Raw genomic sequence first — 123,593 nt, 5'->3', positions numbered from 1 at the left:
TGATTTACCCATTTTTACAGCATGACAATTTGCACTGTAACAATTCAGGGTAGGTACCTTGATCGAGGGTGCTGTAGCAGGAGGCGGGACTTGAACCCTGGTCCTTTGAGTCCAGGAGCAACAATTCTAACTATTTCTGTTATTTCTTTCCTTTTTCCCCAGATTTTTTTGCAGCAAACCTGGTGACTTGGAGCGGAATGCAGCCGCTCTAAGCGCTGCAGAGTAACTGTGTCAAAAGCAGAGTAACTGTGAGAGCACAGGACACGGTGAATAGCGAGTTTCGTGAAAAGAGAATATACGATATTACTTACAATATTAAGGCAGTTACAGTGATTTACCCATTTATTCAGCGTGGTATTTCTTACCGCATCAACACCTCGATCAAGGGTACTACAAATCTGGGTCCTCAGAGTAGAAGGCAGCAGCTCTAACCGCTGTGCCCCTTGCTGGCTCTACATGAAAACCACCAAGGCTTGTGCAGTGTCAGGTGAGGTGCTTTACCACGTTCTCCATACCGCTTTGTGCTCTCTCCCTCGCTTTGTGTTTCTCCTTGATTTTGTTTCACCTCGAACATAGCGGTTCGTCCCACCTGTATTCGACAGTGTGTTTTTTCCTTCCAATTTCTCCGCTCCTCTTCATACAGCTGTAATCGGCGCTGTAATGAAGGCACCTCAATTATGTCATGTGACCTCATCAAACCGCCATTCCTGTCCATCGTTCATCGTTCCGGAGAACAGGCCGTACTCGTGGTCCCGCTGTAATTTCCTGCTCTCTGACTTTGACAAATGGCCCTTGTGCAATTTCTTCCCCTCTTCGCTTGACCGATTACGCCCGCGGAGCTCACGTTGTGCCGGAGTCCGGGGGTTCGGGCAGTTCTGATGTGTAACTCTGTTGCACCTTACAGCGGCAAGAAAATATATTTATCATGTCTCAGTTGAGTTGATGAGCGATGGAGAAGGTGTGACTTTCTATGTGTGTGTGTGTGTGTTTAGAAGGTGGGAAACCTCTGTTTCTACCCCTTGTCCTAATTGGACAATAATAATAATAATAACTCATGTGAGACGCGTTTGTGGACATGGAGCGCTCTTACGCTGACTTTTATTAATTTCATAGATACTTTTATACAACTCGGAGCGAGCAGAAATGCATCAGCAACAGATGAAGAGCTACAGACAAAGACAGGTGATTTTTGTACCACAGTCAGTGTCCAATACCATAGTACAGAGTAGCTGTATGTAGAAGCGGTAGGAAACACGGAGGCGATGGGGGCACATGGTGTGACGTGCGTTTATGGAGCAGTTAGGAAATCAGGTGAGAAGTGGCTCTGAAGGACATGGGTTTGAAACCCTTCTTGAATGTTGACAGGGATTCAGCAGCTCTGAGGGACAGTGGGAGACCATTGCATCAAATTAGGAACCAAAACTGAAAACCTACAGACTCTGAGTTTTGGACCCTTGTGAGTGGGACCACCAGCACTTTTGCTGCACTGTAGTGAGTGATCCAGTTTCAATAGTTGTCCTGAGCAGGGCCAAGGTGATTCAGAGCCTAGCCTGGAAGCACTGAGCACAAGGCTGGTGGGGGTACACCGCCACAGGGAAGGAGGGAAGGACACCAGTCCATAGCAGGGTAACTACACACACACACACACACACACACACACACACACACACACACACACACACACACACACACACACACACACTGGGGGCAATTCAGCTGAACTGTGGGAGGAAACCAGAGTATCCAGAGGAAACCCACACAGAACCTCCAGGCAGACTGAGCAGAAATCAAACCCACATTCTCTCACACCATCCAGAGATGGCACTGTGACACCATGCCGCCCTTTTTCTTTAATAATGTACTGCAGATGTGAATGTTTTCTTTGTTAGTAAGGGGTGAAAAAGAGCTCACCATTATAAGCGTAGAAGTCTTTTGGGGTCTGCAGACCACCACCCCCCCCAAAAAAAGAGCGCAGCTCATGAAAGACGGAACACACACACCCGCAGCAGCGTCCCTTGTGTGCAGAGAAAACACTGCTGAGCTTCCCTGCAAAAATGAGACGCGAAACACCCTCTGTGCTCTTTGGCTCCCTTCTGTGTGACCCATGTGCGGGAAGTGTGTGTCGGGGTCTGAGCTCTCGAAGACAATAGGCTGTGGGGCGTTGGCTTCTGTATCAGTGCTGTGTGCCAGATCTCCAGTGGGTGGCGCTACATAGCACGAGGAAGACAAATCAAAGGCAGGGAAACAGTCCATCTGGGTCGTACCAGTGTATCGGGGCAGTGTGTCTCAAGTTCACTGTCGCTGATCTGTGATCCCAAATAACACAGCTGTGACTTATAATATATATATATATATATATACACACACACACACACACACTTTTGGAACCGCTCATCCCATACGGGGTTGCAGAGAACCAGAGCCTAACCCAGTAACACAGGGTGTAAGGCTGGAGGGGGAGGGGACACACCCAGGACAGGACACCAGTCCATCGCAAGGCACCCCAAGCGGGACTCAAACCCCAGACCCACCGGAGAGCAGGACCCGGTCCAACCCACTGCGCCACCGCGCCACCGCACCCCCTTATAATATACATTTTTATTTCATAGCAGAGCCTTTTCTCCAAAGTCATGGAGAACCTGTGGACTATAAACCTTTATGCAGCTAATCATCCAATGTAACATAAATGTTTATATGTATCTCAAAAAAAATTATTGCTCGGAAGGTGATCAAGAATCGTCGATATCTGGAGAAAGTTTTCTGCAGCTACTCGTGTGATGAACATTAGTTCATATGGTGGAAAGAAAGAAACAAACTGCACTTAAGAATCACACGTCTGCATCTAAGTGTCTTCCTGCTAATGTAATGAACAAATTGTATTTTCTACAAGATGTTCGTCGCTTTGGAGAAAAGTGACCGTTAAATGAATACATGTACGCGTAAATGTCATGTACAGTGATTAATATTTATCTGACACCTTTGTCCAAGGTGACTGACACTTTTAGATACTCTACAGTATAAATGACCTGCAATCATTTGCATGTTTATTGTGCCATTTACAGTCGCCAGTGCACTTGAAACAGATGTCTCTGAACTGTGGGAGGAAACCAGAGCACCTGGAGGAAACCCACACGAGCTCAAGGGGAATATGCAAACTCCTCACGGACTGAGGCCGATTCAAAGCCGCGTCCGAATGCAGAGCCCGGGTGCCGTAAGACAGCAGCTCTACCTGCAGAACCACCGTGACATCTCGGGAACACACCCTAAATCCCCCCTGACCGATGAGCTGCTGGAGCTCACGTGTGTGTCGATGACGTGCTCAGCTGATGAGACACACGGTGGGAAGTGTAACTCAAACTGTCATCCCCGGCGGAGCCGGAATGAGAGCGAACATAGATGTATAGGACTGTAGCGCAGCGGGGTGCGCCGGCCTCGGGGAGGGACCAGCTGGGGAACGGCAGTGGGCAAATGCGTTTCATTAAAGAACAGCAAAACAAACAAAACGCAATGACTTTTCAATGAGAAACAAACCCCTACAATGATTTTGACAAAACTGAATATCGGACAACATTAACCGGCACAAATTCTAATTTTCAGCACAAAGCTCTCGATTCTCATCGACTATAAAATTCGAACGATCCATCACATTCCAGCTTCACTCGGCCGGGGCTCTTTGCCCGGGTGTCCGTCCCTCCCCTAGAAGAAAAAAAGAAGCTCCAAATTGGCCGCACCCGGTACTCTTTTCGGGGTGCCGTGGCGCAGCGGGTTTGGCCTGCGCCCGCTCTCTGGCGGGCCTGGGGTTTGAGCCCCGCTTGGGATGCCTTGCGATGGACTGACGTCCCGTCCTGGGTGTGTCCCCTCCCCCTCCGGCCTTGTGTCCTGTGCTGCCAAGTTGGGCTTCTGGTTTGCCGCGACACCGTTTGGGACAAGCGGTTTCAGACTATGTGTGTGTGTGTGTGGTGCTCTTTGGACCTAACAAGCCCACATCAGATGTGGCTCTGAGTCCAGGTGGAGAGTCGCTGCGGGGTCTCCTGCCCCCCACAGTGACATAAACACAGACGCAGCAACCTGCCCCCTCCGGCGTCCCGGCACCAGCGCAGTCGAACCAAAGTCCAGCTCATCTCCCACCTGTGTTGTGTGGACGACTGAGGAGTCTGGTCTGGCTCACGTAGAAATTTCTAGATGAGCCTTTTGTGTAACTCTTTACAGTGTTCAGCATCGCTGCCAGAAATGTATTACGCAACAGAAATAAAGGCCAAGCTTGAAAATGTTTGTGTGTCTGCAATTAGTCCAACAATAAAAAAAGACGTAGCGGTGTTTTTTTTCCCGCATAATAAGTAGGATGACGGCCAAGAGCGATGCGATGATTCAGAACCCCTTCGGCGCAAACGCTGGCCATCGGGGACCATTAACACAACGGCACACATGCAGACGAGTGCTTTGCGTTTCCAGGATGAACAAGCGGCAGCCGCCTCGCTCTGTCCGCTCGACGGGGCTCGGAGGATAGCGACCTTCATCCGAGGAGCAAGTAAACTAAACACGTATCGTGGAAGTGGCTGTCACCCCCCATCCAGCCCCACCCCAAGTTTCAACGCCACCATCCGTCACATGGGCCTGAGTCAGGCTGCCTTGGACACGGGCTGCTTGCAAATCGCCCCGATCGATGGTTCCGGCGGAGCCTCGGCCGGGGATACGGGCGGCAGAAGGTCAGAGGACCCGCGACGCGACGACGTCTCGAGAGCGGACGTCCGCTGCCGACGCCGCGCGCGTCAAGGCAGAAGCCCATCAGAAGTGCGTTGTTTCCGGCAGCTGCCAATCCCAGTGACCTTTGGCTCGTAGCTGTTCCACGGAGACACCCGTTAGCATTTTGGCAGCGTGTGTTTTCACTGTGGAAACTTCCCCTTTCCTGTCCAGGCCCCCAGGACCACGGTGAAGGTGTCTGAGATGACGCTCGTTCAGCTATTGGCTTGATGTTGTCAAGGCTGTTTTTCAAAGGTCACATGAGGACACGGAAAGAAAAGTCAGCCGGCACGAATGTGTCTCCTTGCAGCAAATGTGTCTCATTGCACAGTCCATACAGGCAGCAAATATTATGCAATTTGAGAAATGGGAAAGGATTTACAGGTGTGGGGTCTTATGTAATGAAGCATGAGCTGCTGTGTCATAAGAAACAGTAATTTTTTTTTATGACGTGCCATAAACTGACACTTTTCCTAGTACCACTTTGCTATAACAACATCGGGTTTTGCTTTGTACCGGGTTCGGGTTTTTCGGGAGTGTTATGACAACTGACATTAACTGTCAAGACGCAGGATACAGTTATGGCAATTTTTAAATTTTTCTTCTTATTATTATTATGACGATGAAGCGCCAGAGTGTCATTACAAGCAATGAACAAGAATGATGTAGGAGAGCAGATAATAGTTTCACCCATCAGCTAGATGAAATGTATTATGAAATAAAAGAAGGGAAAAAAGAAGGACGTACGAAACAAGGTACATTTAATGTACACCAAAACAACAGGGTGTTAAAGCACATTAATTTTGCAAAGAACAACAAGAATAAGGCGCAGATAAGCGTACTGCTGTGAATTCAGTGGTTTTCTATGAGATGTTCATTGCGCAGCAGTTGTTCCCGAACGCAACGGGAGGTAAAACGCAGTAACCAGTGACACTGCTGCGTGAGGGCAGAACATCTCCAGCGTCTGTGGTGCTGCGCTAGAAAAAGGCCTCCTACCAGGAGACGAACTCAGTACCTTCGAGTGCTTCGCCGTACCTTTTGTGCCCTCGCCGAGGTCGTTGCTGAGGATGGGAAGAGCAAATTAGTTTTTTGAAGTGACACGGATAAAAAATGGAGAAAAGGGAGCCGAACAAAGGGAAGCGGGCGATTAAATCTTCAGGAAGATCAATAGGGAGTACATGTCCTCCATTAGTTTAGTGTTGAGGGGGGTGGGGGTGTGTGTGTGTGTGTGTGTGTGTGTGTGTGTGTGTGTGTGTGTGTGTGTGTAAAATGAGCATCACAAATGACATACAAGATGTACAAAGTAATCTACCGAATTCATGTAAATTTGCTCTAAATACATGTGTGTAAAATGCAAACGTAAAGCTTAAAGGCGGGTCAGGAGGTGGTGTGGTGTGGTGTGGTGGAGCTCCCGTCTTTCAGTTTGGAGGTTGTGGGTTCGAATCTCGTCCTTGAGCAACGCACTTCCCTCAAATGAATGCATGGAAGGAGTTTCCCTGTTGCAGAAGTGTGTAAATAATTGCATGTTGCTTTAGTGCTGCCTGAATTGATCAATACAAATAAACAAGTGTGGGTGCACATTGAGGGAAGTGTTAAGTGTGGTAAAAGAAAATGTTGCTTCCTTGTAGCACCAGTACAGTGAAAATGAGAATGTTTTCATGCGAAACGACACAATGGCAGGATGTTATTGCAGCTGCCCCTGAAACCAAGCTTTTTTTTTTTTTAATTTCAATGAGTCAGTGCTGAGATCAAGACGGCTCTTGCAGAGACTGCAGTTAAGAGAGAAGAAACGGAGAGGAGGCTCAGCCAGCGAGCCGTCCCACGAGAGCCAGTGAGAGCCAACAATACGTGCTGCTAACTTAAAGTTCTTCATGCAAGATGTAGATCATGGTGTCCTCTTTCCATATTTGATCAGTCCCTGTGGAGCTTCTAATACATCCCCGCTGCTGTCATTTCCAGCCTACAGTTCGAATGCGATGATGCGAAATCCCACTTTCGATACATCTTAACTAGTCAAACAGAAGACCTTGACACGAAGGCTTTTTTGCTCATTCTTGGCAAACAAAATTGTAATTTTATCTTTATAATTATATAATCATTGCAATTTTTCTATCTTTAAATGGATGGATTCCTGCGGAATGGTGAGGCCTGTCTGTCGACAGGGAGCCCAAGCGAGGGGTCAGCAAGGGCTGGATTTAAGGTGTGTATTCTGCATTTTCACTCTTACTAAACAAAAGTGAGCAATAGTACAAAACAACCCAAAACCGAAATCGACACAAGACGAAATTCACATTTATTTTCTCTGTTCCACGTCCTGTAACTTTCCTTTTAAGACGGCTGTGGGCGAAGGCAATGAGCTGCTGCTGCCTGCCACAGTTACACCCTTCACCCGCCGCCTGCTCAGTCGCTACAGTCACCTGGACGGAGGGGCGGTCGCCGTGGCGACCTGGTCTTTGTCTTGGAGTGCCATCTCCGTGGTGACAAAAGGAGTGTCGGGGAGCACGTGCTCATTCTCACTTGTATTCTAGTTGACAGTAGTGTGGGTGTGGGGACAACTGGTACCCAGAGAGCGGTTAGAGCTGCAGCCTTTGAACCCCAAGGTCACCGGTTTGAACCCCACCTCCAGCTGTAGTATCCTTGAGCCAGGTGCTGCACCGAATTGCTCCATTGCAAGTTACCCAACTTTATAATTGTGTAAATAATTGTAAGTTCCTTTGGAGGAAACTGTCAGCTAAATGAATATAAGTGTAAATAAGGTCATGGACGCAGATGAATCTGCACTCTTTTCAGGTGGAAGGGTGTGGGCAAGAACTGTCTCAGAAAGATAATTAATGAACTTCTGCACTGAAATCCTAGAAATATATACAGACATGCTGTGCTCTCCAGTGTGTGATTTCAGACAATAAAGCAGGTCTGCAAATGAACACTGAGCCATCAAGTTCTTGTCATTTCCTTCCCAGCCTTTGCAATTTAGCACTCTTTCCACTTTTTACATGGGGCTCAATTAATTTTTATTCAGATCAGACGAAGCGTGTCAGAAGCCTGGCTCAAAAAAAGCCTCAGAAGTATAAAAATAGATGAACATTGAAGGAAGCAAAAGGACTTCAATGCCAAAGCGGGTTAGAAAGCACTCTATTCCTGAACACTGAGAAATGGCGGAGAACTTATATTTACTCATTTGGCACATAGATGCTTTTCTTCAACTTGCTCAGGAGAGCTAATTATAAAGAATAGTACATATATTGTGCAATAATTTTACATCTCCCTCTATTCCCTTCAATGTGTGCTCACCGCACCTGTGGCCGGCACACAGTAACCATGGCAATAACCATCTTTCTTACCCTGTCTCAGTACCTCCTCTCCCTGCTGATTGGCTGTGACGCCTCGTTCTTCTCTCTGATTGGCTGGAGCAAGCAGTAGAAGTCTGACGTGAAGTGGTAATAGGAACCCGCCGGGGACTCGTTCTTTGGCTCAGCAAACCCTCATCTCTGCAACACATGTGTGCAAAGAATAAGATGCTGAGACGTGGAGTCTTGCTCAATATTACGAGAGCTCCAGCCTGTGTGTGTGTGTGTGTGTGTGTGTGTGCGCGCGCGTGTGTGTGTGCATGTGCGCGAAACAAGAGCTCCAGCCACAGCACAGTCGATCGCAAGCGAGGGCCGTTTCAGCTCACACACAACGTAAAGGGCAGCGACAGCAGACTGAAGGGTCACTCAGCTTTAATGAACAGGTTCATAACAGGCATTTATCGCAATCCTTTCATTTTCAGCTAAAGGTCAATATTATGACCGGATCATAATCAATCTGAAAACTTTCCCGCGTTTTCCTTTTTCTGTACGGATTAGCCAGCCCTTCTGGATAACATACTCAAGTGGGAATTACCATGGTACCAGATGACGTTGCACTCCCGGTGATGTTCATATGCGCCGATTTTCCTCGGCTCTTTGCCACCGTGCGACGCATTTACGATGTGGAAAAATCTGCTATCGCAACCGTGATTTCAAAGCTAAGGTTTGCTGCAGGTAACTAACTGGAGAAAATCAAATGTCCAGACGTCACGCGCACCTCGTCCGCACCTGCGTCTCGCCAAGACGGCACGGGATAAAAGGACAGGGACTCCGCGCCTGCTGGCGGAACCTCACTTGAGGAACCGCCACGCCCGCGTGTCCAACGATTCCCGTCCTTCTCTGGTTCCTGATTTCCTGACTCCCGACCTTCGCTTTGTCTCATCGTTTACGTCCCCGCTTTGCTACGAGAAACCCTGAGCGCTCATCACCCGACCTTCTCCTGGCCCCTGCTACGGTTCTTTGTCTCGCTCCCTGGCTTTGACTGTAATAAACGGAACCCGCGATCGGGTCCTGCTCACCTTCACCCCGGCTTCCGTTGTTCCAGCATGACACCAGCTGCTACTCGTGAAATGAAGGGCCTTCCCCGAAGGTGGGATTCAAACCCACATCCTCTGAGTCCAAAGGCATTTACAAAACACGGCATCTGTCATTTCGAAGCCCAAACCAAAAGCAGCGTGAAACGATGAAGAAGAGCCGTTAGTAAGAGAGCCCCTAGGGGGCGTGGTGGTGACAACTGCTGCCTTGCACTCCAAGGACTCTGGCTCAGATCCCACCCCCTGCTGCAGTAGCCTTGATCAAGGTACTAAACTGGTGCACTGAAAATTACTGTGCTCTATGAATGGGTAAATCACTGTATTTAGGGTAACATTGTGAGCTGTTTTGCATAAAATGAATAGTGAATAAATGTAAAAGTAAGAATTGAAATGAGGACCTGATAAGAGCTGCATATAAAAGTGAACGAAGAGGGTCTTTCTGGTGCTCTGTGTGTCAGAAGGTTCTCGCCTTAATCTGTATGCAGCATCAGCGATGAGGTGTCTGGAGAGAGAGAAGTTTACCTCGACATTGCATCCATCACCAGCTGCAGCGACACGCCTCGCTAATTACATCCCCCTCTTTTTATATTTTACAGCCCTCACCCCGCCACCCCCCCCGCCCCAGCCTCCCAGTTCTAGTCTCATTTTCCCAAGACCCCTGTTTGTTTCCACTGCTCTTTTCAGTGCCGCTTCCCGAACTGTGTGTACAGCCTCAGCCTGATGGTTTTTGGTTTCCATTTCAGCTGCTCTGAGATTCCACATTTACATTTATTCACATTTATTTATTTGTGATTTATTAGCTGTACAGATATTGTTATTTACTTAATGATGGGCTTTGAGGATAACAGAAGAAGTGCTCATTGTAATTATTTATTTAGTAGATGCTTTTCTCCAAAGTGACTTCCAATGAACTCTGTGTAGTGTTATCAGCCCACACCCCTTATTCACCACGGTGACTTACACTGCTAGATACAGCACTTACAATAGGTAAGTGGAACACACTCTCTGTGTCACTCACACGCTATAGGTGAACCTGAACAGCATGTCTTTGGACTGTGGGAGGAAACCAGAGCACCCGGAGGAGAACATGCAAACTCCACACAGGCTGAGCGGGGATCGAACCCACGTCCTCTCGCACCACCCAAGCACTGTGCCAGCGTGCCGCCCGTACATGTGACATTCTTCTCTAAAGCAAATTACAGTGTTGAACTATTTACACTGATCATTTAAAGAGTGGGGTAAACTGTGATCTAGGGCACTGCAGCAGGAGGTGGGATTTGAACCCTCGGTCTTTCAGGCGGAATGCAGCAGCTCTACTCACTGCACCCCCCCCCCCGCTACCCTCCAAACGCTCAAGGACATAATAAAATGGCACATTGGATGTTTTTATGATGTCAGTGATTTAGTAATGATGGGGGTAGCTAATAACCATGGTGGGGCATCTTCCTTTTCACCTTTGCTTCCCACTCTTCTCCTCCTTTTCTTCATTCACATCGTGGTTTCTCCTCTGACATTATAGACCGGTCTCTTCTGCTGCACTTCGATAGTCTGAGGCTCCTTTTGCGGTCTGTTATTGACCTTGGAACAGGGTAGGATGGGATAGGTACTTTATTAGTCCCTGCAGCAAACTTCGGCAGCTGGAGAGGAAATGAAATACTACTACGGTAAAATTCATTTTGCTCTCTCTCTCTCTCTCACTCTCTAATATAAAATTCATACAATGAATCAATGAATCAACACATGCATTATAGCACATAACACTATTGTGTGTGCATGCGTGTGTGTGTGTGTGTGTGTCTGTGTGCATGCGTGTGTGTGTCTCTGTCTATGTGTGTGTGTATACTGTGCATCCCCTCAGGGAAACACATTCTGTCATGTTGTGTTTGCCTCCTTTGGGTCCCTGCACTAAGTATGCAATGCATCTTGGGTAAAAAAAAAAGGGAACGAACGGCATCCCGAGTGGATGTGTCGGTATGAAGTTAATAGCGTGAAAGCGAAAGCGCACCCCCACCCTTGCACATCAGATGCGAGGCACTGGTCTGCTTGAGGATAACAGCCCTGTGCGTCCTGGAGGCCCACGCCGTGTTGACAGAGATGGATGAGGGCCTCTGTCTCAATTTCCTCGTCCCAGAGATGAGGAGCACTTGAAGCTGTCCTCTCTTCGGCGCTAATGGCCCTTTTCTCCGAGGCGCAGGTCGTGCCTGCGGTGCCAAAGCACTAAAGCTGTCAGACTTCAGGTTCCTGAAAGCATCACTCACTGACTGTTTATGTCCCTCGTTCACTGTTCTGTTCCCAACCACAAAATGACGGTAAAAATTACTGGTCCAGCCGACAGTTAATAGGACAAGCAGCGCTCTGGCTCCGGATGACGCTCTGGCGTCAGCAGATGATCGTCTCCGCACTACGTCAACATCGCAAGGCTCTTTGCCTCCTGCTGTGGTAGCCTTGATCAAGGTACTTTCCCTGAATGGATACAGTAAAAATCGGAGAAAAGTGTAAAAAGCTAAATGAATAAATGTGAATGCAGTGCAACACAGTTCATCCTGGCATCATTTCACTATGTACGTAGTTTTGTATAATACATGTATCATAATCCAGTCGATTGAGATTTCATTTGGCCGGTGAACAAATCACTCAAGTAAAACGAGTGCTGATCATGATGCCACGCTGGGTTGAGTCCTCTCACCGCCGGGATGCTACCGACCTCCTACCGACCTCCTACTGCCCACGTGGTGGTACATAGAGGTCAGTACAACACCTTTACTTCTCCTCTGTTCGCATTAATGTCAATTTTTTTAACTACCCAGCATCTCTGAATGACGTAATTGTTTGTTTCTTTCTTCATTTCCTGTGTTCAGGGCAGCTGGTAGTTCGATGCTTAGAGAAAGCAAAGGTCACAGGTTCGAATCCCACCTCCAGCTGTAATACTCTTGAGTAAAGTACTTACCCTAAATCGCTCCAGTAAAATTAGCTGTGTAAGTGGGTAAATAAAGGAAAGTAGCTTAATGTTTTAAGTCACTGGAGAAAGGTGTCAGCGAAATGAATACATATAAATGTGTCATTCAGGTGTTTGTCACTTGTCACTGTTTGTTCTACCGCTGTGTGTTCCTTCACTAAAATCAACAAAGTATCTGTCTTGCGTCTATTAATATCTCCGTCTGTCTGCCTCTATCTGCTCAGTAACTCCAGCAGCCTCAACTTTGAACCGCACGAACCTTCTCAAATGTGTACTGTGCCCTCAAAAGCCTTCTTGCTGTCATTTATTTATGATCTGCAGTGTTTTCCACTGTACGTGACGTGTGCAAAGCTCTCGGTTCAGCCTGACGGGGCAGCTGTGCTTGTGCAAAGTGACTGCTGTACGCAGGTTCCTACATCTTCACTTGTGTTTCTCTGCACCAAGAGGTTGAGAGGGTGTGTGTGTGTGTGTGTGTGTGTGTGTGGTGGTAGCGAGTGCTGGGCCTGGGACACTCAAATCCGCTGAGGCCCGGAGCTCTGTGTCACACTCCATCCCAGCCTTGACGGCATGTGGCAGAAATAGAGCCGTGCGTCATCGTTGCTTCGCGCTTGGAAAAGAAGGCTTTGTGTCTTGTGGGCTTCTCCAGAGCTTCTCCAGAGCTTCTCCTGGAGTTCTTGTGGGCATCTCCAGAGCTCTCCTGGACTTCTAGATCTTTTCATGGATTTCTTGTGGGCTTCTCCAGAGCTTCTCCTGCACTTCTTGTGGGCATCTACAGAGCTTCTCCTGGACTTCTTGTGGGCTTCTTCAGAGTTTCTCGTGGGTTTCTCACGGGCTTTCCAGTAGGAGTCCCAGAGACAGAATAGGCTGGAAGAGGAGAAGCTTCGCTGAATCTTTCTTACCAGTGGGGGACTGCAGATCATCTGCTTTATAAGGAATTTGTGAGCTATAACTCAACTCTGCAGAGATTCACCCAACAGGGCAACTTCAGATTTTTTACAGCCAAAAATAAGAGGAAATTGACCTCAAAGCCACCGAACAAAGTATGACGCTCTTTTACATGTCTACCTCGGCACTTGTAGGAACACCTCATTTTATATACGTTCACGGATCTTCCACAGAACGATGACGCATCCGATAGGTCGGTTGGCTGAAGACGAGCGCCTGAAAGAGTTACAGCAGCTGACGATGTGTGACGTCGCAGGTACGCTCGTGTAAGAGAACCGCAAACGGAAATAAAACCCACACAGAACGTGAAGTGCTTTTTTCTTCTCAGACCTTGACATGTTTATATTACGGTACATGTATTCAAACGGTCTTTGTGCTCACAGTAAAGAGCAGAGAGCAAGACTGTGCCTCCGACACCCCGCTCCGACACACGGACCGCACGCACACGTCTCGCGTGCGCCGCACAGCACAACTCGCCTCGTTCCGTGCTTCGCCTAATTTAGGCTGCTCTCCATCTACCGAGATATGAGATATGAAATACCACTTTTACTTACAAAACATACTCAAGAGAACCAAGAAGTACAAAAAGAACAAAATAAACAAAATATTCGTTAAATGAAAGATTGTCTCTTAAAAAATAAAAGAATAATCCACATTATTTTTTACAGTGCTATTAACAGTTTTTGATCTTTTTCTCCTTTGTTTACCGTCAAGAGCAGTTCACAATCGAATAGTAATCATAACAACAGTAATAATATAGCAATAGAAGAAGAGCAGTGATAGCGACAGTAATGATACTCTGCTGCACTCAACAAGACTGAGATGTATCTGGAGTTAAATACGGAAAGTCGCATGAGCGGGAATCGGGTTGCTGTCTTTGGAATCGTTAATGGTTCGGATTACTGGCCTCTCCCCGTCGCAGAGGCACAACACGGTAACTTGATTAAACGACAGAATGGTGACATCACTCGAAACAACCCCCCTGGCCCAGTTCCTTCGGCAAGGCACGCTGGGGGCGGGGCTAGTCTTCAGCCAGCACGTGCCACTTTGCGATCTGTCTGCGAGGGTGGTCGCAGATCTCGCGCCAGTGTTCGCCCGAGGTGCCCGGCGACGTGGTGCCCAGCAGCAGCCGCCCGATGACGGGATTCCGGGCGCTCCTGTCCGAGTCCTGTAGCAGGAGCTCCACGCCGGTGTCCCGCAGGCCCTCCTCGGACGGCACGTCGAACACAAACAGCTCATTGAACACGGGGTTTGGGGAGCACTTCTTCACATGGGTCTTCTTCTTACACACCCTCTTCTTACCGTAGTACAGGTTCACCTTCACGTACGGATCTGGGGAAGAGAGGAGGAATAAAAGACCCGGCACGAACTGAGACATCTGCACTCACGCCAGCAGATCTTGGAGAAATGGCTCTGCTTCACTTTGTAACACTGGGCTCTTTAGGAAGAGGAATCGATGCACTTCTTTGCATTGTCCATTAATTACGGTTATAAAGGCCGCCCGTCTGCTAAGAGAAACCATGTCCATCTCAGAAATAGCAAAAAAAGCTGAAGACTCCGCGTGGAAGTCTGCACACTTGTGTCTCGAAACCATCAGCTGCTAGGAATAAGGAATCATCTCGCTGCCCTCTAATGTTCAGAGCCGATTTCCTAATTTGTGACTGTGGCACTGCTCTTTGCGAGCTCTCTGCGGAGCCAGCAGGTGGCATAGTGGTTAATAATGCTGGCTTTCCACTCGAAGGAGCCAGGTTTGATTCGCACCTTCTTCTCTAGTAGCCTTGATCAAGGTACTAACCCTGAACTGATACAGTAAATGGGCAAATTCGTGAAATGTGCTCAGCAGTGTAAGTCACTTTGAAATACATCATATGAATGAATAAGTGAAAGTTGGCGCTTATGCCTGCGGCAGTTTTGTCCATTGTTTTCATACTAAGCTGGTTGTGGGTCTCTCCTCGTTGCCACAGTAACCCACCTGAGGGCCCGCTGTTCTCCGTCTTGGGCAGGTGGCGAGCTTTGAGCACCACGACCGTCAGAGTGCTGGTGGTGGACTGATAGCAGAGGGACACCAGCAGTTCCCCTCTGCCTGCCGCCCTCTTCAGTCACAAATAAAGCGAGAGCAGACAAGGGAAAGACGAAGGAAGGAAGGAAGGAAGGAAGGAAGGAAGGAAAGAGTGCAATGTAATACAGCATTATTCTATAGGTAAAAAAAAACAACATTCTAAAGACCAGAAGATGTCCCATTGTTTGCTTTTAAAAATCACTCATAAATCAGCTTCACTTCCTCAACTATTTCCAGTGAGCTATTTTTGCTATTTATTTTTGCACCACGTCAACTTACTAGAGATTACCAAGAAAATATGACACGAATATGAAGAAAATGGTCAATGTTTCGATATTTAATGTATGTCAGTACAGTGAGTTAAAGCTGTTGCCATGGTTAGACATTCTGCCAACAACTTGGCTGACACATGTGGCCTCCCATTTTTGGACTGAAGGTTCAAATTGTCAAAAGGTGCTCCAAAGCTTAAAGATTTATAGACATTCTAGAAAAATCTGATGAGGATTTTCCATAAGCACTGAGGAAACAGCACTCCCAAAATACACAGGACAACCGGCTGCTTTGGAAGTTGGCCCTGCTTGGATACGTCCTCATTAAAAGTCATTACTCTGCACAAAACTGTGTTATCTTTCCACTAGTGAAAGAGGAGGCTGAAAATCCAGCACATGTCGCGAGGCTGTAAATGCTGATCACAAGATTGTAAATTTACATTCGTTCATTTAGCTGACGCTCTTCTCCAGAGCAACTTCCACCGTTAAGTTACTAACAATTATTTAGCCATTTAGACAGCTGGGTAATTTTAGTGGAGCAATCTGAGGAAAGCGCCTTACTCTACAGTGTTAAGGCTGGACGTGAGATTCAAAGGCAGTAGCTCGAACCTCTACACTACCTGCCACCCTCTTAATTGATTTTGAATTGATTTGATGGTGACGTGGTGACACAGCAGACAGTGTCGGTGCCTCGCAGCTCCTGGGCTGCGGGTTCAGACATGGATTGGAATCCAGCTCAGTCTGCGTGGAGCCGACATGTTCCCCCTGCGTTCATCTGGGTTTCCTCCAGGTGCTCAGGTTTCTTCTCACAGCACAAAGATGCCATTACTGTGTACATGTGTGAGTGTAAAAGGGTGTGTGACTGCCCTGTGATGGACTAGCGGCCCATCGAGGGTACCCTGCCTCCTGTCCTGTGCTTCTGGAACAGGCACCGAACCAGTGCGACCCCGCATTGGACAAGCAGTTATTGATAATGAACGGATGTGTTGCCTTTGACTAGATGGACTGGAATGGAAGGCACCGTGATGAGAATAACACTAAATTCTGAACTGCATTGATCCTGGTGTGTGTATCAGAAGCCTGGTGACACCTGAAGAAAAAAGACTGAAGAGCTCTGGTGCTGCGGTGTGTACACCTTCCTCTTAAATGTCCTTTCATGGAATTATCCTTTCTGCCGCTGTAGCACTTTTAATGCAACTATTCTATTCTAAAGTGGCTTAAAATTGTCACGTCCACACCCACAACACAAGCGACAACACCTGACTCCGCACTAGCTCATGAGTAATCGCTCACCCTATAAAGACCCTCTTCAGCTCCCGTACCGTTGCGGAATCTCGTTTGGGACAACCGCCCTTCCTCGTGTTACTACACTCTTGCTCTGTCCACGATCTCCGTTTTTTTTTACTCCTTGCTTCGTTCTCCGACCACGTCCACGGATCCTCGTTCCTGTCCCGTTCGCCGATCGACCGACCCTTCGCCCGTCCCTGGTTTTGAGACCTTGCCTCTTCCCTCAACGTCTAACGAACAACAACGCTGCACTTGGGTTCAGCCGTCTCGGCTCCCTGTGTTCCGCGTGACAAAAATAGCTCTTTGTTGAATAATTATTAGAAAAACATTCTAGGCTCCAGCTCGCCGCAATCCCGCTCAGGACAAGCAGCTTCAATCAGTCTGTGTGTATGTGTGCGTGCGCGTGAGCATTAATGATTTTAAAGCAGCTAGTGATGGCACTGCAAAAAAATACTTCTTATAAGATTACATCGCTGCCTCTGTATTGTTATTCTCTGAGTGGACTGGAGTACAAACGGATCCCAGCGTTCTTACCCTAATGTTGCGCTTGATGATCTCTCGGTTCATGAGGATGCGGCCCTCGGACAGGTCGATTCCAGCTAACGGGACCAACGTCTCGCCGATTACTTCATCGCGAGAAAAGCGATCGAAGCTGAGTACCATGAAGTGGAGGGCAAGTTCAGGAATTTTGCTGTAGGGAATGCCGTAAAAGCTGAACGTCTCATCGAAGGCAGGATCCAGAGTCTTCCTTAGGACACGGGTCTTCACTTTGTGCTTCTTCTCTGGAAGGAGGGTCAGCTTAATGTAGGGGTCAGAAGTCAGGGACTGCTCATCCATGGCAGAAAGCCCATGGGCCTCCTTGATGTGGACAACAAAAGCCTTCTTCTCAAAATTGTACTCGAGTGAGAAAAAGAGCGTGCCCAGGCCACCTTCTTTGTCCTGGCCTTTGTCCGCGGGAGTGATGTCCTGGCTGGAAAGGCCACTTGTCGGTGAGCTCATTTCCTTTCCGGTCTGGTCAAGACCCGGGTGAGGAGATGACAGCTCTAAGTCTGGGGAGCTCCGCACTTTGCCTTGAGGGGGCTTTGTGAAGTTTCCATTCAGATCTCGCTTCTCCAGGTCCAGGTGTAGAGCAGCCCTGCCCCCAGAAGGACTGGACGCCTGCTTAACATTCACATCTGTCTTCTCAGTAGCTCCAAACTTCTTCTTGCCACTCATGCTTTCTGGGTAGATGTCCACACCCTTCAGCATGTGTACGAACTTGTACGGGGGTGTCTTGTTGGCCTTTGCGGACTTGCGTTGGCAGCAAATCCACGAAAAAAGGGAGACGCTGAAGACCAGCCCGAAGATGCTGACAACGCCAACCATAACTGGTACATCAGCTGGAGGATGAAGCCAGTAACACATCAGTCACAGTGCAACAATAAGATTAAGAACCTTACTATGTAATGTAACTTGGTGCTATACATGTGCAAAGACTGAGATTGCTATCCACTCAGTGCGGAGAGAGAAGAGAGGTCAGAAGGACGGATGCTAGGCCTGGCTCGATGTTCCATGCATTCGCTTCTTAGATTTAATCCAACAAACGAAACCGACATTCCGTCAGCTTTCTGTAAGCCCGCAGTCCAGTGCTTTTAAACAGCAAGTTAGAGATCAGCGAGTGCGTGTAAAAGCACAAGCAACTTAAATGACACAACGAGCGAAGATACACAACAAGCGTGGAAAATTATATCTACGACAATAACCGATGACTCACGGTCCTGTGTTTCGTACGTGGGAGAACATTAACCCTCCTGCTCAGTGCAATACCTCATATTTCCTCAGGATGGCGTTTTTTGCTTCTCCTACCCAGGAGGGTTAGGATACTGATTTTTACAGCATGTCCTTCATGTGATGGGAGTGTGCTAGTGGTACCTTTCCCTGAGAAAAGCGGAGGGCTAAGTTACAAACACTCATTTAAGCACATGAGTGACACGAACGAGCTGTGGCTGAACTGTTGCGTTACGAAACGGTACATGGATCGATACTGCTATGTATTACTGATATTAGTCACAGCTGCGCATCACTCATTCATGTCCTACATGGTTTAAAGCGCCAGGCAGGGCCGGAGGCAGTCGATGATTCGTGACGTAAGTGGAAGAGCGGATCACATCACGATCATGTTTATTGATGAGAGCCTGCTGTACACGGGCAGGGTGTGGAATAATAGCGTGGAACAGAGAGAAAGAAAGAAATGAACCCTGGAAATTTCCTTGGACGGGCTTGCTTGGGCGCACGCGCACACACACGGACACACACAGAGGCAGGCGCACACACACACACACACACACACACACACACAACCTCCAGCTCCCAGTCCTGTGCGCTGCAGACGGGGGGAGGAATGACTCAGAGCTGCGCCCTGCCTGCCACGACTGCCAGCAACTCAACAATTAATATTCTTATTCACCAAGGAAGGAGCCGCGTGTCCCCAGAACTGAGGACTCACAGTCACTGCGACAGGCTGACGCCGGAGAGCAAAACAGGACGAAACAAATAGGCGACTGATGCGCGAACAAACAGTCCTTCTCCTCTGTCTGTGCCACGAACCCTGCCTGATACAGACAGACCATGGCATGAAATCATGAATTGCATTATAATTATGAACGGCACACGATATTATTAGGCGAGCTGCTCCCAACGGAACGCTGATTCCGGGATGTCATATTTCGCTCCCTTCTTTTCTCACGTCATCTGCCAGACTGTGATTTAAGTGCAAAACACCATTACACACGACTCTATTTGCCAGGTGTTTTTTTCAGCAAGAGCAGCACGCTCAATTCATAATCATATATTATATTTTTCATCATCATCATCATCATCATTCCCTGCCGCCCTTTCTTTCTCATAATAACTAAGGAATTTCGCTCGGCTACGGCTTCGCTTCTGACTTCCTCCAGATGTCGGCCACTGTCCGCCGGGGCAAGGTGCTCCACACGAGAGAGCTTAGGTGTGTCTCCTTACCGAAGGGGGCTTCTACCTCCGCCAGCGCAGGAGCCATGGTGCCGCCGCGTCTCTCTCCAAGGTGCTGAAAGAAAGGAGCGCGTCTCCGTGTGCGCGCAGCGCGCTTCCTACCTGTTCCGAGTAAGAGCGCGGCGTCCGCTCTAGTATTAAATAATTATTAGGAGCACGGATGACTTATTAGAAATGCGGAGTGGCTGCTGCCTCGGACCCTGCCCCTCCTGTCCTGCGCGTTTTCTGGCTGCGCTGCGAAGAATGTATGGCGGCTCCTCGTCGTCCCCCTCCGCTCGAGTTCGTCCACAGTCACAGTGACGCAGTTCTGACGAATCCTGTCTGCCGAGGAACGCAGCAACAGAGCTCATCGATTTTTTTTTCTTTTTTTTTTTTTTTTTTGCTTGCAGTTGCTTACCGACGCACGGAAGGTACACCGAACCTAACCTAACCTGCAGCGGGGGAGAGAGAAGCGCGTTGTTTGTGACGTCGCTTTTTCTTCCCTGGCTGTGAACGCGTTCGTGTGCATCAGCAGCAGGGTAGGCCGGGAGGGTGTGTGTCCGCCACCTCTGACATCAGGTGCCTGTTGCCGGGACTGAAAAAACGCTGGAACATGAGAAAATGCTGCTGTGTTACAAGGAACAGAGTCACAGCTCTATGGGATGTATCGCGTTGGATCAATAACGCATTGGATCAATTGCCATCGGAAGTATCGGTACAACGGAATAGCGGGGGGGCAGCTGGCACCTATAGTGGTTAGGGTGCTGCCTTTAGATCCAAAGGTTGTGGGTTTGATCCCCACCTCTGGCTGTTGTACCCTTGAGCAATGCACTTACCCTGAAATGCTCCGGTAAAATTACCCAACTGTATAAATGGGTAAATAATTGTAACCTCAACACCGTAAGTCCTTTCGGAGAAAAGTGTCTGCTACACGTAAATATTGAGGCTTGCTTTAGCTCATCGTGCTTGATTTCAACCCAGTTATCTGTTGCCATTTGCCGATTCATAAACTGAGTCTTTTAGTTGACTTTGTGCAATGCACTTCAGCCCGGTGTGCGGCTCATCTCTGAAACTCAAAAAGTAGACTTTTTAAAGAATTGGCCCTTTAATCATCCTGAAATTGTCACGTGTTTCAGCTGTTAAATAATTAAATACACATAGTGAATGTATATAATCCAATGAACACAAATGCTTACTTCTGTTTCCAAGACAACAATGCAGGTTATTTTGCCCTTTGGAGTGCCCAGTATAAATAAATTCCTGGCCTCATGTCAAATATATTAAAAGTAATGTATAGCATGTTTCACAAACATGGCTTTCTGTGCATTGCTGGATGACATTTAATTGACACATGTTTTTCTAATCAGCATTTTTTATGAAATCACACACACACTGTCTGAAACCAGTTGTCCCAAAGGTTGTGGCAAGCCGGAGCCTAGGGGCAGGGGGAGGGGACGCACCCAGGACGGGACGCCAGTCCATCGCAAGGCACCCCAAGCAGGACCCGAACCCGCCAGAGAGCGGGACCCGGCCAAGTCCGCTGCGCCACCGCACCCCCAGCTTATAAAATCACATGCTTCCTTAATTAGCAAATAAAATCTGGCCTTACTTTTCCATTCGCTTTTGTCTTTGGGGGTTCAAGATAGCAGACTGTCAAAACATTGAAGTTTTTCATTCCAACTGATGCTGAGTAGACTGGTTTGGATTTTCGTAATGCGTGGAGGCAACAGGCAGCATTCATGCACATTCCACCTACAGGAGTCCCCCAAGGGAGGCCACCCTTTATACAGGAATACATTTGTATTATTTTCTTCCATGTAGAAGTATGTGTCAGAAATTTGTGACGTTCAAGTTCCTCGTACCACCCAGTATAGGTGATGTCATAACTACCACAGAGCAAAATGTGTCAAGAATTCGGTATATCACCCTGTTTCACCTCTTTCAAAGGAGCTATGGAATTATCAGTCTTTATAAATAAGCAGGTTTCACAGAGGAGCTTGACATTCTGTTAATCTCCTTTCCAGTGGACAACTTTCTGCTGATCCTTCTGATCTGCATGTTGTGTGTCGGGTGGTTTTCACAAAAAGCCTATGAAAAGAGTAATTTTCTTACTCGTCTAATGGAAACAGATAAGTGAGTTGAAATGAGGCAAGATGAGCTAAATTGAGCTGAATGTTGTACCAATACAAGATAAACTACAATCGGTGTTGAAGAATCCGCATGCGCTCTTTTCAACCCTTTCTTCCCAGCCCGCCCCTGCTCCACCAATTCCTCCCTCCACCCAAATCCCTGAAGATTCTGCGTCGAAATTAACACCACTATCAGCAAATTCACCACATCCTCTTGCTGTTACACCAAGGAACCCAACAACAACAACCCTGTTCCCACCTCTGAGACCTCCTGCTCTCACACCACATCCCCATCTGTCATTTGACCACATTCCCTTTTGTACTTCACAGGCCATCTCCCTATAACTAACTTGTTTTTATTTCATCCAATTTCTCTCTCTTCTGGTTGCTCATCAAATTCCTCTAGAACTGCCCACAACTCATTGTTGAAGAAACTTTTTCTAGACCCAGAGTCCAGAATTACAATGCAGTCTCCCTCCCCCTTTTCTTTTCCAAAACCCTTGAGCAGGCCGTTTACAACCCTGACACCTTTGTTAGTTCATCACTGTCTTTTTTTGTTTCTGCATGTCTATTTTCCTGTTTCTATGTGACTTCTGCAGGTAGCTAATGGAATGCTGGAAAGACACATTCCCTGCCCAGAATGATGCCCTCAATGGATATCAGTCTGGATTTAAGCCCAGCTACTGCACTGAGACTGTCCTATTCACAGCATCAGAAACTCTTGAATGTGCCAGAGTTGCCTCCCTCTCTTCTGTTCTTATTTTGCTTGACTTCTGTAATGTCTTTCACAGTGAACCACCACATTTTCCTTACTTTGCTACAAAAGCTTGGTATTAAAAGATGATGACTGGAATACTTTGCATCCTATCTGTCAGGAAACACTTACCAGGTAGTTTGGTGTGGTTCCTTCACTGGTCCTCAAACTTCCTCTCCACAGGTGTTCCACAAGGTTTAGTACTTGGTCACGTATTCCAATCTATCTTTGAGACCCAGTCCCTCCTGAGCTTCTGACACCTTTGTTAGTCCATCACCATCTTTTTTTCCTTTTTCTCATTGAAATGATTGCATTTTTTTTCATTCAATCCTTCACCATCTTTTGCTTTATACCTGTTTTCAACTATTTGTCAATTACTTCAGTAAGTATCCAGAAAAAACACCTTGAAATACTTGCAACATTTTATGGATTTATTGGGCGGCAGGATCATGTAGATGATTTGATGAGGCACTTCCAAATCAAATGTAAAGAAAGCCAAACGCCAAAAAAAGCTCAGCAATTCAATGTCAAATGTTTTTTTTGTGCAAGTATGCAAAAAATTAGATCTGTACATTTTCTCAAGGTTTCCATTTTTTAAGTTTAAGCTTCCTTTTACCTTGAAATGATACATTTTGTGGTTTAACCTCAAACAATATAGTCTCAAAATAGTGTTATATAAAAATATGCAAAGAAAGGAACTGGTCAAAAGAAGCCAAGCAATGCGCTTCATAGCAGAAAGAGGAGGTTTGCGTGCAGTAGTGACACCTTAAGTTTCCACATGAAAGTACAACAAATTATTCTCACACCTGCTGTTTTAAATACAGAAAATGTGACCAAAAGTAATGGAATTAAGATATCTTGGTATAATCTGATGTATCACACACACACACACACACACACACACACACACATTTTCAGAACCGCTCGTCCCTTACGGGGTCACGGGGAACCGGAGCCTACCCAGCAACACAGGGCGTAAGGCCGGAGGGGGAAGGGGACGCACCCAGGACGGGACGCCAGTCCGTCACAAGGCACCCCAAGCGGGACTCGAACCCCAGACCCACCGGAGAGTAGGACTGCGGTCCAACCCACTGCGCCACCGCACCCCCCTTTGATGTATCACTTAATTATTATTAGGTGCTCATGATATGGGTTGTAAGGCTTTACAATCGGCTATTATTAAACAATGAAGGTCAAATTCATTTATCAGCCTTTGCCTTGTCAGAATGGCACTATGTCACATATGGACATAAAGGACTACTTGAACTTGTACTTGAGATTCTTTTTATTTATATTTATACATTTAGAAGACATTTTTATTCAAAGCCATATAAAACTCACAATAAATAAAGCATATTTTGTTAACATACAGAGAAATACAGATACAGACATCAGATTTTACACACAATCAAGCAAGCTGAGAATGAAGGCTAAACAAACTGTTGTCATACCGAAAAATTTATAGCACTTATTGCACTTTTGAGTAGTCACCTGTAAATGACTACGTGTGTGGTATGTTTGTATTAATCCGTTTATTTATCCTTATTTATTTTACTTTCTGTTCAGTTTAGTGTAGTGTAGATTAGTTTGTTGTGTGGGTGCATTTCTAATTCTTATAGGTATTTTTATCATTCACCTACCCCACTAAAACAACAATACGGAAGACGTGTTGTGAAAAGGGAATCACCCAAAAACGGTAGGTAAGGTGTACGCTAAGACCCTGGGAAGAGGCCAGAGGACTGCCCCTCTTGGGGGGTGAATGTTACCGGGTAAGTTTCCTTTGAATTATTTTTTATGTATGGTTTTAAGCTGACAGAGCTCCTCCGTGAACCGCCACCTTATCGTGGTGGAGGGGTTTGAGTGCCTGAATGAGTCCAGGAGCTATGTTGTCTGGGGCTACATGCCCCTGGTAGGGTCTCCCATGGCAGACAGGTCCTGGATGACAGACGAGACAAAGCGCGGTTCAAAAACCCCTTATGACAAAAAAATCAAGGCGTCCGTTTACCCCGCCTGGTATGGGGTCACCGGGGCCCCACCCTGGAGCCAGGCCTGGGGGGGGGGCTCGCATGCGAGCGCCTGGTGGCCAGGTCTATGCCCACGGGGCCTGGCCGGGCCCAGCCCGAAGCCACAACGTGGAGCCGCTCTTCGGTGGGCTCACCACCTGCCGGAGAAACCATAAGGGGCCGGTGCGTTGTGATTTGGGCGGTGGTCGGGGCCGAGTGCCCGGCCGACCCAAACCTCGGGCGCCAACTCTGGTTTTTGGGACTTGGAATGTCACCTCACTGGCGGGGAAGGAGCCTGAGCTGGTGCGGGAAGTTGAGAGATACCGTCTAGATATAGTCGGGCTCACTTCCACTCACAGCTTGGGTTCTGGAACCACTCTACTCGATCGAGGGTGGACTCTCCACTATTCTGGCGTTGCCCAAGGTGAGAGGCGGCGGGCTGGTGTGGGCTTATTAATAGCCCCCCAGTTCAGCCGCCATGTGTTGGAGTCTACCCCGGTGAATGAGAGGGTCATCTCCCTACGCCTTCGGGTCAGGGAACGGTCTCTCACTGTCGTTTGTGCTTATGCGCCTAGCGGCAGTGTAGAGTACCCGGCCTTTTTAGAGTCCCTGGGGGGCGTGCTGGAAAGCGCTCCCACTGGGGACTCTGTCGTTCTACTGGGGGACTTTAACGCCCACGTGGGCAGCGACAGTGATACCTGGAGGGGCGTGATTGGGAGGAACGGCCTCCCTGATCTGAACCCGAGCGGTGAGTTGTTATTGGATTTCTGTGCTAGTCGCGGTTTATCCATAACGAACACCATGTTCATGCATAAGGGTGTCCACCAGTGCACTTGGCACCAGGACACCCTAGGTCGGAGGTCGATGATCGACTTTGTAGTCGTTTCTTCTGACCTTCGGCCATATGTCTTGGACACTCGGGTGAAGAGAGGGGCTGAGCTGTCAACTGATCACCACCTGGTGGTGAGTTGGATTCGATGGCGGGGGAAAAAGCTGGACAGACCTGGCAGGCCCAAACACATAGTGAGGGTCTGTTGGGAACGTTTGGCGGAGGCCCCTGTCAGAGAGGTCTTCAACTCCCACCTCCGACAGAGCTTCAACCAGGTCCCGAGGGAGGTGGGGGACATTGAGTCTGAATGGACTATGTTCCGCTCCTCCATTGTCGGTGCGGCTGTTCGGAGCTGCGGCCATAAGGTCTCCGGTGCCTGTCGCGGCGGCAATCCCCGAACACGGTGGTGGACACCGGAAGTAAGGGATGCCGTCAAGCTGAAGAAGGAGTTCTATCAGGCCTGGCTGGCTCATGGGACTCCTGAAGCAGCTGACAGGTACCGACGGGCCAAACGGAGCGCGGCTCTGGCAGTCGCCGCGGCAAAAACTCGGGCTTGGGAGGAGTTCGGTGAGGCCATGGAGGAAGACTTTCGGTCGGCCTCAAAGAGATTCTGGCAAACCGTCCGGCGACTCAGAGGGGGGAAGCGGTGTTCCACGAACACTGTTTACAGTGGAAGTGGTGCGCTGCTGACCTCAGCTGAGGATGTTCTCGGGCGGTGGAAGGAGTACTTTGAGGATCTCCTCAATCCCTCCGACACGCCTTCCGTAGAGGAAGCTGAGGCTGGGGACTCGGAGGGGGACTCGTCCATTACCCTGGCTGAAGTTGCTGAGGTAGTCAAAAAACTCCTCGGTGGCAAGGCTCCGGGGGTGGATGAGATCCGCCCCGAGTTTCTCAAGTCTCTGGATGTTGTGGGGCTGTCTTGGCTGACACGCCTCTGCAGCATCGCGTGGAGTTCGGGAACGGTGCCTCTGGACTGGCAGACCGGGGTGGTGGTCCCTCTTTTTAAGAAGGGGGACCGGAGATTGTGTTCCAACTACAGGGGGATCACACTCCTTAGCCTCCCTGGGAAAGTCTATGCCAGGGTACTGGAAAGGAGAATCCGACCGATAGTCGAACCTCGGATTCAGGAGGAGCAATGCGGTTTTCGCCCTGGCCGTGGAACACTGGACCAGCTCTATACCCTCACTAGGGTGTTGGAGGGTTCGTGGGAGTTTGCCCAACCAGTCCATATGTGTTTTGTGGACCTGGAGAAGGCATTCGACCGTGTCCCTCGTGGCATCCTGTGGGGGGTGCTTCGGGATTATGGGGTTCGGGGCTCGTTGCTACGGGCTGTTCGTTCCCTGTATGACCGGAGCAGGAGCTTGGTTCGCATTGCCGGCAGTAAGTCAGACCTGTTCCCGGTGCATGTTGGACTCCGCCAGGGCTGCCCTTTGTCACCGATTCTGTTCATTATTTTTATGGACAGAATTTCTAGGCGCAGTCAGGGAACGGAGGGTGTCTGTTTTGGTGGCCGCGAGATCTCGTCTCTGCTTTTTGCGGACGATGTGGTCCTGTTGGCTTCATCAAGTCAAGACTTGCAGCGTGCACTGGGGAGGTTTGCAGCCAAGTGCGAAGCGGCGGGGATGAGAATCAGCACCTCCAAATCCGAGGCCATGGTTCTCAGTCGGAAAAAGGTGGATTGCTCCCTCCGGGTTAGGGGGGAGTTGCTCCCTCAAGTGGAGGAGTTTAAGTATCTTGGGGTCTTGTTCACGAGTGAGGGAAAAATGGAGCGGCAGGTCGACAGACGGATCGGTGCGGCGTCTGCAGTAATGCGGTCATTGTACCGGTCTGTTGTGGTGAAGAGGGAGCTGAGTCGTAAGGCGAAGCTCTCAATTTACCGGTCGATCTACGTTCCTACCCTCACCTATGGTCATGAACTCTGGATCATGACCGAAAGAATGAGATCGCGGATACAAGCGGCAGAAATGAGTTTCCTCCGCAGAGTGGCTGGGCGCACCCTTAGGGATAGGGTGAGGAGCTCAGTCACCCGGGAGGAGCTCGGAGTAGAGCCGCTGCTCCTCCGCATCGAGAGGAGCCAGTTGAGGTGGCTCGGGCATCTGTTCCGGATGCCTCCTGGACGCCTCCCTGGGGAGGTGCTCCGGGCTTGTCCCACTGGGAGGAGGCCTCGGGACAGACCCAGGACACGTTGGAGAGACTATGTCTCCCGGCTGGCCTGGGAACGCCTTGGGGTTCCCCCAGAGGAACTGGAGGAGGTGTGCGGGGAGAGGGAGGTCTGGAGTACTCTGCTCGGACTGCTGCCCCCGCGACCCGGCCCCGGATAAAAGCGGAGGAAGATGGATGGATGGATGGTTTTAAGCTTTGGGGTATATTTTTAGTGTTTTAAAGGTTCTGCAATGCGGTCTTTATATTAGCTGGTCTTATTGATTTTATTGTTTTATTTAAAATTTTATTATCGGCATGGCAGATTCTAGGATTAATTTATTTATTGAACAAAGATTTTAATTACCAGAAATGATGAATGGAGAAATTTATTCTTGTCAAGTTAGACAGTGTGTGGAACCAGACACCTTTGGTGGGCTGGTGATCCCTTCTGATCCGTAAGAAAGGAATAAAAAAAAAGTGCTCCCACCCAAAACCTGTCCTGGCTGGAAATGAACAGCACGTTTCTACTCCCCTACAAACTCACTCACTGTCTCATATCACATTTCTAGTGAGGTAAAAGCAAGCTGAAGAAGAAACAAACTGTCGTTAGACAAAAAAATCAATCTCTCAAGAGACTATCAGAAATTGCCAAGGCCGACTGTATTTCAAGCCTGCTTGGCGGAGTATTAGGTTAAGTTTTCAACTAGCAATAATCGCACCTCGGTTCAACCTCGCAGGCTACGATATTGCCACTGTGCAAAGAAGTTCTATTATTGTCATTCCACCATGTCTGACTTTTGACACTTGCTTCTTGGTCATGGTGGATTCTTCCAGCGAAATACAACAATTATCCTACCACATTATCCTGCTGAAAGAGGGGTTGCTTCTCGGCCTTTTGGCTAAGATCAAGTGTAGTACTGGAGATTTTAGTGGGGGCAGAGTGGAGCCGTGTTCAAGACTGTGTGTGACATGTCCACAGCTTTCTTGAGGCGAAGCTCTGCTCCTTCGTAGGAGTTTATTTTATTTTAGGGTAGCCTGCTAAGCCTAAGGTGTAGGGTTTCGGGTGACTTGTCCGCCGTCCCCACAGGGTCTGCTTGGCAGGGTATTGGGCTAAGTTTTCAACTAGCAATAATCACGCCTTTTTTTTTTTTTCTTTTTGTACAGATCAGAATGGATCACCAACCCACCCAATGGTGTCTGGCTCCACACACTTGACAGGAATAAATTTCTTCATTCATCATTTCCGATAACTAAAATCTTTATTCAATAAATAAATGAATCTTAAAAACTGCCATGCAAATAATAAAATTTAAAATTAAACAATAAAATCAATAAGACCAACTAATATAAAGGCCGCATGGCAGAACCTTTAAAACACTAAAGGACATACCCCAAGGCTTAAAACCATCCATCCATCCATCCATCCATCTTCCTCCTCTTATCCGGGACTGGGTCGCGGGGGCAGTAGTCCAAGCAGAGCCCCCCAGACTTCCCTCTCCCCGCACACCTCCTCCAGTTCCTCTGGGGAAACCCCAAGGCGTTCCCAGGCCAGCCGGGAGACATAAGTCTCTCCAACGTGTCCTGGGTCTGCCCCGAGGCCTCTTCCCAGTGGGACATGCCCGGAACACCTCCCCAGGGAGGCGTCCAGGAGGCATCCGGAACAGATGCCCGAGCCACCTCAACTGGCTCCTCTCGATGCGGACGAGCAGCGGCTCTACTCCGAGCTCCTCCCGGGTGACTGAGCTCCTCACCCTATCCCCAAGGGTGCACCCAGCCACTCTGCGGAGGAAACTCATTTCTGCCGCTTGTATCCGCGATCTCATTCATTCGGTCATGATCCAGAGTTCATGACCATAGGTGAGGGTAGGAACGTAGATCGACTGGTAAATTGAGAGCTTCGCCTTACGACTCAGCTCCCTCTTCACCACAACAGACCGGTACAATGACCGCATTACTGCGGACGCCGCACCGATCCGTCCGTCAACCTGCCGCTCCATTTTTCCCTCACTCGTGAACAAGACCCCGAGATACTTAAACTCCTCCACTTGAGGGAGTTATTAACCGGTCCAGCCCAGGCGTGGGCCGCCGCTGGGTGGCACACTCGCCCCAGAACTACCTATGACATTTTCCGTGAAAAGTTCGAAGCGGTTTTTGACCACCCGCACGCGGGACGCGCGGTGGGTAATTATCTCATGCGTCTCACCCAGGGGAGTAGAAGCGTGGCTGAGTACGCTCTTGAGTTCAGACCCCTCGCGGCCAAGAGTGGCTGGAACTCCCCTGCCCTCCTCACCTGCTTCTTCGAAGGGCTGAATCCCCGGATCCAAGACGAGCTCACATATAGGGGTGAGGAGGGGGACTTCGACCGGTTTGTGGAGACAGCCATCGCCATTGACAATCTTGGTCGAAGTCGCCAACCCCTGGGGACCAGCTCTGCGGAAGACCGGCTCAAGAAAGAGGAGAGGAGACGGCGCCAGGTGGGGAGACTGTGTCTCTATTGTGGGTCCCCGGAGCATCTCCGTGTGGCGTGCCCCGAGCGACCACCTCAGGGGACCTCCACAGAGACGAAGCCGAGCCCAGGGGAGCACCAGGGACAGTTATGTCTGCCGGTGAGTCTTTCCTGGGGGGCCAGCCGGGTGCAGACGAACGCCCTCATTGATTCTGGAGCCGCAGGCTGTTTCATGGATGTAGGTTTTGCCCAAGCGCACCATGTCCCTATTAAAACATGTGAAGTCACCCTGAGTGTGAAAGCCCTGGATGGTCAACCCTTGGGTGATGGGGTGGTTGATTCCCGGACGGCACCTCTCGTGCTCGAAACTAGCGCGTGTCACCACGAGAAACTCACCTTCTTTCTGATCCGAGCTCCAGACACCCCTGTCATTTTAGGTTACCCCTGGTTGGCACGACATGACCCCGTCTTTCGGTGGAGTACCAAGGAGCTGGTTTCTTGGGGAGGATCCTGTCGCGCATCCTGCCTCACGCTTCCTTGCCAGGCCACGTCGGTGGAAGGGGTAGAGGGCCTTCCCCCGCCGGTCAAACCCCCGGACTATGAGGACCTACGAGAGGTCTTCAGCAAGGTCCGCGCCGCCGAACTGCCCCCTCACCGGTCCTGGGACTGTGCTATCGACCTCTCGCCAGGTACCACACCACCTCGGGGCCGGGTGTATCCCCTGTCGTTACCTGAACAACGGGCTATGCAGGAGTACATCAGGGAGGCCCTCGAAGCGGGCCTGATCCGGCCGTCAACATCACCAGCAGCGGCGGGGTTCTTCTTTATCGGTAAGAAGGACGGGGGACTGAGGCCGTGCATAGATTACCGAGGGTTGAACGCCATAACGGTCAAGTACCTGCACCCCTTACCGTTGATTACCTCGGCGCTGGAGGGGATCCATGGATCAACCTGGTTCTCAAAATTAGACCTCCGCAGTGCATATAACCTCATCCGGATCCGTGAGGGGGATGAATGGAAGACGGCCTTCTCCACTTCACTAGGTCACTACGAGTACAGGGTCATGCCTTTTGGCCTAGCTAATGCCCCCTCAGTTTTCCAAGCCTTTCTCAACCATGTGTTGGGCGATTTCCTGCATCACTGTGTCATCGTCTACCTAGACGATATACTAATCTATTCGAAGACCCGAGAGCAGCATATCCAACAGGTCCGGGCGATCCTCCGGCGACTCCTGCAACATCGATTGTATGTGAAGGCAGAGAAGTGTGAGTTCCACCAACGCCAAATCTCCTTCCTGGGCTACATCTCGCCCAGGCCCGATGGGCCCTGTTCTTCACCCATTTCCGCTTTACTGTTTCCTATCGACCAGGTTCCAAGAATGGGAAGGCGGATGCTTTATTGCGGGTTCATGACCCAGAACCACTGCCCCCCAACCCAGAGGAGATCCTACCCCAGGGATGAGTGGTGGGTCCGGTCCGCTGGCAACTCCTCCAGGACATCCAAGAAGCCCAGGACAGCGATCCAGAACCGCCCAGGAGGCCAACTGACCGTGTGTATGTCCCCAGTTCCTTCCGCGCAACGGTGCTGAAATGGGCCCATGAAGCTCCGGAGGCCGGGCATCCTGGGATCCGACGTACCTTCTCCCTGGTCCAAGGACGGTTCTGGTGGCCTTCACTGTCCGATGACGTCAGGGACTTCGTCCAGGCCTGTGCCACCTGCGCTCAGACCAGGACCGTCCCCGAAAAGGCAGCGGGTCTCCTACAACCCTTGCCTACGCCGACCCGACCCTGGACCCATGTGGCGCTGGATTTCCTAGTGGACCTACCGGTCTCAGAGGGTAAGACCGTGATCCTCTCCATCATAGATCATTTCTCCAAGGCTTGCAGACTGGTGCCCCTTCCGAAGCTGCCTACCGCTCTCGAGGTATCGGAGATTCTGTTCGAACAAGTATTTAGACTCTACGGACTCCCCGAAGACATTGTGTCCGATAGAGGGCCCCAGTTCACCTCTCGGGTATGGAAGGCCTTTTGGGGCCGGCTCGGAGTAACGGTCAGCCTTACATCGGGATACCACCCGCAAGCCAACGGCCATGTAGAACGCTTACAACAGGATGTTGCACGGTTTCTCCGAGCCTACTGCTCCCAAAAACCCCATCACTGGGCACGCTACCTGGCCTGGGCAGAGTATGCCCACAACTCCGCACCTCATACATCCACAGGTATGTCGCCGTTTCAGTGTGTGCTAGGCTACCAACCTGTCCTGTTTCCTAGCGAGACCTCTCCAAGTCCTGTCCAGGCTGTAGAGACATGGCACCACGAGAGCATCCGCGTCTGGAGGACGGTCCGGGCCCACCTGCTCCGCAGTGGGGAACGCCACAAACGCCAGGCGGACCGGCACCGGCACACCCTTTCGTTCTTGCCCGGACAGAGAGTTTGGCTCTCCACCCGAGACCTTCACCTGAAGACCCCCTCCAAGAAACTCGGGTCCCGCTACATCGGCCCCTTCAAGGTAGTACGTCGTGTCACGCCGGTTACTTACCGCCTTCAGTTGCCTCCTGACCTCCGGGTGCACCCAACGTTCCATGTTTCCCTCCTGAAACCGGTTGGGGTATCTGTGCATCAGCCACCGGTAGAAACCACGCCACCGTCGACACTACCCCTCGCAGGGGACGATGTCTACACAGTCCGAGCCCTGCTGAACTCCCGCCGACGGAGAGGTCGACTGCAATATCTGGTGGAATGGGAGGGTTACGGTCCAGAGGAGCGTTCCTGGGTGGCTGCTTCGGACATCCTGGACCCCGACCTGGTGGTCGCTTTCCATAGGGACCATCCCGAGTGCCCGGCTCCGCGCCCCCGGGGGCATCCCCCTTCCCGGCCCAGGGCATCCAGAGCCGCCCGTGGAGGGGGGGGTACTGTCACGTTCTCCGCATCTGGCACATCCGCGACACCTGCCGTTCCCTGATGGGAACGACTATAAAGAGGGAAGCCGAGGAAGCCCAGATGCGGAACCTTGTTTTGCCTCCTCGTTTCCCTGCGAACCGTATTACTGAGAGACCCATTCCGAATTCGACCCTTTGCCTGTTTCTTCCTGACCACGTTCTTTGCCTAGCCCTTTCCACGACGTTTGCTGATCGCCTGACCCTCGCCTGCCCCTCGACCACGATTATGGATTCTGATTCGGCTTCCGTGCACGTCAATCCGAACTCTCTGCACTTGAGTCCGTCCGCGCTACGCGCAACCGTGACATAAATCTACACTACACTAAACTAAAGTCAATTAATAGATAAATAACAATAAATAAATAAGAAAATGCAAACACAACCCACACGTAGTCATTTATATGTGACTACTTAAAAGTACAATCAGTGCTGTGAATTTTTAAAATAGTGCAAAATAAATAAAATGTGCCATAAAAATTAGAAACCCTACACCTAACATAAAACATATAACACACCACAAAGCGCAACCCTTACATTCACCGAAAATAGGGGTTACGGTGCTTTGCAAGTGTGACAGGACGTGTGTTACTTACCCCAGGATGGAGGATCTATCACACACCTGTGAGGTCACAGCCAAAAGAGGCCCTTCCACCTCTCTTTGGCTTCTGAGTAACCCCACTGAGTGACGTCTTTCTCCATCCTAAATGTTAGGTCAGCCCGGATTTTATGATACACACCCTGGACGCCCAAGTCTACCCCTGTCTGGACCAGCTGGGTTCTTGTGTTCCAAAGCATTTGCTTGGCCACGCTGATCACCAGCTACATCCGGGCGGCTGCTGCCTTCTAAACGCCAGGGTCCCATTCCCTCAAAACTTTGTCGTACGTCAAAACCACCTGCGGATCGATCTTTCTGCACAGGCAAGTCACCAAACACCAGACCTCCTACCGAGGGATCGCTTCTGGGCCTTTTGGCTAGGAGCAAGTGTAGTACCGGAGATTTTAGCGGGGGCAGAGTGGAGCCTAATGCAGGACTGTGTGTGGCATGTCAGCAGCTTTCCTGGGGCAAAGCACTGCTCCCTCATAGGAGTTTGTTTTATTTTTTGGGTAGCCTGTCAAGCCTAAGGTGCAGGGTTTTGGGTGGCTTATCCGCCATCCCCGCAGGGTGATGCAGAGATTTTGTTTTGAACTGTTTTGTTCCAGATAGTCCAGAGTAGGGCTTTTACTTGAAGATGTTGGTTTGAAGAAAAGTGTCTGCTTAATGAGTAAATATAAATGTGATGTAAATGTCTGTAATGAGTGAGACTTTTGAGAAAGTTATTAGTATCTGTTCTGTATAGTATGGCGTTGCTGCCAGCTGGACAGAGTCACCGGGTCTTGTGGATGACTGGCGTCAGCCAAGGGAGGAAGACATGCCAAAGGAATGTAATATCAGAAAGAAACGGCATGTCACTGTGGGACTGGCAAATTGCCTGGGAGTAACTTTAGCCTTTTGTATTTAAAAAAAGCACCAGTGTAAGTCATGGATCCAGTCCACTGACGTCAAGAGAGTCCTGTCTCTTGAACCTCCTGACTGACAACCATTTTACTTCTGTTAATTGACATTGTTTTATAGACTTCCTAACACCAAACTGTTTCATATTCATCTTAATCTGTAGTTCAACTGCAAGACATTAGTGTAATGGTTCTATCCAGGCAATTCATGACTTCAGCAATAATGAACTCAGTCATACATACAGCATCTGAACCACTTGTCCCATATGGGGATGCAGGGAGCCAGAGCCTAACCTGGCATCACAAGGCATAAGGCTGGAGACACACCCAGGACGGGACGCCAGTCCATCGCAAGACACCCGAAGCGGGACTTGAACCCCAGACCCACTAGAGAGCAGGACCTGGTCCAACCCACTGCACCACCATTCCCCCCAACTCAGCCTTTGTTTCTTAAATTAAAATCCTTCTCAATATGTTAAAAAAATGCTGAACACTTGAAGGTGTAAAGTTTTTGTTGGCTATTAAGCAAATAAAGTTCTATGCTAATTTTACATTTACATTTATTCATTTAGCAGCTGCTTTTCTCCAAAGCTACTTCCAATGAACTCTATGTAGTGTCATCAGCCCACACAGCTTACTGACCGCGGTGACTTACACTGCTAGATACAGCACTTACACTGGGTCACTCATCCATACATCAGTGGAACACACACACTCTGTCACTCACTCACACACTATGGGTGAACCTGAACAGCATGTCTTTGGACTGTGGGAGGAAACCAGAGCACCCAGAGGAAACCCATGCAGACACAGGGAGACCATTCAAACTCCACACACACCACTCACAGTGCCACTGTGTTGCCTATAACAATTTTAACATAAAGTTGTAAAATAAGCCAGTTGACTCAGAATGATAAGTAGACGTGATACTCAAATTAAATTATGAGTGACCAAACTGACTTGGAGCATGGAATTTGTCCTCCGGATTTTTTGACATTCGTTACATGGAGTTCATCACACAGCTGATTCTTGGATCTTTTGGCTTAGATCAAAGTGTAGTTCCGGTGAGGGTGGCAGGCGGTGGAGTAACCTGACATGTGCCAGAAGGGTGCAATCAGGCGATTTGTAGGGAGACTGCCAGCCGCTATTTTCTATGCCCCGCCGTGCAAAACCTGCGGGGATTTGGTTGTGAACCTTTGTCCGAGAACGGAGGATACTGACAGCGCTCGTCATCAACACTTTCATGTCGGCAGCAGCTGGGTGAGCCCTCCTTGGAAAGGCTGCCCACATTCTTGGAGGACACAGAGACCTGTGGGATGATTCAAGTTTCTGAAAACGTTGCTGGGAAGAGCCTGTGCTCTTGCTACGCAGGCAATGAGAATTTCTTTCCGCTCCTATATCTGTGGGAGCCCAAGCTACCGTTCTACCAAGGTCAGCCTCTGTCTTCTTGCCTGTGTGTGGGGTACATGGGAAAGGACTGCAAGGACGTGAAATGTTAATGTGGTCTGGAGACTGACAACCTGGCCAAGGACTGTGTATGCTCTGCTCTACGTGCCGCTGCAGGACAGCTTCTCCTTCAGCTGTCCCCCGCACAAGGAATCCCATACTGGCAGGTAACAGCTGTCATGGCCTCAGCATAGGACAACTTAAACACTGCCATCATCAACAGGTGCTGTGGGACAGCAGGGATCCGATGCAGGGGCTGAGATAACGGAAGGTTTTGCTGTGCCCAGCGTTGGTGGGTCCGTCATCTGTCACAGGAGGAAGGATCTTAGGACTAAGGCTGAGTATTTGTCAGCAGTCCTGTTTTGCATCTATGGGACACGGTAAATAAAAAAATCTGATTCCCCAGACTGATGAGGCAACACTGGGTTTCTCATGGAGTTTTATGCATAGATTTTTACAAACATTTGATAAAAAATATGAGCATAATTATATGAAAGAAAACATACTAGTGAAAGAATACCAAATGTCTTCAGAAGTAAAGACACCCACAGTTACCATTCCAAGACGTAACCGACCGCACGAAAACCACGTTCATAGCAAAGCTAATATGACAAAAAGACTGGCATCCCATGCAGGGTGTACCCTCTCTTATGCCCTGTGCTTCCCAGAACAGCCTGTGGACCACCGGCATCCTGAGTTACATAATGGCCTGTAAGCATGAACTGGATTTCCCTGTTAATGTTAATTCTGCATCTGCCTTTTTCCAGGCTTTTAGAGTGCAATACCACTTCAGTCCATTGGGGGGCGCAGTAACGTCCGCACGATCAGTAATGGAACTATTGCTAGAAATGTCGTGTCTTGCAAAAGTATTCAGGCCGTTAATCAGTTCTTATTTTACCAGTGCGCTGAAATGTCATTTTCTGCAGTGTTATTTATTCCAAAATACTAAAACTCAGAATAAGCTATGTTAAGATGAAACACATTTTTAGATGGAGTTTGGGGGGAAAGTGCAAGCTTTTCTTTGATAAAGTCGAGCAAATATTAATTTCTTTGACCTGTCCATCGCTTCATTATATATTAGCGGACACTTCTCTCCAAAGCGACTTCTAATGGATACTATGTAGTGTTACTATCAGCCCACACACCTCATTCACCGTGGTGACTCACACTGCTCTAGGTACACTACTTACAGTGGGTCACTCATCCATACATCAGTGGAACACACTCTCTCTGTCACTCACACACTACAGGTGAACCTGAACAGCATGTCTTTGGACTGTGGGAGGAAACCGGAGCACCCAGAGGACACGCAAACAACACAGACTGAGCGGGGATCGAACCCACGTCTTCTCGCACCACTCAGGCTCTGGCGTATGGCGTACAATATATATTGCATAGTACAGTACAAGTTTTCTTCTGAACGAACGTGTGAAAAATTAATAATATAATATAGGCATGCAGTGATTGTTTGGTAGGAACACGAAGTATGAATGAAGGATAAGTGGCAGCTTTGATTTTCACTTGAACGGGACATTGTACGTAATGTTTGTGTATCTCCAAAAAAAAAAAGAAATTGTAGGAAGGTGATGAGGAATCGTTTATTCTGAGTTTATGCAGCTACTCGTGTGATGAACATTGGTTCGTATGGTGGAAAGAAACAAACTGTACTTAAGAATCACACGTCTGCATGTAAGTGTCTCATCCTGCTCATAATGAACACATTGTATTTTCTATGAGAAAAGTGTCTGCTAAATGAATTGCCTGCGATGCATCGAGACAGCGCGGCTAGGAGGGTACTACCCCCCCCCCCTCTGAAAAAAGTAAACAAACAAATAAAAGTGTCCGGGGACGCAGCGCTCTGTCCTGCGCTCCTCTTCTCCTCCTCCTCGAGTCCTCCTCCTCCTCTCTCTCTCTCTCTCCCTCCCTCCAGCGGGGGCTCCTCTGTAAAGCGAAGCTAAACAAATACAGATGAGCGCTGGAGCGCGTTCACAAAAAATGCTGGCAGCGCTGCGGGGCTCCGGAGAGAGAGCGCTCTGCGCGGAGTGCGGCGGGACGGGACGTCGGGACGTCGGGACGGGACTGGACGGGACGGGTCGCGCGCGCTCCTGGAGCCTGCGGGACGGACGCGCGTGTTTTTGTGCACCCGCCGACTCGAGTGCCGCGCACGTCCCCGGGCTGCTCCGCCTCGCCGAGCGCGTCGCCGCGCCGCTTCGATAAGAAGAGCAAACCTTTTTCTTCTTCTTCTTCTTCTTCTTCTTCTTCTTCTTCTTCTTCTTCCCTCCGGTTTATGCACCGCGGCTGCCGAGCGCGTTTCTTCTTCTTGCCTCCCGCCCACGATGAAGGACCCGCAGGCTGCGCACGAGAAGTGGACGAGCCTTTACGCGAAGGAGGTGGACGGCATTAAAAAGTTCAGGCGGAAGAGCCGCGAGCCCGTCAAGCACGTGCGGAGGATCAAGAGCGACCTGGGGGGGGAGCCCGGCGCCGACCGCCGCGTGCTGATGATGGGGCGCCGGACGGAGGAGCCCGCGGCGGGCGGGCTGCGGGAGCGCGCCGCGCCCCCCCCCGCGGCCGATCGTGTCCTTTACTTGCGAGACGCGAACGCGGCGCTCGACATGACGATTCGCGCTTTCGCCGCGAGCGGCGCGTCCCCGGAGCCGTCAGCCGCGGAGCCCGCGCTCGGCGGCGCGCTGCAGCTCGGCGGCCGCGAGCAGGCGCGCTCGTCGGAGCCGCGGCCGCAGCCGCGCATCGTCCTGTGTCCGCGCTCCGCGCACGGCGCCTTCGCGTCCGCCTCGCGGGCGCCGCACGTCAGTCACGCCGAGCGCGCGGCGTCGCCTAGGAGACGGCCCTCGGAGACGTCTGGCGTCGTCACGGAGATCAAAGCGGTCCAGCAGACGCGCAGACTGCTGGCGAACGCGCGCGAGAGGACGCGCGTGCACACGATCAGCGCAGCCTTCGAGGCGCTCCGCAAGCAGGTACACTTACTTAGCAATAATCATAATCACTCACAATCATAATAATAATAGTAGTAACTGTGCGTAATACTGAGTGCGTGTTCCATGGTGCGGGACGCAGCCCGCGCTCAGCCAGGGACCCCGGCCGTGGGGTCTCAGTGTCATGTGTCCCGAACCACTGTGAACACTGTAAAACACTGTACTCCCCAGTGTCACCACCTTTTTTTTTTTTTTTGCAAGCCTTTGAGCAGAAAATGGGCAAATATTGAAGGAAAAAAGATGACAGTTTATTAAGCCCTGCAGGGAAACTGACACAGCAGCTCAGCACTACACATAAAACAAAGTGCTCAGTTATGCTAACAACATGAAAAAACGAAGAAGTAATAAAATGTGTTGCCGGAAAAAGAAGGTGAACCCGGTGCCTCAGTGGCTCGAGATACTCGGCCGCACTCCCGTGTGTCTCTGGGGGACAAAGGGGCCCTTGAGTGGCATTATGGAGGCGGCCAGATGTTGGTAAGAAGGACCTCAGGACCTCAAGAAGTGACCCTTTGCGCTGTGACGGATGACATCCATAAATATACTACAGACACCCTACGATGTCACCGATCGCCAAAGTGCCGTTTTTCCCAGATAGTGAAATACTTGACATTTACACTTAGGATTAATTCCAAATTGTACATTTTCCCCACAGCTGCCTCTGACAAAATTTTACCATTTGCAACAACACCTAACTAGGAAAAAGTGAAAGGCTCCTCCAGGACGAGCTCTGCACCCTACACCTAAAAGTAATTTATACATTTACCAGTGTAATTGTCACTCGTAAGGATGGAACGAGTGCCTTCTGTTTCAAATCAGCACGTGAGATGTTGATCGATATAATGCATGCCTGCAATCGATAAAGTGAATGAGAGAAATGTTGTCAGGTACAGCATAGAGCAGTATGGTGTAAATAAAGGTAAAATGGACTAATCTCGCTTTTAAAGCAGGGTACAAAGTTACCGATAATAGATTACTGTAAAGTTTCAGTGTTGCCGTACAGCAGTAGATTGTTCGTATGTGGTGGCAACTCCCTACTCTCCACACACACACACACACACACACACACACACACAGTCGTGCATGCACATACGAATAGGGGATCCTCCCTAAACATTTTGGCTTTAAATTTACCATAGGTTAACAAGGTATTTGAAATATAATTTCACATTTTTTTAAGTGACGGAAGAGCTCCGCTCGCTAAAGGCCACGCTGGCTGTTACGTGAGCTCGGCCGGGCCCGAATCCCGGAATTCGATCCGTCGTGCGGGGGCCGCGCGAGTCCACGAGAGAAATCGCCACGGGACGGAACGCACGGCTCAAAGTGTGTGATGAACGCTGTGTTTGCAGGTGCCCTGCTACTCGTACGGACAGAAGCTGTCGAAGCTGGCTATTCTCAGAATTGCTTGCAACTACATCTTATCCCTCGCCCAGCTTGCCGACATGGACTATACTCCAGACCAAAGCAACATGAGCTTCACGGAGTGCGTGGAGCAGTGCACGCGCACCCTTCAGGCCGAAGGCCGTTCCAAGAAGAGGAAGGTAAGCTGATCCGATAACTCGTGGACGGCGAAGTTAAGAGAAGATGACTGGGGAGGTCGCGGAGGGTCTGAAAGTTACTGGTTTCCATGGCGACGCAACGCGCGCTGACGCCGGGGGTATCTTTGGCTCGTGTCCAGCGGTATGCGCCGCTATCCCAAGTGGAATCAACCGATGGAATAAGCTTGGAGATATCAAGTAACATACGCAGCGCTCCGTTTCCCGTATTTTCGGCACACAGTGTGTCGTCGTGGGTCGCTGTTTCGGGACACAGGTTTACATAGACGCGTGCGGTGCTGTAACGAATGACTTTGGTGAGCCAGGACACGGCTGGTAATAAATATGTTGAAGCAGAAATGAAGAAAACGAACAGAAGTGCCGTGGACGACCCGCTCAGACACGGCCTGTTCCGACAAAGCCGATCCGTCGCTCACTTGCAAAGGTAACGAGAGGAAGGGAATTCGCTCGCTCTAATGAGGGACGGCATTCTTTACGTTGCTTAATAGGGATCCCATTAAGGGAAATCATCATCAAGAGGCATCTGAAAGGAAGCCGGCTGTTCGGCCAGTTTTCTTCCACGGAGGAAAAACGGTCCGGCCGAATAATGATCCAGAGCAAAGTATTTGTGAGAAGTTTTATGACAATGAATGTAAACTGGAGCTGAACTTCCTCCAGGAATCTCCTGGAGCCAGATGTCAGGGCTCGCCATAAATCGGGCCGATTTTGAAAGCACGAACAAGGCGGAGGGCGGGAAGCCTGCTGCGGCGGGCTGTGAGCTCTCCGCTCGTTTCGGACCCTTTTGCCGATCTCTTGCTCAGCGCATTTCTGCTCATGATCGAGCTCGCTGTCTTCTTGGGCACCTGGGGAAAAACGAGGTGAACGGCCACAAACGTTTTCTGTCGCTGTTCTTGACACGCTCGTAAAGTGACCTTCGAGGTTACGAAGATCTAACGGTTCGTGGCCCGAAACCTTGGGAAAAGGCATCGATGTGACATTGGCTACGTGCACTTAAAAAAAATCTCTTTTTAAAGCGATATTTTACGGAAGACACGAGCTAAAGCCATTGATTGCAATCGGAGGGCGGAACGGGGAAAAACCAGAGAAACGGTGAACGTGCTGTGTTTGGCTCCTATTTTGCGGCTTTCCCCATACCTTCGCCGGCTTTTTCCTTGCGTTCCGTTAGAGGGCAACGCTCGCGCTGTGCAGAAGTAAAACCTGGGATGCGGTCCGGAGCCCCACGCAGCTCTTCTCACCTGCGTAAATAGGCGCTTACTGGTAAATGAGCCGTTTGTAAAGCCCGACGAAGCTGAAAAATGAAGGCGTTTTACCGTGCGGGATCCACAGCGGCGCGGCGCGCGTCGCGAACCGCCTTCCTCTGTCCAAGCGGAGGCCCGGAAGCGAGCCGACCGCCTCCTGCGGTGCCGTTTCCATCTTTCGCTCCGCTTGCTTTGACAAAGTACCTCGTCCCGAAGAACCTTTTGCCGCGTTTACCGCTCGGCTCGTTGTGCACGAGAGCAACTGGCTACAACTAAACTCTCCGTCATCTTAACAACGTCTTGATCGGTTCCTAGATTCGATCGGCCAAGGACCGGAGGCGCACGCACGTTCGCTCTGAGCTGCGCCGAGGGGGTAAAAAGGGTAAAAAGGGTAAAAAGGGTAAGAATCCGTGCCGCGGTCCCCCCGAGGACCAACTATATGAGTTGCGCGCATTTATCGAGCGGTTACGTTTGCTTTCTGCAAGCGCAACAGGCAGACGGCTTTGCAGGAATAAGGAGGGCCTGTCGTGCTCGAGAAGCAATTCTGCACAATCGAGTCAAAGTTGTTTTTCTGTCCCCAGCGCCGCTGCCTCCCAGCGAACACGTTAGCGCAACATAAGCTCATTCAGTAGGAAACTGGCCGCGCTCCTTTTTTTGGCAGAGCCAGACACCAGATGTTCGCAGCGCTGGTGGGGAAGTCCTGCTGGCGCCACTCGGGGCAGAGGGCAGGGTGAAGGCACGCGAGCTGGAGCCCGGAGAGCTCGCACTCGGCAGGAATTGGCACATTCCCCAGCGCGGCGCTGGCACATTCCCCAGCTCTCCCCCGGCCATCTGTTCCAAAAAAACACTTTGAAATGAAAAAACACTCATCGTCAGTCAGGATACGACGCTGGGAGCAGCTGTTGCGGGGGCGGGGGCGGGGGGCCTAATGAAGAAATCCCTTTGTTAGAGTCTGCGAGTCTGCGGGGGGAGAAGAGAAAAAAAACACGGTGGAAAAAAGTTGCACTGCGTGCCAGTTAAAGGTATAAAAACTTGTATTCCTGCTTTTTAAACGTGTAAACATTTCATTGGTTTCTACGGCAACGGCAAGGTAATCGTTTTACTTGGAAAATGACCCTGCTGCTCTCGACCCTCTTACACCGTTACGCTCAGAAGATACCGTGGTCCATGTGTAACGGCAGCGTTTCGGCGGGCGAGGAAATCCCCGCTCCGCACGCTTTTTGTGAAGAAATGTATTTCTCCGCGTCTGAAAAGCGACTTCACGTGCCGAACGCTGCGAAAAAACCGCGTCGCGCGGAAGGCCGTGTCACGGGTGGACACACCAATAGCCTTCGTGTCACTTATGTTTGGTGTCGTTTCAGTCTGTCCTCTCCTCCAACGGTTTCCCCCAAAGTGCAGAAAACGTACGTAAACACGACGGAGTGTCCAAAATGTGTGTGTGTGTGTGTGTGCGCGCGCACGTTACAGCTGTGTGTTGGCAAACACAGGACTTGATGTGACATGGTGTCCAAATCACATACACCCTCTCCCCTACTTACAACCTATTCGACTTATGACCATTCGTACATACGATCGAAAAAAAATACTGTATGAATTAAAATAAAGAAAATACATATAAATATAAAAATGATGCTTGGTCGTATGTCCGCCAGTGCCGACGGCTGTGCGCGTGCGATAGTGACCGTCGGACGACGTCCCGGCACCGTGTCCATCACAGCATCTCTCTCAGTTCTTCCTCTCAGCTGCTAAATATACTACTGTAGGGTGTTTGGTGAGGGGGTGCAGTGGCTCGGTGGCGCGGTGGGTTTGAGCAGATCCTGCCTGCCAGTGGGTCTGGGGTTCGAATCCCGCTTGGGGTGCCTTGTGATGGACTGGCGTCCCGTCCCGGGTGTGTCCTCTCGCCCTGTGTTGCCGGGTTAGGCTCCAACTTGCTGTGACCCTGCTTGGGACCAGCGGTTTCAGATGATGTGTGTGTGTGTGTGTGTGTGTTTGGTGAAATTATAAAAAGACTAGATGAGAAGGTAAAAAATAAACCAAAGAAGCTTTTTTTAAATTAACCAGTGATTCGTAAAATTGGTTAATAAAAAAACGAGATGATAACGATAGAAACTGAGCAGGATGTAAGAGCGCTGTACCTGTACCGTACACAACTCGTAAGTGCCGTGTTAACATGCGTACGACTCGCGCCCATTTCGAGATTCGGTCGGTCGGAACGGAACTCGGCCGCACCGTGCGTCGGGGAATCGGCTGCTCGGAAAAACCGTAATACCCGCGGCCTAAAGCCGGCCTTTAACCTGGGCTCCGTGGGGGGTGGGGGGGTCGGTCGGGTGCAATGCAATCTTTCGTTTCAAAAATAGCGCTGTACTGTACAACCAAATAAAAGTTAAAAATAAAAGAGAGCTTCAAATATGGTGTGACTCTGCGTGACATCATTTTCAATGACAGTCACACGTTTTGGGCGCGATGGGCCGAGCGCAATGTTTTCTCCACGTTTATTTTTGGACATTTCCCTGGGGGGGGGGGGGGGGGGTCCTTACCCCCTCATCAGATTCCTAAAGGGGTCTGTGGTCTGGAGACGGTTTAGAAACCTCTCGTGCTCAGGGTGACGGAGAGATAAGGAAAATAAACAGTCGTGACGACACTCGAAATTTGTCCGTTCGCCACAGACCCAGTGACGTTCGCTCTTAACTTTTGTAGCGAAAATGACCATGGACAAGTGCATTTCGTCGCGTTAAACGCGGTAAAACGCAGTATTTTGCTCTTATTTTAAAGGCGCTCATTATTTTTCTCCCAGTTTTTTTTTTTTGCTAATACTTTGTTGTGCATAACAAACTACTGGAGTCCCTTTGGGGCCCTGGGGGGAGGGGGGCTTTAACTGGTTGCCCCCGTTCCCAGCGGAGCAGCGCCAACATTCTCCAGCGCCTGCGTGCTGCCGACGCGGCGACGGCCCAGATCTTACCGGAAAGATCCTGAAAAGCAGTGGGAGGACGACCGAGCCGCATTTTGTCCGCTGTCCTTCTGCAGAGACTGACCGGAGTTAAAGCTCATTATTGAACGGCTAATTCATGAGTGTCATTTACATACATGGTGAGTACTTGTGTGGGGCCCCCCAGTCCCCGTGTGTGTGTGTGGTGTTAGCGAGCTATTTAGAAATGGCAATTATGTAAATAAGTTAATTAGCATTATCATTAGCATGAGCTGCTCCACTGACTCCACTCTGATCTCAGATAGTTTCTCGTAAACCATTTCCTCCCAACTGTCCCCCGCCCCCCCCCCCCCCCGTCTCACTGCGGAGTGTGCAAATCCACCGTAGATCGAAAGGACAGGTTTTAACAATGAAAATAATGGGAAAACACTTTCCACGGTCTGTTTTGTAGCGTGAATTCCTTCCAGCGTGAGGTTCTTTCCCTTGTGTCCCCTGCATTTTGCTCCTGGGAACATGTGAAAACCTCTAGGTAATAGATGCAGAAACAGAAAAGGGGGAAAAGGTGCGTAATTCACCATCTCTTTTACTCTGGCCTCATGCAGGAAGCTCTCGAAGGTTCTCCGATTTGACCCTGATGTAGTGAAACACAAGCTCCTCCTGTCCCTCGGAGCTGCTGAATCCCTCTCGACACACAAGAAGAGTCTCAAACCATCTCCTTCAGAGCAACTTCCCTCCTCATTTCCTAACTGCTCTATAAACTCACGTCACACCATCTGTCACCATCACCTCTGTGTTTCCTACCACTTCTACATACAGCTACTGTGTACCATACTGGGCTGTAAGCTGTGAGTCGCTTTGCAGAGAAGCATCTGATGAACAAATGAATGTAAAAGTAAGCGCAGTACAGCGATTTGCGCGCACACGCACACGCACACACGCACCATTCTTAGGCGGGAAAGTTAAGTGCTACTATCATCAGCAAAAAGGTGAAATCCTCTGAGAAGAAGTGCGACAAATGGTGGTATATTGGACTGAAGGGTAAAACATTTGTCCTGTGCTGTGCAGGAAAGGTGCTACTTGCTGGTGGAGGCAATTAAAGTTGAAAATTTAATAGAAGAACTGAGAAAAGCACTAATAGTTAGAATTATCTCTGCATCGTCGCCTTTGTGATAACTGTTTCTCGGCAATGAAGCTTCACTTCCTCAGCGGTGTGAAAAAGGCCATTTGGATCGTCGCTCTGCGTGGAGCTGCATGTCCTCGCCATGTTGGCGTGCCTTTTCGCCTGGTGCTCTGGTTTCCTCACACAGTGCAAGGGCTCATTTGAAGTGACGTTTCGGTTGCACGTTCTTCGTTCAGCAGAGCGACATCAGACGTCCCGGGTTCATCAGTTTCAGTCCCGAAACCTTCGGCTGGATGAGTTTCGGCATTTTTGGATCTGAAGTTTTTGTGCGTTTTGCTTCTTTTTGTGGTAAATTGTGGAAACTCACTGCAATGGTTTACTCAGACTGAAATAACTGTCTTTCCTCCTCTCTGTTCCTGTGCAGGAGTGAATGTCGGGGGGTCATGAAGTGTCTGGGAGCTGCTGGGTCAGACGAGGCATCTCCGTCTCCTTCGCCTGTGGAGACCTTCTCCTCGTCAGTCTCCCTGTCCAGAATGTCCTTTACCGTGAGCCTTTCTGCACATGACCATCACAGCAGTACAAATATGTGAAGCGCGGAATAATCCGGAAGCTTCACAATGTCACGTGCAACTAACAGATGCAGTATTAGTGTTACTCAGATCACTCCTATTGTCATGCACACATGTATTTCCATAGAATAATCCGTTTACTGATCATTTGCAACTAATATGTAGCTACAGTGGAAAAAAATGAAGTATTTTAAGATAAATACATTGTATTTCAAATGCAAATATATTCAAGTATAATTTTGCGCACATTTGAGGAGCACTCGGCTGCAGGTAATTTTTTAAATTTTTTAAAAATATTCAAACAATTGTGTCAATCAGCCACCAGCGCTCCCAGGCCAAGGACAACATTTTGGGAGAAATGCTGTGGTAATAACACGGTTACAGGAGCACATCATCCGGACACGGACGCCGTCTTGGGATCCTGCCAGACATTGGAACGATCATTTCTTTCAACGGTGTTCCTGGATCTACACTCGGCAGTGTCGCTCTCTACCTGCTCGCCCACATCCTGCGTGTGAATGTGAAACATTTTACATCACTTGACGATATCTGGCAAGCAGTGCGGAGGTGAACAAACAAGCCCAATATTTTACTTTAAACGTGGTATTTTCGACCTCGGCTCTTCCATCGTTTTTGCGCATCGATTTTTCCTTTGGCACCCATTTAATCTCAGCAGCGTAGTTCGTTTCTTAATCTTTACAGCTGTTATTTGTTTGTAGCTCTGACTCACAGCTGCTATTTATACATGACTATATGCTATGATGTTTATGGCCTTAAATAAAAATACTCGGTGTGAGTTCCGTTTTAACATTTTAGTGCAAAATGTAATAACCAGCGATGAAATGTGCGTCACAGTCAGTGTACCACCCATGTAAAACAGAGTATGCTCGGTCTGGTGTTCCTGACTGAACGTCTTTCATTACTTTTCATTGCGAATGGCATTTTTTGCTGGCATGGATGGGGGTAGGGGGTTGGGGGGTTACCCTGGATAGGGCGCCAGTCCATCGCAGGGCACCGTTTTCACCCTTTTTCTTTATACGGGACTAGTGCGGTAACTTGCTGGGTTGTGGTCATACACTCGTACTTGTACACCGTCAAAGAACACGGCAACTCGTAAGATGAGCAGACTGATTGGGGGGGTCCAGTCATACGTGTGATTTCTAAAACTATTCTGAAAGGATCAGTGGTTTTCCTACTACCAAGCTGGGTGTCATTTTGCAGACGATGGAACCTTTCTGGAGAGAAAACACTCCTGATCCTGATACCGTGTTGGGAGACGGCGCAGCTTTTCCGACCCTTTCTTACCAAATCTGCACGAATTGTATTTTTAATGTTGATATTAAGAGGTTCGTGTATTTGGATCACTTGAAATACTGAAACAAAGTGACTCTGCAAACCTTTTGCGTTAACGCTTTCAAGTGTGGAAAATACATTTAAAAACTATATTGTGATGCACTGGGCTGCGCGGTCAGTCCAATATCTCACCCTCGAGGTGTGTTTGTGCACAAACGCGCTGCAGAGTTACAGAACAGAAACTGTGCAGACAGACGCTCCAGTACCAGGAATCTGCGCTGTTCTCGTGACCGTCTGCTGCGCTGTGCTGTGGTGTGGACGTCGTCCATTTGGTCGTGTCAGTCTCGCCTGGCGAATGCCGGCCTGATGACTGCTGTCTGCACTAGGAGGCCCAGAGACACAGAAAACAGCACAAAGAGGTAATTACTGTTTTCCAAAGACTGGAACGTTCAGAGAGTTGGCTGTGCGTGTTCTCAGCGTTGACGGCGGCACAGAATACGAAAAACGCGAGTTTACCACGTTATTACCGGACGAGCCATCCCGAAGGGCAGTGAGCGAACTGTCCGTCTGCAACACACCGGGGAGCTTGATTTTACTTACACTGATGTACCTATTTACAGTAATTTTTACACTGTCCGTTCAGGGTAAATACCTACTACAGTTAAAGGTGGGATTCAAACCTGTGACCTCTGGGTCCAAAGGCAGCAGCTGTAACCACTACAGTACCAGCCTGTAATCTGGCACTGAATTCCTTTCAGAAGGAAGTTTAAAAAGATCTGTAAGGCCAATAATTTTGCACCAGGAATGCAGAATGGCAACGATACGATCTCTTCTGGAAGCAAAGTAAGAGCTGACTGAAAGAGGGAGGCTGCGCCATCGATTCGCACCGTGGGCCGAGCGCTCGGAGCTCCTGACGGCCCCTGCAGCCGAGGCTGGAGCCCGAGAGGAAACGGTAGTATCCTGTATACACAACTTCTGTCTGTCAGGAAAAAATGTAGCCGGGAGGGAAGGAGGGAGGGAGGAGCAGCAGCTGCTAGCAGCGCCATCACAGCGCAATTATGAAAAAACACAGCAGGGCACAGGGTTGTGTCCCGTGACCAAAATGCACGAGAGTCGTCCTCGAGTCAGAGCTTCACCTCACAGGCACGTGTCTGTCGTGCTCGTAATCTCCACGCAGGCTCAACCGCTCCCTTCCACCTGGTCTCCGTTAAATCGTCCAAAGGCTTATTGTCAGTGGAAAATTTAATGGAGAATTAAAAAACACATTGTGTATGACGCACTTCATAGCACAAAAACACAAAGTACATCTTATGTCTGCTTTCACAAACAAACTCCTCCCTGATTGACCCTCTGCTTGAAAGACTTAAGAATACAGGCAAGACAAGTTGTTCATAGCCTGAGAAATAAGAGTTGACAGCACCTCTACATTGACGACTTGGCGTTGCTCAGTGGTGCCGCCCGCTGGCCGCGCCGCGTCACTGCACACAACTGGAAAAACTACGTTTCCAAAAGTGCTGCAGGATCCAGAGTTTCTCTCCAACTGGCATATTTTCATATGGAGAGAGAAATCGGCATAAAACTGGATTAAAACTACAGTGAGACAAAACTTCTACAACATACAAAATGAAGAAATCAAGACACCGGTAAAGTTTTGAGGAATTGAGTTTGATCTTTTAGAACACTTACATTTTAAATAAAACATTTACATAAACACGTTTTACAACATGACAGCAAATGTTTGGATACAATACAGCAATGGCAGCCTTCTCGACGTAGGCAAATAGTTCAAGTGTAAATGTATCTTTGGCAAACCCATAAGCTATTTATATATAAACGTTTGTGTGTGTGTGCTAGCTTGAAATTAATAAACTTATGCTTACTAAGTATATTAACAAGCTTATTAATTAATAATGAAATACTAATATTGACACGTTAGCTTACCTGTTGACCAAAGCTGCAAATATCTGTCACATTTAACAAGTATAATCAATAAGGGTAATAAAAACACTTCATACACTTTAAAACATGAAAAATAAATTACAGAACTGAACAGAGTAGAATACTTTTGGTCCATTTTTTCAACTTGGGTCATACTGCTTACATGAACTCACTCTTACACATACGTGAATACATATATGGTCAACAGCCCCACAAAATGACGCTCCTGTCACTGGATCCATGATACAAACCTACCTTGTTCCGATAACAGCAAATTAAAAGAGAACTTAACTGACAATGTCGATTAAAATGTTTTACAAACGACAACAAGATTTCAAGTTACTTCTCCAATTTCAATGACCCCTTCAGGTGGAGGTCAATGAACAAATTGTCGCATTACAGTAGCAGCAGTCGCATTGTGCAGTGCAGTGTTTTGCAGCGTCTTCCTCTCAAGTCTTTCCACAGTCCGACGGCTTCTTGTCACCTGGAGCAGAAGCTGCAGTGCACCCCACCCGTGAGATCCGAGATAACTCCGGCCTCTGCCAGACTCTTCAGAAGGAGATGTTCGCGGTTCACGTTGTGCATGGACTGCTTCAGCATCACACGCATGGGTAACGTGTCGTAATAGTGAAGCAAGGCGTTTTCATCAGTTAAATTGTACCCAAAGCCAGCGATGCTCACCTCGTCACACATGTAACTGGCCAGGGTGAGAGCCGAGAAACCCAGGGTGGGCACGTTCTACACGGAAAGCAGAGAAGCATCCACATTTATCTGATACTTTTCCCCAAATTGATTAAAAATGTTAAGCTAATTTCAACTTATAAACAGCAAGGTAATTCTTTTTTACTGGATCATTTCAGGGTAGGTGACTTGATCCAAAGCAGGAGAGGCAATTTGAACCTGCAACATCCAAGTCTAAAGGTGGTAGCTCTAACCACTACACCACTTGCTGCCTTAAGCAATTCACAAATTATCTGCAGAAACCTCATTTCTGTGACACATATTCATTCACCACCCTGTACAGAGTAAAACCACTTGAATTTTTATATTTCTTTTGGTAAAATATGGTAATCTTGTCATCTTTTTTTAAGTAAGGTGCATGCATTGGAATTAAAAACAAATAAGAGGTGACAGTGTGCACTTTTGTACAATGTTCACCGTTTCTCTAAAAGTGAAACTCCATCAGTATATCAGAAATCATTCTGCCTTCACTGTACTGTACTGCATATGTTTACTCTGCTCCTGCTGTAATGAAACAAACAGCAGAAGTGCTCACCTGGTCCCACCCCCACAGTCGGATTCGTGGGGCTGGCAGCTGCAGGAGGTCCAGGGCCGTTTCCCTGATGATCTCTGGGTTGAGGATGCGGAATTGTGATAGCTCAATTGGGATTCTACTCGGCACTTTCTGCCAGAAGAACAGCCAATCCCAAAAAGACTGCGGGATGGAAACTGTCATTAATCAATCAATCCACTCTTATTGATCAAATCAGCCTAATTAACTCCGTACTCTTTATTACTAACACTCCAAATTGTGCAAATAAATACAGATTTAGCATTTTATCAAGTGCTGGTACTGGAGCTTATCACACCCTGAGAGAGGCTGGGGAACAGGACTCGGACTCGTCTTTTAGCAACCATGAACGCTCACCTATATATACTAAAAGTCTTCCCTGTCTGCACCTCCCTCAGCATCAGCATGAAAACTTCAAGTTCACTCACAGAATCCATCTCACTCCAGAGAACCATCACAGGATTTCCTTGCATCTGAGCTGTGTTTTAAAAGCAAAGCCTCTCCAAGCACTTTGACACATTTATTCTGGGAATGCGATAAGATACAAGCTTACTGCGCCCATACAGGGATCATGCAACGATCCAAAAAACGCAGATTCCTCTTTTCTTGATGATGTTACGGTAGGTAGACCAAGTACTCTTACATATTTGGCAAAGAAATGCATTTTAATGTTGTGGTCGACACCAGAAGTTCTCCCTGTAAACATGTGGATGACTGAAGTGTTATGACCATAACTGTGATACACACACTTTCAGAACCGCTTATCCCATACGGAGTCGCAGGGAACCAGAGCCTACCCGGCAACACGGGGCGTAAGGCCGGAGGGGGAGGGGACACACCCAGGACGGGATGCCAGTCCGTCACAAGGCACCCCAAGTGGGACTCGAACCCCACACCCACTGGAGAGCAGGACCCTGGTCCAACCCACTGCGCCACCGCGCCACCACGCCCCCCTAACTGTGATACATTGCAACCTTTTGACTGTGAGTCCTCGCTCTATGTATGTGGACACATTTGCCTTTTCTCGCGCTACTCTCTCTACTGTGAATCCGTGCTGTTCATAAAAGCAATAAACATAATACGGGCTAGTTCTACGGCTATGCCAAAGTGGGTGGAATTACCCTTTTTAAATGATTTTAAATGAACAAAAAGACAGGAATCTATCCAATCCAACCTTTTCTTTAAATTTTGTTTTTTTCTTCAGAAAGTAATATAGTTTGTACACACACACACACACACATTTTCAGAACCGCTTGTCCCATACGGGGTCACGGGGAACCGGAGCCTAACCCGGCAACTCAGGGCGTAAGGCTGGAGAGGGAGGGGACACACCCAGGACGGGACGCCAGTCCGTCGCAAGGCACCCCAAGCGGGACTCGAACCCCAGACCCACCGGAGAGCAGGACTGTGGTCCAACCCACTGTTTCATTCTCCTTTTCTAAAACATCAACACACTGCCGACTAGATTAGAAGTTAGCACAACGGTTTAGAAAGACTCACCACGGTATCACAACGTTTAAAAACAGTTACATTCTTTTTAAAATTAAAGGTACATTTAAAATTAAAGGTTAAAATTGTTTTTTCAAAGATTATATAATTTTAATTTCTTTAACTTGGGCTCTGTGATGTTTTGTTTAGTAAGCTCTTTTAAATGTGCTCTTTGTAAACAACACACAAAAAAGACCCAGCTGTATAAATAGGTAAATCAGTGTAAGTAGCTTAACATTGTGAATCGCTTTGGAGAAAAGTGTCACATAAATAAATGTAAATACACAGTAAAATGAGCAGGGAAAACCATTTAGCAAAATATAAGTGCTACGTTATTCAATTACTGTTAAAGTGAAAGTGAACTCATGGTCACTCAGTAGGAAAAGTGGGTAAAACTGACAACTATTTGCCTTTCAGGTTTTACAACAAAAAAAAAAACAGAAAAATCTACACTCACTTTCTCAAAAAAAAAAAAAAAAAGGCTTTCACTTGTTTAGAATCCTAAAATACAAGGTAAACAAAACCAAACTGAACAACAGAAGACTGCAGGGAAAAAAAAAAACTGGTTTTAACCAGTTTAATGGGTTATTAAGAACGCCCATATTTCTTGCTTCTGACAGAGTAGCAGACAGTGATTCTTTAACAAAAACACTAGTTTTGTTCAAATTCAAGGCGTCCAAAGTGAATAGCCAAGAAGTTCCCAAATACATATGTATTTTTCAGAATTTTACAAACCTTTCATCTAAGTTTCAATGACTCATATCTAATGCTTTGCACATTTTTCAGCAGTGAGGACTTCTGAAGTTATCGATAAGACATTTAGCTGATACTTTTCTCTAAAGTGACTTACAACGATAAGCTACTTACAATAATTTACCTATTTATCCAGCAAGAGAATTTCTACAGTAATTGTTCATGGTAAGTACACTGCTCAAGGGAACTGCAGTAGGACTTTGTCCAACAGTGCTGTCCAAGTATTTCAAAACAAAATGTGTGTGTTTCTTAAGGAGTTTCAAACAAAAAATGAAGAAAAAAATCACATAGGTTTCGGACACTGTAGAGACCAGACTGTCCGCTGGAGCACGGAACCTGGTGAGTGACATGCCTGTGAACCCAAACTGGACAGTACAAAAAACCTCAGTGGCAGAGATCAGAGCAATTTTGTTTACGTAACAATAGGTGACAGCTTTCATAACACCAGCTGTGAAACTGGCCATCAGAAAGCTATTATACTAAAAATGACGCATGGAGAAATGCAGAACATGTGCGGTCAGTCAAGCCTTCCCCACGGCGGACACTAGCGCATTACCTACTGGGCCAGAGCGTCATGTCATGTGGAAGTGTGTCCTCAGCAGGGACTGGAACGCTTGTCAGGGTTAAAGGAAAAACGGCCTCACGAATGACACCATCACATCCTTGATGAACTCCAGTGTTTACCTGATACTTTTTCAGTGGGATAGTGATCTCGCGCACAAAGCCAAGAGGACAACTGCAAGTCTTTAACCGCTGCACTACCTGCTAACCCTACATTCAGTCAACATAATCATTTGACATTCAACAAACAGTAATGAAACTGATGCCAATACAGTTCTCAATGTGCTCCGAATCCCTGTCACTGAATGATCTACCTCAACATGTGAAACTTACCACTTGTTTCCTGGTGATCATCGCTCTGAGCCAATTGAAATCTACCGATTTGTAGACTACAGCCACAAATAGAAGCCTTGGGTCTTGGTCTTCCCAGGCTGTGGGACTGCCTTCAGGGTAGCTCATCCTGATGGAGGTTCGGGTGCCTACATCTTTGCTGAAACCTTGTACAGGACCGCTGTTCAGCCTGGGACACAGGAACATGGTTTTTACCTCAAGTTTAGAACGGAAAGTAAAGTCAATTTTCAACAAACGTGCTATCCCAAAGTAAGGGGGTGCAGTGGGTTGGACCACAGTCCTGCTCTCCGGTGGGTCTGGGGTTCGAGTCCCGCTTGGGGTGCCTTGCGATGGACTGGCGTCCCGTCCTGGGTGTGTCCCCTCCCCCTCCGGCCTTACGCCCTGTGTTACCGGGTAGGCTTCGGTTCCCCGCGACCCCGTATGGGACAAGCGGTTCTGAAAATGTGTGTGTGTGTGTGTGTGTGTGTGCACTATCCCAAAGTGTGTTACAGTATGCGTTCAACAGAAAACCTAAAAAAATAGGATGGAAGCATACATGGTGCAGTGGAAAAGTATTTGCTCCGTCGTAAGTCTTTGTTTTTTCAGCTTGTTGGCATCAAATTTTATGAGACCTTAATGTCATTTATTTTAGAGTTTAGCGTGAAAAAGAAAAGGTTTTTACGTCTGCTCCTCTGTGTGGAAGACAATGAAATGTACAACTGGAGGTGTGATAATTTAACTTCCCCTTTTCAGTCAACAATTGGTTTCACCCCCCTTATCTGCAATGACCGCTGTCCCAGAGCTCACGTTTCTGTGGAGGAAACAATTACTGAGCAATTCCGGCTGTAACCTCTGAGCCCACAGGTAGCAGCTCTGACCACTACGATACCTGCTGCCCCAGGTATTAGTGAAGAGGGTCACAGTCAAACCGACAGAGTTCTATTGCACTGTAGTTCTAACTAAAAAATACATTAACAGAAAAACCTTAGGTTTTCAAAAAGTAAACAACGGTCAGTACACTGACAGATAAAGCTTTGTAGGGTGATGCAATATTGAAAGGGACTCTGCACTTCGACTTGCCATCACTACAGCATCAGTGAGTGTATTCGAATAGTGCATTTGTTCAATGTCCAATTAGGATGCTCACCTTATAATAATATCAAACTGATCGATGAGTGACCCCAGCCGAAGGCCACGCAGTATTCCTCCGTTGCCAACGACCACACAGCGCTGGCATGCATTTCCAGAACTTTCTTGGCCAGTAGACTTGGGAAGCAGGCTTAAGATCTCGTGCAGTTTGTCCTTCATGTTGTAGAAGCCAAAAGGCGGCGGGTACTTAAACATGGGGCCTGTTGGTGAAGCCTCCCTCAAGAAGTAGTCCTTCACCTGACCAGGCCATTTGAACTTTGATTTCATTTCACTCCTGGTGAAAGCAGGTCTGCACTTTTTGTCCAATATGGCTTTTACATGGGAATGTACAAGCTGAAGGGAAAAATAAAGAAACAGGTTTTTAATTCTCATATACAGACTTAGCAGGATTTTTAATGACATGTTATAAAAACACGACTGCAAAGAGACACAAATTTACCAAAACTGAAACCTTGTTTGTGGGGGTTCCCACCAAAGACATGTTTCAGGCAAAATTATGACTTCGAATGACACTGTTGGCTGTGCATGTGTTTGTGTGTGTGCGCGCACATGTTTTTGTTTGTAAGCAGTTCCATTTTCTTCACTTTTTTCACTTGCCATGGCCATGATGGACTGAATAATCAGAAAAAAATGGCATAACTGACAAGACAGCAAGCAGAGAGGTGTTGACCAAACAGGTGAAAAAACTAACTGCGCAGATGATGGCCTGACCTGCTGCTGTGCGTGTGCCTCACCCATGAGCATAAAGGAGCCTTTGAAGGATTAAACGTGCTTTTGACATGGAGTTGCTACTGTCCCTAGTGCTTTTTGCAATTGCAAATTTTTTTTTTTTTAAATGTAAATTGAAAAGTGATGTTAAACATTCTTCTTAAAGACAAATTTTCTTAAGACAGACATTCATATCACAAGGGTGACTGTTTATACAAACATTAAATTACATTTTGACACAGACTTCGGTTAAGGATCAGTAGGAAACTCCGTGTTTGCCTTACCTGTCTATGATTTTCATCCACGACCTCTTGATATGACTTTTTACTTGTCTTGCGCCCAAAAGGAATAATAAGTCCCAGTAAAATCAGTGCTAGAACTATCAGTGGCACCATACTGCTTCTGTAAGAACACACACAGTTAAACCTAAGTTAACCTTCACGCTCTATTGATGGGATACTGAAAGACTGCTGATTAAAACTGCCACAAAGTTGTTAAAAAATGCACTAAGACATGAAATGAGAAGATTCTTATATCACAGACCCTGGATATGCTCCTCAATACCTACAACGGCTGACCACCCCCTATACCCCAGCAAAAACAAGGTGCTCCATCCACTAACAAGGGTCCCAGATCCAGAATGTGTAGGTTCTCAGTTCTCGCTCCAGTGTGGAGGAATGATGTTCCTGTGTACCTCAGAGCACCTGAATCCTTTTTAACATTCAAGAAGGGTCTCTATCTCATCTCTGTCAGACTCAAGAGAGCTTTTATTTTCGAGGAGTAATTTTCTCCCATCTATTTATTTCAGTATTTTATTTAAAGAGAGAAGCTCAAAAGTGAGTGAATATATTACATAACTGTGTACACAAGTAAAATAGTTTGCCCAACGAAGAAAACATGCCGTGCATCATTATCATTAGTATATCCTGTTAAGAAGTTACTTCAGCAGTTAAAATTTTTCATGTTGGTGTAAAATTATAACCATATAAGGTATAACTGGTGCAAACCTGCGTTGGGTTCTACATTTTGTCGTCAGCTTCTTAATGGTCACAAACATCCTGCTCATCCTCTACGCCGAGGCTCCAGTTTCTCTGCTCCTTGATGCTCTACTGACGCTCCTATGAGGAGACAATTTACAAAGCAGCCGGAACAGGATATCAGCTGGAGTAATATTTTAAAAATGTCAGGGCAGCAATTTCATACATTTAATACAGCAAGGTGACATCCCGTCGGGATACTGAAACTCCGTGTGGCCTTCCCGCAACTGCCATCAAACCTCTGCAACCAATACAGAACGCTGCACGAGTTGTGTTTGACTTGCCAAAGTTACTTCAGCAGTTAAAATTTTTTATGTTGGTGTAAAATTATAACCATATAAGGTATAACTGGTGCAAACATGCGTTGGGTTCTACGTTTTGTTTTCAGCTTCTTAATGGTCGCAAACATCCTGCTCATCCTCTACGCCGAGGCTCCAGTTTCTCCCCTACTCATTTCTCTGTACTGGCTTCCTATAGCTGCCAGGATCAAATTCAAGACTCTGGTTATTGTCTACAAATACATCAATAAAACTACTCCCAGCTATTTACAAGACTTGATCAACCGCTACACCCCAACCAAGACCGCTTCGCTCGTCTACTTCTGCTCGCTTGATGGTCCCGCACGAAAGGTAAAGCACGGAGGTTCTCAGTTCTGGCTCTGTCGTGGGCGAATGACCTCCCCCTCTCACTCAGAACTGCTGAAACTCTGCTTACATTCAAGAAGGGTCTGAAAACTCACCTTTTTTCAGACTTACTTCGCCCATGATCTCTCAAGCTCATTTATGGTGTAAATGTTCATGCATCATAACTTTATGATCATGACCAGATAAGCCTTTACACAGCCGCTACTCCTGCATGATATGTAAATGTTTGTGTACCTTTTTTCAAAAATAAAAAATAAAAAATTGTAGCAAGGTGATCAGGAATTTGTCTATCCTGAGTTTTATGCATCTACTTGTGTGAAGAACATTGGTGCATAAAGTGGAAAGAAAAATTAGGTTTACTTAATCAGATAACTGCAACTATGCCTCTTCCTCCTAATGTAACGCACAAATTGCATTTTCTCTGAGATGTCTGAGATGTACGTCGCTTTGGAGAAAAGCATCTTCTAAATGAATAAATGTAAACATAAGGTGCAATATAAAACAAATGGATCTTACTGTCAAACACTGCAGTGCAATAAGAGAAGACCATTTGTGTGAGATGTGTGTATGAAAGACAGAAATAACTAATGCGGACAGAAATAAGTAATGCGGTTTGGCAAACGGGAACAAGAACTTTCAATTTTTGCAAATGGTGCAACTACGACCCCCAGTGCACTAACTACACTTCCTGTGATGTTTCTTTCTGAGGGCCTATTTAGACTTGTGTGTTTATGTGTGTGTACATATGAGAGACAAACACAGCCTCCATTTCTTTTTCCGAGATGTGAACAGATGATCGGACCGTGAGATGATTGTGAACGCCAGTTCAATCTCAGCATGAATAAAGGAACAGTCAGCATTTCCAGCATTTCTGTACGCAGTTTCCAGCATTCACCAGCAGTCAAGGCGCAGTAAGATGTATTCACATTTCCACCATAACCTACTTCATGTATTACTAAAGCGGTTAAGAGGGACTGGTACACCACACAAAACACACACAAGTAAAAGTACTCGTGCAAAAAACGTATTTAAGTAAAACTGAAAAAACATCAAGGGAAAAATTACTCAAGTTACTCTCATTCAAGTTATGCTGTACTGTATATATGCATACTGTAGACACTATACCGATCTGGGGTCATGAGTTTTTGGCGAAAGGTCTCAGTTTACTACTTAGTCTACATCCCCATCATCACCTATGGTCATGAGCTTTGGGTGACGACCGAAAGAACAAGATTGTGGATACAGGTGACCGAGAACAGTTTCTCCGCAGGTTCGCTGGGCTCACTCTCCATGTCAGGGTGGGGAGCTCAGTGATCCAGAAGAGCTTCGGAGTGGAATCTGTTCCTCGAGGTCGAGAGGAGTTAACTGAGTTGGTAAGGGCATGTCCTAAGAATGGCCCCCAGTTCGCTCCTGCTGCAGTTATACTGTACATGGGGACCCCCTAGGAGGAGCCAGAGACTATGGCTGGAAAACAAAGGTTTGGGGCTGCTTCTCAGCGTCATACCAGCACAACTCAACCCAGGAAAGAACTTTCTCTCCTTTAAAACTGTTTCCAAGTTCAAATGAGAAAACCATTTTATTTTTTACATAATTTCCCTGACATTTCAAGAAGTACTTTTATGTGTATCCAACATGAGGCAGAAAACTAGTGTTTATTTCTTCAGTTTTTCAAAACAGCCATTAGCACTGGAGTCAACAATCTTGTGTACGTGCCGTTTTTTTATTTTCATAGTGATATGGCGGATAAGTGCGAGTGGTTCATATGGGCGTAGGCTCAAATTTAGCTGAGGGTGTGCAGAAGCTTACATGGTGTCTTCGTGTTTGCAACCCAAACACACGTGCAAAGGCAACAATAACCCACGTCCACACCCTCTTACTGGAAAAACCATGCAAGATTTTGCTATGGCTCAAATTTTACCTGGCAGTACTTATCCTATTGTGTCTGCTGTTAACGAATAAAATTGCTGTTCAACTGCATTTTTTCTAACGAAAAATTGTACGTCACTGGTAAAAGTTCCTATTTTAACCAGTGAAACTCAGACATTTTCAGACAGTACACTGTGACAGCATATTGTATGGGAAGGATATGCAAACAGGTTAATTAGACAAATAAAGCTTCAGCTGTAATGTGTCCCCAGAAACACTTTGCTAGTATTTAGAGCAGGATGGTCAACCATGGCTTGGGTGTGCTACAGGACTCCCCCACCATACTCAAATGAACTTGAGATCTACTTATATAGAAAATCATTTACTTTTCAATCAGCAACAACTTGTGTCTGTTGTGGAAATAAAAAAATAAAAAAAAAAACTACCTTTTCTTTTACGCTTTGCAGACAAGGACAAGATCTGGGAACCTCTAATGAAGGACAGGCTTTTCCAAATTCCTTTACATATAGATGTGCCATTTGCTTCTTCGTCACCTATTGAGATTAGGACCAGAAATATCTCGCTCAAAGAAGAAATCTTGAAAAACCAGACTTGAACCAGTCTGGTAGCATATGGCAACCAGAGACATCGCAAAGAAATATTCTCCAAAAAAGAAACTGAGGTTTCAATACACCAATCATTTGAACAATGTAGAAAGCCTAGTGAAAACAAACAAACAAAAAAAAACATCTTAGCTCAGACCTATCCAAACAGGCTATTGATAACTGCTCTTTCTTAGAAGGCACAGAAGGAAATCAGTACTGTGATGCGTATGTAGTTACCTAACACAGGCACATACACCTGGCACAGTCAATAATATCTAAAATTGGCTGCTGTGGTTTCATGAAATGATACATTAGACAATGTTATGTTAAATGTTAGACACAGGCAGTCCCCGGTTTACAAACGTCTGGCTTACGCACAGCCCATAGTTACGAACCACCCCCCGTAAAGCCTATTATATTAAAAAAAATTGAGTTACATACAATGGCTTGTAACAACGGCGCTACTTTGCAACGTGCATCAAAACATTGCGGGTCTACAGCGGTTCGTCGGCTCGTGGGGGGTGCGTGAGCTCGAGGTAGAACAGACTTCCTTCTTTTCGGTCGAACCCTGTTGCTGTTAACAGTTCTCATGTGTACTGTATTTGGCTTTATTTTTTATTTTTTTTTGTTTTTTTTTACCCTCGTAACCATATCACCAAAGTGTAAATGTAATGCAAGTGATGGTGATTCATCAAAGAAAACAGAAACTAAAATGGAAATAATAAAGCAATCGGAAAAAGGTGAAACACCAACGAACGCTGGAAAAGCGTTAGGCTACAGTCCGTCAACGATCAAGACAATTTTAAAGCACAAAGCCAAAATAATGGAGCACGTAAAAGGCTCTGTTCCCATGTCTCTCGAGCTCTCTACTGTAATAACATTTATCATCTCTTTCTATTGTCATTATATTTGTTATTATTGTAATCATTATTACTGTATTATTACGTTAAAGATGTTTTAGTGCATCTGGAAGTGTTTCTTTAATTTGTTATGCATAGAAAGGTACACTATACACTAAGATCAATATTTGACTGACGTTAGATACAAACCGTACTGAACTATTCCAACTTGCGTACAAATCCGACTTAAAGACAGACTTAAGAACGAAACTCGTTCGTAATACGGGGACTGCCTGTAATGTCATTCTATCCCAACAAAATATTACATGACCTGTATCTCCTCAGACATTTACTCCTGTGACGGACTTAACTGTGACATTGCCCAGTACACTCCAATTCAACATGTTCTACGGGACAGACTGGAATATTGCTTATAACGAAACTACTGTCAGAAAAATGTACCGTGGCAACTCATCTTACAACAAAATTGGGATCGGTCTGTAGCTCAACATTTTCGTAAATCCAGCCACAAGGTCATAATTAATAAAAGCTTAATACAATGTACCTATATTTACAGGATGGATTCTGCAAAAACGCAAGTACAAGCTTTAATATATAAAAAGTTAGCTGCAAAATTTTATTTATTCTATTTTCATCAGCTGCTTTTCTGATACAAATTCACTGTGTTCCAGAGCTAAACACAGAATCAGGATGTGAGGGAGGGAACAATCTGGGCAGGACACTGTATTATTATGCGTCCGTTGGTTTCTTAACAAACAAAAGGGACACATAAGTCTTTCTGCAAATTCCACCCTCCGCAGTAGCAGCCCTGAGCAAGAAACCCACTCTGAACTGCCCCACTAAAATTACCCTGCTATGTAAAGGAGTAAATAATTATAATTATCATAACAAAGTAATTTGCTTTGGAGAAAAGCACCATACAAATTAATAAACGGAAGTGTCCCATACACAACTCAGGGGTATTCATTCATTAAGGAACTTGGTCTTGTATACCACTGTCTTGCAGATGACACGCAACTCTATGTCTGTCAAAGCAAGCAGAAAGACAATCAATCTTGTCAAAATATTTGTTTTGCTGAACACCGCGCTATACAAATCTGCAGATGCTTTTTATTCATTTTTGCTACTACGCTACAAAATGGTTGTTTACAGCCCACGTCCTGTGTATTTATTATCGTTCCATGTATCTACCGCTCTGTATATTTATTGTCCTGCACTCATCTCACAGTGTCGTGTATTTGCATTTTATGTGGTCTTGCACACTGTTCTGTGCTCCACCGTGGTCCTGGAGAAACAACATTTAGTTAAACTGTATATAAGATTGCTGACAAAAGACAATAACATACAATAACAACACCTCAGTATAAAAATTGCACCAGCACATTCCGCTGTCTCCCCCCCCACCTTGTTCACAGGATGATGGCTACTTTATTTTTTCCAAAAACACTCGTAAGTCTACAAAAATGTGGAACCATGATCTCCTGATCATTTTCTTCATGTGTAAACGTTTATGTTTAATAATTGTGTGTTTAGAATGGTACAATGGATAAACCTTAATGCGGCTACTCAAGTGACGTATACCGGTTCATATGGTGGAATGTGACAAATTAACTATGTTAGAATCACGCGTTTCCATCCAAGTCTCCGATTCCGTAGATGTAATGAAATTATTCAATTTTTCTCTGAGATGTACGTCGCTTTTGAGAAATGTCTGCTAAATGCATAAACATAAACGTAAATGAATGCGCTTTTAAACAAACCTCTTGTTACATTTTGCCCCAGAAGTTCTACTCCATCACCTCTTTCCAGAAATGAAGGATTTTTTTTAAACTCCCTTTGGAAAATGTGCTATAAAGTGCTCTGTATGAATTTTCTTTAGAAAGAAAAGAAAAAAAAAAGCTGGTCTGGACAAAACATAAATATATAAATGCAATATACATTCTTCTCAGCACATCAGTCAGTTTTAATGGGTCGTTCAGCCCTAGACCATACTGTTAGATATTCCAAAACTTATAAAGGTTTTACATGTGTCTATTTTCAATAAACAGCAAATACTATTGTAAGTTATCTTCTCATTTTTAATAACCGCTTGTCCTCATCAGGGTTGTGGTGATCCAGAGCCTATCACGAAAGAATTTGGTGCAAGGATGACAGGATTTGTACAGCCTGGATGGGACATCAGTCCATTGCAGGGTAGCGCCCCACACACACACACACACACACACAGTCACTCATCCATTTACACATTAAGGGCAATTCAACATCAGTTCACCTGAGGTGCACATCTTTGACCTGTGGGAGGAAACCAGAGCACCTGGATGAAACACAAGCAGACAAGGAGAGAACATGCAAACCACACAGACTGAGCTGGGTTCGAACCCACGTTCTCTCGCACCATCCAGGCCGCTAAGTGCGTAAAGGGGAACCTGCAGTGTGGTACAGTACGGTACAGTAGAAACACAGGCGTAAAGGGGGCAGCAGGTGGCGTAGTGGTTTCCAGCTGCTGCCTTTGTTTGCACTGGAAGGACCTGGGTTCAAATCCCACCTTATTCCGTAAACTGAGGTCATTACCCTGTTCAATACCTCAAGTACTGAAGAGTACAGTGTGTAAATCAGTGTAAGTAGCCTGGCATTAAGCCATTTTGTCGGATAAAACAACAATGTAAACTTGTACCACACTGTTCACTGTAACCCTGCGGCTCCAGCAGCAGCAGCGTCCGTCTCCGAGACGAGCTCTTTCTGCCAAATAAATAATACTGGTTGGTTTCTCTACCATCACGTCACGACACGAGGTGCGTGCGAAGCGGACAGCGGAAGCGCCGCGGCTCAATTCAATTTGTCACGAAGAGACGACGAGTCCCTACACATCACGTGCACCGGCGGCCCGGCCTGTAAGGTGCTGGGTTCGAGCCCCAACCGCGCCGCTACACTCTTTTTCTCAGTACGAAACGACTTACAGCGCTGCTACTAATACATGATACCGTTACTCGCCGAAGCTACAACACAACAACACGTCGTTTCGTGATCACATCATCGGATGAGCCGGCTCACCTACCTTGCAGCCACCAAGATATTATACCATCTTCCAAATACACTTCGTACGCATTCTAGACTTCAAAAATATGGCATCTTTCACTTCACACCATGTTCCAAAATGGGGAAAAAAAAAAAAAAAAACAATAAAAAAGCGTTCCCTGTGGTACCGCAGCAGCCCGCGGCTGCCTTCCATAGCGTTGTGTACTAGCCAGTGGCTTGACTGACATTTCGGTTAGCCAATGGGGAGAGGCGACGCTACGGCGCTTCGCAGCCTGGTCTGGAAGTGCTCGATTACAGGGTGAATCCTGCGTGGGGCGGGGTTTATGTTTGCATTGGAGTGACGTCACGCCTTCATACTTCTCGCTGCCTCCAAGCACAGGCGAAACTGAAGGTCTTGTAAATATTACCATGTGAACTGTATCTCGTGTACTGTACTCAGCAATCCTTAGTTTATTTTCAACGAGTGCTTATTTACAATATGATCGGACTAACAGGGTGGGGCATGGAAAACGAAACTGACCGGTCTTTGTAATGCATCACGTGACTTTGCAATTAAAACAAATTACTGCAATTACAGTTCACGAAACTAATGTTACATTTTGCAGCGCGTATTTCAGATTTTTGCGCTTGGACACGACTGGATATACGGGGCAAAAAAAAAGTCATTTTAATCATCGTTTCATTCTGCTCAATTCCTATAGAAAAAAAAACTGAATAAATGAGACATTTACACATTTTTTAAATATAATGTAAGCATAGAAATACATTTTTTTTATTTCAGAAACAACATTATCACCATTCTATTAATCTGGTGATACAAACAGATGATTGCTGCTCCACTCCATGTAATTCCGTGTCTGTTTTGCTTTGACAATCTAATCCACTAGAAATAAAGCGGTCAGGAGCCTCAATCCAACCCTGGAGCCACGAATACAGCAAAGCTGAACATTATTATTTTCCTGCGCTTGTGTGGCGCCAGCAAAGGGTCACACAACAAGCGTGTGAGGATTCTGCTGAATTTTGCAGCCGGTCTGTCACGTGCGTTGGGGGGGCTACTGGAGGGGCTGCTTTAAGTCAAAGAGTCCCGTTCCCCCTTTGACCACCTTGCCGACCACCAGACAGGCGGATGGAGAACAGAGCTTGTCATGGGAACCTGTGGGGAATGCAGTAAAACCATGTTGCATCAGTGCCGCTGTTGTTCCACAACCGCTGCATTTAAAGACGCATTTTTACATCTTTTTTAAAGAGAGCTGTACACAGATTTTCAGTGTGATCAAGAACAGTCTTTCAGTTCATATGTCGTTAACAACAAATTATTTCTTGAGCGTGTGTGACAATAGCTGGGGGGCACAGTGGCGCAGCGGGTTGGCCTGTGTCTGCTCGCCGGTCGGTCTGGGGTTCGATTCCTGCTTGGGATGCCTTGCGACGGAGCGGCGCCCTGTCTGGGGTGTGTCCCCTCCCCCTCCCCCTCCGGCCTTGCGTCCTGTGTTGCCGGGTTAGGCTCCAGTTCACCGCGACCCCACTTTGGATGAGCGGTTTCAGCCAATGGGTGTGACAATTATAAATACGCACAGGCAGTTCCCGGGTTACAAATGTCCGACTTATATATGACCCGTAGTTACAAACCACCCCCCGTAAAGCCTATTATGATCAAAATTCAAATTACATACAATGGTTCGTACAAACAGATGCTACTTTGTGACGCGCGTCAAAAAATTGCGCGTCTACAGCGGTTCGTCGACTCGTGGTAGCACAAGGACTTCCTTCTTTCCAGTCAAATCGGAAAAAGGTGAAACACCAACGAACACTGGAGAAGCGTTAGGCTACAGTCCGTCAACGATCAGGACAATTTTAAAGGACAAAGTGAAAATAATGGAGCACGTAAAAGGCTCTGTCCCGATGTCCTACTTTAATAACATTTATTATTCTCTTTCTATGTCCCTATTATAAATACCGTACGTAGTTACGTTATCATTACATTGTATTACACACACACACATTTTCTGAACCGCTTGTCCCATACGGGGTCGTGGGGAACCGGAGCCTAACCCGGCAACTCAGGGCGTAAGGCCGGAGGGGGAGGGGACACACTCAGGACGGGACTCCAGTCCGCCGCAAGGCACCCCAAGCGGGACTCGAACCCTAGACCCACCGGAGAGGAGGACCCGGTCCAACCCACTGCACCCCCTTTACACTGTATTATTATTACTCTATTGTTATATTAAAGATGTTCCAGTGTATCTGCAAGTTTTTCTTAGTTTTTTATGCATAGAAAGGTACACTATATACCAAGACAAACATCTGACTCACTGACAGATACCCACCATACCGAACTGTTCCGACTTATGTCAAAATCTGAATTAAAGAGACTTAGAAAAGGAACTCGTTCGTAATCCAGGGACTGCCTATAAAGTTAATCTTGTTAATGAATTATTCTTTTATATGAGTATAGTGCAGTTGCACAATTGTAGATAAATTTCACAAACAGAACAGAGATCTTTAGTTCCTTGGAGAACCTGACTGGAAACTTTTAAAATATATAAGGGGCAGCAGGTGGCGTAGTGGTTAAAGCTGCCACCTTGCACTCTGATCAAAGGCACTACAGCAGGAGGATGGATCCAAGTACTTACCCTGAACTGATACAGTAAATATTACCCTGCTGTATAAACGGATAAATCAGTGTAAGTAGCTCAACACTCAAAGACATGCTGGAGACAATCAGAATCAGATAAACAGATGTAACCGTAGACCGTCTTTGACGGACAATTTAGAAGCAGAACACTGAGTAATATCCATGGATATAGTAGTATAAAAATAAAGACAGTTCTGACCCATCATAGTGGCATCCTTCAGGAACTTGTAGCTTGTCTCAAAGGTCATCTGCTGCAGCGGGGAGGAGTTGGACTCGATGGCAAAGCGGTTAAGGGGCTTGTATACTCCTTCAAAGCACATGTAATCAGCCACCAAAGACAGATGCCGGGGGTCCACCTCAATGCCTGCGCGGGGAAACGAGTGAGAAGAACAAATTAATTAATGGCCACTACAGGTATAAGAACACACAACATTGACACGCAAAGGGCCTCTCTGAAGCCTCCAGCTCCACCGATTCGAATTCTTTCAAAAGTAACAAACAGAACATGGTTCACCGTAGACAGCAAAGACATCTTTGATCTCCTTCTCGATGACCCTGAGCGCAACCTCGATCCCGTACATGTTGGCCATGGCGTGGACCTCGTTGGAATACAGTCGATTCAAGTCTAGAATCTGGATCGAGAAAAATACATACCGTGTATTAACTGTGTTTAACACCATTAGAACTTTATCTATCAAAAATACGGTTCCTTTTGCCCGACTGCCACAAAGTGTAGTTCTGTGTAGTCTTAGGAAGTGAATGCATGGAACTGCAGTAAAGAGCAAGAAGCAAGAAGTATCAAACACCAGACTCAGGAGTTCTCTCGCGCACGCACATGTTTCCTTTAAATTAATTTGTCTATCTGATGCTTCCCCACCCCCACAGTGACTGATAGCGTTAAACTACTTACACTAATTTACCTATTAATACAGAAAAGGTATGACAACATTAAGTGAACATCTATGTTTTCAATTGCTTTAAAAACGGTGGTAACGGACCGTCCAATTCTGGACGGGAAAGCAGACTATCGAAAGCTGTCACAAAGACGGGACAATGCTAAAAGCCGAAGGTGCAAGACGAAACGAGAGACTCTTACATCGCTGTACTTGAGGATCTCCTGCAGGTTGATGCCCTCGGTGTTCAGCATGAGCTCCTTCTCGCCCCGCCTGTTGGTGACCTCATTGAGCAGGCAGCGCGAGATCCCCTTCACCTCGTGCACGACGGCGCTCTGGGCTTGAGAAACGACCAGCGAGGTCAGGTCCACGCGCACCTTGCTGATGGGCAGAGCGAGCGTCACCTTGAACACACAGCGGAAATGCCACGAGAGGTCACCAATGCCAGCATCTCACACACAGGTTACATGTTAACACAGAAACTGGGGGTTCATGGGGAGCACATGCTCACAGGGCGAGTCTCGTCTTGTTCATCTCTAATACGAACATGTTAGAATGTACATTTCGGTGTTTATTTTATGAAGAAAACAGAAGATGAGCTTCCGTTAATTAAGTACATGGTCTGGGGACCCTCCAGATTTACGTCAAGTTTATTTTTTCATTTTACTTCTCAGCAGGATGCCTTCAACATGTCTAAACGCACACATTAAGCAAGACGGTCAAGCGCGCAAAAGTTTATCGAAATATTTTTAATTTTTCACCAAAATGTGCCCATATAGGAAAAAGTGTTTTGGTAAGCTTGTGTGTGTGTGTGCTCTCCCATCTTTGCTTTACGATATTTATTTTTATCCAGTTTAGGCTGGTACACATTTAAACTTGATTTTTGATTTAAATTTATTCATTAAATTGATATTTTGACAGTGACTTACAGCGTTAAGCTACATACGTACCATCTACCAGTTTATACAGCAGGGTAATTTTTACTGTATCAGTTCAATGGTACTACAGCAGAGGTGGGGATCGAACCTGGGTCCTTTGTGGGCAGAGTGACAGCTCTAACTGCTGTAGCGCCCGCTGTACCCATAATCCCAGGATGATAAGTGTAATTCTAAACTGTCAAGACCAAGTACTCACCTGGCACCTAAACACCATTACCAAATGGTTCAGATGTCTGCTCTTATCAATTTCTGGTATTTGCAATTTTTCACATCAATAAAATTAAAACTGAGCCACATCCCCCTCATCCCTCACAAACACACCTCGCACCACAGGCCGTGCTGGCTGTCGTACGTATAATTCTGAACAGCAGGGCTGAGCCCCAGGACGCCGTTGACTCTCTGTGGGTCCTGGTCCTCCGAAGGGCCCTGCTCAGCGGACGGGGTTAACGGAGGGCCGGATAGCGGAGGGGTTTGAGAGGACTCCTCCTGCTCCTCCTCAAGGGGTGTTTCCTCCTTCTCCTCAGTGAGGTCCTCTTCATCATCAACATCATCCTCACCATCCTCGCTCTCGTAATCGACCTGCAGGAGTGTGTACACACACACACACACACACACACACACACAATTCTATATCACACTTCCACAGATACCACATTTTCACAAAGATGTGCACATGTATATACATACACTGTAAATATGCACATACATATATAAACATACTGTACATGCACAGTGCTCTGAAAAACTTTTTTTTCCCCCAATTTTTGCAGCTTTTTCCATTAAATTGTATCAAATCTTTTGGCCACTTCTATTAACTACAAAATAGTAACAATAAAAAAGATGGCATCAGCTTTGTTTTATGTCATTCCCTTAGTGTGGAGTACAATAAAATGTTTCATAGGTGTGAAAAAGTAACTGGCTGCACCAACTGCAACTAAACTAAATGCATAAATACACTGTGCACATGCTAGCGTGCATTCCTGTACAAGTGAATATTACAGTAAATACGTAAAAGCATGTATAATCTAAAATATGTAACCCGTGAACAAGAATTTAGATGTTCTTTAGAAAGCAGATGCACCACTCAGTTTGTTTAGCTCCGCCCCCCTACCTCTTCCTCCTGCTTTTGTCTCCTCTTGGCGTCAGTGGCATCTGCATCGCCTTCATCTGCCTCGCCGTCCACGATGTTGCCTCCATCCTCCACCTCAGCTTCCTCGTTCTCCTGAATGACAAAACGTACCATTTCAGTGCGGAACTACCAAGTGTGCGAGAGGAGTGTGTCCCATCACGTTCTTTACATCAGATACCTTAAAAAAAAAAAAAAAAAAAAAAAAAAAAGACATCACATATAGTCAGGTGGCTGATAAGCAGTTAGTTATGTTGCGTTATTTTCTTCATGGCGAGCTAACAGACTGTTTAAACTGCTTTTATATTAGTGAATCATTGAAAATTAGGTGGATGTTAAACCAATCACCCAGCTCTTAAGAATTTATCATCAAATTGTGTTTGTCTGTGTTAAAGAATTTAGAAATTTCAAGTACAGGTGGTCCCCGATTTATGATGGGGTTACGTTCCGTGAAACCCATCCTATGTCGAAAATGCATTTAACACACCTAATACACACCTCTGTGTGACAGACTGGGAGATGAAGACCACTGTTGCTGCCCAGCATTGCGAGAAAGTATCGACCGCATATCCGTTGCCCGGGGGGGGGGGGAAATCAAAATTCAGAATTCAAAGTAGGGTTTCTACTGAACGTATCGCCAGCTCACCATCATAAAGTCGAAAAAATCGTCAGTCGAACCATCGTAAAAACGGGGACCACCTGTAATGTGTAGTTTTTTTTTTTTTTTTAAAAAAAAAAAAAAAAACACTAATGCCACAGTTATGAGAAACACCATTCGCTGTTCAATGTAAAAAATATCCATTTAATATGAGTAGAACAGTTTGCACTAAGCACACATTTCTTTAAAAGAAATCAACGCAGAAACGGGTAAATAAGGCTTTCACTCGGTCACAGCTAAGCGCTCCAATGAAACGGCAGCGGCGAGATGGACTGAGGACTGGGTGGAAAAAAAAAAATCATCAACTTCACGAGCCCTTACGATACCCATCACATTAGCCATTTCCTGCTCATCATTATTCAAACAACATACCTGAGTTCCTGGAGCGCCCCCAACATCCTGGTCGCTGTCCTTCCGAGTGGCTTTTCGCGCCTCGACGACATTTAAGGACGACAGCTTGTCGCCGCGCTTCTTTATAGCGACGAGCAGCTGCTGAATGAACCTGGAAAAAGAGCAGCTGTATTAGAGGTGTGAGCCAGCGAGGGGGCGGAGAGCCGGAACCCGGGGCCACGGCCATGAAACACAACGCAAAGTGCTAACATTCACACGGCACGGTTCATCTGGCACAACTGCACTGAAGGGGGAAGGGGGGGTTGGGGGTTTTTCTGGTCACGTGATTGACCGTTCATTCCAGTTTATCATATGAGGGGAATTTTTTGGCATTTTCACATGACAGCAATGTTGTTATATTAATAAAATGTTTCACCTGAACATATTTTAATACATTTTCTTTTATTATGTATTTAGAGTTTTACATTTACATTTATCCATTTAGCTTTCAGTGATTTACCCATTTATACAGCTGGCTAATTTTACTGGAGCAATTCAGGGTAAGTACCTTGCTCAAGGGTATTACAGCTGGAGTTAGGACTCAAACCTGTGACCCTGCAATCCAAAGGCAGCGGCTCTAACCACAGGGATCCCGGCTCAGCTGGGTTACAAATTTACATTCAAGATTGAACATACAGTACATTAAAAACATTTAACATATTCAAGAGTTTGACATTCAACACACAAGAACACTCTTACGGGTCAGACATCCAGAGTAGTTTGTGTTTGACGTAGGAACGGTTCCTCTCTCTGTGTGTATGTGTGTGTGTGTGTGTGTGTATACATATTTTAGCAGCAGGTGGTGACGTGATTTGAATTCCACCTCCTACTGTACCACCCTGAATTGATACAGCAAAAATTACACTGTTATATAGATGGGTAAGTCACTGTAAGTAGCTGCAAGTCACACCGGAGAGAAGTGTCACATTAATGAATATTAATAAGAAAATAACTAAATGATCTCACCTCGTCTCTATATAACGCAGTATCTGCTGAGCGGAGAGCTGCTTGTCCTGCCTGTACAGCTCTGGGGGTAAAAAGTGAAAGGTGATCTTGATGATGCGGTTCACCTTCTGCCTGCCTTCCACCCTGAGGGTCTCCTCCACCTCCGCCTTGTGCAGCACCTGAGAAGACACACACACATACACAATTCAGCTTAACTGATATCTTGAAAAACTTCTCTAACTATAACCTACAAATATTGCATTTACATTTATTCATTAGACTGACACTTTTCTCTGAAGTGACTTACAGTGTTAAGCTACTTACAATGATTTACCCATTTATACAGCTGGGTAATTTTACTGGAGCCATTTAGGGTGAGTACCTTGCTCAAGGGTACTACAGCTGGAGTTCGGACTCAAACCCGCAACCTTTGGGTCCAAAGCCAGCAGCTTTAACCACTAAGCCGCCAGCTGCTCCTAATACTATATTAGCACCGCACTGCAATACACATATTGTAGGGTTAAAGTCCCAAGGTCCTCCTCAGGACAGGCCAGCAGCACCCACCTCTGCAAGACAGACCCGAGTCAGCTTCTTTCTCAGGGCTTTCACCCTCTTCATGGCCTTTTTTGAGTTCAGTACAGGAATGCTCATCATCGGAGTCTTGATGTTTGCGCTTGCAATCAGGAGGATTTCCCTCAGTCTGTGGAAGAGAGCAGACGCAAATCAGCCCGATGGCACAAGAACATGAAGCGAGCCCCAAAAACGGCCCCCTGGTACTTACTGTGTCAAGGGAGGCCGAAAGGAAGCAGGAGGGGGTGCAGTGATTAGAGCGCTCACCTCCGGAGTCAAAGGACTCGGGTTCAAATCCCACCGCCTGCTATAGGACTCTTGGTCCAGGTACTTAGTCTGAACTGATGCAATAAAAAATTACTCCATATTTGGTCTAACAACTACCACCACTGGTGGTAATAAAGTGTTTTCTTTGAATAACAAATGCTCTATATTTTATTCATATTTACTTATCTGATGCTTTTCTGTGACTTTTAATGTTAAGCTGCTTATAGTGATTTACACAGTTAAATGGCTGGGTAATTTTTACTGAAACACTTTGTGGAAAGTATATGGTAACATGATCCAGGGTACTACAGCAGGAGGCAGAATTTGAACCCAGGTACTTCAGAGTTAAAGGTGGCAGCTCTAACAATGATACTTTTGGATAATAATACATTTTGACTGATTTATGATTCCTAAAGTTAATAACTTCTTTATTTTAAAAAAAAAAAAACACCTTTTTTTAGACGATTCAGCAGGGGAGCAAATACAAAATTAGTTTACAGATGTGTGCAACAATAAGGAAAGAGCACGATTTGCAGGGCTACCTGGGAATCCCGAGCGTCACGTTCATCTCTCCTCTGCCCGCAAAGTGGAACGTGTTGAGGGTCATCTGCGTGGAGGGCTCGCCGATGCTCTGAGCAGCCAGGAGCCCCACGGCTTCGCCAGGGTCGCAAAGCGCTCGCTGCCACTTGAGCTGCAGCAGGGGCTTCAACCTGACAAACAGTCGAACACATGAATACCTCCACTGGTAATTTTAGCACAGCAGTGTGTGGTCATAGTTCTTTAAAAAAAAAAAAAACCACTCAGTTCTGATTTAACAACCTGACACATAAGATTCCAAACTTAAACTGAGCATTTAAAGTCAATTATAGGGAGGGTAACTGAGTATCACTTGGACCTAACTGCAAAAATACAGTGGTACCTCAAGTTATGAACATTTGAAGATACAAATATTTCTCAGTTCCCTGATTATGAATTGGGGGGGGCGCAGTGCTGCAGTGGGTTGGACCGGGTCCTACTCTCCAGTGGGTCTGGGGTTCGAGTCCCGCTTGGGGTGCCTTGCGACGGACTGGCGTCCCGTCCTGGGTGTGTCCCCTCCCCCTCCGGCCTTACGCCCTGTGTTGCCGGGTAGGCTCCGGTTCCCCGTGACCCCGTATGGGACAAGCGGTTCAGAAAATGTGTGTGTGTGTGTGTGTGTGTGATTATTAATTGGATTTTAATTTGTATTTAGAAAACTGTTTTCTAAAACTTCTGTTGCAGAGTAAGTTTAAAAACAAACAAAAAAAACACTGCACTTCTGCTGCCTGCCATTAGTTGGCAGCAAAACACACCCAGAATGAACGGAAACAGAGGTGAAGGACCATCTTCATTCAACTTGCATCCACAGTGTTTACAGCTCAAGGAAAAAATGTTTAAAAGCACTTAAAGTATAATCTGCAACAGCTTTATCAAAGACTTTTATGGAACCTTAGCTGTAATTAAATCGAGGGATGTTTTATTAGACACAGCGATTGTGTGGATAATAAAGAAAGTCAAAATTGTCTAGAAGCTAACCAATCAGAGACGTTTTTGTGTTAAAGCCAATCAGCATTCTCACTAAAATGCTGTTTCCCGGTGGCACAAAGAAAATTAGAAGGTGGTTACGTGTTGGATATACAACTATGCACCATCACCTGTCTGTCACATGGTCCTCGGCCTGTCCGGTCAAGCCCAGTTGGCTGTGGCACTCGCTCAGGTACGACTCCACAATGTCGTCAAAGGTCTCAGACACGGAGCCGAAGCAAACGTCGGGGCGGAAGACGGAGACGCATGTGTCGGGGCAGCGCCGCGCCTTTTTCACATACTTCCTCCGGCTGCTGTCGTCCAGCGACTGCCACCTTTCAAGCACCTGATGTACACGAGTTGTCATCCGCATCACCAAACAAACTTGTTGGGTTTGTGAGTCATCTACACATTTATTACTGTCATCGAGATCATTGTATGCACACGTCATAAATTGCCATCAACACTGAACCAATATTTCTTTCACACTGCACTGATTTACACTGATCCCTACCTGGCGAGTCGCCGCATCTCTTCCACCCTGCAGGTCGTTCCGGCAACTCGCGGACTTCAGCTTCGGCAGCTTTTTCTGGGAGAAGAGGAGGAAGGCCCCTTCCCTCGGGGCCGCCAACCCTCGCTTGGCCTTCCACCTCCGCGTGGCCCGCAGATGAGCCTCCGCCGCATCGGCACTCATACGTGACAAGATTTCATCCAGACACTTCGACTCCCTGATGACCTGCACTCGGAAAGAGGGTCCCGTTATTAATATCAGTCATAAAGTATCCAGCACAAGAGCAGAGGATGATGACCCACATCAAGCCAGAGAACACAGCTTTGTTCAATGCCATTATGGCACTGTTTCATTTTACACCAACGTGTGAAAGACACTCAGGTAGCAGGAAGTCCTGAGAAACAGGCAGCTGGTAGCGTAGTGGTTGGACCCGCTGCCCTTGGATACAGAGGTCGCAGGTTTGAGCCTCACCTCCAGCTGTAGTACCCTTGAGCAAGGTGCTTGCACTAAATTGCTCCAGTAAAATTACTCAGCTGTATAAATGGGTAAATATAAGTAGCTTAACACTAAGTCGCTTTGGAGAAAAGAGTCAGCTAAATAAATAAATGTAAATGTACCCAGTGATTCGACTTGCATTAGACTAATAAAAACATTGTTTAAGGTAACACTTTATTCCAAAACACAGGAGTGCTTCTAGTCAGACACTGAGTGACACTGTAATATTACACTGTATGTACCGTATACTACTGTACAGTGTACATACTGCATACATCATGCTGTACACTGTGAACAATGGTGTTACTGTAGCTGGCGAATTACACCGTGACAACTTACACCAAATCGTCCAAAACCGTGTCCCTGGAAACAGTGACACTGTGCGTGAATGAAGACACACAGAAAGTCGGCGTGTGTGGCACTAGCACCTCGTAGTTGTCCTTGATGAAGGGGAACTGGCGGCGCTGCAGGAACTGCGTCTTCGGGATGTCCAGGCCGTCTTCGCCGTACAGGAACTGCACCACGCTTCCATCGCTGTCCCTCACAGTCAGGTCGTACTGCACGACGAGGCCCTCCAGGTGCTTTATGATACACCTGCAGGACAGCGAGCTCACTTTAACACACCACATACCGTTTACATTTACTCAGTTATTCTGCATTTATCCGATACTTCTCTCCAGAGTGACTTACGGTGTTACATTTATTTACTCGGCAGACAATTTTCTCCAAAGCGACTTCCAGTGAACTGTACGTAGTCTTATCAGCCCACACACCTTATTCACCAGGGTAACTTACACTGCTAGATACACTGCTTACAACGGGTCACTCATCCTTACATCACATACAACACACTCTCTCCGTCACTTACACGCTATGGGTGAACGTGAACAGCATGCCTTTGGACTGTGGGAGGAAACCAGAGCATCCGCAAGAAACCCACACAGACTGAGTGGGGATCAAACCCACATCCTCTCGCACCACCCAGGCGTAACCAACATTACTTACACTGATTTACCCATTTATACAGCTGGGTAATTTTTACTGCACCAATTCAGGGACTAGTACCTCGATCAAGGGTACAACAGCAGGAGGCAAGATTCAAACCTGTGTCCTTACAGTGCAAGGGTGGCTGTTCTAACCACTACGCCACCTGCTGCCTGGGAGTAGTACAAATGATTTCCTTTTCATCATGTTTCATCCAGTACATCGTAACAGCTATTTCCCAAAAAGGAAAATAAAATATTTACACAGAAAACTTTGTTTGACAAACTGCAAACTCGGCAAATTTCTCCTCTCAAAGTGACGGAAAATTATGGTGTATTAAAGATATCTACCTTGTTGAACTGTAAAGACAAAATGCGTGAAACACACTAAATTATTTTGAGATCATCCTTGAACTCAGTGTGGATCAAAGTGTTTTATATAAAACATTTTCGATGTATTGTCACAAAGAGCTACATGTGCACTTTTTCACTCTAAACCAGAGTGAAAACACTTCTGCAATACAGTACATCCCCAAGGCAGATTGCACACTGGGTACAGGCCCTGCCTCTTCACTCAGCATACCCCAGTTTGCACCCCGCCTCCTGCTGCGGTACCCTTGATCAAGGTACTTACCGTAAATTGGCAGAGTAAAAATTACCCCGCTGTACAAACGGGCAAATCACGAAGATGTAGCTGAACGTTTCAAGTCACTTTGAGGAAAGCACGAGATACATCAATAAGCGGGAATGAAGGCGAGCATTCGCGGGAGGCCCCTCACCTCTGCAGGTAACCCGATCGACTCGTCTTCACGGCTGTGTCAACAAGGCCTTCGCGACCAGCCATGCAGTGGAAAAAGAACTCCTGGAAAAACAAACAAAACTAAGTCCACGAGGAAACGGAACAAGTGAACATTTTGACGCAATTTAAAATTCAGCCATCGGCCTCATGCGCCGAGAGCTCAGAGGCCGAAACGTTTCAGATTGTTTTGTATGCCGTCCACAGTGAGCTGCAGCAGGAGTCGTGCTGCAACGAGGCACTGAAAATTCTTTTTTCTACAAATCAAGAAACACTATTGTTGCAAATCTTATGGCTGCGAATTTGTCCTTTCAAGTCCAGTCCAAAAAAAAAAAAAAAAAAAAAAAACCTTAAATATGACTTGAACATTTAACATTGAACATCTACATTTACCATAATCGGTGCTGTGATTGGTTGAGACCGTCAATGTGACAGGAAGTAGGAAGCAGGAAGTATGTTTTGCAGCTTGTTTTGTTACAGAAGTATAGCATTCGTGAGCTCTGCAGTGACATACATATTAGGCAGTGAAAAATACCCACTTTGGACATAAAATTACTGTTACACCCCCAATGAAATGAAACAAACAATGTTTCTTATAAGCCTCAACCTTCTTTTTCTTACAGTTCCAATTCAAATCAATAAGACTTTTTCAGGACTTACAGGAGGTTTGATCCCAGTGAGGAATCTTCCGGAAACAAATCCCCCTGAGCGCGGCGACACGTCGTACGGCTGGAAACACGGCAGGGACTTTCCAGATGGCATCAGCGGAGGCCGTCTTCCCTCCAGCTCGATCTGGCCTAAGAGGCAAGAGATCTGGAGGGAGGAGAATCATCGGTGCATCGTTCACACTCACAGGGCAGAAATTTTAAAACGTTAAATCATGTGTTCATCTGCGCATGACCGGACCTCGGGTGATCACACTGGTAGGGCCTGAACGGCCAGGGCATCACAATATTATTTAAGATATTTCCAGGATTTTGAAAAGGGAGAAGAAAAAAAGCGGATCACTACACACACACACGCACACGCACACGCACACACACACGCACATATATGAAAAGTGATTTCCAGCCATACACATGTAAATACACAATACATGAATATTTTATTAAATGTAGAAACCTAGTTATTATTCAAATACTATACAAATTTTTTTGTCTTACTTTGTCATATTATGCTGTGTTTTCTTAAAATAAGACATTTTATCTACACAAAAGCAAGGTTAGTATCGTGTGAACGTAATTACAATAAAAATCATTCACCCCCCATTAGTTTGAAGACGAACTGTACATGAAAATGTGCAATATATACTACACGTCTGAGATTCATAAACGGTACTTGGAAATACGGTAAAGGTGGGTGCGATAACGTCGGCACGGTGGACAGTACCTGCATGGTGTTAACCGTGGAGCCCTTGGCCCCAGACTGTACCATGAGCTGCAGGTTGTTTTCCGGGAAGCGCTGATGGAGCCCCAGGGGCATACACACCTGTAAACAACAAGAGAGCAAATTGGCACTTGCAGCACACACCTGCACTCTGGCCTACGTGGAAAAAAGAGTGACTGTAATTGTTAGTATTTATGCCAATTCATAACCTTTAATGGGCTTGCATTACAAAAGCTTTCATAAGACCTCTTAAATGCACAATGATGACCCAATGACCTTTAGCATCCCCTAAACCAGCGTAGTTGACATCTAGACGTTTACATTTACACTAATTCTATAATCTGACCATTTTCTCCAAAGTGACTTACACCATTAAGCTGTTTACACTGATTTACCCATTTGTACAGTAGGTTTATTTTACTGTATTAATCCATGGTAAATACTGTGATCGAGGGTACTACAGCAAGAGGTGGGATTCGAACATGTCCTTTGATTTCACGGGTGTTGACTCTAAAACCATTATGCCACCTGCTGACCCAGGTATTCTTTAAAGCTCAGATTTCTTTCTTTCTTTCTTTAAACTGATACTGTCCAGAACTAACTGACCTTGTTGATGCCGTTATTGATCAGGTTCACTTCCTCCTTAAACTTGAGGTCCACCATGTTCACGTCCCGCTGATCGGGGCTCAGGTGAGCGTCCTGCCAGCGATCCCTGGCCTCGCTTTCCCCTGCTGTCGGAGGAAGGCCGAAGGCTTCTCGCAGGGCCTGGAAAAGGCAAGTCACACGCCTCCGTTAATTTGTATACACACAAAAAAATATATATATATGTTTGTATAACCCCGAGACCCCGAGGTCTCGGGGTCTTGTTCACGAGTGAAGGAAAAATGGAGCGGCAGGTTGACGGACGGATCGGTGCGGCGTCCGCAGTAATGCGGTCATTGTACCGGTCTGTTGTGGTGAAGAGGGAGCTGAATCGTAAGGCGAAGCTCTCAATTTACCGGTCGATCTACGTTCCTACCCTCACCTATGGTCATGAACTCTGGATCATGACCGAAAGAATGAGATCGCGGATACAAGCGGCAGAAATGAGTTTCCTCCGCAGAGTGGCTGGGCGCACCCTTAGGGATAGGGTGAGGAGCTCAGTCACCCGGGAGGAGCTCGGAGTAGAGCCGCTGCTCCTCCGCATCGAGAGGAGCCAGTTGAGGTGGCTCGGGCATCTGTTCCGGATGCCTCCTGGACGCCTCCCTGGGGAGGTGTTCCGGGCTTGTCCCACTGGGAGGAGGCCTCGGGGCAGACCCAGGACACGTTGGAGAGACTATGTCTCCCAGCTGGCCTGGGAACGCCTTGGGGTTCCCCCAGAGGAACTGGAGGAGGTGTGCGGGGAGAGGGAAGTCTGGAGGACTCTGCTCGGACTGCTGCCCCCGCGACCCGGCCCCGGATAAAAGCGGAGGAAGATGGATGGATGGATGGATGGATGGATGTTTGTATAACTAAACATGTGTATGCATTTAGCTAATGCTTTTCTCCAAAGCAACTTAAACAGTAATGGTCATTTTCACTGGAGCAAATCAGGGTAAGTACCTTGCTCAAGGGTACTACAGCTGGAGGTGAGAGTCAAACCTGCGACCTTTGCTTCTAAAAAGAGCATCTCTAACCACTACGCTACCAGCTGCGCACACCTTATAGAAGGTTTTTCAGGAACGAGTTCCCTGCAGGGAAAACCGAATTGACGTATAGTGCTATAAGTGCCCATGTACAAGATTATTGAAATATGAAGACTGGTACTGCATGCCTGACTCATTTACCCATTTATAAAGCTAGGTAATTTTAGTTCATGAATTCAGGGTAAGTACCCTGATCGAGGGTACTGCAGCAGAAGTGGGGATTTGAACCCGGGACATGATGATTTCAAGCCTGACAGCGCTAAGTGAAAAAGCTGACTGGGCTATGTGGTACCTTAGCTCCACACCGAGTTGATTCGGCAATGAGCTTCTTCCTCCTCTTGTCGGCGCCAGGTTTTACTAAAATGTCCTCGACTCCTGAAAGTAAAACAAACGTTTCTGGATCAGCTCCGGAGCAGCGCAAACGTTGGACCGCATTCACTCGTCGCCAAGCACAGAGAACCAGGTGGGCGATGCATCCTTTGCCCTGCGACGTCTCCCGAGACTATGATTTAGAGCTCACCCATGGTGAAACCGCGGTACAGCTGAAGGTACGCGGTAAAGAGGCGCGCCAGGCAGCTGAGCAGGTTTGCGCTCGTCTCGCCACCGTACAGCTCATAGCAGCAGTGCACAAGTCCGTAGGCGGAGCTCCCGTAGTGCGCCTTGTCCAGAACGCCCACGAGCAGCTCCCCGTGCCGGATGACCACCTGCAAGGAGCAAATGATAAAATAATTATATAATTATTATTATTAGTTGTTATTATAGCAACAAAAACAACAACCCCTGACCAGGAGCACCACCAGCTAACTGTATAGAGGTAAAGCCCTGGTGCAGTTTATCCTCACATGACCTGTCAAAAGTGGAATCATGCAACTGCCCATCATACCACTGTAAAATACAAGTGACTTAAGTCATCTAGTTATGCGGAAACAAAATGTTTTTTTTACAAGTCGACTTTTTTTGCATTCGGTATTTTACAGTATCCTTCCAGAGTCAGTAAAAGGGCTAGCAAAATCATTCTAGACCCCTCACATACAGGCCACTTCCTCTTCGAACCCTTGCCATCTGGCCGGCGCTACAGAGCACCGAGGACCAGGACAGCCAGGCACAAGAAAAGTTTCTATTTTTGTATATTGTGTACTTTATATTTTTTTTTTAATATATTTTTTTTTTTATCCTTTATTCACATATTCTATCTTCTCATCTGTGTCTTGTCACTGTTATTCTGTCTGTGCTGTGGAATTTTGTCAGCAAGACAAATTCCTTGTATGTGTGAACAAACTTGGCAATAAAGCTCGTTCTGATTCTGATTCAAATCACTAGAAATAAAGTTTTACTGAAATAAAATAATTTATTATTTTTTTGCATATAACAAAATACTGAAATACCAAAGTACAAAATAAAAGTTATTTAAGAATTAATGTTTCATTTTGCCATATACTTCCACTGGGGAGAAAAATAACCAACCTTAATTGGAGGGGAGGTTACTGCACAGAATACAGCAAATCCCCCCAATTCTGTATTTCCAAAAGAATATTTTTATGTACTGACACTTTTATGACTGAAAATCACTTTTAAACTTTGTTAAACTTTTTTCCAATTTGCGTTTCACTTTGCCAGATAACCTACCAGTCCAGAGAAAAATTATTAACCCCATGCTAGAAAATGCTGCAGAATTTATGACTATATCTGCATTTGCAATATGTTGTACGTTATTTATGCAACAAAAATCACTTCAAAAATTAAGTGGTTTTTAAGCAACTTGTGTTTCAGCATTTTTCTACAATTGTGTTTTTAATTCCTCAAAATATATTTTTAAAATACATAATACTGTGATGCACTCGACTGTCGGGGTATTTCCATTATCCTGTGCCCTGAGATGTGAGGATGAGCTGCAGTTTGAAAGTACAGCAGTTTTTTCAACATTCAGCTGTTGCAAAATGAAATCACTGCAATGAACCAACTCAGCAAAGTCTGTTTTCGTAAAAGCTGAACAAATGGTGATTTAAAAATTAATAACGCAGGCAGAGAATGATCAATATTTTCCAATAAGAACTCTGCACCTGTAACCCTGCTGCCGAGGTCTCTGTAAATAGCGCCTGGAAACTGCTGCTTGGCACATCATCCGCAGGGAAATGACAGTTAGACGTCACCAGCCTCACCTGAGACTCACACATGTTGTCCAGCTCGTACCCTGGTACTGCCCGTGGTACATCCTTCACCCACACTTTGCTGGGAATCTTAGCCTTCCCGGTCAAGTTCAGGGGGATATGGTTCTCCGGAATGACGTTCAACAGTAACGTGGAGACGACCTGAGAGAGAAACGCGGAGCATGAGCCAGGTCCAGGAGTACAACGCGGTGGAGAGCGCCTCCTGCTGGCTGGGCGTACCTGCTTCCCTGTCCACAGCGGCTGTGGTTTCAGCACAGCCGGTGGCAGCAGCTTCACTCTGCCCTTCTTGTCAGTGAGACCGCGGTAAACGAGCTCCATGTACTGCTCCCGAGAGAAGAAGCATCCGCGGATGGTCATGCTGGTACCTGACACCATGTGGTCCTGGATGAGCCCAGCAAGAGGCTTCCCATCCTGAAAAAAAACAAACACACACACGCAAAATTGTGTTGTCAGGTATCCTAGACACCCAAAACAGGCCATCGCAAAGTAAATGTCACTGCTGTACTATGGTACTCTACCACTGAGTCACTTGGGGCAGCAGGCAGTGTAGTGGTTAGAGCCACTGCCTTGTAATACAAGGAGCCAGGTTTGAATCCCACTTCCTGCAGTAGTACCCTTGAGTAAGGTATTTACCCTGCACCGGTACAGTAAAAATTACCCTTATGTATAAACGGGTAAATCAGTGTAAGTAGCTGAAGTACGAAATCTGCATTTGTAGTAAAATTTTTGATATTACTAAGTTTTATGCAAGTAAATCACTTAAAAAAAAACTTTTTAAAAATAATTTTTGTTCCACTTTACTCATTTTTACAGATCTTTAAAAAATTCTGTAAAACATTTTAAAAAAATAATACCGTGGTGCACTGGACTGTCTGGTTATTCAGCTATCCTGTCCTGCACAGACTGTTCTGCCCAAGGGTACTCAAACTTTTGACTGGTACAAGTCATATATATCTATATTTTTTTTTTTTTTTTAACCATGCACTGCTGTTCTGCTTAAAATTACTACATATAAATATTACATTTTATTTTTTCCCTAGTCATTTATCTTCCAAAATTTGAGTGAAAACTATTTAAATAATTTTAAATTTGTTAGAATTACACATTTAAACTGCATGAATATATCTCAACGCATTGAAAATCTACTTGCATATATCAAGATTCCTATTAATAAAACTTTAAATAAAAACCTTGAAAACCTTTTTAAAATAATTGGAAAAAAACGTGTATTCAATATATTGTAACGAGAGGTCAGTCGTATGACCGCTCCTCCTCCGGTCACGGAGGATGAACCATAGCTGCTCTGCGAAGGGTACGAACTGACCTTGGGCACCAGGTACTGCTGGGTGGTGCTGACCAGGGTGTAAGCCTCTGCCCGGCCCAGCTCGCTCTGGGGGAAGTGGGCGTTCATCTCGTCGCCGTCAAAGTCGGCGTTGTACGCCTTGCAGTTGGCGTAGTGCAGCCGCAGCACCTTCTCGGCGGGCAGGATGCGGGCGCGGTGAGCCTGGATCGAGGGCCGGTGAAGGGTGGGCTGCCGGTTCAACAGGAGCACGTCGCCGTTCTTAATGTGGCGATTCACCTGCAAGACACCCAGTGCTGCTCATGATGTGTGATGTTCGGGAACAGCAAGCTGATCAGGCTTTGTGAGCAAAACAATGACACAGTATCACCTGCGGGTGATTTTACATCACTGCCATGTAAACATTAAAAAAGTAAATGGACGCACTGAAAACGTATCCTAAGAAATATACTATTAATAAACGGTTTAAGTTAACCGCACCTAAATGTACCATTAATTTATTTATGCTTACCGTTACTTATCAAACAGTTTTCCCCAAAACACTGAACAATCTTCACTTGGGGCAGCAGGTGGTGCTCGGACCAAACCTCGAATCCCACCTCCTGCTCTTGTACCTTGATCAAGGTACTTACCCTGAATTGATACAGTAATAAATACCTAGCTGTATTAATTATCTGATCAGTGTGACACTTACGATCTTTGTGGGCATGCGGTGCGGGCCGGTGCAGGGCGTGAGGAGCTGCTTGGCAATGGCCTCTCGCTGTGTATAGTTGCTTGCACTGAGTATGGTACGTGAGCCATCCTCATTGATGACCATGGATGCCCCCGGGTGGACGCTGGGACCATTCATCACCGCCTGTCGGAGCTCCTTCACATTCCATGGTGTGACGGGTTGGGGGTATGTCAGTTTGGTGGCAAAGACCTGGGGATAACACAGCAATAGCTACATTAAATTCGAAACTAATTTAAAATGATTGGAAATAAAAAATAAGTACTGAATGCTGATTGTTAACCGATTAATGCCACAAATATATGAAACATTTCTCATATCCATCTCTGAATCTGAAGAACATCAGACTCCAGCTCTAAACAGTGGAACAACCACTTGAGTTTTTTTTTTCCCCCCAAAGTGTGTTTTGCTGCCAACTAATGGCTGGATGTGGAAATGCAGGTCATTTTTGCATCATAACAGACAAAAATAGCAAAGAAAATAGGATTTAAATAAACTCAAAAACACTGTATGTTCAAAAAAACCATGAACCAAGTGTTCATAATACGAGGTACCAGTGTATACAGCATGACTATTTTCTTCAAAAGAAGCTAGTCTGAACATCAGCACTTGCGTACCAAGAAATAGGCACAGCTGGTAGTGTAGTTGTTAGAATTACTACCTTTGGATCTAAAGGTTACAGGTTCAATCTCCACCTCTGGCTGTAGTACCCTTGAACAAGGTAATTACCCCAAACTGTTACAGTAAAAAAATAACAAGCTGCATAAGTGGGTAAATAATTGTAATCTCATAAAAATTCTAACCTTAACATTGTATGTCGCTTTGAGAAAAGCATCAGTTAAATGAATAAATGTAAATGCAAAAAATTCTTACAGCAGGATGTTTTACCTTTCAAGCAGGACCCTTATTCTGCTATAATGTCTGCTAATTATCCAATAACAAGACCCAATATTTAAATTCAACATTTTGGAATTTTGACTGATAATATTTTCATGCACGCTTTGAGGTCAGCAACTCCTACCATCGGTATTCCAATCTCATTGGTTCCAATGTACATGTCCGGACAGATGACGGAGCGGGCTGCATAGTCCACACGCTTTCCCATCATATGCTTCCGGAAAAGACCTTCCTTCTTTTCCAAGATCTGAGGGGGGTTTTTTAAAAAAAAAAAAAGGAAAAAAAAATTATAGCTGCAACATCAACCAAACAACCAAGATACTGAAATGAACTAGAACATCACGTTTTACTGTAAGGCTTCACATGCAAGTTCAATACGTAGCAGCTTTCATATCAGTCAATCAGTCGCTCATTTGTAACTCAGATGTTCATAACATAAGGAGACAATGTATGATAATCAATGTATTTATTGCCTTGTTTTAGAGAAATGAGGAAAAATTGGGGCAGCTGGTAGTGTAGCCACCACCATACAATTGAAGAACACTGGTTCGCCACTCCTGCAGGATGATACCTCAGCAAGGTACTTAGCTGAACTCGTACAGTAAAAATGACCATGCTGCATTAAATAGGTAAATCAGTGCAAGTAGCTCAACACTGTAAAATGCTTTGGAGAAAACGCTCATATAAATGAATAAATGCTATCTGCGTAAGGACTTTGGGAAAAGAACCTGGCGAACTCCTGGGAACTTCTCAGTCATCAGCTTGTCCATGTCACTGTCAAACACGATGTTGACGTGACTCTGCAGTCGGATCCACATGTTGTACAGCTTGTCTGTGAGGGTCTGACCAGGAATTCCCACCAGGAAGGCCTGATCAGTCTGGCGAGACTCCGACTCCTCGGCCTCAAGCGAGAGTGTAGGGAAAGAAGTCAAAGACAAACAAACACACAGTGCTCATCCTTATTATTTAGAAAATTATTAAATTTGTGCCAGTGGAAACAGCAGTTGGTTTTAATAGGAAATATGGATTCAAAATGGCCAGATTAAAAAAATAATGATTTTACAAGCAACTTACATTTATATATGTAGCTTATAATATAAATAGCAATTAGTATTAAAAATAAAACATATCAAAATAAATTATCAACTGACCACTTTGACTGACTTGTCAAAAATTCTGAATTAGGCCAACAAGGTTTTGGCAATGTCCATCTATATTTAGAGTTTATAACTTATTGAGCAAAGTGTAAAGAGCAATTAGTATCAAACAGAATATGTTAATCACGAGCAGCACTGAAAGAAAAGCTGCCTTATTGCTTAAACAGAGCGTTTAATGACGAGAAGCAGAAGAACCTGAGAACTGACCTCCTCCAACTGCTGTGCCTTCTCACCCGCCATGAGGGCCAGCAGCTTCTGAATGACCGCGCTGTCCTTCATGACCGCCTGCATGTTCACCGTCTGACCGTTGGTGAACATCTGGTCACCGAGACGGTTTATGGGTCGATACCTGTGGGAGTGAAGAGCACTCTCATGGATACCAATGAACCGTGGTGCATTCGGTCTCATATTTCCATCTATTGGCAAAAACGGCTTATTGAGTGCAGGGTCACAACGGCCTGAAGCCCATCCCAGAAGCAGAGTGCGTGAGGCAGCATACACCCTGGACGGGGTGCCAATCCAGTGGAAATCACACACACACACACACACACACACACACACACACACACACACACAGAAGGCAATTTAGAGTCACCAATTCACCTGAAATAAATGTCTTTGGACTATGTGAGGAAACCAGAGCACCTTCAGGAAACCAAGCAAACATGGAGTGAACATTCTAACTCGAACCTACGTTTGATCATACAGTCAAGGCACTGAGACCCAGCACTACCTGCTGAACCCCCGTACCGCCCGCGGGTCACCGAGAAAGGGTAACGCACCTGGACGGAGGGACCACCATCAGGTCTAAGAAGAACATTTCATGGCTGAAGTCGCTACCGGAGTCACACACATCCAGGCCTGAGAAGAGGTGCTTCAGGAAAAAGCCTAGAGATAGGAAAAAAGGAGGAAAAAGAGGAGCACTAACTGAGCAAACAGTTCTACACGGATATATAACTTAGAAATGTCACTGAGTGATAAATGAAGCCCTTATGGCTCCGTTGTCACCTTCATTCTTCCACACTTGGGTCACGTGCTCTTTGGCCATTGTGGGTGTCAGGTATCCCCTCCTGCCAAGCAGTGACTCATCAAGTACTGTGCAGGAGAGAAATTTAATAAGTTTTAACACTTTTCTCTCTTTTTTTTGCTTAAACAAAGAGCCTTTAGGATAAGTCCAAGCCATATTTACATGGTCAAATTTTTTTTTTTTTAAAACACACTGTAGCAAGGAAAAGATTGAACGACTAAGACGGCAGTAATTGTCTCTCCTGTAAATTGTCAAAGTAAACCGTATTCTATTACAGTTCATCCACTCAAGATCGAACCTGCGGCGACCAGCTATCAGAATGACCGGGCAGTCCAGTGTATCACAATATAATTTATTAATATTCCTTTATTAAAATATTAATGATCACCTTTTCAGAATTTCCTTTTAAAACGGAGAATATGGCAAAGTGGAACAAAAACAGTAAAAATAAAAGAAATTACTCTTTCAGTAATATATAATTGTTTTTCCTTTTTATAAATGCAGGTTTAGGAATGCTGAACAATCAGTAAAACACAACTTGCTTCAAAAAAAAAAAAAAAAAATTGTTTGCAACCCCCCCCCCCATCAGTGCAGCAATATGAGGATGAAGTGTACACAGCTACCAGTGCAGTGCGAAACATGGGAAGAGGAGATGTTTTACCATGGGACTGCAGCTGAGCGTCGCTGTTCTCCCTCACGGCGTCTTTAGCGAGTGACGCAGGCAGAGTGACGATCAGTTTGCTGTTGTGCTCCTTTCGCACCTGCGACCGGCCCGCCCTGCAGCAGCAAGCAACAAATGTATGAACATCTGTGAAATCCAAGCCCCCACCGGACAGAAGGCGTTAGGGAAGGAAGAAGGGGGAAAAAAAAAAAAAAAAAATTTCCCCTAAAGTAACTTTCAGTGTTAAGCAGTGATTTACCCATTAATAAACTGTATAAATTCAGAGTAAAATCACTACCGACTCCAGTCATTCAGTGACCGAGAGCTTTATTCGGAGAAGGGCCCGTCACTCTGGGAGCAAAATGCTCATTTACACTTTCTGCATTGCTGTTTCAGTATTTATTCTCATGCAGGCAATAGGCAATAAGCATCTCAACATTTCTTCTTTTTCTCTGAAGTAGCTCCAGCAACAATTAATTGAATGTTTTGTCCCCGATGTGGTGGAATACCAAACTCCCTCTGCACCTCGGAGCTGCCGAGTCCCCCCAAAACCGCGAAAAGCTGACGAGCGTGGTAAGTTTACGGCGATGAGGTTCCACCCACTTGCAGTTTGGGCATCGTGAAGAAGTCATGTGAGTCCTCCAGAAGTTGGTGACCAGCTTCCTTCTGCATTCGCAGATTCGCTTCACCTGAACAGAGAGAAGAGGCTCGAGCAAACGGAGAGACGGAAAAATGATGAGCGGAACTTCATTTCCTGGACTCACGGGGAAAGTGCAGCTCTCATCTTGATGTCTCCGGAGAATCTCGGCCGCGTGCTGCTCGAGGACCTCCTGGATCTCAACACCGCTGGCCTGAACATTCGAATCCAGGAACTGCAGAGGTAACACAGCGGAACACATTAATACCAACTTCGACACCAATGCTGCCCTTTGCAGGCTCTCCTAAAATGGAATTGCGGGTGCAGATACAGAAGAAACAGGGAAGAAAAGGCAAACTGGGAGACAAATTGTTTAAATTACATCACTATTTCAGTATTTCACATGGATCACCTACATAAAACTTTTAATGACAGCAAAAATAATTTTTATAAACGCCTCATGGTCACTGGTCATTATCCTCGACTGGTTGGTTAGTTGATAAAATGAAACCGAAATTGTTAAAAAAAAATTAAAATGAGTGAATATTTAATAATTCAATTCCATACATACAACTCAATACAGGTTAAATATTTTATTTTCCACATAAGATTATTAGCCAGTCGAAATTATTTTTAACACATGATAAACTAGAATGAGCAGCCAGTGGCAACGTACTTACCGTAAATTACTACAGCGATAACCCAGCTGTATAAATGGGTAAATAACCAAGTGGCTAAACAGTGTAAGTCGCTTCGGAGAAAAGTGTCAGTTTAAGGAATAAATGTAATTTCTGTCTATTTATTGCTCCATCCGTACGTGTGCGTGCGTGTAGGCGGAGGACAGCGCAGGCCGCTCACCCTGTTGAGTTCCGCTTCCAGCTCGTAGACGGCCTGCAGCTCCCCCTTCTCCAGGACCCTGAGCTGCTGCAGCAGGAGGTGGACGGCGGAGCGCGGGCAGGTGAGCGTGCGGCAGCTCACGCAGGAGCCGCGCACCAGCAGGTAGAGTTTCTGAGAGGAGACAGGAGCGGCAGCGCGGCCCACCGTGACGCACACTCTCCCACACCGCCCACCCCTTGGACCGCGGGGGTGGTCACCGAGTTGCAGTCAATTGAGCAACTTTGCAGCAGGAGCACTGACTCAACAGCGACCAACAATGGAGTATTACCAGAAAAATACTGTACAGTGCAGCGTATCCATACTGAAGGCAGGAAAACGGCGACATTTCAGGAGTTTCCAGAGTGTGTGAGCGACATGCGTTTTGAACAGAGAGAGGTCCCCCTTTCTTTTAAATTAAAAAATCTTGCTTTGATTACAACTCAGTTGGGCTTATTTGTTACATTTACTTTATTTAGGAGATGCTTTTGTCCAAGGCGACTTCCAACGAACTTTATGTAGTGTCATCAGCCCACACACCTTATTCACCGCGGTGACCTACGCTGCTAGATACACTACTTACACTGGGTCACTCTTCCATACGTCAATGGAACACACTCTCTCTGTCACTCACACACCATGGGGGAACCTGAACAGCATGTCTTTGGAGTGTGGGAGGAAACCAGAGCACCCGGAGGAAACCCACACAGGCACGGGAAGAACTCGCAAACTCCACCCAGACTGAACGGGGATCGAACCCACGTCCGCTCGCAACCCCCCCCCCAGGCGCCGTGAGACAGCGGCGCTACTCACTGCGCCACCGTGACGCCCAAAATCGTCAAACAAATGAATACATGTAAACGTAGGTAATGTTTTATTTCGACAGTTAATCAAACTGCGTCCCTTTTTCGTTCCGAAAATGCACGACGCCGTGATACACCGCGGTGAGCCCTGGCACGTCGCCGCCGCACTTACGTCGAAGAAGAGCGGGTTGTAGACGGGCAGCGGCAGCTCGATGTGGCCCAGGTGCCCGGGACAGCTGTTGAAGTCCTGCAGGCAGGTGGCACACACTTCTTTAGAGTCCGCCGGGCCGAGCGACAGGTCGTACAGACCGTTAGCGGCAGGGTTGCCCACGTTGTCCAGGAACCTCGAGTTCGTGACGGTCTTTACGCTCAGCTTCCTGCCGCACAAAAGAAGGGAAATGTTTCTTCATCACGTTGTCGTCGAGAAAATTTTATAAGCGTTATCAGCGGCTTCTTAGAGCCGACCGCTTCGCCCAAAACAAGCAGCTTTGCATCTAGTCGCCCAGTGACACAGCAGGGTGTTTGTGCTCTATCAGTTCAGCAGAAGTACCTAGGGGACAGCAGGGGGCGTAGCGGTTAGAGCTGTGCGCTCAGTGGGCCCGGGTTCGGACCCCACCTCCTGCTTTAATACCCTCGATCGAGGTACTAGCTCTGATTTGATAAGTAAAAATGACCCTGTGCAGCAATACATATTTTTGACCGCATGTTGGATGACACCGAATTACAGAAACAATTTCATTATACTTGTAAAATGGCAATAAAGGTGAACAAACTGCAAAGTGTTTTGGAGAAAAGCAACAGCTAAATGAATAAATATGTAAATGACTAAACGACTTTGCTCAACAGTACAACTAGAGAACTGGGTTTCGAACTCGGAACCCTTGGATTACAAGGCAACAGCTTTAACCGCTACGCCACCTGCTGCCCCACCGTAGCCAAGGTGTATTACGATTTCATTCTTTCATGAAGCTTGATTATTATTTATTTCTCTACATAAATTCATGTTAAGTGTGTTGCTGAACGGTACAACAGCTGAGTCCCTGGTGAACAGTGAGCCAACAACCTTCAGGATCAAGACCAGGCAGTGCTCGACACAGGGTGGTCGGGAGCCTATCCCAGACCAGGGCAGAGACGCACAGGCAGGGTTCACCCTGGTCGGACGGGAAGCCACTGGATCGCAGGGCAATCACTCTCTCTCTCTCTCTCTCTCTCTCTCTCTCTCTCACTCACTCACTCACTCACTCACACTCACATTCACACTCTCTCACACACACACACACACACACACACACACACACACACACACACACACACACACACACAAAGTGAAGTAACCTCAGCGACTAGTAGACTAGATTAGATATAAAAGTTAACCGCCGGGTTGGCAGGACTAGCCTAGCCTGTAGCCAGCCGCGCGGGTGTCCTCAGCCACAGCAGGACTCACCTAATTTCCGCGGCGGTGTACATTCCGAACGAGATGCCCTCCAGTCTCCTCCATGGTACGTCTTTGCCGAACAGCATTTTGAAAGAACGGGTAAATCAGAACTAAAGCTAAACGTCATGCATGTGTTCGACTAATTTACACGAACAGCTCGCGCTGCTGCACATGATGTCGCATCGCGTCGCGCTGAGCCACACCGCCCGCCCGCCCGCAACACGTGCGCGACGCAGGCGGACTGTACCATACAGAGCATGCGCGGGGGTGCCGCGAACTGCGTTCGTTACTCGGCGAAATAAAAACATACTTCACCGTTTCGTTGTTTTTTAATTCATCTTGGCTATTATCTATATTTGTTTTTAAAACGTTATTGCGTTCTTCTGAAAATTACGGAAGAACTTATTCGTAAAAGTATGGTCACTTCCTGAAAGACCCCGAAACAGTGGAAAGTGGTGCATTCCTTCCCAGCATGCAACGCGGTTTGGAAAATGGCGGCTCTCTGTGTGGTTGCGGGGTCGTCTCTGTACAGGAACGGTGCTCAGATATTTCAGAGACTACAGAAAGAATGCATTCGCAGGTACTAATTTAATTTAGTTTCACTGTTGCCTACTTGTCTGTACCGTTGAATATTTCGCAGTGTATTTGAAAGCCGTGGACGTTCGTGACATTCATTGTGTGTGTGTGTGGCTCACGACGACACACACGTCACGACGTTATCAACACTTTCTTCTATCTTACACTTATTAAAGTTATTTATAAAGTTTAAAGATTATTAATGACTACTGGTGGAAATCCTACTGATTCATGCCACCTTTAATTTATAGGAATTTTGGGTGTAGTGCAGTTTTGGATCAACAGAACTCAACTTCAAAAACAGCAGGTGCGTGGGCACATAATAATTCTTTTTTTCATATTTTTTTCAGTCAGCTGTAATAAACGGTCAGGATAATTCTGGGGATGGATTTCAGGGCAAAAAAATGCAATATTTATCAACTGAAGCCTCCTTGGTGATAGCTGCAATTTACAGATGAGTCCCCCACTCCAACAGCATCATCATGCTTATCAAATAAAAAAGAAATTAAAGTTCCCTGTCAGTCATTGTGATCAGTGCAAACTGTTATTGCTGAATATTTACCACTGACTTTGATCTTGATCTTGAAATGTTCTTTCTTTAATATTTCATCAGCTTCCACAAAACATGATCGTTCTCCACCATTGAGCCTCTGGCTTTATCACTGTGTCAGTGTTAACGTACCTCCATTATAGTGTGTGTGCTGTGCTGTGCTGTGCTCTCTGAACTGTCTTCCCCCTCATCCAGACCATCATTCCATTATTTAATCGTTACTTTATCTACTGTCTGGTGTCTAATGTGCAGTAAAGTAGAATCCCCAGAGGGCACGAGGGTAAACCCCACTGTGAGACCCGCTCGGATGAGCTTGAGACAGCCTGCCGACAAACCTGGTCTTATTTTTCTTTTGCACTTTGCATATACAATAAGATATAAAGACTTTGTTTTTTGGGGTTCTTTGTGAAAAATGGCCAATGTTATTACTATTTTGTAACTACACAGCATTTGTTTATACACAGGATCACATCAAGATGTGTTAATTCCAAAAAAGAAAAGATGGTACGTGTTTATTATTTTTTTTTGACAAATTAATCTCATTAATCATTTTGCAGTTTGCCCCATATGGAGATGACCTCTTGCTGTTCTGTGTTTTATTTTAGGAATGAATTGGCTGTGCTCCAAGCACTTTCATCCACAGTTCAGAGGGTACAGTGGGTCTTCCTTTTCATTTACCTTGCACATGTTTATATAAAGGCTGTTTATTGTGAGGTGATGTGGAAGTCTCACATGTTTTATTACTTACTTAGATTTTTTTTTTTTTTTTTTTTTTTAAATCTATATCAGGACCCCACTGCGTCACATTACAGGTTTCAAGATGACCCCTATCTCACCCCACGGACGGCCTCTGAGTTTGTGAGTTGTGTAGACAGCTGCAAGTTGTCAACAAATACTAAAAATAAACTTATATTAATGTGTGTACCGTTAAAATAAATGAACAACTCGGGATTTGGGCCCAGAAGTAGTAGTTTTAGAAAGATGGGATAAGTCGCTAAGGATGGTACAATGTATTAATACTAAGAAAAGATCATTTATGTGATTTCTAGTAACTGTTGCCACTGTAGGCCAAGTTGTTTAAGTCTCTGGAGGTCCTGCACTGCCATTATTACCTCCATGCTAATAGGTTGCGGTTTGCTCTTGATATTCCATCTAAAAAAATAGTGATTGCAAAGTATTCAAAAACCTTTCTTTCTGTTTGAGATATTTCGCATGGAGAAATCCAAAAACAAGTTTTTGGTTAAACTGGACCTTCAGATACACAGGTCACTATATTTGTGAATGTTAGGTGTAGAAAAATATTCATGGGTGTGAGTAGCATCAAGTTTTAATCTCGAAGACAAAGGTCAGATGCATTTTCCACTGCTTTTGAAGTTAATTGAAATGGTTTTGAGTTTTGTTGTTACATCGCCACACCCTATGTTCTTTTGCCTACAGAAACTCTTCTCCCTGTCCCAGGAGTCGGGGCGAAATGCAGCCAAGTACATAATCAATACCTACCCAAACTTCTTCCTGAAGGACTATGCTGAGCCTCATATACCTGTGAGTTTGTGTAATAAAGGTCCTCTCCTTGTAAGTGATGTACCTGCACCACGTGCGCTCAGCACGTCTCCCCTGTTCTCACCAACAGTGTCTCATGCCGGAGTCGCTGCAACCAAAGGTGACGGAGGTGTGCGAGGCCGGCCTGCGTGAGCTCATCCACCTACGCAAAGTGCGCTCAGCCGTGGACATGTACGACCGGCTGCTGCAGGCAGGTGTGTGGAGCTGCGTGGAGCATCCATGTTGTAGTGAAAGGAGAGCTGGGCTCTGGAGTTTGAGGACGTTCCTGCGGTGACAGGAGATAGAAAACAGTGTCTAAACTAATGCTGAAAAATTCACAAGTGTTTGTGTTTCTGTTCAGGCCAGTGGTGATCAAAAGGTCTTTGTAATATTCAATCCAGGCACTGTGGTTTCACTGGAACTCACCAATAACCTCCTGGACCTCATCTGCTTCTATGGGGATCAGGATCCTGTCCAAGGAGACCAGGCTGAGCCGGAGAAGACAGCTGAAGGGGTGAGAGATGATGTTTTGTTACTTGTTTCCACAGGTGGCAGAATTAAAAGCATTTTTTTAATTTATTTCCCCATTGTAGCTCAGATCAGCTGGCTGCTCTCCTGCTCCACCTGTTTTCCACAGTGACAAACAAGCAGTATCTATGAAACCAGAAGCCATTCAGTTAATTAATACGACTAATGTATAGGATGGCGGTAATGCACATTAACCATTGCTTTAACATGCCTCATTTTTCATTACTGATTTTTTTTTTCCCCCAGTAACACTGCACTTTATTGGCCGACTGTAAACTTTCGTCATGCCCGAAAACTGAACCACTTTCACACAAAATGCCTACGTAGAATTCTTGCTATTAAATGGCAAGAAAAGGTTCCCAATACGGAGGCTCTCGCCTGTGCAGGCTTACCAAGTGTTCACGCTATCCTAATGCACTCCCAGCTTAGATGGGCAGGTCACGTGGTATGCGTGTCAGACCAACGGCTTCCCAAACGACTCTTCTATGGCGAGCTATCCCAAGGCAACCGATCTAGAGGTGGTCAGAATAAGCGATTCAAGGGTACGCTTAAATCATCCATGAAGGCATTTGGCATCAACACGGATAGCCGGGAAGAATCTGCAAAGAACAGAACGAGGTGGTGCACCTCCATACACAAAGGCACGATGTTGTACGAAGCCAATAAAACAACTTTAGCCGTGCAAAAATGACACGAACGGAAATCTTGAGGTGCTCGTTCCCAACAAAAGGGTACAAGTCAATGTCCACAGTGTCAGAGATCATTTCATGCGCAAATCGGTCTAATCAGCCATCTGTGCACGCACCCCCACCCCAACCCCAGTCTGACTAGATGGTCCTCGTTGACTACGACGGACAAAGAACGCAACACACACTTTATTGGCCAAGTACATTTGCATATACAAGGAATTTTCTCATTCAGTCACATTTAATATATAAGCACAACAGACATTAGACATAACATTAAAGTAATAGTATAAAGTAAGAAAATTTGAAGAAAATACAATAAATATTATACAAATGTTACAATCCCCTACGGGGTATGTATGAACATATCAAAGTTGTGAAATCAGAGGTGAAAACCGCAGGGTGACTAAATACACTGTAAGTAGGTCTGGTTGGAGTCACGTTCAGTACAACACTTTAGGATACACACTATGTTACTGGTGTATTCTGTTTGTTTATAGCTGTATACCATCGGTGTTCATTCAACTGTCAGTATGGATTGTAATGTGCACTTTAGGAGATCATAAGGGACATTGCTTGAATGGAAAGAATGGTCTTTTGTAACTTTTTGCAGCAAATGGAAGTTCAAGGATTGCTTTGGGACACCTTTGTGTTAGACTGAGCCCAAAATACAGATATATAGATTTTGCAGGAATCTGATGTGTTATAAAAGTCTCATAATAACCTCTGTTCTTTCTGAAGGAGGTGGTTCAGGATCCAGCTCCTCGGAGAAAGGAAGGAAGATTCCGAAAGTCTGACTCGCTTCATCGCACTTGGAGGTGTGTGTGAGAAATTAATTTTTTCAATAATGCACGTTGACTTGAAAGATATGTCTGACAGTTCAATGGTTTATTTTCATTTGCTGAATTCAATTATTTTTAAACTGTTCCTCATGCAGGAAAGACAATAATGCAGAGCGGATATTTCACTTGATGCCAGAACGCAACGAGAGATCATATGGTGCCTTGATCAGAGGCATGGTTAAGGTACTGACTCGTCAAGGCTCTTTTATTTTTCCCCGATCTCTTCTGTGATGTTGTTCTGATGTGTGCCTTTGTGTGTAAACCCACAGTATGGCGCTCACTCAAAGGCTTTTGACCTGTACACAGACATGCAAAACAACAGAATGGCTGGTAAGTTGATGAAGAAAGCTTTCACGGAACCCGAGGCTCACTGACCCTCCCAGCTGTCACTGACAGACCTCTGATGATGTACAGAATGCAGTTTTGTGACTTTGGCATGAACTGCTCACACAGCACTACATTTTTGACCTGAGCAGTGTGAAAATTAAGTGGAGTTGAAATAGCTGTGTTCAGGAGTGCATTGCGGGGGGGGGGGTTTAACAGCGCAGTTAACACTGCTCTTACCCTCCTTCTTTGGGGACACAACTATGCTGGTCTCAGTTTCAACGGACACATGCGGCTCCTTTATATACAAGCAGACCTCAGGTGACCAGATGTTGGAGTAATGGGGGGAATCCACTTAATTTACATATTGTGAGCTAGTGGGCGGTACAACCTGGGGTCCAAAGTGGGATTTCCTTGATGAACAGCTTCTGGTGACTGGCCTTTGTCCATAACTGGAAACAATATTTAGGTTCAAGGTTCAAGGTTTATTGTCATAGTATAAGTACAATGAAATTCTTCTTTGAGTGCTTCTCCACAGGCTATGAACAAAAAAATAATAGATAATACTGGACAAAACAATAACAATAAATAATGGTAACAATAACAATAAGTATGGTAACAAATGACAACAGACAGCCAGAGTACTTAAAACCGAGAGTACTTTAACAAGTCGCCATGCACCGGTGCCATATTAGCATTTTAAGTGATTTTTCAGGCATAAACGTCTTCTCCTTAGTACTCTCAATTCATGACGTAATATTTTTTTTGGAAATGCAGAACTGGAAAGAGTGGTTTTATTCTTAATTCATGGCTCACGTTTTCCCCCAGCAATCTGATACTGGGGAAATGGGCCATAGTTTGTGAGAAATAACTTTATGCTGATATTTCAAGAGATCTGCAAGCATACAACTTCAAACAGACAACGTGAAAATATTTTCTTAAAATTTGTAAAGGAAAAAAAAATGAACATATTACAAGGTTGTTGTCATGTCAGTGTTTTTTTTTTTTTTTAAATAAAAATCATTCATATGATGTGTTGCAATGAACAGTCAATGGCATGACCAGACCACCACCCCCATTAGGCCGGTAGGGGGGATGACCTGCGTTTGCGGTGCACGTGTACCCAGCTGCTCTACGCTGGTGACGGTGTATTGATGTAAGCAACTGCTCTTGTGAACATCAGGCCAAACTCTCGACTTCATGGTTGCAGTTTCAATGTGCCTTTCTTCTCTAGTCCCGCCCCCTGACGCATGGGCTCTCTTTCAGCGGACGTCCACGCGTTCAACGCCCTGATCGCCGCTGCCCCGGAGGTCCGGCAGAAGTACAGTGAGAAGTGGGACCTGATTGCTGTAAGTCCCACAGCTCCTCGCTTTGGGCTCCCTGTGAAATCTACGTGTGGCTATTATGTTGTGACTTCGCCCTCCCTCTGCTGGCTCCTTAGGAGATGCTTAAGCAGATGAACAAGTTGGGAGTTAGGCCCACCTTGCTGACATTCAACACCGTGCTTAAGAGTCTGCTGCGGTGTGGCCCCCTGAGCCGAGCCCTCGTGCTGCAGGTCCTCGGCGAGATGAAGGCCCTGGGAATCGGTGAGTGTGGCCCTCTCTCCTCCCTCTCTCTCCACATCTGTATCCAGGGCTCCCTCTCATCTCGAACAGCCTGTAGCGTCAGTGGACCCTTTTCGTTCAGGATCTTGTTTCATTTACAACTGCTCTTGATCCGTGCGCCTGTGAGATGCTCTCAGAAGATGTATGTGGTTTTGGACACATGTGCTGATGACACTTTGCTTGAGACACACGTTTTGGCTGTCGGTGCACGACTAAATAGGTGACAGGGTGCCTGTGCACTTTTGCACCACGGTTCACTTTGCGTCTCTCTTTGTTCAACAGAACCCAGTTTAGCTACTTACTACCACATCCTCGTTGCATTTTACAGGCAAGGTGAGTGGGGTTTCATTCCTAAAAAGTAATTGTGCAAACAGATCACGCTGTTCCTTAATAAGGTTACAGGCTCGAAGTGATGAGAAAAGAGATGTTACTCGAGGACCAAGATCCTCTTCTAAGCGGTCCACTCGGGCCGTACGGTCCTCAGTTCTCAGGGGCTATAGCCTTCCTGAACAACACGGTCATGTGAAATGGACCGTGATTTTGTTTCCCAGCGAGAGGATGCAGAGGAGACTGTATGGAAGTGTTGATGTAAACAGGAAGCGTGTCCTCACGTGTCCTCACACGACTAAAATGTCCCTCCAGCTTTGTCCCCTTCAACCTTGTCCAGGACTATGCTGACCACCGACCTCCTGCATAGCATGATGGACGAGATATCGGGGAAGGTGTTTGACGCCCTGGATCCTGATGACGGTACACTTAATTTGTGTCATTGGATTTCGTCTTGGTTTAATGCCAAAATTATGACATTATTTGTAGTCTTGTCAAAAATATGACATCTCACTTTACTGTAGATGCAGTTTGGATTTGAGCTGGAACTTCTTTAGTCTCATAAGACTGACTCATCAATGTTCCGTTGAAAAATGAGGTTATGTTGAGGTTTTTAGTGTTTCACATTAACATATGTGTAACTGTGCAATATGCAAACAGCAGAGAAAACTTTTAAAATGATACAAGTGCACACAGAAATGGGTTACAGCTATTCATCCTTCATCAACGTCTTCCACCCCTCCTGGGGCATAGGCTGCCAACAAGGGCTCTCTAGGTGTCTCTGTTTACAGCTGTTACTTACAGTGCAAGGACCCAGGTTTGATTCCCACCTCCTGCTGCAGGACCCTTGACCAGGGATTGATACAGTAATGAATTGATACAGTAAAATTACTCCCGTCTTTAAGTGGGTAAATCACTCTAAGGACCTTAACACCATATGTCACTTGGTGAGTAAAACAGTAGATATATTAAAAAAGCAATAATAAATGCTAAATATTTCATTAGATTTCAATTGTATTTTCTCATTTGCTTCCTGTTTTCTCTTTTTGTGAATAAACATCTGAAACAGGAAATTATTTTTGGTTCTAATTTAAATCTTTTTCCCTCTTGTTCCAGTATACTTCTTTAACTACGCCATGAATATAGTAAGTACTCACTCGGGATGGTGCCTCTCTGCATACACTTGTACCTACACACACCGGCCCGCTGGGAGCCTGGCCGCAGCGTGCTGATAGTGCTCCTCTGTTTGCAGTGCTGCTCCCTCAAAGACCTGGGCCTCGCCTACAGGGTGCACAGCCTCCTCAATGTCGGGGACAACTGGAAGCTGCTGGGGAACCCTTCCAGGGAGGGATTTTATTAGTGAGTACTGCTTCTGTGGTTACTGAATCCACACACAGGTGTCCACCAGTACTGAGGAAGGTGTTTTCTGAGCAGTGTGACACAGAGTACTAAAGAGCTGAGCGCAGATGATCATAATAAAAACGGAAATGAATACAGAAGGGGCGATAATGCTAGAAACACAAGGCAAATGAGTCGAGTGGCAGCTGAGGAGATGAAAACAAAAACAAACTCCAAGCCACAAAGGAGCCGAGATGAATATGTGTGGGTCCGAGTGCCAGCGGCTGCTCACCGGCGACTGCTGGATAACAGGAAGTTGGGTGTGGTGCAAGCTGGGAGACGGTGATGATTGGCGCAGGGGTACGGACCTCAGCTGATGATGGGAGCTGAGTGCTGACGCATGTTCTCAGCTCGAGCAGCATGTGGTTGTTTGGCTGGACGGCATCAGCGCGACACAATGCCAAGATCTGAGTCTCTCGTGGCTCGCGGTTGTGTGCCGGTGGACATCGTAGTCTTCCATCTGTCCCCGTTGTGGGCAGTGTCTCACTCTCCTTCCTTCCTTGCTAGTGGCTCGCTCTTCAACCTGGTGTGCATGATGGAGAACATCGGCGTGGTGTTACAGTGGTACAGAGACCTGGTCCCATCTGTGAGTGACACTTTTGTGGAAACAGTGTCATTGTGGTAAAAATTAAGTGTAAGCGCTGAATATTAATGTGAGCGTTTCAATATTCCTCCTAGTTATTCTACCCGAATTCACACACAATGAGGGATTTATTACAAGCACTGGATGCAGACAACAGGCTGGACCTCATTCCAGAAATATGGAAAGGTTGGTATAGGGTCCCTACCAGTCCCACCTCTTTCCTGGACACGTCACAATGTCGCCTTGAAGCTTTACGGACGGGTTCCATGGTTTTACCCCACGGCCATGATGTTGTCTTGTGTTTTTTCTCCAGACGTCAAGCAGCTGGGTCTGGCCACCGTCTCAGGGGATCTGGCAGAGGAGGTGCTGGCCCTCATGGCCCGGGACGAGCACAGCCCAGAGGTGAGAAAGACGCTGTGGAGCCTCACCACACAGTACACAGTTCCATCATATAACAGGGTCCTATGTGATGAAAAACTGCTGCAACCAATACATAGCATCACTACACAGCCCTTTTTCATTTAACGGGCTTCATGTTAGTTACGACTCCCCCCCCACATATATTTTATTCACTCAGAGTACCCTGAGAAGCACTTTATTCACTCTGCAAAGCACATGGATGCTGCAGAATTAACAAGTGCATAAACATCCTACGTCCTGCCACGTTGACAGCCTCAACCAATCACAACGCTGATTATGGTAATTCTAGTTCAAAATTGAAATATAAGATTGAATGCAGACTTTTTAATAAACTGTATAATTCTATAATTCATGGTGCATATTTTAATAGGTTGTATAATAGAACTCAGTTATTTTTGTTTTAGAATGCTTGTTATTGTCATGCATTCAAAAATATCTTTTAATCTGGTTAATTTTTAATGTTAGGTAGTGCTTATTTTTTCCCCGTAACAAACAATGGTAATTTGACCCCTAATAACTGGAATTTGCTAAATGGTAATTTCATAGGACAATGAACCCGCTAGGTGGGGGATGGGTGTGTTTCCATAGGCTCAAAGGGCTGTTCCTGCATCGCACTTGGTCTTTTGTGGTCGTCTGCAGATACAGGAGTCCTTTGCAAACTGTGCCTTGGCAGTGAAGGCTGTCTATGGACACGGCGAGCAGAGCCAGGCCACCCTGGACTTCACGGCCAGCGCGTTGTGCAACATGGCTACCATCCTGTTGGCAGCTGGGAGGACAGATCAGGCCTGGTGAGATGAAGCGACATCCAACTTCTTAGAACGGCCTTTGGTTTCCTTGAGCTCAGAGTGGCCACACGCTCAGCTTTAAGGCACGTTAGTAGCACTGTAGCCAACTGACACTCCCAGCTGTTACCCATTTCATCTGAATGCTCAAAAATATTTTTTTCATAGGGAAATACTGCAGCTCTTCAAAGCCAACAACCGGGTGCCCTCGTAAGTAAAATTTTTCTTCAGTGCTATTCGGAGCAGTTTTGACATCGGGTTAAATGTAGATCTATATTTCATAGGCAGTTGCGTTGAACAAGTAAACTTGTGAATTAAATCTTACATGTTTACGTGTACGTGGTTTAAACAGTTTAAAGCAAAATATCATTTGTTTGCTGGTGTCGCACAGTTTGTCACAAGAACTTGTGTTCTTTACATGACATAATTAATGTGATGTACTCTTGCAGCGAGAAGCTTCTGGATGAGTTTCTGAACTCTGCCAAGAGCGGTTCCAACAGTGAGCAGGCAGTGACGCTGGTGCAGATGTCCTCCAGCTTTAGCCTCCCTGCCACTGCCAGGCTTGCCCAAAGGGTCGAGCAGGAGTTTGACCTCAGCGAGGAGCAGAAGTAAGATCATCGCAAAGTATTTAGCAGAAAGGATGATGTTAATTAAAAGCAATGTGTCATCTGAGGGTTTCACTTTTAACACTGTCAGTAAATAGATAATCTTATTGGATATGCAAGTCAGAAAATGTATGGATCAATTACCATTTGAGGTGTAGTCGGTTTAACGTGCATTTTACTATGGGACACACGTCTATAAATAATGAATTTATTGATGCACTTTTTTTTTTAAACTCTGAATTGTACACTTTAGCAGATGCTTTTCTACAAATGTTTGGCATTTACAATATTTCAATCACTGTAATATTATGGAAGCAGGTCCTGTATTAAAAGCAACCCTCCACCCTTCTACAGGAAGGCTCTGCAGGACGTGGAAGCCACGAGTGACTCCGATAAAGACTGACCTTCCACCCACTCACGCGCACCAGTAACCTTCTGCCTGCTCCTGAAATTGCCTTTTGTGTTCTGTAAGCTGTAAAATAAAATTCAGATGAATATTTACAAACTGTGTGGGTGGAGTACTCTTTTAATTGCAGCATGAAGATAATTGGGTTGAAATTTTAAATAAAATGACATCCTGGTTAACAGCCAACAAGGGTTCAGTTGTCATTACAGCTAAAGATGATTTCCTTTTTCACCCCTGTGGCTGCACATGTGTCTTCCACACCAAAAAATAAAAGCTAGGGTCACTTTCTCAACCAGGCTCCATTTGTACTAATAGAAGTGACCAAGCTGCTAGAACAGAAAGTGGGAGAGAGGACACAGTGTATATTGCACTAGTTTACTCTCTAGGTGCAGAAGTCAGACTATCATATATGTCTTACATTCCCTTGCATTTGTATAGGACATACCTGGACATGTCTGGTGACTTAATATTGTATGCTTTTTATATATTTATCCTTCATTCACATATTCTCTGTCTTGTCACTGTCACTCTGTGCAAACATACATGGCAAAGCTCATTCTGATTCAGTCAAAAATTAATCAGTTTTTGGTGCTTGGAGTGTCTCGTACTGTAGCGGTTCAGCTCAGGAGCAAGCAGGTACTTTTTTCCTGCCTGAAGTAATGACCTCCTGTCCACTGTTCCCATACCAAATGTAGTTAAATGCTGGAAATCAGACCCATTAAGCAGCAGAATCCTGTAGATGCAAAATGGCACTAAATGCATGTTCTGTACATCAAGAGTAGGTAGTCAGAAATTTCACAACCTGGGTCTAAATTCAAGTAAAACAAATGAAATATTTCCAATGTTTTATTGATATGCAGCTGTACTGACAGTGAATAGTTTGACAAAACTGTTGACATTTAGCCAAAAATCTCAAACTGAAAAGACAAAATTACATGGTGGGGTGGGCTGGGGTGGGTAAATCCCAGTGTGGTTATCCATAGTGCTTTTGAGGTTCGGGAGATGGAGCAGGAGCTCTTAAGATGACAAGCTGCACACTCAGCATCATGCCTCAGGTGTAAGGATTGGAAGGGGACGTCCAGACGTAGTAAAACCCACATTATCACCCCGTGAGGAACACAGTGGAGCATTTCTGTGGGTAAAACAGTGGTTCCTAGTACAGGTAATACATTACAGCCAATTCCACTGAAATCTCTGAAAGACCTGTTTAGCGGTGTTAAATAGACCTACTCTTCCGCACACCTTCATCCCGTCTACGGAGCCTGGGTGGTGCCCAAGCCCACGGCGTTGGCGTACGCTGAAAGCAGGCTCACGATCTGCCTCGTCTCCAGCGTGAGCCGTGCCTCCTTGAGCCAGTCCTGAGCGACGCGGCGCGACTCTCCGCGCAGCTGGTTCACGAACTTCGCCGCCAGCTCCAGGTCGCCGTGCTCGATGCAGTAGGTGGCGTACGAGAGCAGTTTGAACGTATCCATGTCGTCGGGAGAGAGCTTGGCGGGCGGCGCCACCTGCTCCGGCTCGAAAAGAAGCACCGACTGCAGGTATGACAGGAAGTACTGGTATAGGCTGTTGCGCGTCTCGTCGATCATGGCGACGCGGCGCGCCAGTTTGCGGATGCTATAGAAGCGGGCGCGCAGAGAGGCCTCGCTGTAGACACCGCGCTGCAGCGACTCTTCGGGCAGCGCCGTGGCGAGCGCCTGTGCAAACTCGTTCTCGCCACAGCTGTCTCGGATGGCTTGGACGGCGCCCGCTAGCGGCTCGGTTGGAGCTTCAGCCGCCGCCGTCTTCAGCGTGTAGCCGAGAGCCTCCACGGCAAGCCAGAGCTGGTGAGCGCGGCGAGCCTCCTCCTCCGCCACGGCGTGACCTGCATGGGGCGAACATGGTCAGAGGGCCCAGGGCCGGCGCCGTTATTGACGGACCGTATCGAAGGCTTTCGGCTACAATTCCTCTTATCGAGTACATGTCCACACCGGGCTCTCAGACAATGCACAAACACAGTTTCAAGTGTCTGCAGATTTACCCCAATTTGCAAATTCCTCTGAAAAGGTCGTACTGGCTGGATAAATCTTTTCTTTTAATGTAATATTTTACGCCAAATAAAAATAGGAAACTTTGCCAACTTGTTAAAGTTCTGAATAAAGTAGCAATTCCTCCAGGTGATCTGGTTTCCTCTCAGTGATTCAGGCGAAGTGGTGAATCTACTTTGCCGCATGTCTGTGTGTCAGACACACTGGGATGGACTGTAATCTGTCCAGGGTGTAAAATGCCTAACCCCCTATACTTCCAGGAGAGGTTCAGGATGCAAACGTATCCAATATTGACAAGTACAACTGTGTGTGTTATTAGTGTGAGCACCTTATGGTTGTTATTTACATTCATCTATTTAGCAGATGCTTTTCTCCAAAATGACTTCCAATGAACTCTATGTAGTGTTATGAGCCCACACACCTTATTCACCACGGTGACTTACAATGCTAGATACACTACTTACAATGGCTCACTCATCCATACATCAGTGGACCACACGCTCTCTGTCACTCACACACTATGGCTGAACCTGAACAGCATGTCTTTAGACTGTGGGAGGAAACCAGAGCACTTGGAGGAAACCCACTCAGACACGGGGAGAACATGCAAACTCCACATAGACTGAGCGGGGATCAAACCCACGTCCTCGCACTACACAGGTGCTGTGAGACAGCAGCACCCCATGTTCATTTAATGCATTTAATGCTCATAAAATGTGGTCTGATCTTCAGCTAAGCCCCGATATTATCGTGACTTAACTGAAGATCAGACCACATTTTATGAGCATTAAATGCAGACACCCAGGTAATTCCGAAGGGTTCACAAATAGGGAACTGCACGTACATTAATTACGAACAGTAGTACACGCATGGCGCTCGAGGACCGTTACCGTGAAACAGTACCCTGGTACAAGTTTTCTGTTAGGAAACCTTACTATGTGGAAAATGACTTCCGGTGACTGGTGCCAAAGACCTGTTGTAGGGAAATAAGGAAGAAGTGGTGCGTTTCGGTGCCAGACTCACTGTCGATGGCATCCTCCATGCCCTTCAGCCGCGCAAACGCAGTGTTCACGTCCTGGGTGAAGGCGTTGATCTGCTGCTGGTTCATTCGCCGGAACTCGGTCTCCTGCTCCACCAGCTTCCTGTTCAGAGACTGAGGGAGAGGAGCGGAGGCTTAACTACCCAGCAAAGGAGAAAGATTCCGACCGGTTCCCCTACCCCTGCAGATACCAATCATCTATACTGGACTTTTTTGGAAAGCTGGTTGCCTCTGTAAACCAAAAAGCAACTGGACTCTTTATTAATGAGCTTTACTCCTAAAATGTTGAGAGTTTCATTCATGTTTTCCGTGTCTTAGGAAAGGTGTACAGGCTGGCGCCTTACCCTGCGCTACTCTACTCACCTCCTGTGCTTCGGCTCGCAGCTCCTGCTCCTGCACCTTGAGCACGTCGCGCAGGTGGTCTGTGTGCGCCGCCGCCTGTCTGCGCAGCTGAGTGCGCATCTCTGCCTCCATCACTTCTCTCACCTCCTCCACCTGCACGCAAACAAATACTACTCATATCTTCTGGTTCAATCTTATTTTCAGTATAACGACCGGTAACGGCAGGGGCAAATGTAAGCGGGCAGGGTAAATTCTGGGAAGCAGGGTACCGGATGCTCTGAGCCCCACTTGTCCAAATCAGTGTAACTTACTTTGGGGAAAAAGTGACGCCTAAACGAGTAGATTTAAATGTGACGTGTGTACCATGCTGCCCAATCACAGGGTGCGGTCGATACTCCATATCTTCTTGGGTGTACCGTACGTGGTCCCACTGCCCACCTTTCTCTCCTGCTCCAGGCGCACCTCCTCTCGACGGCGCTCCAGGGCAGCAGCCACAGCGCCGTCCAGCGCTTTCTTGTCCTCCAGCCTCTGCTGCTCGAGTGCGGTTTCGATGCGCAGCTGCTCCCGTACGCGCTGCTCCGCCAGCTCCCTGTTCAGCTGGTCGATACGGCGATGCGCGTGGGCAATGAGGGAGTTCAGGTCATCAGCGGTCAACTTGCCTGCTGCATCACAAAGGACGTCCAGTGAGACAGAGGACTAGGATGAGCAACAACATGGGGATCCATCATCATGCACCACTGTCTTACAAAATATTAAAGAACTTGGGTTTCCCGTTACACGGGGTCCTCATGTCACAAACGCTCAAATGACACATTTCTGAAGATATGGACATTAAAGCTATCTATTTTTCATTTCCAGGAAAAAATATCACAGCTTCTCAGTGTTTTGTACTTATAATTACATTTTATGTGCTCCACACCAACCCACCCCCCCCCCCCCCGAAGCTGTTAATTGCATTACGAGATTGTACTTTTATGAAGTGTCACGTTGCGCCAACTATCGCATTGCAGCAAAGCTCACTGTATACTGTCATAAATAGTTATTTCTGGTATTACCAGACTTTCAGTGACACAACTTGGATATAACAGAGTTGTAACAGAGAAAAGAGACTGAACTCCAACGTTCATGTCCACTGCAACACGTTTCCAATCACTAGAAGTCATTCTGGCTCTTGGCAGAGGAACATGATGGCTTTATGAACAAGTGTTGTTCTTAAGCTATACTTTTGTGCCCCTTTTTGATGTCTCCCTCATAAACACATGTATAAACTCAAGAACCATCAAGTCAGCTTGGACCAAGAACCCTGTGTAGGGTGAACAGCGCATGGTTGCAGACTTCTTGCTGTTATAGAGGCTAAACAGGCTCCCACCCAGCACTGGCTAAGTATACCTGATCAAGCAGCCTGTGACTAATCAACCATTATTCATATCATTCAGGCAAATAAATTCACAGTTCAGTGAGTCACATTCAAATGGGACTGCATTTGTAGCAGATTTTGGATGCGATGTGAAGCTTCACCTCGGAACAATAACACACGAGGCATTTTTACTGTAAATTCGTATTTTGCCTAAGGGACAAAAAGGACATAAAAACAACGAGCGCTGCGATACATACGCTAAAGGTTACGAAAGCTGCGAAGCGAGAAGAGATTTAATTAGGATGGTGGGAAAGACAAGAGACAGGAAATGGGTGATTCCCATAATGGTTATGGCCAATGTTCCAAGTGGAAACAAATGATTCAGCTTAGAAATTAAATCTTGGATGGATGGTTGCTCACCTTCCAAAGGCTGCCATTCAGTCTTGCTTGTTTTGACCTTATTGAGATTTGGAGCCTCTGAGACCAGCGACAAACAACTGCCAGTGTTCAAAGAACCCCCAAAGCGCAGTTAGTGTGAGCATTCTTGTGCATTAGTGCTGTCAACCTGTCTCTTCAGCCCCGAACAGGTGAAGAGCCGTGATTTTTAAGCCACTACAAAGCAAAGGCTGATAATGGGCGGTCGCAGAGCATTCCGGAAGCAAAAACGTAGCCGAGGAAGCACACAAAGAGGAAAGGGACATGGGCCGGAGGGCAGGAGGGGGGGGACTCACCTACGTCAGACATCTCTGGAACAGAAAAGGGAAGGTTTCGAAAGATTAATGCTGGTTCACAGCAACGTAACCATTAGTGAGAAGCCACCAGGTACAGCAGCAGAGGGAAGAAGCACTAGATCAGAAAGCCCATTCACTTTTAACAATTTTGTCTTGTTTACAGCAATAAAATTCCATTTACATTACGGTATGATAACTATGCTGCCCACGAGCTCTTAATAGGGCAGACGCGGACAGGGCGGCTGGAAACTTTATATGAAGAGGAGAAGAAATGAGCTGTATACCATTATCCTCTTTTATTCTTTAAAACAAAAATATTTAAATAATATTCTGGGGGAAAAAACATTTCCCGATGTGTTAACCTCAAAGTATATTAATATATTTAAAATACTTAATATATGCTTTGTGGCATGAAAGGAGAGGCAGCTAGTGTTAACGTTATTAATAAGAGTTAAGAGCAATGCAGAGGCAACGGTGCAACGAGTCACATTTCCTAGCCTGAGTTTGTAGCAACGCTGCTGTAAAGTGCTTTCTCAGCACAGTAAGGCTGACAATACAGGGCTGGGGGGTCAAACGGAACCTAATCCACTTACTGAGTCCTTTCCAGCCCCCCTGGATGTCAGGAGTGATGCTATTAAGTTCCTTCTGGAACTGAGTCTTTGCCTCCCTCACCAGTTCGCTGTACTGGGATATGATTTTGGCCTCAGTCTGCGCTGACTGCACCTGCAGGACACACACACGAAGCATCACAAGTGGCACGTTCAAATCCCACCTCCTGCTGTCGTACACTTAGCACAAAGCGATACGGTAAACGTTACCCAGCATAAAGAGGGTAAATCCCCATAAGAAGCTTAACGTGAATGTGGGCACCTTGCTGACTTTGTTGTCCAAGTCCACTGACATCCGGTGCAGGTTTTCCTCGGCAGCCAGGATGTGCGCACGAGCCCCAGGAACACTGCTCTTCTTGGCAGCTGCGATCACTCCCCTCAGGTTCTCCAGCTCGCTCCTGCAACGCCACGCACGTTCCCCCACAGCAGGGACACAAGCAGGCGAGTTTCCGGAACACGGACACCTCAGATTCTCAAACCGTGGAGAATTCACCAACGTGACCTGCGACCTTCACACGTTGCTTCAAACAAACACTCATGAAGCCAGGAAAAGATACAGTTCAGACCACCCAGGACCTGCAGCTCAGGCACGGCAGTGAAAACCCGTGGAGCCTACAGCCCCTCACACTCTCTACCAGTGCAGACCTTCACCCCGTAAGACCCCGATCAAACGTCATTACTGGAGAACTGGCTTCGAACAAAGACGGGGACATTTATGAGCGAAGGGGTTTCATGTAACCTGTAACTCGCAGAAAGGACTACTTTCCAGTTCAGTAATCAGATTTCTGTAGGACTGTCAGAGAAACACCAGGCTGCTTCATTTTAGCGCATTTTAAATTGTGATAGTGCTACTGAGTCAACTCAAGACATCTTACATCCTGGGTTTTTCGGTAAGAATAATGAAAAGGAGCCCGAAGTGACTAAATGCAGCCGGTCCATCTTACCTGGCTTTCTGCAGGGCGTCTGCTGCATTGTCCACACACTTACTGCGCTCCTTCAAAGCGCTCTCAAGTGCGCTCCACTGTGTCGACTTCTGGTCTGATGAAACCTAAAACATTACACAAAAAGGTGAAAGAATAAAGTAAGTCAATATACTGGATTTACCTTTTACCATTATGTAATATTGTTCACTTAGAACAAAGAGTGAAAAATCAGCCTGCAGCACGGAGAACAAAATGATGATGCCAAATAAATGTACTGAGCCCTCGAGGTCTGGCAGTAAGACTACACTCTGCGAGCAGCATGGTGACACAGCAGGTAGTGCTGGTGCTTCACAGCTCCTGGCCCGTGGGTTCGAATCTGCATTTTATGTTCTCCCTGTGTTCATGTGGGATTCTTCCAGGTGCTCTGGTTTCCTCCCACTGTTCAAAGACATGCCTTTGAGGTGGACCGGTGACTCTAGATAGCCCACAGTGTCTGTGTGTGTATGAGTGTGTGATTTCCCAGTGATGGACCAGAGTCCATCCAGGGTTTACACTACCTCGCGCTCTGTGCTACTGGAATAGGCTCCAGACCACTGCACTGAACGACAGGCTATCGATCAAGGAAGAAATAACGAGGTCCATTGATCACCTCAGAGTCCTCCATCGCCTCCTTCAGCTTCTGAGTGTGAGTGCAGATTGCCTGGACCGCAGCATCCTGGGCTTCAACGGCTTGCAGGGTCACCTTAGCCGTCCTACCAAGGGCCTCCTCCAACGTGGTGGACAGAGCTGCACAAACAAACAGCACCATCATCAGTGTTCTCCACCATCACCATCATCTGCACATAGTTCAAGGACCTCTTTATAATCATCTCCAATAAAACTGATACTGTACCTACTGTACCCTGCATATTACCCTGTTCTGAATCCTAATGAAAAAGCGAGATACTTTCCACATGGAGCAACCACAAATAAAAAAAACCTTATGTGAAAATATAAATAAAAACAAGGATTACGTGAAGACCACATGTATACCTACTTCTTACCTTCTTAAGAGAATCTCAACTACTGTCACTGTCCCTGTGCTGCGACACCGTTCTTTACGTCGCTGTTGAAACTAAGCTCCCCAGAAAAGCATGTAATTAAGACAAACTTTCCCTAACGCTCGACTGACTTAACAAAAAAGGTCCTTTGACAGCAGAGTAACCATTTACTTAGTGAATTGACCACGTTAGGAACCCTAAAAGCACTGAATGACAAAGAGCATGAATTCTACCTCCTGCTCTAGATCCCTTGGCCAAGGTACTAACTCTGAAGTTATACAGTAAAAGTTACCCTGCTGGACAACAAGGAAAAGGCTTTGCAGTATTTCACTGATTTAGCAAGTGCAATAAAGGCAGCCATGTAGACGCACGAGCGTGGTGGACACGGACACTTACAGGCCAGCACGTCCTGCTCGGCTTGGTCCTGCAGCGCGAGGCGCACGGCCACTTCCTCGGCGGGCCGCTCCTTCACCGCAGACGGAGCCTCATGTTTGCACTCCACACACTCTGCTCCTGCCAACACACACACACAGAGTCAAAACTACAGCCACAATGGAACAGACACTAACAGAGGAACACGGACATACAACCACGTGTTAGTGGAATCTGGATCTTGCTGGATAAGTTGCTGTTAAGAGGTTATGAGGAAGCCACCATGTGCGCGCGCACGCACGCACATGCACACACACGCACACAACGCAGTGATACGTGAGGAGTGCTCACAGCTTCATACATGGAATGAGAAAGAGAGAGAAACTGCACAGAACGAGCAGTTCCAACATACACTCATCCCCCGGTCTCCCGATGTCCTGCTTGGCACCTATCTGGTCCAGGAGCATTAAAACTACTTATTGTTATCAAGCCACCCAGGGACTGTGAGCGACACATGCTAAAAGAATAAACAGAAATAAGTACATGTCTGTACTGCTTCTTTGACGTTCGGTCGCTTTCCAGGCGCCAATGAGGACCGGTCAACGGGGGAATCGGTGAACATGCACACAGGGTCAGACCGTGATTTGGCGACAGAGCAGATGAGGCGCGGAGCCAAGCATGCAGGGGGACAGCGAGCCCGTCTGACCTGCCGGGGCCTCGGCCTGGGGCTCTGCCTCGTCGCGATGGGTGCCAGGTGCTGGCACAGACACAGCCTCGCTCATGGCTGAAATGATGTGCGCTGCCTCTGTAGAGGCCTCTGTAATACAGTGACCAGAGATGAGAAGCAGCAACGTGGGGAGGGGGCCACTTGGCAAAGTACCCTTCTACGTGAGAGCTCCGCCCAGAGCGCGTGCGTGCGCTCACATTGGCGTCTCGAGAGGTCAGTAAATCCCATGACTGCAAAGATAAAACAGCAAGTTGAAGAGAGCGGTCGAGCGGAACGAGCGCGGCGAGGAAACGAAGGCACAGACCGCGCATCGCTTCGCCACGACTACTCGTACTCGCACACTTTTGTACCGAAGACAATGTGCTGAGGAGGAAAACGGTGCACTTTGGCTGGCAGCGACCGTCACTGTCTGGTGATACGGAAAACCCAAAGATACACATTTTCCCCTTTACCAGAAAGGGGGGAGAAAGGTTTTTGAGAAATAATTCTCATAAGGACTAGCGTATTTGTGCAAAGGAAGAGTTGGTATCAACAGATTAAAATTAAGTCAATACAAAAGCTATAAAAGAGCACTGGCAGCAACTCTGTGCTGTTTCTATTGTGACACAAAGAAATGTTGCCACCTCTAAAGGAGTTTAAAGTAGAACCCTATAAAGCACTTGCCGTACATTTACCACCTTCTATACTTCTGAACCCTAAATGCTGAAATGCATGTGAACAATTGAAATTACTTCTCAGTTGTTCAAAGGAAGTCAAACACCCCTCCCTCTCAAGTGTGAACAGCTGATAGTGTGTTGGAGGTTCCAGTTGCCTTTCCGGGAACACAAAACACACCACCCACACTATTGCTGGGGGGAGAGGGGGGGACCAATGTGAATTTCATTAAATTATTTTACAACTTTCCGGTCAGATTAACTACCAATAAATTGGTAAATATGCCAACACTAATTACTACAGTTATTTATGGAGCTTAATACAAAGTATTTTACCATCATTTGATTTTACTGCCCTGCCTTCTAGTCCACCTGTTTTATTAGAAAATAATCCTTACTGTATAACAGTTTTTCAAAAAATATAAACTAATAATGAAAATGGCAGCAACAACTACAACTTCATTGCTTGACACACAGTCAACATAATAAAATAAAAACATTCATCATTATCCTTCCTACCTGCTCCTCGGTAAACAAAAGTAAATAATGCTCTCTTTACCAGAGGACTCCAAAATAACTAGAGTATGATTATGTGTAGAGTGATTTTAACTGAATAATGTCCTGTTTTGCCAGTGAACTTCCATCTTTCATTTTTTTCATAATGAATTTTTTCATTTATATCAAGAAAACCACTTAAGTCAAAGAAAAAAAATACAAATAAGCAGCACCAGTTTCACAGCAATACATGTGGTCAATAATTTATTTAAAAAAAAAGTGAAAATGGCAATCTGTGAACTCTACTTTATAAAATAAAAAAAAAAAAAAAAAAAAAAAAAAAAAAAAAAACACCTGTAAGCCCACCAAGGAACGTAAGAAAGGACAGTTCCTTCCCAACGCCCTTCTCAATGTAACAGGGGGCAGTTAAACACATCGCCACATTTGGTACAAGTGATGTAATTTTCACATATCATTTTGGTCGCATTACAAATTTATCCTGGCTCAAAAATAGCCGAGTATGAGGACATTAAAACGACGAATTGAGAACACGCACACAACTTCATACACAATTTCCAGCAGTATTTCAACACCTCTGTCTGCATTAACACGAGCTATTGCTGGCTCCTGATTTTCACACTGATCCAAAGTTTAAGTTATGGCCAGTGCCGCATAAAACACACACACTTTACATAACTTTGTTCAGAACAATATATGCATTTCTGAGGAATTCAGTTTTAATCTGTATCAGTGATGCAGCCCCTTCGCACCCAAGAAAAGCAAACCAGGGAAACAATGGAGCACAAAACATGGTTTTTTCACAATCTAAGGGTAAACCCCCCCATTCCACTCACCCTCCAGGCTATGCTCCCCCGGTGGGGGCAGCACCTCGGCTGCTGGCTGCTCCGCCGACTTCTCTTTCTTCTGCTTTGACTCCTTGGACGTCTCGGCCACCGATGAGATGTGCAGCGGCTGCGGTGGGACCTACGGAGACAAAACATCAAATTCAGGGACTTTCTGAAGGTGTGTACAGATTTCAGCTGCAATCCTGAAATTTACAGAAAAGTTATTCCAGTAATTATTGGTGCGATTCCGCCGTGACACACCGCCCGCACTGCTGCACAAACCGTGTAACTGATTCACGTGTATGAGAATATTTCAGCGTGTTGCAGAGCACTCAGGCAATGCTGCTGTGTGTGTGTGTGGGGACAGGCACAAGACAAGTGACTCACAAAAATCAACATGGAACATTATAAGCAAATCACCTGGAATATTAATACAATGTTAATATGCATAAATGCCTGGTGGGTTCACGTAATATTCACATGTACAGTTAGAATTAGACCGGCTGCTGGTGGAAAAGGAAGGACCCTTAAAAAAAGGCGATTCCTTCCCTCTAATCGTGCCCCAAACTCAGCTCGGCTCCTAAAATATTTATTTTGCATCATGCAAAATAAATGCAGGAAGAACTGCACTTAAGCTATAAAATCTTGATAGAATCCAGCACCTTCATGCCTGAGCCCACATTAATAACCACATTACAGCGTTTGAGGAAATGATCTCGCTGACAAGTGTTAGATCCAAAATACCTAAAGCAGGTTTTTGGGATCGTAACATTTTTATAAAGATGTGGGGCTGATGTACGAATTAAAGGCCAGCCAATTGCAATACTACAACACACAAGCAGGCCCAAGGTTGTCTATATGACTATTAATGTACTCTCTGTGTCGTGGTGCACTCACCGCTTTCTTTGGCAGGGGTGCGGGAGAGGCGGGGGGGCCCAGGGTCATTTGAAAAAGCTGCTCCGAGTAAGGGACTGACTTCTCGACGTTCGCCCGGAATTTGGGATCCCACTTGGCGTAGAGGATGGTGCCCCCGAGACCCCCGCCCATAAAGAGCAGGCCTGCGCCCACTAGTTTGCCTGCAGTAGCCCTGAAAACAACAAACAGGGTTAATGAGCAGGTGCCAGGAAACCGCGTGATCGCTGACCTCAAAACCTACAGAGGCAACCATTAGTGCAACTCTTTTTGGGAAAAAGTCGGAACACGACAGAGCCGAGTTTTGCAACAGAACAACGGGAAATACAATCATTCGAACCAAACATATTAGTGCCAAGTCTAAGAACCTGGACTGGATTTGCGTCTTTTCACCTGCTCGGAAAGGAGTCTTGCATTTGACTATCCAACATTTGCATCTGTATCTGCGTCCTCGCCAGCCAAACTCCCCGCACACAGGCACACGAAGCTCCGGTTCCTCAAACCATATTGGGCTACATTGTATTCGCTGTCATGAAATTATTTCTCACATCATACCAAATTTTGTAAGCAGTTACTCAAGACAGGAAACACATGCATTCCTTGGACAACGGGGTAAATTTGTTGTACAGTTGTACGTTACAACAATCAGCCCATCAAAGCGGTGTTTAGGTGAACGGGACCCTGTAACATAAGGACTCTGCTTCACAAATACTGACACTGAACTAGGCAACTAAGTACTACATTAAAATACAGTGAGCAGTATTAATACCTTAGTCAGTTGACACCATTTTTTAACAAAGGCGTTCAAATATACAGTAAATGTGTTCATTTAGGTTTTATAGGTTTATGAGAGCATCACTTGTGCATGTTGGACAGCCAAATGTCAATCTTTTCCAGTTCACTCATTTTTTTTTCTTTAAAAATAGCAGGGCTGTCCTCCTGGACAATCTGCCCCCCCAATCACAGTTCTTGGTCCAAATGGTGTCCTAATATCTTTAAAAAAAAAAAAGTTTAATTTTGTTTTACAGTATTTTTCTTTCTACTGTCTCTCTGAATACAGTGTATGGCCTGTCTCTCCAGCGCGCGCACACACACACGTTACCCAGAGCTTCCGGTCGAGCTGTAGTAGCAGCAGGGCTGCAGAGGCCGCAGGGACCCCCTTCCGTACAGGCAGCTCTGCAGAGAAGCGGAGGGGAGACAAAACAGACACAGTGACACAGAGCAGGACATATATTTTACACCGTTTTCAAAGACACAACACACCAGCTCTTCGGGAGATTCCAGCGCTGCCGAGACCAACGGAGCTCTAACACTCCTCCGTGCATCAACAGTGATGGCAACAGCAAGAACTAATATCATAAAAGGTCTCTTTCATTCTGAAGTTTTCCTTATTATTCTAAATAAGTAGACAAATCAAATGTGCACTGAGCAGGACTTCACACAAAAACTCACAAAACTATTATAAATAACAGCGATTAACACTTAACACAGAGAAACAACATTTTACAGACATCACGCATTTCCCAAAGGTCGCAGGTTCCAATCCCACCTCCAGGTGTAATACCCTTGAGAAAGGTACTAACCCTAAAATTGCGCCGGTTAAAAATCACCCAGCTGCAAAAATCATGGGTAATTAACTAATTGTAAGTGGCTTTGGGTAAAGGAATGAAGGTAAATGAGTATAAAGTGCGAAGAGGACGAATAAATGCAACAAATAGTCGTTTGAGCCGAGAGAACGTCGCGTCGAGTGCCAATACAGACCGTCGACGCAGCGACGGGGCAGCAGGGGGCGCAGCGGTGAGAGCCGCAGTCGCCTTTGGCGCTTCTGCTCGGGTTCGAATCCCACCTCCAGCTGCAGTGTAGTAGCCTTGAGCAAGGTACTTAAACTGAAGTGACACAGTGAAAAGTACCCTGCTGCGTGCCACTAACTCGAGTGTGTCTGTGTGTCCTGGCTAGTCTGAGCGCCACTGACACACCATAATAACTTAAGATAAGTACTAGCTCAATTATATTACAAAACATGATGACATGTCGTCTTGTCAGACGCTACCAGTCAAAAGTTTGCAATGACCCTCAGCAGGCACTTTTTTTTTTTTTTTTTTTTTTTTTAAAGTTTACCCTCATTCTACTGCGAAGCGACGTAAACTGCTTAGAGTGATTTACACGTTTACGCGCAGTCATCTTTACTAGAGGTATCACTCGGCCCGGAAAAGTACCCTGTTTTACCCTAGTACAAGGTCATGTCCTCGCCGGACAAACACAACACACACGAGGCCGTTTTTACTTCCTTGCCCTTCCTCCCCGGCCCGAAAACCGTCCCTTAAACTTTTTCTAAACTGAATTAAAACCCATCAACTTAATCCACAGTGTGACAGTATGTGCGAGGGCCGAGCGACACAGCGGAGAGAGACCCAGCGACGTCGACCCGGCGTCACCCCGGCGAGAGCGCGCCCGTTCGCGGAGACACGTAAGCGTGCGCGCCCCCGCGGCTCTCTCATCGAGCGCAAGAGCGGTCAAAGTCAGCAGCGCTTCCACACACACAGACACACACACAGTTAGCAGCCGGCTAATGACTTTGTAGAGGCTCGGGAATGGAGGCGCCCGCCCTATTTAACCGCACACAGTGACTTAGGTCCGCGTTTTGCCGACAGGTTCGGGTTACACAGCCACCTCCGGCGGGACCCCGTGCGGAGGCTTCCCTCGGCTCGGAGGCGGAGGGGAGGGCGGAGCGGAACGGCGGGCGGGCGCCACGCAGGCCGCGCTCGTCTCTCTCGGCCGGGGACACTCACTGAATGACACTCCGGCGGCCGCTTACCTGGGCTGCCCCGCCGGCCGCTTTCCTGCACACGCGCAGCATTTCTACAGATACACTTCGCACGGATGTCGTATGTGTGACGAAAAAGCTCTTTATTCAGTAAAACATTATAGACGCCTAGTCGCTGCCGTAGGTGTGCCCAGCACAGGGCACTTCTCTCCCAAGTGAAATTTCGGGGAGGACCGAAAATTGTCCGTGCGCATGCGTAGTGCCACGCCCAGGCTCTCTTGCTCTTTGGTAGCGCATGAGCGATAAATCCCGGTTTAGCTCTCGAACGCCGCCGCCTACCGAGCAGGAGCGTAAACGCAGCCATGAAGGAAAAAAATCTCCCATTGTGCGGGAAACGCGTGTTCCCCCTTCGATATTTACTTGATAAAGTGACGTTTACTTTCAAATTCCTTTTTGACAACTGCATAAAAGTTAGCAATTTTGATTATGTAATTCACTATGTATTAGTACCTTATACTTAAAAATTCAAATAATTACTATGTAATTTCATAATAAACTCTACGATGACGATGTGATATTTCGAGATTAGACAAATTCTGCTTTACCAATGTATCTAAAAATACCTGTTTAACATATTAAAACTCACGTTTTTTCCTGCTCCCACTTGCCCTGCACTAGCAGAAGGCCAGGTCGTCCATCAATGTGTGAAAAAAGTCAACGTTAACCTCTGATTGGTCAATGCTAAACACTGATTGGTCAATGCTAAACACTGATTGGTCGATACTAAACACTGATTTGTCTCCTCGCACAGAGAAATGACAGAAATTTCTCATTTTATTTTAAAACACTGAAATTATGATTGATCAATTATGAGTGAAAACCTATTGCTGAGCCAGGTTCCTGAATGTTAATATGAATTGTTATTTACATTTACATTTATTAATTTAGTTGGAATGGTGAGCAAAATTAAAATATTGTGTTTTCTTTTTTTTTTAATTTTAGTGAATAATCTGCTTTCCTTTTCTAAAAAAGCCTGCACCCAAGGTTATATTATTTTTCATCAGTCTTGGGAACTTTTTTCCCCATTTATGGTAGTTCAATATTGAATAAACATTCTGAATACAGTTTACACATTTCTGTAATTTTATAGTAAATAATGGGTCCCTTCCACCCATATGGTTTACTGGCTACTTGCTCTCCTGCATGTCAGTTTCGGTGAACATGAACGCCACACTCAAGCTAAAAAACATATTACAGTAATTGCTCCTTCTCTTCAGAAGCTCTGTTATTATTATTATTATTATTATTGTTATTGAAGGTGTCAAGATTGCTTGTATGTCAAAACATTTAAGATGACAACTTGAAGCAAAGTGGGTGCCACAGTGATGGAGAAGGTGATGCTGGTGCCTCACACCTCCTGGGCTGAAGATTTAGACACAGGTTCAAATCCAGCTCACTCTGTGTGGAGTTTGCATGTTCTCTCCCCACTTTTACACGGGTTTACTCTGGGTGCTCTGGTTTCCTCCCACAGTCCAAAGTATGTTTCAGGTGAACTGGTGGCTCTAAATTACCCATGATATGCATGAGTGATTTTCCTCTGAGGGACTGGTGTCTCATGTGGGATGAGCCTGCCTCACACCCTGTGTTCCTGGATAGTCTCTGCGCCACAGACTACTGACAATGGCCTGATGGATCAATCAAAGTAACTTTGAGTCGTTTTTTTCACCAGGCGGTTTTACTGGAATATTCTGTTTATTACATACCCAATGACTCTACTCCCAGCAAATACCATGCTTGTAGACATCAATAGTGACATAACTTACATTTGTCTGATGCTTTTCTCCAAAGTGCCTTGCAATTATTTGTCCATTTACACAGCCGGGTAATTTTACTGGAGCAATTTATGGTAAGTACCTTGCTCAAGGGTACTACAGCTGTGGGAGGTGGGATTTGAACCTGCAACCTTTGGGTTAAAAGGCAGCAGCTCTAAGCACTACACCATCAACTGCCCAGCTTAATGAATTATTACTACTAATAATAATCAGAATGAACAAGATGTCCCACCCCAGGAACGGCAACAGAGAGACAGCAGCGCGCACACGCATACACACACACACACGCGCACAAAACTGGTTCGGCTTTGCTTTTAATGGCTGTGACTGACACACAGATTGAAATGAGAAGATGCGGAACACAGATAGAGCACTTTGTGAGATCCATTCGGTAACAGTCACCTCTACACGTTCTATGATACAGTGATGAGCTCATATTCGGAAACCGAACGTAATAAGAGTAAAGCACATGAAACCATATTGAAACATGACATTCCTGGCCAGCCAGACAAATGCGAGAGATGTTCCGATGAGAAGGAACCAGGAGCCCAGTGATGACAAGTCTTCGCTCTCAGACATGGAGCCTCTGAGCAAAAGGAAGGAAACCTCAAGACACCTTTTCACAGACGCACCTGGGATGTACAGAGTTCACTGTTTCTTTTACAATCAAAGATAATCCACATCAAATGGACGCAAGTAATAAAAAACATGCTTCCTATGCTACAATCCACCATGTTCACGAGTAAGTACACACTGCAAAAGTGACGTCACGGTACTGAGACGTATGTAGATGTGCGGAAAGACACTGGCCATCACGGGATTTAACACACTCGGCAGAACGAAACGGTTTTGTGCCCGTTTCTCTGCTTCACGTGACGGAAGTCCTTCCCTGTTGACGGTGTCACTACGAGCACAGTGGCAGTAATAAACGAAAAAAGCAGTGCAATTTGGACAAAAAAACCGAACACTGATGAGGCTATAAGTGGATGAGAACTAATAATTTCACTTAATTCCAAACAAGGAGTCTATTTTACTCCCTTTTTCATCTTCTGCCTGGAAATAGTCAGATTTTACACTTTTTTTTCTCCAAAGCAACTTGCTGTGTTGAGTTACTTACAATAATTTACCCCTTTAAGATGGGTATTTTTACTGGAGCAGTTTAGGGTGAGTACCTTGCTCAAGGGTTCTACAGCCAGAGTTGGGGATCGAACCTACAACCTTCGGATCTAAGGGCAGCACTTTAATAGTAATTTGGACAAATTTTATTATTTCCCCCTTCAGTGGAGCACTTTTCCACAGTCTTCCAGGGCTTTCCCAGAGGGGTAAATTTTCATCAATCACAACTGATAATTATCAACAATAATCGTTCGCCGCCCTGCTGACCTCAGCACAACAGGTGCTTTATATTCATCATATTCAATCCTCTTAGTTTATCATAAGGCTGCCTGCTGCTGTCTGCCCCCTCGTCTGAGCGGCAACGCTGAAAAAAGTGGTGTGGTGTTCCTGAAAGTGACCGTGCGGTCCTACCGCGGTGAGCGCCAACGATACATCTGGGGACCAATGGACGGATACATGGCAGAGAGAGACGCTGCTGCGCTCCCAGCTCTTCGCTCGTCAGTGAAGAAACGTCACACAAAGTCCACTTTCCAAACGTCACACACGGCCCCCGGAGAGTTCTAGAAACAGGCCCTTCGAAGCATCCCTTAACCCTAAACTGACCGGCACTGAAAAATCTTTTTCGTACGTTACAGAGGACGATGATGGGAACCGAGGAGCTACGCCAACGCTAAAGAACATGCATACGCATCTCTTGTGTGTTCAGCTCCAGCACATGGAAGGTTTCTTTTTTTTTTTTTTTTAAAAAAAAAGTGCCTTTGTGTCGCTATCGCATGTCAACAGGATGTCGGTAGTGAAGGAGTTTAAAACAATATTAAAGTTTCATCACATTTGCTGGCTGTAAATTAAAGGTCCATCTGACATCAAAAGAATTTTGTTGAAACCCAGCAGATGTAAATACGATTATTGAAAGGAGTGGGGAGGAGACATTATTAATGTGCTCATTACTCCACATCCAGCGGCTTGAGCTGCTTCTACAAGAGTTTGAGGAAATCTGCAACATCCCAGCGAGCAACACGTCTCATTATCCACAAATTAACTGTTTTTAACACTGTTTCCTAATCACGGTATTTCTTCTTTACATTTACTTACTGTGTTAATTACATTCAGAATAACATGTCGTCCAGATTCTTCACAGCAGTACAGTTATATTCCTTTATTTTTTTTTTACGTCTCTAATAACTACATTCTACCTAAAGACTAGGTTGTCCTGACTGGTCTGGAAAATGAAAAAATGCCATATTTTCCATTATTGTGTAAAATTGGTTAATTTCCAGTACAACGTATGTAAATATGTAAAGACATACTGTACATTCGGCACTCGTCGCCCGACCTATTGAGTACTTGCAGTACGCACGACACCAGGGATAATGCAGGAATTCCTTCAAAAGAGCGCACAAATTTCACTGTAAAAGAAACAATGTGTCTTCTTAGCTTATGACCTCTTCTATATTTAAAGCCATTCTCATGCTGCCTTTGACCACGGCTGAAAACGCCAAGACAGCGTTGACACGTGTGCGGTTAAATAACGCGGTATGTGAAAGAGAGCAGACAGACAGACAGACAGACAGACAGACAGACATCAGCGCATCTGAATAATGATTAACGAACAACGATGCACCGAAACCCTCACTGAAAAGCCAAACCCAAAGACCCAACGAGAGGAGGCTGCAGCTGATGCGTTGCCATGGTGATGTCCTCAATACAGGACAAAATGTGTACTTGGAGGCTGTTGATTGCTTTGGCTCGTTTCTTTCCCAAATGTAGCTGCAATCTGGTGATAGTTTTACTTCTGCTCTTCCGCTCTTTTTATTTTTTGTTGTTGTTGTTGCTTCTTCCGTTGACTTCGGTTAAGGCAGCTAAGCGATCGGGGAGTATTCTCACTGGCAGCGTCCGGTGCCTCATACCGTCACATGGTTTCGCTGTTCAAGGACGAGGTACTCTTGGATCTGGGACGGGGCCGCGGGACTCTAGGAGGAGGCTGCAGGGTAAAGAGATGGAGATGGAGAGAGAGGTGCAGAGGTACAGGTTTACCACGGTAAGGACTTCACACGCTTCCCATCACGCTGTCATGCGGAAGTTTAGTGAAACAGTTGCTCACCACGGTAAGTAAAGAAACACATCAACTGCGACATAACACCAGCATCACGAGATCTTTTCCTCTGATGCCAATAAAGCATCCATCCATCCATCCATCCACATTATCATTATGAAGATGTCAATGAAATAATAAGAATAAGACTCTTCAAGAAAACTTCACCTGTTATCAGTTCACAATTATGGAAAATTTCACTCATTCTTACGTAACTGTAAATGGGACTGGAACAGTATCAGTACTTGTGCCAGTACCAGTACCCAATGACCCCTGTCTGCATACGTGCATCACAGTCGACAGACAGAAGCTGCACACTTCACCAGGACGGCATCAGTGACCCAATGACAGCGCCTCCTCGCTGCGTTACAAATAGCGGGAGATGTTAATCTTTGTAAACGCCAAGCACAGCCGCTCTGAAAAAAGAAACGTGGTAAATGTTCACACACACACACACACACACACACACACACACACAAGCAGCTGGTAGCGTAATAATGGTTAGTGCTGCTGCCTTTAGACCCAAAGGCTGCGGGTTTGAATCCCACCTCCAGCTGTAGGACCTGGAGCACAATACTTACTCTTAATTACTCCAGTAAAATGACCAGGCTGTATAAATGGGTAAATCACTGTAAGTCACTTTGGAGAAAACTGTCAGATAAATGTACAAGGCCCTAAATAAGTGATTCCCAAACATTTTTGGCGGCGACCCTGAATACGACCAATGACAACACCGATACTTAATGATTGTGAAAGACAAAACTGAAATAAACATGTTTAATGAACAGCTATTCTGCACTAATTGTACCACCAATCGATATTTCACACTGTTCTACACTGACTACGATTTCAATAATCCTTCATATTGGGACGGCGAGGCCACCTCCTTATAAGAGTGTATTTTTCCTTTTCGGAGACCGTCCCGTCACCCTCGGTGGGGTCGCGACCCTCGGTTTGGGAACCACTGGCCAAAAGGTCGAGTTAAAGCACAGCGACACAAACGAAGCAAGGATGCAGAAGGTTACTATGGGAAAGACGAGGTTATGAGCTCACTGCACCGGAAATCTAAATGGGCCCACGCCGGACCACAGCAGACAATGGGCTGCGGACCCGGGTTCAATACGGGTAGTTTTCATGTTAGTCACCGGACGCGTGAGCCAGCAGCCACCAAAGCCAGGCAGCCGGTAGCGGTACCTCAGGCGCCCTCCTCTTTACCGGCCTCACGTGCGAGGTGCCAGAAACGGCTCCGTCGTCCACTTGCGCCGGGGCGGGGGCCGCCGGGGGGGCGGAGGGCACGAACGTAGAGAGCGGA

At 46.3% G+C, this 123,593-nt stretch overlaps 7 protein-coding genes and 2 non-coding genes across 14 annotated transcripts in view; 3 read left to right on the top strand and 6 right to left on the bottom strand.

The window, feature by feature from the left end:
• Window positions 1-13,368: 13,368 nt before the first annotated feature.
• Window positions 13,369-20,128, bottom strand: syt4 (synaptotagmin IV). 2 transcript variants are annotated; one of them, XM_018728996.2, is made up of 5 exons: window positions 20,078-20,128; window positions 19,638-19,967; window positions 17,172-18,016; window positions 14,995-15,115; window positions 13,369-14,354 (listed from the first exon to the last, which is right to left on the bottom strand). In XM_018728996.2, exons 2-5 carry the CDS (start codon window positions 19,672-19,674, stop codon window positions 14,044-14,046), a joined length of 1,314 nt encoding a protein of 437 aa, XP_018584512.1. In that variant the 5' UTR covers window positions 19,675-19,967; window positions 20,078-20,128; the 3' UTR covers window positions 13,369-14,043. The 2 variants fall into 2 exon arrangements, with proteins under 2 accessions (XP_018584512.1, XP_018584503.1); XM_018728987.2 differs by having other exon boundaries at window positions 19,638-20,105.
• Window positions 20,129-28,105: 7,977 nt separating this feature from the next.
• On the bottom strand, window positions 28,106-28,246 carry LOC114912382 (U4 spliceosomal RNA). Its single transcript, XR_003798241.1, has one exon. It is a non-coding gene; the product is annotated as a U4 spliceosomal RNA (small nuclear RNA).
• A 9,364-nt stretch (window positions 28,247-37,610) lies between these two features.
• atoh8 (atonal bHLH transcription factor 8) lies at window positions 37,611-46,586 on the top strand. Its single transcript, XM_029255104.1, has 3 exons — window positions 37,611-38,775; window positions 40,140-40,331; window positions 46,055-46,586. Exons 1-3 carry the CDS (start codon window positions 38,140-38,142, stop codon window positions 46,058-46,060), a joined length of 834 nt encoding a protein of 277 aa, XP_029110937.1. The 5' UTR covers window positions 37,611-38,139; the 3' UTR covers window positions 46,061-46,586.
• A 2,157-nt stretch (window positions 46,587-48,743) lies between these two features.
• On the bottom strand, window positions 48,744-63,954 carry st3gal5 (ST3 beta-galactoside alpha-2,3-sialyltransferase 5). Its single transcript, XM_018729052.2, has 7 exons — window positions 63,778-63,954; window positions 56,718-56,828; window positions 55,995-56,112; window positions 55,001-55,335; window positions 53,857-54,043; window positions 50,707-50,865; window positions 48,744-50,168 (listed from the first exon to the last, which is right to left on the bottom strand). The coding sequence occupies exons 2-7, from the start codon at window positions 56,774-56,776 to the stop codon at window positions 49,911-49,913; spliced, it is 1,116 nt and encodes a 371-aa protein (XP_018584568.2). The 5' UTR covers window positions 56,777-56,828; window positions 63,778-63,954; the 3' UTR covers window positions 48,744-49,910.
• Window positions 63,955-64,519: 565 nt separating this feature from the next.
• Window positions 64,520-91,325, bottom strand: polr1a (RNA polymerase I subunit A). Its single transcript, XM_018730395.2, has 34 exons — window positions 91,249-91,325; window positions 89,977-90,181; window positions 88,987-89,136; window positions 88,256-88,363; window positions 88,095-88,180; window positions 87,492-87,607; window positions 86,812-86,898; window positions 86,586-86,691; window positions 86,011-86,152; window positions 85,375-85,548; window positions 84,771-84,893; window positions 83,714-83,941; window positions 83,044-83,298; window positions 81,939-82,130; window positions 81,711-81,860; window positions 80,072-80,255; window positions 79,844-79,926; window positions 78,494-78,652; window positions 77,891-77,989; window positions 77,162-77,314; window positions 76,485-76,567; window positions 75,151-75,316; window positions 74,231-74,452; window positions 73,848-74,062; window positions 72,720-72,887; window positions 71,905-72,040; window positions 71,362-71,519; window positions 70,378-70,507; window positions 69,333-69,443; window positions 68,543-68,800; window positions 67,487-67,687; window positions 66,905-67,022; window positions 66,590-66,754; window positions 64,520-64,911 (listed from the first exon to the last, which is right to left on the bottom strand). Exons 1-34 carry the CDS (start codon window positions 91,323-91,325, stop codon window positions 64,811-64,813), a joined length of 5,109 nt encoding a protein of 1,702 aa, XP_018585911.1. The 3' UTR covers window positions 64,520-64,810.
• A 398-nt stretch (window positions 91,326-91,723) lies between these two features.
• On the top strand, window positions 91,724-102,422 carry ptcd3 (pentatricopeptide repeat domain 3). Its single transcript, XM_018728565.2, has 24 exons — window positions 91,724-91,819; window positions 92,067-92,122; window positions 92,830-92,869; window positions 92,971-93,016; window positions 93,155-93,223; window positions 93,803-93,907; window positions 93,996-94,119; window positions 94,306-94,418; window positions 95,860-95,936; window positions 96,056-96,143; window positions 96,230-96,290; window positions 97,551-97,633; window positions 97,726-97,870; window positions 98,171-98,221; window positions 98,531-98,638; window positions 99,332-99,360; window positions 99,468-99,574; window positions 100,121-100,199; window positions 100,292-100,382; window positions 100,510-100,598; window positions 101,256-101,404; window positions 101,567-101,608; window positions 101,848-102,006; window positions 102,358-102,422. The coding sequence occupies exons 1-24, from the start codon at window positions 91,731-91,733 to the stop codon at window positions 102,404-102,406; spliced, it is 2,049 nt and encodes a 682-aa protein (XP_018584081.2). The 5' UTR covers window positions 91,724-91,730; the 3' UTR covers window positions 102,407-102,422.
• On the top strand, window positions 99,890-100,029 carry LOC114912395 (small nucleolar RNA SNORD94). Its single transcript, XR_003798252.1, has one exon. It is a non-coding gene; the product is annotated as a small nucleolar RNA SNORD94 (small nucleolar RNA).
• An 833-nt stretch (window positions 102,423-103,255) lies between the features above and the next one.
• immt (inner membrane protein, mitochondrial (mitofilin)) lies at window positions 103,256-117,505 on the bottom strand. 3 transcript variants are annotated; one of them, XM_029254116.1, is made up of 15 exons: window positions 117,293-117,505; window positions 115,580-115,653; window positions 114,463-114,652; window positions 113,575-113,704; window positions 111,552-111,662; window positions 110,870-110,986; window positions 110,083-110,219; window positions 109,455-109,558; window positions 108,773-108,908; window positions 108,496-108,625; window positions 107,903-107,917; window positions 106,253-106,476; window positions 105,836-105,967; window positions 105,457-105,586; window positions 103,256-104,270 (listed from the first exon to the last, which is right to left on the bottom strand). In XM_029254116.1, exons 1-15 carry the CDS (start codon window positions 117,332-117,334, stop codon window positions 103,663-103,665), a joined length of 2,280 nt encoding a protein of 759 aa, XP_029109949.1. In that variant the 5' UTR covers window positions 117,335-117,505; the 3' UTR covers window positions 103,256-103,662. The 3 variants fall into 3 exon arrangements, with proteins under 3 accessions (XP_029109949.1, XP_029109950.1, XP_029109954.1); XM_029254117.1 differs by having other exon boundaries at window positions 106,253-106,473; XM_029254121.1 differs by lacking the exon at window positions 107,903-107,917.
• A 3,385-nt stretch (window positions 117,506-120,890) lies between these two features.
• Window positions 120,891-123,593, bottom strand: part of reep1 (receptor accessory protein 1) — a 15,324-nt gene continuing 12,621 nt past the window's right edge. For 2 of the 3 annotated variants that reach the window (XM_029258113.1, XM_018728520.2), the window contains 2 exons: window positions 123,476-123,593; window positions 120,891-122,170 (listed from right to left, as the gene is read on the bottom strand). The exon at window positions 123,476-123,593 is cut by the window's right edge and continues 64 nt beyond it. In XM_029258113.1, coding sequence (XP_029113946.1) covers window positions 122,099-122,170; window positions 123,476-123,593 — 190 coding nt within the window. In that variant the 3' untranslated portion in view covers window positions 120,891-122,098. The remainder of the gene's footprint in view (window positions 122,171-123,475) is intronic. The other variant, XM_029258115.1, reaches the window with a different exon arrangement.

This window comes from Scleropages formosus, chromosome 1, assembly GCF_900964775.1.
Source record: "Scleropages formosus chromosome 1, fSclFor1.1, whole genome shotgun sequence".
Taxonomy (NCBI): domain Eukaryota; kingdom Metazoa; phylum Chordata; class Actinopteri; order Osteoglossiformes; family Osteoglossidae; genus Scleropages; species Scleropages formosus.
This window is presented reverse-complemented; position numbering and strand designations above follow the sequence as displayed.

Coding starts and splice junctions, on each gene's coding strand:
- syt4 (XM_018728996.2), bottom strand. CDS start 19,674: ATGGCTCCTGCGCTGGCGGAGGTAGAAGCCCCCTTCG. Junction 18,017..19,637: donor GGAGGTAGAAGCCCCCTTCG/GTAAGGAGACAC, acceptor TTCATCCTCCAG/CTGATGTACCAGTTATGGTT. Junction 15,116..17,171: donor TCATCAAGCGCAACATTAGG/GTAAGAACGCTG, acceptor TTGTGACTGAAG/AGGGCGGCAGGCAGAGGGGA.
- atoh8 (XM_029255104.1), top strand. CDS start 38,140: ATGAAGGACCCGCAGGCTGCGCACGAGAAGTGGACGAGCCTTTACGCG. Junction 38,776..40,139: donor TCGAGGCGCTCCGCAAGCAG/GTACACTTACTT, acceptor CTGTGTTTGCAG/GTGCCCTGCTACTCGTACGG.
- st3gal5 (XM_018729052.2), bottom strand. CDS start 56,776: ATGAGCAGGATGTTTGTGACCATTAAGAAGCTGACGACAAAATGTAGA. Junction 50,866..53,856: donor TGATCACCAGGAAACAAGTG/GTAAGTTTCACA, acceptor TCCATCCCGCAG/TCTTTTTGGGATTGGCTGTT. Junction 50,169..50,706: donor GACTGTGGGGGTGGGACCAG/GTGAGCACTTCT, acceptor CTTTCCGTGTAG/AACGTGCCCACCCTGGGTTT.
- polr1a (XM_018730395.2), bottom strand. CDS start 91,325: ATGCTGTTCGGCAAAGACGTACCATGGAGGAGACTGGAGGGCATCTCG. Junction 83,942..84,770: donor ATGAGATTGGAATACCGATG/GTAGGAGTTGCT, acceptor TGTTATCCCCAG/GTCTTTGCCACCAAACTGAC. Junction 67,023..67,486: donor AGATCCTCAAGTACAGCGAT/GTAAGAGTCTCT, acceptor TTCTCGATCCAG/ATTCTAGACTTGAATCGACT.
- ptcd3 (XM_018728565.2), top strand. CDS start 91,731: ATGGCGGCTCTCTGTGTGGTTGCGGGGTCGTCTCTGTACAGGAACGGT. Junction 96,144..96,229: donor TGATCAGAGGCATGGTTAAG/GTACTGACTCGT, acceptor GTAAACCCACAG/TATGGCGCTCACTCAAAGGC. Junction 101,405..101,566: donor GGGAGGACAGATCAGGCCTG/GTGAGATGAAGC, acceptor TTTTTTTCATAG/GGAAATACTGCAGCTCTTCA.
- immt (XM_029254116.1), bottom strand. CDS start 117,334: ATGCTGCGCGTGTGCAGGAAAGCGGCCGGCGGGGCAGCCCAG. Junction 113,705..114,462: donor CACCCCTGCCAAAGAAAGCG/GTGAGTGCACCA, acceptor TTGTCTCCGTAG/GTCCCACCGCAGCCGCTGCA. Junction 109,559..110,082: donor AGGCGATGGAGGACTCTGAG/GTGATCAATGGA, acceptor GTAATGTTTTAG/GTTTCATCAGACCAGAAGTC.